Consider the following 144179-nt stretch of genomic DNA (forward strand, 5'->3'; position numbering starts at 1 on the left):
TATATAGTGAACTTTTTAGATTTTGTATTTTGTATTATGTATATCCAATATGTTTTATTAGTGCAGACATTTTGTGGATTGACTGGGCATATTGCTTCATCCATTACATTGTACAGTAGAAATATCAAACAAATTATCTTTCACATCTTAAATACTACAAAATATAGATTATTTACAGATTTCTAGTTTTTCTCTACTATGTTGACTACTCCAATAAGTTTCAATGACCTCCTCCTGTATAAGGACAGAGGTCAAGAATAAGATATGTCTCTTACACTTCCATATTAGTCGTTTTCAATTGTTATACAACATTTTGGACTACAGTATGTTTTTACAATGTAATGTTGACATGTTATGTTCTTTTACCACCATTCAATTTTCCCTCTTACTTTTATGAAATATATGTTTTGGATAACTTGTATCCAATATCCTGCTTTAAGTCCGACCTGTCAGACAAAACAACCCCGACTGAGGACAGCCAGCAGCTGTTTCCTTTGGAGTTATGTCTCGTGTTAGTCTTTGCTTTTACTCCCCCTTAATGTATGTATTCTCCAATTCCTGTGGTTGTATTTTTGTTGCATGATGAATTATAGTAATATGACTGAAGAGTCACAGCAATTAAGAAGCAAGTGAAGACAGTGTGCAGGTGATTATTCAATAATACTTTAAAAACTGTACCGTCTTTAAATATCTCAATATCAGAATACTGAGGTGATGGAGACGAGTTACGGAAATGTTGTAATCAGGGTTTTGAAAGCGCCTTGCAGGGCCCATAACATGGATAATAGATTCCCTCCACTTGAAAGAGAAGCTCGGGTAATTTTGTTCATTGTGAGCGCTGGTGAAGCATGAAACCACTCATGCTCGAGCTGTTCTTTCAACTCCAGCCAAAATATGTTCAGGGAGGCTGGTCTTTCCCTCAGCACTTCACGGAATTTTCCACCCAAAACATGTTCCTGCCCATCAACTGCTATTAATCATTCAAAGCTGTTGATTATCGGTTGTTTGTTTATTGGTAATCTGAACTAAATTCTGATTAGTCATGCATCAATGAATTTTCGAGTATGTAAGAAGCCCCTGGCATGAAAGGATTTTGAGGATACTATAATAAAGTGTCCATTACAGACAGATATAAATAAACATAATGTTTCAGAATTTGAATTTTAGGCTTAGTAAGATTGTGTGGTGACACAATCAATTAGATTCTTCATAACTGATAAATTAGTCACATGGTTTATGGCAGTTGTTCAGTGAGTCTTGGATCTCAGTGAGGCTATTGCACAAGAGTTTAAGAGCATAAGTAAACAAGAGAGTGGCCAAGAGTAAACAGCTTTTCAAGATGATGATATAGTATATTTAGACTAATGAAGAAGTTTCAACTGCACCATATGGCAGACAGGTTAAAAGTTAAAGACTAAGAAAAAAACACAAAATGTAAATTAGCTACCAAGCAGTATGTGCAGATGTTTTTAGCTGTCAGAGTTTCTGTTCTCAGAGAGTAAATATTGGGCTTAAAATCTGACAGCAAATGATGTTGCTCTGGTTCTACTTGATGTATTACCGAGCAAATATAGAGCTCAACATGTCAGGACTGCGTGTCTGTCAGCAAATGGCACAAAAAATGAGTGTACAATGACAAATGAGGGTATTCTAATTTCAAAATAGAAAAACAGTGATTATAGCCCAAGCGATTATAGCCATGATGAAGATTTGGAAATAACAAAACTTCACAATGTTGTAGACACAATAGAAAGTCCTGCCAATGTGCGCAGTAAAATCATTTAGATTTCTTTCATAAACAGGTTAAAAGACAAAGCTTTGGTTAGTTTTTGGTAAGAGCCATCAAAACATGGCGATGTTAAACAAATTGTCAGGTCGGGTATTGAGTTTTTATGTCTAAGTGAAGAGCAGCCAAGTACAGAACAAAACAAACGACGTGAAAAAATGAAAAAATATAATGAAGCTTTTGCTTTTTAATTGGGATGAAAAATTGTAGAGTCACTTATGCCAAGTTGCACATCGCTGTATTGTGGTTCCATCTATTAAATACTTACTATGATAAAATCTTATATATGTTAAAATATAATCAACTACATATTCAAAAACAGAAACGTGTGATAAACGATCCAGTAAACAGCTTCTGTACAACATTAAAACATATTTAAACTAAAACTGTGTCTTTGTTAGTGTTGCACATAGTGAAGACACAAAGTCACTGATGATCCAACAGTTCAATGCCTAGACTGCCAATGACTAGGCGGGTGTGTGTGTGTGTGTTGGGGTTTTTGCTACACAACAAACTGGATCAGCACATAATAAATCATTTTGGAAAAAAAACGGGGATTTTCTGTACAGACAGAATCAATAACATTTGTCAAATTGACAGAACCCCACGAGTAATCAAGAAACACAATGTCCTCATTCACACCAAATCCAATCTTGCAAAACTCAAATGCAAATCGTAATATACAATGTAAATCATGTCTTTTATCCCAGAGCGCTGCATGCTTTCATAAAGACCTCCACAAACTGAAGAATATTTTCCTCATTGTCGCTGCTGTTTCATGATGTTTGAACCATTGGGTCACTATTTTGTGGAACTTCAAACACAGATTTTAGAAAAAAATGAATAATAAATTTGTCCATTAGTCATAGTTACCAATACGGCAAAAGTCCTCAGATCAGTGAGTAAAGCTACGTGACATCAAAACAGCTGTTTGGGTTTTGCCCAAATTCTTTCTCCTTTGCTTCATATTCAGTCACGGAGGTGCTGCATTTGTATTTGTCCGACCACATAAAAGGCCTGTTAGAGGAATATATTTCTACTCCACTTTTAATGATATATTAACACAAAGCATATGCTATATATGAGTCAAGTAGTTGTAAAAATCAATAATTGTGATGCATTAGCCAGGTAGTGAGTGACACAGTTTTAAAGGTGACATGTTTAAGGTTTATCTATTGCTACATAGCCAACATTAGCATTAATCACTGTTTAATTACCATTGTCACAGAACTGTTGAAAGATCTGCAGCAAACTTGTTTGGTAAGAGCAACAAGAAAAATGTGTTCCCTGTTGCTTTGCGCTCTGTCAATTATTTGTCTCTACTGATGTTAGCATGCTAACCAACTCTGCTGCGTGTTGCACTGTTGGGTTATTCGTTTACTGTTCTTTTCCTTGTCTGTAGAGAGCGGTTAGGGTTGAGCACCAAACTGTGTGCCAGTGACTAAACTGGCCTGATAAATGAGATTGCGAGAGTTTTTGAGTTACGTATGGCGTAATCCTATGAGGTGATTGGCGGCAAACAAATATCTGGTATCATGCAATCACAGATTATAATAATAAATCTGTTTTATTTCATCACATTTATTACCTTCATAGGACAAAAGGGAAAAATATGCAGTTAAATCGAATATAGAAGTTTCAGACAGATGTTTTTGCAAAGTGAAAGCCCTTAATTACTATTGATGTAACATTGGAGCCTGTGGTGCGCAGCTCTGTCTTTTTCTTATGTGTAGTCTGATACTTCTGGAGGTGGATGGACTTTTTCTTCCAATGGGACAATAAAACAAAGCACATGGCACTGGCATCCCACAGCCAAGCTTGAGATAATGACAGTAGACCAGGAGACTCTAGTGCCCCGGCTGAGTACCATCTACTGTAATTAGCTTCTGCAAAGAGCTTGAGAACCTCATCTGTTTTTGTTGGACTTTGTTGAGTAACTTCCCTGCTTCATCTCCTGCTCATTAAAATGCCAAAGACTAGATGAAGTAGAACCTACGATGCACGATCAACTCCAGTTTGTCTTTTCGTTATAACTTCAAACTCAAAGCACAATCAAGCTAATGTGTCCTAGAAGAAGAGATACACTTTGAGGGTTAAAGCATAAACAGAGTTGTATTGATGAACTACATTTTATAGACCATGACTGGATATTTTAAATTGGACAGATTCTTAAAAGGGACACACTTGAAACATCTGATTAAATCCCTTTATTGAACATCTTCAAAGCATTTACTTCCATTCATCACCGTCATCGGCATCGCTGACCATGATTGCCAAGTAAATACAGAGTTATTTCAGGCAGCTATGTTATTTTATTTTATTCCACTGTTGCTCATGGTTTGGGCTTTGCACACTCCCTTGCCAGCGACTTCAAAGGCAGCTCCTTTGTAGGTTGCAACACACTGGCCGTCTGTGCGTAGGTCTGGCTGAACCTGCTCCCACACCTTCTTTTTAGGGTTCAACTCTTTGTCTGGTTCACCTGCAATCAAGACGTCAGATTGATATATTAGAAGAGACTCTGCTGATCATCCAACACACATGCATGGATCCAGTACTGATGTTATATGAACTATTTGTGGCATGTCACTGTCTTGTATCAAGTACTAACACACTGTTTGAATACATGGATACTAAGATCATAGACTGTGTGTAAGGTGGACGACATGCCTGCACTTCCAAATATATCCCGGACACAAACGCTGCTACCTTGCAATCATTTAGAGCCAAGGTCTGGGCAGTAGCGATTGAAGGATGGAACCGTGTTAGCAAGGTCGCGCCATTACACCCGGTCAGTAGTGAGTCAGTCACAATTGCCAGAAAAGTGAGTTGTTGTGATTAGGACTTCCGTAACTGACAGAAACTGACAGTTTGGTCCTTGTCCCATCCACTAACATGGAGGTGAGCTTAATGACCTATACTGCAGGTAGGCACGAGGTGGTGATGGAGACGCCTTGGCTTCACTTTTGGGGAGCTGTCATGTCGCCCATTTTATATAAAGTATATAATTAAGACACATGGACTAATGAGTTCCATTCATGGGTTAGTTCCTATTAGTCTTACACTGATACAACCTGCATTATGAGCTGAAGCCAATTAACATCCCAGGTAAATGACAAGCAATTATATTCAAGACATTTCAGGCCAATTCAAATTTTATTTATCATAAATCAATTGTGATAAGTCAGTGATATAGCATCAACTTTCTAAAACCGCATTTGTTCTTCGCTGTAATTCAAAACATCTAAACAGAACATCTCACACTGTGCGTCCACAGAAAACCATTAGGGGATGTTCTCATTTCACTGAGCCTTTGTTTTTGATTTTTTTCTGGCTTCTGTCTAGTGTCAACTTCTTCCTCTCACCTCAACCATGAAGACAAAAATGTGTTTCATTTCCCAGGCCTGTGATTTCTGCCGGTTTACAACTTAATAGTGGCAACAATCAGTTTTGATCAGAAGCGTGAAAGAGGTTTTGATGAGCAGCTTGCGCACAGTCTTGAGTTCAAGCAGAAGTTGTTTGCGTCATTGTTCAGGGAAATGGAGGCAATTACAACCATATACTTCTCCCACCAGCAGTGGATTGGCTGTAACTGAATCTGTACTACAAAGCCTTGGTGAGAGAGAAACCAGGAAACAAAACAAAATCTCGTCTTATTTTCCATTCCATGGCGACATGAATTATAAAAAACAGCCCAGGTGTTATGCTGTAAACAAACGTGACTTCAACACGGTTTGCAAAACATCAAGCTATCCGGTCTCTGTGTTCTCTATTGAAGCTTTTTTTCACGGAATTGTTTGATTACGACTCTTTTTAATGTTGCGTCCTTAAAATTGTTTCATGTCAAATAGATCCCTCATTTATCGAACAGCTGGGACATGTGTACAGCAGGAGGGAAAGCATTGGCTGATACAGGTGGGCTGTTGGTACTTGGACCACAAATTAACCCTAATTGTACCCTATCTTCACTTTTCAAAGGGAACTTCCAAACTGGTTATTGTTCTCTTAAGAATGTTGGATTAAGAAGAACCATCTTCTCCTCCTATTCAGCTTGGAAAACATTTAGAATCACTGGATTCTTGGTGGTGTAGAGGAAGCACCTTGACTCGCTTACAGTCTAGTTGATGTGTACATTGAAAGAGAACAGGGATCTCTCACTTTACATAAGTTGAACTTAACAGGGCAATTAGAATACTTATCTTTATGGCTGCCTATAAAAAAATGCAGGCTACGTTCCCAGCAATGAATGCTGATTAGACTGTCAAATCAGCAGTCACAGACCATTAAGCCACCACCAAACAGAACTGAGGAGTCTTCTAATGAGAGCTTTAATTGGGGTCCGAGAACCCATCATGATTGGTGCGGCGTGTTGTTTCTGGCTACAGGAAGGTTCAATTTCATTTCCTAAAGACAGAAGTATTTTGTGGAAACAAGGCCGAGAATTCTCTCAGTGGTCTCAACACAATGCCGCCAATCATCCAGTGGTGATGAGGCATTACTCGTGTCTGATTTTGTAATTTAACGCCAACACTGATAATTATCTGTTTGTGAGGGTACAGTAATCATGCTGTACCTGGGAAGCCCTGGAAAGTCACTCTGTCTCCTGGTGCTGCTCCACTTGGAGGATCAAGGATTTCGACCTTGTCTGGCGAGCTGGCGCACATGACCATCGCCTGGGACACAACTCCCCTCATCTTGGCTGGCTTCAGGTTACAGAGCAGGACTGCCATGCGGTTCTGCATCTGCATGGGGGACAGAAGATTAAGTACGGCTTTACAGCTCATATGCTTTACACAGTAAAGAAGAAAAACAAATTACACCCAATTTACGTAGTACCCAATTTGGTTGAACAGAAGAAAAACTAAACAAACACGACAACAAAATACTCCAGTCCAAATACTGCTGGACTGGAGCAATATTTCAGGTGTACTGTAGACATTTGTCCAAGCAATTGTTGTCTGATTAGCCTGTCTCAGACTAGAATTACTGAATGGTTTCTTTTGTTTATTGACATTCAAAAGTACAGCCATAAAACTGACTCCTGTGTGGTTGACATATATAGATGATTGCTCATATAAATGATACAGTTAACAAGAGAGTGAAACGGGAATTGGATTTTAGATTTATTGCCCCTGTAAGTGTAGTGTAGTGGACTAAAAGAAGCACACAAAGGGAAGCTATAACTCTACCCTTTTAACTGTAGAGCACCTTATTAGGTTTGGCTACTGAATTCCACGTCTGCAACACAAAATTTATTTTTCTAACTTCTAGTACTTATATCTAAGATTGTACCTGGTCCAGAGGTATGTGCTTGACCAGCCCGCTGACCACTGTTCTGGGGGAAGCCTCTCCCACATCAACCTGCTCCACGTACAGACTGTCAGCATCTGGATGCTTCTGCGCCTCAACTATACGCCCAATACGCAGGTCCAGTCGAGACACGTCCACCTTGGCGTCTTCTTGGCTCGGAGCTGCCTGCTTTTTCTCAGCTTTCTCCCCGACTGGAATCAAAGAGTGGAAAATATTTTTACACAAACAGCATGTAATATTAAACACACTTTCAATGTCAATAAGCCCTAATCCTATATAATACATTTCATACTTCATGCCTTTTACATTTCCTGTTTTTTATTTGGTCTTTAATATGACAATTTGGTTGGGTGTTGTGCACGTCTGGCCCCGAACACGAAGACAGTAGCCATTCATCACATATTACGGAAAGGTTTGCTGAAGAGAGGCATTTGTGAAAGTTTTCATGCTATTACATCAAATGTGCATGATATTATAGGAAATGTTTGCTGGAAAGCAGTGGGTAAGTTTCGGCCAGCTGATGTCTTTCCAAGGAATATTGTAAAAAACAAATTATACTTGAAACAATACCAGCCATCTGTCTGGAATCTGATTTCATTTCCTCCCATAAATGAAAAACAAAGCTCACCAATGACAGGCCTCGGGGTGGCATGTGTTTCATGTGATCCATGAGTAAATCAAAAAAAGGGTAAGTAATAGAAACTTTACATTTCTTCCCAGAAATGCGAGCCAGAAATACCTTGATTTGAATGACAATAGCAATATCCACTTTGACTGAAAGTGATACAGTGACATAACAGAATAACAGATGCCTCCTCCCAATGAGATAAAGTGACTCGCCAGATTATCTATCACACATTGATTCCAGTGGACTGCCCTGGTCAAAAGATCACACATTCTTTAATCAATCGTCTGAGTCTTCACCAACTCTGAAGAACATAAAATCCAATCCTTGCCCTTTGATGTTAAAAATAAAAAATATCACGGCTCCACCAGGTTCCACATGGGTTTGTGCACTTAACAAGTGATGACTGTTGGAATGAGGTGAGAACACGGTATGATAAAGGAAGACAAAACTCAACACGTTTAATAGCTTAAAGAGGAATATATCTCTTTCATAAACAAATCTCCTACATCTGGATGCAAGAAATACCAGTGAATTTGTCAAGCTCTCTGCCTCCTCTTACTAAATGATGAGACCTATAAACAAATCCAGGACTAATTATTCCCTGTCTATGCCAGACAGCTCTTCTAATAAGTACAAATTGCATATTGCCAAAACAGAACTATATATCTGTGTGATTTTCTTGTGATTAATAGAAATCTTCTTCATTTTTTTTGTTTTACAAAACAAAAAAAATGTTCAACATCCAACAATAAATCATTCTCAAATTGGACAATAAATATTCCAGTGATGCCAAGAGATATTGGATCCAGTAAGAGGAGCACATTGCTGCCTTACATGTGTTGCCACCGGATATTGGAAATGCAAATAGAGAAACACTGGATCCCAGACAAAACCGTAACTTAAGTTTATGAAAATATGAATAATATTGTTGAAGAATAAGGTTAAGCAAATCCTTCAGAGGCAAGAGATGAGTAAATTTAATACATTTAATATGGTCCTGTGAATAAACTGAAAATAAAACACATGACAAAGTAATTTACTAAATATCAAGTCAAAATATAAAACTCTCGACCTTTAACCCAATATAAAAGGGTTTAGATGTGAAAAGTTAAAAAGATGCTTAGAAAACATGTTAATGCTTTTCACGGAGACATTACCTTTTTTCTCTGGCTTCTTCTTTTTACCCTCGTCTTTGGGAGGGGGGCTCTGAGCAGCAGCAGGCGAGGCCGAGGGTACAGGAGCAGAGGGTTTGGGAGGGGTGGGCTTCGAACTGCACTCCACTGTGGGTTCATCTGATGTCATGGCCACGTCCAGCACTACAGGAAGGACGTGTCAGTGATGTTAGTATGAAAAGAGTGGTAAATAGTGGATTGCAATAAGAGACTCAAGTATATCTGATGACTGTTATTCTCTGCACACACTTTCTTTCCCTAATGTCACATGCACAAAAGCATGGACAAGGTGCAGTGCCGCGAAGTAGAAATAATTTACAACACTAGTATACAAAGCACACTAGGGCCTGGTTGTGCCTTTTCACGCATGGAGTTGCTTGCGTCAACATAAAACAGTGAAATGATACAGAGGAAGCTTTATTTACACTCAAAGTGGGAGGACCGCTCTCCTGGTGCAAACAGTTTTGGTGGGAAAATGACAGGCTGATGGAAACAGGGAAATGGAGCCATAGAGCAGGGAACAATGTCCTACAATAACGCCCATGAAAAAAACTAACCCTTCATTTAAGGCGCCTGATGTTTTGAGTTCCCACAAAACCTTGTGCCCGTGTCTGACAAACATCGGTCTGCAGGCGCACCACCACCACCATATTACTTTTAATTCTATGTTAGGACCTGCGATAAGGACCTTTCCGGTTTACCTTGGAATTATAGGCAATAACCTCTGAAACTCTTGACATTCCACTTTTAAGTTTCCTGTCAAGGATTTTTTACATTGAAGGAATAAAAGCACAAATATTCCTATAAGTATTTAAACCATTTTATCTAATCTCCCAAATTTAAACTTGGCTTAACTGGAATCTTTAGAGACAATAGATCTCAGCAAAACACTATTTATTTAAAGTGAGTGTGTAAACAGGACGGTGTGTTTGTCCCTCAGTAAATGGTTGGGACCCAAGCAGAGGGAATAGGAGAACAAACACTGAGCTTACACTTGTCCAGGCGCCTTGGCACATATGGTGCAAAACAGAGCTTCAAAAGAAGAACCAAATTTTTTTTGATTTAAGAATTTAGAATCATTATCTGCACAATATATATGATTTAAATGAGTCAATGTTGGATTCAACAGAGTTTAATAATTTTTACTTAAAAATGGTTTGAAGTAAATTTGATACCGAACTTATACTTTTTTCTTGCGAGCCGAACAGTTGTTGTTAATTTAAAGTCTTCGATCGGCACCATTATAGTCACATTGTACGGTTTGTTCTTTCATCTCAAAAACAAATAAAGTCAATTTAAATGTCTTTCAGCAAGTTTCACATTCATCCCTGTTTTAATGGAGCTATTTTATGTCAACATTAAAAGAAACCGCCCAAAATAAACATCACAATCAGATACAATACATGGAACAAGTTAGCACTGAGTGTATTGGAACACATTCCTGCAGTGATCCAACGCCAACATGATGAAGGTTTTTTTTTGAGTTACGTTAAATTAGCTTATTCCTTCCAGTCCCCTTTTATTCCTGCGGTGTCTTTCTGAAAAACATTAAATGTGTGTAAAAGTGCGATCCGAGCCGTTTGCCCTCGAATGTCAATGTATGTCACACACACACACACACACACACAAGGAATCTCGAGGCTCTAAAGTTGCTTATAATGAAAACAGAAGATATCTGGTTGTGATGAGCTGAAGCGAGAATGCGCAAGAAGTTATCATTGATAGTACAAACCAAACAGGGCTCTAATGAGCAACAACTAACATCAAATGCTCCTAAGTCGGGGACACTCATTGTGATACAACTTGATATAAAGCGGATAACGACATCAAGGTCTTTTTTTAAACAAACAAACATTTGATTTGCTCTGGAAGTCCCGGCTGGGAACCAAACTCAAACCTACCCCCTCTCCTCTTCTCCTTTTCCAGCAGCTGTTTTTTCAGCTCCTCGATGTCATTCTTCAGTTTCGCATTCTCCACCATCAGTTTCTTCTCCTCCCTGACACTCGCCTGGACGACTGCAACGAAGGAAATTCTTGTTTGAACAGCACAGGGATTCCATTTCAACTTCCCACGGCACATTTAAAACAACGGCTTCACTAGTGCAAATACATTACTGACTGACATAAATTGGCTGCTAAAATCAATATTGTTAGTGGGCTTAATAACAGCCGTGAATTTCTGAACTAATACAGTTTTTTTATTTACAATTTCTTTATATAATGCATGTGCTCAATTTGTGCAGGGGATACTATTTAAAGTGGGGAAGGATATGGGATAATGGAGAAGAAAATTCAAGGATATAGCTTTGGTTTTTTTGCAACTAAAATATGGCCTTCATTCAATGTTTATTACAATTCAGAAGGATTACCTTTGAACAGGATACTATGAATTTTGTAAAATGAATACATAAAAACTAAATTCAGCATTTATAATAATTCAATAAATCAACAGGAAACGAGATTTGGCTGATTCGAACCTTTAATTTATCATCAGACTAATTTGTGAACTACAGAGGAGTTTTATATAACTTGTATACTCAGGTTTCATATACTTGTTAGTGGTCACACTGGTATTTCACTTGTATAGCCTGTCTAGACAAAATGAACTGGGAACTTTATGTAAATGGGCTGCATTTATATAGCGCTTTTACAGCACGCCTTTTCCTTGCTGACAGAGTTGCTGCGTATGGGTGTTAATTTGCGGTGTGCTCTCTCACTTGTTTTCTCCTTCAGCAGCTGGACTTGCTGTTTGAGGTACTCGATGATCTGGTCGGCCTCAGCTGCTCGCTGCTCCAGCTTCAACAGAGGATTGTGACTGGACATGTTGACCAAGGAGCGAGCCAGGAACCTAAAACGCAATAGATAGTACCAACCATTACAACTCTATAAAAAATAAGTAAAAATTAAGACTGAAATGACTGTAGTGAGATTTCTAAATACAGTAACTTGCACATTTTGTGTGATCCATACAACTATTGGGTCATGAATACTGAATGAGTCCCTGTATTCCTTGTTATTTTGTATAATTAACTCGTGTGAAACTTTGTAGCTATATAAAACTAGATAGTGTTTTCAAGTACCATTCTGAACATCTACAAAAGATACATGTTTGGAGTTACAAGGTTTGCATTCCAGTACAACCGCACCACAAACTACAGCCTCTGAAATGACCACAGAGCACAGACAACCTCTGTCTGACAGTCTCAACAAAAACCCAACACTGAAATTGGCACTAAGGTGGTATGTGTTGCAGGGGTGTTCTATAGGATTGCATTGCTTTGTCTATGTTTTTTTTTACTTTTGTGTGACAGTCCATGATATAATGTCCTGTCTCACTCTGAATAGTGTTTATTTCTAAATAAAAAAGGACTAGTGGAGGCCTAATTGCAAATTGTCTGACAAAGCAACTGTATTTACCTCTTGTAAAGAGGTTATGTTGTCACTTTGTATGTTTGTTTGCAGTAATAAGTAAAAACATTTTATGGAGGGGTGGAGCATTACAGAAGGAAGACCTAATACATTTGTCAGATTAACGGGCAGTTCCATAGGGCGTTAGCCTTGGTGGAGGTATGTGCCCTCTGAGCGCTCTTCTATTTTGAAAGGTTTTCCGTGACATGTAGCCCCAGTTTGTTTTCAACCATGTGTTAATGTTATTTTTCACGACACGTATTTTGGCTAATGAAGTGACAAAATCTGACCTCTGTCCACAAGGCATGTATAAAAGATAATCAGCATTCATAAAAATGACAGTAAATCAGCAAATGTTGATTCCAAACTTGTCAAATTAAAAGGTTTTCTGTAAAATGTTAGTGTTCGAAAAACTCATAAAATCTGTAACAAGTTCAACTTGTTAATTCCAAAATCTCTCCAAATTCCAAGTGGCATTCATAGAGTTATGTCCTTTAAATCATACTAGAATCACATTATGTAATACATTTTGGAAAAAGACTTCAAAAGGGATCAGCCACTCTTAAACCAGTCGCCCAAAATACAGCTGGACAGTTTGGGTTTAGGATTATGTTCCTTTATCTACCAAACTTGGCAAATCGCTCTCTCAAAGTAAGAGGAAAAGAAATATTTGTACAGGCCGAGGCATGGAGAAGAAAACTTCTAACACGTATAGCAGGGAGGCGCTGGAAAACAACAGCTGGCCCGAGATGAAAACAAAATGTTGGGGGATGAGGAAATTAGAAACACAAAAGAGCTGGAGTTGATAAAATCGGGGATCAAAGCATTGTTTTTTGAGAAACTGAATTGATTTAAACAGGACCAGTGGTGGAGTAACAACATCAGCCACAAAAGGGCTGATCTCATTTGGATAACCTCTAAAAATGGGTCCTCGGGCCGGGGTATGGTCCGTAGCATATGACACTGAGAGGCCATTGCAGCTTTGGATTTCAGATGGAAATGTGTTAACAATATTAAAAAAGACTTGGGCTGTCAGGCTGTTCATTTGTCTGTCTTCACTGCATAGGAATTCCAATATTTGATTTGATTCACCCTCTGGTTTGCAAGTAGAACACAACATCTGACTATTTGCATTTTCTCATCTCATCTCATCGTCATCCGCTTATCCGGGGTCGGGTCGCGGGGGGAGCAGCTCAAGCAGGGGGCCCCAGACTTCCCTTTCCCGGGCCACATATTTGCATTTTAATCAATCTAAAAATAAAAAAGCCAGGATGGTTTTTGTCCATTTTGCGTTTCCATCAATTTTAGATAATGCTGCACAGCGACCACATGTAGTTTGAATTAAATCAGTGAATCTGTCACGTTGAACCACCGGCTTTCTCTGAAATGGTGTGGACGTGTCAGCAGACGGACCAGGAGACAAGTGTTTCCGTCTTCCATGCTCCATCCCCACATTACAATTATACTGGAGGAGGATCGTTCCATACCTGAACAGACCATAATAGAAGAGAGCACAGGTTGCCAGCACCACCTGAAGGTATCCAAAGGACCTACACGTTTATTATTTAAAAAGAGTTGTGATTTGACCTTTTCAGGATAAATCTGTGGCATGTACAGGGTGGTCTAAATATATATATATGACTATTTAATGTTATTGAAATCGATAACAGACCAGTAATGATTTGAATTGGATAGAGTCAACATGCAGTTATTGATTTATAAACTACACAGGTAGAAAACTTGACCAAATCAGTTAAATTATGATGCATTTTCAAGTGCACAGTAGAAAACATGGACCCTGGACCATGACTCTTCCTCAATAATTAACAATAACTGTATAACACCTCTTATTTCCTCCTCGTTACGGGTTAAATTATAATTTCTTGAATGATCTGTCATGTCAAGATCATATGTTTGCCAACAGACAAATTTAAATTGTTAAGCTAAGGGGACAGAAAAGTTACAGCAATAATTGTTAATGTAAAAATGATTATTTATAAATCATTTATTTGATTTGTCATTTTCCTGTACCAAATTATGAAACATTGAACACCTTTGGGTCTTGGGCTAAAGAAAAAATATGGACATTGTCATCTATGTAACTGATTGACTAATTTACTAATTTTAGATATGAACTCATAATGAAAGTGAAATCATTCACTACTTTCCTTCTTTAATAACGACCTGGGATGTTATTTTCCTGCAGTTTCAGTCATTTGTCAATCACAGCAGCTCAAATAATCTTCTAATTACACATATTAATGATCGAGTGGATCAATGGATTAGAAATAAACGAGTGTTTTGGAGACGCAATTGTTCAATGCTGCAAAATGATCGTTACCTCTCGTTGCATCAGTTCAATAATAAGTGAGCTAGCCACTCAAATGTGGCTATTGCAGGGCTAGCCGCTAGCTACATGGTGTTATCTACACGTTGCTAAGGATCAAGATACAAGTTAGTTGAAGCAGTGAATTTAAACACATAAGTTATTTTTTAAAGAACTTACATGGACTCTACGGACCCAGCACGTTTCAGGGGCGCTGAGGTTGACAGCTGCTAGCCTGGTCGGAGAGAAGCTACTTCAGGACCCAAGCGAGTAGATCTCTAAACGCTCCGGATGCGAAGCAGCCTCCTGAATTATCTGCTTAGCTCTCTATCCATGTGTTTTATAAATCAACGTGCCGTGCGAGGATGCAGCTATAAACGCCTGTGTGTAATAACAAGAATGAAAGAATACGTGGTTTAAAAAATAAGTACGAAACAGCGATTGAAAAAACTATTTTGCTGAAGTATATTTTCGACCGATCCAAGCATTTTAATCCATTTTTAAAAATCGTCCTTCGCGCAGCACATTGTCGCGCTGATGTGACGTCACGTGGGTCACGTTCACTCAGCTGTTTCCTCTCACAGAGGCAGGAAAGGATTTCATTAAAGAATACATCTTGAAAAGTGTTTTTTATTCCAGGCTCATGCTGCGGACGCGTTGGCAAACTTCCTGTTGACCGTGAGTACATCTTTCATGGGTGATGCACATGCGATCATTTGTAATAAGGCATTTGTGTTCATCACTCGACCACAGACTCAGGGTGGGTTCAACCACTGGGTTTTAACCATAACGTATTATCGCTTGTTTATGAAATTGATGCACATCTCAACTATATGATGCAAATACTGTTTAATTACAACGACAGGGTTAATATGACACCTGCTCGAATGGTTGTGTGTGATCTCAGAGAACGTCAACAATTCTACAAGCTTTAACTAACCCCGCGAATTATATGAAATATTACAATATAATATAAACCTTATCGATCCCATGTCGGGAACATGTGCTTATTACAACCGTTATAATAGAGACAAAAAGTAAACAAGAGATCACGAGGCAATGCAAAAAAACAAATCAAAGAAAATACAGAGAATATGTACATAATATACCTTTTTCCTCAGACAGAATATTGTGGGTATAACTAAATGTGTTTGAGTAAAGAGCACTGCTACAGGGTCATTGCAGAGAGGTGGGTGGCAAGGAAAGGAATATAGGTATATTTCACAATAAGAGGCTTACTTAAGGAATCATATGATCACTGTGTATTTGCAGTTGTGAACTAATAAGCAAATAGTTATGTTTCGCTAAAAGTGAGATCTGATAATGCTGTTTCCAATAATCCTCTCACTCAAATTCATCTATATTATCACATATCATCCATACATTGTCTCTCCAATTCTCAGTGCATCAAGCCAGTGGCAGGATGAGGCCCCTCAGAGATGCTCAGCTGGGGGCCTTCACCTTCTTTGCCTCTGCTCTCCCTCATGATGTCTGTGGGAGCAATGGCCTCCCCCTCACCCCCAACTCCATCAAAATCCTGGGACGCTATCAGATCCTCAAGACCGTCACTCACCCCAGACTGTGCCAGTATGTGGACATCTCCAGAGGGAAACACGGTACGACTTTCTATCTTTTCTAATTATGATGCATACAACATTGTTCCATGTCATGACTTTATGTAGTAGTTCATTTTTTTGTTTTATAATACTATGTCCTTGATTTGTACTTTCACGGAACTTATCCAAAATAAATGAGGTAAGAAAATATCAAGTTTAATGAGGCCAGTGCCTTAATATATAACAATACAAATAAGATAAGTTACATAAATATTAAATACATAAAAGAGTAAACAAAAAATCGGATATTAAGTATTAGACGGTACCTTGAAAAACACACATCCTAAATATCAATAAATGTTTGCAGTTGCATTTGCTTATTTACGTTTCTTCTTCTTGTTCTATAGAACGACTGATTGTTGTAGCTGAGCACTATGAAAGCAGTTTAAGCGATTTCCAAAAACAGCGGAAGACTGTCAGGTGAGATTGTCATTACAAATCCTCTCAACTATTTAGCAAATGTGAAAAAGCTGAAGTACCTTTACTTTTTCTGTTGAACAATTAAAGTTCAACCTCCTTGTGTTGATAAACAATGTTGTTTATAACGGCCGGACATAGGATTGCATAAACGTATATCAACAGTTTCCTGAGTTTCTACTCCCTAAATAGTTAAAATGTTTATATCTACGTATCTCTACTCTAACCTAGTAACTACCAGACCCTCAAAAAGCTTTTACATATGCCTATCTTTGTGTGTGTTTGTGTTTGTTTGTGTTTGTTTTTGTTAGCCCAGAGAAGGTGCTGCAGATCGCCTTCGAGGTCCTTGAAGGTCTGGAGTTTATGAACAAACACGGTATGGTGCACAGGGCCCTCAGTGCACACAACGTGCTGATGGATTGCAAGGTATCGTCTCCATCCAATTGTGCTGTTTTGAGTTTTACTGAATGTCTCTGCAGCTGAAAAGAAATAGAGCGATCACCCAAATGCTACAGCGTCATTCTAAGATGGATCTTTTCTTTGTAGGGGAATGTCAAGCTGGCAAAGTTTGGCCTTTACCACATGACTGATCATGGAGCCGATGTAGATTTCCCCATTGGGTACGTCCCCTTCTCCTCATTTATCACTGAGAATGGTTCATTACTGCTCCCCTGGAACACTTCAACTGGTTTGACTGAGCTATGCCAGCTGCTGGTTCAGGGTCAAAGGTTCACTGGTATCTGTTTGATGTTCGCCAGATCATAAGAGAAAGGCAAATGGCCTTAAAATTGAACCATAATTGCCCATCATTTTTCATAGAAACCAGGTTTTAAGGCATCAAAATAGTTTCCTGGTTGAGGAACTGTAACCGATCGTTGGGCTTTTATCCTAATCCAAAGGCCTTTGTGTTCTACCGAGTATCTGTGTGTAATATCCTTCTGCAGATTGAAAAGAGAGAACATTGCACATGCCCACTGTTTCCAACACAGGACATCTGGATGGAAAATGTGCTGTGTTGTGTGGACTGTTTTTTAGGATTAACTGAGCATACTTCAACTAATGCTAGAGATATGAAGTGCACAGTTTAGATTACTAGAGGAAACTAGATATCTACAATAAGTCTTATTCAGAGGCTTACAAAGAGATGTTCTTATCTGCCCTGGGATCTTGACCTCAGGTACCCATCATACCTTGCACCAGAGGTGATCGCTCAGGGCTCTTTCCACCCCAGTGACCATTCTCGTGATGAAACTCCTCTGCCGTCAGGACCCAAGACTGATATCTGGTCTCTCGGGGTGTTGCTTTTTGAATTGTGTGCAGTAAGACTCATTCATAAATTACTTTATTCATACACAACTGTTATAATGTTATGTTTTTTTAACTTACATCTCGTGCTGTATGGATTGATTTCACCTTAAAGTCTAATGCTGTGAACCTGTTACAGGGCAGACGCCTGCTGCAGAATATTGATATAAGCGAGAGACTCAAATTCATTCTAACCTTGGGTAAGTGGGGGGGGGGGGGGGGGGGGGGGGGCAGCATACTTTTTTCAATTACAGAGCAATATGCTCTTAAGCTCAATTAGGCTTATGCTGTTGTGTTGTCATTCTCAGGTTGCATGGACGACATTGTCACTGTCCTTGCTGAGGAACATGGTTGCCTTGATACAATCAAGGTAAGTAAAAAATTATATATTTATATATATATATATATATATATATATGGTCTGTTAAAGTTAAGGGATCCTTTAAAGCCAAAGGATTATTTGTCTCTAGGTATTTCTGTGTCTGTTCGTTTTGCGTTTTTCAATCTATCTTTCATTTTTGAGATTATTGGAAGATAGAATATCATCTATTTATATATTTTGTGTGTAACTCTAGCCAATTACCTCATTTCTGCAGGAGCTGCCTGAGGACGTTCTGGAGTTATTAAGGAAATGCTTGACCTTTCTTCCATCCAAAAGGTAAATACACTCTGTGGTGGACATCATATCCTGTCGGAGGAGATTGGCCGTTTAGTTTCCAAAACACTTTGGTCACGCACGTTACGGAGGAGTTTTGTCTCTGCAGCATGTGCGCCAGACAGGATTCAGGCGTCGAGTGAAATGATACCAAAACAAACAGATTCTAGTTATTGGCTGAAACTGTGACAAATGGCTTTCAGGACCTTGACTGACTAAAGGTTTAGGATAAAAATGTATCAAGTTTTTACACAGCTACGCCTGAAAAGTACAGTTGGTGATTTCTGATAGTTTGTTTTTTTGACCATGAAGACTTTGTGTACCCCTCAGGCCAACCCCTGCAGAGCTTCTGGTAGACCCTGTGTTCGCTGGGGTCTCGTGCCTCTACACGCCCTTCCAGAAGCCTGTCAGCCTCTTCTCCTCCTCCCTCCGCTGTGCTCATCTGGAGCTCCCAGACGACATCAGTGACCTTTGCAAAGGTCTGTGCCAAATACATCCAACTGTACAGCGCATCAACATGCACACCGATCACCTCTAACATACAGTTTCCTTAAAACTGGATTATCTTGAAGCAGCTATAGCTAATACTGCCATTATTAGTTATAATGGCAGACAAGAGTCAAAATATCTGCTTTAAAAACCCACCTCTGTGATAATCGTCTTTGATATTGAAGATGTTTTGGTTGCCTCAAATAATGTTTTTGTTTTTGATTGTATTCTTACAATAACTTGCATATCATTTTATTTGTTCCATTCTATAACCTGTGAAACATACTGTATGTTAATCCTGCCCAACATTTAACAGCATCAGAAAATGAAAATCATTCTGTGGCTGTTACATGTTACAGCGCCTCCTGTGTTTGTGGGGAGGTGTTTACTGTTTTGTGTGCCTGCTGTTAGATGACGATGACGACTACCTGTCAGAGCGGGCCATAGACGAGGTTTACCATCTTTGGTGTCTGGCTGGAGGAGACCTGGAGAAGGAGCTGACCAATAAGGAGATCATACAGTCCAAACCTCCAATCTGCACACTGCCCAAGTACATCACACACACACTCACACACACACACACACACACACACACACAGACGTATGTTCTAGTTCATTTGATACCCAGATGCGGTACAATGTACTCTCATTTCTCTGTTCTAGCTTTGTCCTGGAAGACGGCGAGTCATTTGGTCAGGGGAGGGATCGAAGTTTCTTGCTAGACGACACCACAGTGACACTCTCTCTGTGCCAACTCAGAAATGTAAGACGAAAAAATATGTCCAATATTGTGAAATTAAGGTATTGTGTAGATATTAATTCATACTCTCCATCCACCACTTTGTTTTAAAGCTAATTATAGAAGAAAGCACAGGATTGATTTATTGATTGGTAGAAGGACACCCTGATTTACATTACAACACAAGAAATGCATCAGTAAAGAAATCAATTCACTTTAAATCGATAAATTGTACAACAAACAACATTTAGCAACAGAGAATACAACAATTAACAAGAGACATGCAGACCAATAACCAATTGATAGACCCAAATAATTACTTGATCAATAGATTAATCAAGATGGGTTTTTTTCCTCTCTGTCCCTAAACCTAATAATCAAATAAAAATTCTCCTCATTTCTTAGCAAAACATTTTACTAAGGGAAAATACTACTTCATTAACGACATGCTCATTTGCATTTTCACTAGTGCATTCGTATTTTTAAGATGAGCTCCTCTCTGTCTTATCCAGAGACTGAAGGATGTGGCAGGAGAAGCCTATTACCCTCTGCTGGAAGACGAGTAAGCAATCTCAATCCTGAACCGCCTGTCGACATTCCTCTCTTCCCCCTGTCACCAGTTTTCACGCCAGCCGATCATTTTGTTTTGACTCGGGTAATGTCATATTCCCTTCACTTCTCCCTCCCTCAGACAGTCGAGCCTTTCCCAGTCCAACAGCAGCAATGAGCTGTCGACCACCGTCACACTGCCACTCATCATCCGAGAGAGAGACACCGAGTACCAACTCATCCGCATCATCCTCTTTGACAGGCTGCTCAAGGTCAGGACTCCACACAAATTCACGCATGCACACACACATGCACACACTTGAAGACACAAGTGTGTAAGACACACATGAAGAATTGCACTCGCTCTAATTGGAAAATAAACAAAAAGTGGTAGAACCTGGTGCTTGTTTTAAGTCAAATCACATTTACCTGTATTCATAATAATTATTATCTAAACCGTAGGCTGTATATGAAGATGGATGATGCGTCTCCAATTCCGAAAAATTAAGTCAAAATATCCCAAATGCAGGTGGCGCAGAGGTACTGCTGATACATCAACTCGACCAATTAGGAGTCATATTTAAAACTAATCTTATTTCTCCTTTATACCAGAATTAGGGGGTATACGCTAGTAAACCCATTAAAAAAGGTGATTGATTTCGTTCCCATTGCCACTAGTGGAGTTTCCCTTTCTGCACATTCAATGTCACAAATGTACTAAAAACTGAGCAGCTTTCTAAACAGCCTCTAGTCTAAACAGATAATTGTTGAATGAAAAGCTGGGTGATACTTTCTTTGTTTTGTCATCAGGCGTATCCTTACAAGAAGAACCTGGTGTGGAAAGAGTCCAGAGTGGATATTCCCCCTCTGGTTCGAGGATTGGCGTGGGCTGCACTCCTGGGCATTGAGGTAGAAAACGAGAATATGGTTATAAGTTGAGATAGTGAATGGTTTTAACTTTGTTTTATCTGGACACTCATCGTTCTTGTTTTCACACAGGGAGATATTCAAGCCAAATATGAAACCATAGACAAGGATACCCCCATTCCTACTGACAGACAGGTAACTATTTTCTCTTTAGTCACCTATTTTTTAGGGGAACAATTTTTTAAGGTTACATCTCAAACATTTTGTCTGTTTGTTTGTCCTTGTTGCAGATTGAGGTGGACATCCCACGCTGCCACCAGTATGACGAGCTGCTGTCATCTCCTCAGGGTCACATCAAGTTCAGACGGGTGTTGAAAGCCTGGGTGGTTTCCCACCCTGACCTGGTCTACTGGCAGGGTCAGTGTCTCTCCTGTCAAATCTGTTACTGTCCCCCTGTTGGTTTCTCTTGTACAGTTCTGTACTGTGCTTCGTGGGATTGAACACTAGATGGTGTTCATGTCCCATCCTGTAAACTCCTCATCCTTGTTCACCAGGTACATCTATGTGTCTCGACAGCAACTGTTCTGATTTTCTTTTTGTTACAGGTCTGGATTCCCTCTGTGCTCCATTCCTATACTTGAATTTCAACAATGAAGGTAAAACACTGATAAATACTGCAGCTTAGTTCTGGTACTGCTTATTACTGTTTAACTCTGACTTCATGATTATGTCACACTCTTCACAGCCCTGGCGTATGCCTGCATGTCTGCGTTCATCCCCAAATACTTGTACAACTTTTTCCTGAAGGACAACTCTCATGTTATTCAAGGTGAGATATATGCGACTTGTGTGTGTGTTAAGCTTAAGTCACAGTAGCCGTTTTCAGTCATGGTCTCCAGAGAATGTCCAGAATTGTTTCCTGACATCTTTCTGGAGTTTGCCTTCCACATATGAACAACACTTCAGGAGTTTATCCGGGTCAGACGCATTCACTAAAACAGGAAAATGTCTGAGTTATTCACGTTGGGGTTGCACCTGGGTAGAGCAGCAGGAGGCTGGACAGTGACATATTCTTTATTGTCCCTGTGTGTGAACTGGTTTGCGGAAATGATCACATTGCATTTTTCCCACATCAAGATAAGAAAAAACATTAACGAGACACAACCAACGCTTACATTGCACCTTAAACAGCTCTGGATTGACAGAGGTAGATGTTTTGTTTCAGACCAGCGAGACGTCCTAATCTTTGTGGATGTTTAAAAATTGTACAGCTTGTGGAAAAAAGGACATTTTAAGTCAGTTTTTCTGGTAAATAAAGGTGGGTGGGGGGGCAAAAACATAGAATTCCAAGCTTGAAATCACATTTTTGTTCAGAGCAAAAGCGCTTGAATCTCGTAAATCTTGAGATTTGTATTCTCCCAGTATGTCGTTTTTTAGAAGTGTCATCAACGTGCCCACTCGCTCACTGTTAATTTTCATGCAGAATTCTCAGAAATGTTATCAGGGGACTGTCAAGAAAATTTCCAGGAAATGTGCAGAGCAACACACTCAGACATTATGTTCCCCTCCTGAAAACTTCAGTTAAGTGTCAGGAGTTAAATGTGTCACATTTCCGTGAACTCAACGGCATTTTTTTTTGTTGCTTCTGATTGCAATATAATCGACACACTCTGCTTCCCTCTTCTATATCACTTCTTTCCACTTCAGTCTTCCAGTGTTGTTGAGCTAATGCATTCAACTGCCACCCCGAGTTAAGTAATAAGTATTAAACATGGTCAGAGCATTCAGCTAAGTTCAAAAACAAATTAACATCTGCTGGCACAGAGCATCAGGCCGTAAGCTCACTGTTGATTAAATTTCGCCTCCATGTTGTTTCGAAGCTGCGAAAACTAATTTCAGTCTGATTTAATGGAGTTTGCAGCTGAGCCACGTCATTTAGAGTTGGGGAAACAAATGAAACTGCAAAAGCCCGCAGAGAAATGTCAAAAGCAATTCCTTCTTGACTGACAAACCGCCAGGCCATACACCTCTTCAACTCTGTGGGGAAGGTGGCTATTATCATTTATTTCCACTGCTTAGATGCCCTGGAGAGCTAGCTAATGCTTATCTGTCTGGTCGGAGCTCTGTTGTTGACTAACAGTGTGAGGAATGGCGTTAGCACGGCATTAAGCTGCACGAGTCTCCTTTTGACATGTACAGTAGTTGGTTTCCAAGGTTGCACAGTGGATCAGGAGTGCTCTGTCTGCAGCGTTCCACTCATGAAATGTCCAATTTAATAACGCACATCTAACCACCTGCTGGTTTATTACAGGAAGGGTTGTTTCTGAAACACTCGTCATCTTATATATCTTAAATCTTATGTCTAGTGTTATGACCAGCTCGTTTAATGCCAGTACAATTAAGGGAGGTCTGCACGGATAGCTTCATAAGAATAACAAAATGTATGCATGTCAAGTCAGTCGTCAGTGTTTTGTGGAGGTGTGGGATCTAGTGTACTGTATGTTCACACCAGGGATCAGAGAGAACGTAGCTTTGATGAGGGGGTGGGATTCATCAGTTGCTTTTTTTTCAAAGCCTTTCCAGGTTTTCAAGCCCCAGCTTTAAAGCAACACTATGTCACTTTTATTGAGCAACAGCGCCCTCTGCAGCCACACGTGGTGATTAAGTCTGTGAGCGATTTAGGGGTTCACATGTAGAGAAAATACAAAGTCTACCGGTGTGTCGATAGGTGTGGCTATTACCAATGATTCCCAGCTTCCTGAACCAGAGGAGCTCCCACTGTTACAAATACACCAAACTCTCGGCATTTAAGTCTGTTTATCTGATCTACAGTTCAAACTTATACTTGACATGATTATAGTTACACGCTTCTCACATGAGATTGTACCTGAGTAGGAAACAGACACTCAGGCAGAGGAGAGGGAGTGAAAGCGACACCATTCTCCATATTTCCAAATGCACAAGTGAACCCTCCAACTAATTTTGAAGCTGCAATTTTAAGTTAAAAAAACGTTGCATGGTGTTGCTTTAAATCATAATTTATTCGCTAAGTTTGTGTGTTTATTTTTTTTTTTTTCAAATACCTTGTGCATTCTTTTTCTTCAGTGTTAAGTCTTTGGTTGAAAACACTTTCTTTCAGGTGTTTGTGCACAAGCTGCCCAGTAGAATCCATCTTGCCCTTTTTGCCCTTTTGCCTGATTCAGAGTACCTGACGGTCTTCTCCCAAATGATTGCCTTCCATGACCCGGAGCTCAGCAACCATCTAAATGAGATTGGCTTCATTCCAGATGTAAGTAATCAAGAGTGCACGTGCCCTGTCCCACCGACAACAATACACATTATCGGAGGACACAGTCGGGCATCACGTCTTTAATTGCCAGTTTACCTTTAATGGGAAGTCAGAGTTGGCCGGGAATTCTTCCAGTTTCTCGCTCCGCACCAGTGGCAGAGTAAATGCCCATCCATAGATCACTGTGTATACCTTTCATTGTCATTGACATTTTTTTATCCCGCACCCTCCTGTCCAGCATCTGTGGCCAGGGTCAAGTTCTCCCTATAGTCCAGCAGTGATGATTTATACAACGACTAATGTCTGCCGGGCACACTTAATGATTGTCCTCTGCCACACTTACCTTATTTTTCTTACTCTGTGCCACCTCTCGCTGCCCTTCGCTTTCCCTCCCACAGCTCTGCTCCGACAGTGACAAGGTTAAAGTCTCCACTGTCTCTCTCGGGTTTCAGTTAGTGTGCTGATGAATGTGTGTCGGCCGTCCACCGGCTACTGGCACGTCACACAATGAAGAAGTGGGGTCTTTATCGCTGAGGAGTCAGGGATTTTGAACCCTCCTGCGCCTTGCAGTTTCTGATGCCTCAGCTCCTTTTTCTGAAGTGGCTGCCTGTTAAACTGCTTAAAAAAAGATATTTAGCGAAGATACATGCTTGTTGCTCAAATGTGTATGTAGCCTAGGTTGGCTCTTCAGGGTAAATCATGGTCCTATGATGCTGACTTGACACTTGCTGGGTTTACAATACAACAAGGAAAGGAAACTTCCTATGCCTGTTTTTATTGCTAGGCCAGGATAATATTGGAACAAGCTTTGTTGACACAGCTTTCAAGCTTGATGTCAATCCCAGTAATTAGACTTTACAGACCTTTAATCCCCTTTTTCCTGTGTGAACTTCAGAGAGCACCCTGAACTGTTGTTTCACTCAGGCAATATCATCTGTCTGCCCTAAAAGATCAAATACCTCTGCAGTGTGAAATGGATTTTCAATTCACATGTATGCATATCAAAACGTGGCAAGCTTCATATTTCCGAAAGATCTTATACAAGCATGCAAAACCACACAGCAATCAGGTGGACATGTTGTGGCGTTCGAGGTCTATGCTCCAGTGATGCCACAGGCACAGTCGGATTGGATGTAGCCAGTGGTCTAATTCAGGCCATTTTCAATTTGGCCACCTCTCCTCTCCCGGGTCTGCCATTTACACCTACACTAATCCAATCTGGCCGGACTTGCAGTGCTGCTGCACAGCTGTTAAGATTGAGGCTGGAACTCGGGAGTGCGGCGGCTTGCTCTCCTGCTCATCACTCCCGGCCGCCGAGGAGGTTGCCTGAACAGTCCCCAGCTCCCCTGCAATTAGCTGTCAGTTAAGTGGCTGAGAGGAGCTGCAGTTATATCTTCTCCGGACCCTTTTGCTGCTGAGTGTTACAGAGCCGCAGCGGCAGTGACCATCAATTGCCAGGAGTTGGAGCAGGTTGTTATTGATGGAGTGCGTGTGTACGGTTGTATGTATGTGTGTGTGTGTGTGTGTTCGTGTTGTCTCTGCATGACCTCCTGGACAAATGTGGAACGGAGAGGACGAGAGGAAGGAGGGATGACAAGATTGACTCAATCAAATTAAATTGTTTGTTTTCTCTCCGTTGACTAATAACTGAACCAAAGCTGTTTAATCTTTAATGCCCTTTCTGTGAATGACAAACCGACTATTACACACACATTTTCATATAACACATTATTTTTTCCCTCTTTTCCGGGCAGCTTTATGCGATTCCATGGTTCCTGACGATGTTTACACGTAAGTAGCTTCTCCTTGTACTCACAGTGTGGATGCTATGCAGCACGGAGCACAATCCCAAACTTTTCAGAGGGTATTTTGAGTTAGAGCAGCGATAAAAGAGGCTGAAAAGGTCATCTGCTCCAGTATGGACACGTTCTGTCTTTGTGTGTGTTTTTTTCTCATGTCGACCTTTATTCCAGCCGCTAATTATTTCTATTCCTGAGGGCAAAAGACTCAAACGTTCAGTCTTCAGATTTTTTTACCAGCTCATCTTTATTTAACTGAAATATTTATTCATGTGAATAATAAAAAGTAAAAATCATATCATCAAGATACAGCTGCAAACATCTTAGATATTTTGAAAAACTAGATAACAACTCAGTAACGACTCACTAAGTGTTCCCAAGACTTCCAAATGCATCATAAGGTCTATATCATAGACTGTATATAAAGATGGACGACATGACTGCTGCCCAAAAGTGAAGCCAGAAGGTCTCGATCACGGCCTGGTTGCTGGCTGCAGTATAAAATGTTAACCTCCTCCGTGTTAGCAGATGGGACATTGACCATAGCAAAAAGTCGAAGTGCATGTCAAATTAATATTTCCCCTTAGGTGGTTTATGGATGGGGAAGATGTTGAGACGCGTCCTTCATCTTTATCTACACTCTATGGTCTACATCAGTGGATGACTGCTCAGTTATCACATGCACAGTAAATCATATATCAGGATACATGAGAAACGAGACAATGACACATTCATGTACAGAGTTAATAGTTTTATGTATATGAAGCTTTAAAATCAGAAACGGAAAAAGAGCTCTCACAAATAGAGGATGGACTTTATATTGTAATTATTTCCGACTCAGAATCTGGTTTTATTGCAAACAGGTTTACACATACAAGGAATTTGTGCAAGTATGAAAAAAAAATAACAACAAAAGGAAAAATACTATAAGCACCAGGGCAGAGATTAAGCAATACTCGAGACAGACTAGATAACACAAGAGACTGGATAGGGCAAAGTAGAGACCTTTATTTGCCACGGGAAGTGAAAGTGCCACAGTCACATAGGGACCAGGCCTTGTTGATGAGGTCAACAGCAGTCTTGAGAGAAAAAAACTGTTTTTATGGCATGAGGTTTTAGTCCTGATTGCCCGCAGACTCCTGCCAAAGGGAAGATGCTCTAAGAGTCCATGTCCAGGGTGAGAGGGGTCTGCCACAATCTTTGAGAGATTCTGGAGAGAAGGCCTGTTGCAGCTGATCACAGCTCCCAGTTCAGGTCCTGGGTGATGAAGGTGTCCTGGACAATTATCCAAGTGTCACTTCTCTGTGACTAAACAGATCTGTACAGGCTTATTATAGTGCTCCCTTTGGACCAGTCTGTTAAATTCTCTGCATCTAAGTAGTGACTCTCTCAAACTGTCTATGTGGAATAACAACCCAAATGTGCTTAAGATATATTTTTAATACAGTGTCAAATGAATAGTAGGTATACATTACATTACCTTTCATATCATTTAGCTGATACTTTTATCCAAAGCGACTTACAATAAGTGACCATTTTATCTACACAATCTAGTCGTTGCAGCAATCTTGGCGGTAAGGAATGTTGAATGGTGTGTCACAAACAGCTTCCTTGCTGTCTGGGTGGGGCTACAACAGATTTTTCAATGTTCATAGTAGGTCATTATAGTAATAGCACTTCTCTGGAATTGTAGGGGTGGCTACTTTAACAAGACCTTGCATGAAAACAATTTGTGTCAGTTAGTTTCACACCAGATTTCGGTGGAATTTCACAGCTTTTCACAGAGAATGCCTGGAACTGCCTGGCATTGCTGATGGGTCCCAGTTTCTGGCAGTTTTCCAAGCCTAAGAATGATGTAAATGACAATGCTGTGACCTTGACAAGTGCATATCAGGATAGTTTCACTCAGTGGTGCAGAGGTAACACCTTTTTTCCAAAAGGAACTAACTGAAATTGTAGCTTATATAGATTTCCCTTATGTAAGCTAGTGTGCTATAATGAATAACATTGTATACCATGCCTCATAATTTGAACTTCAATTTTCCCAACACTTTTATCCAAAGCGACTTACATTAAGTGCATTGAACTATGAGGGTAAAAACCCAAAAATAATAAACTGGTCCTCAGTCACATACTCATCCCATATACAGTACCAGTCAAAAGTTTGGACACACCTTCTCATTCAATGGTTTTTCTTTAATTGTATTTCTTTCTACATTGCAGATTAATATTGAAGAAAACAAAACTATCAAGGAACACATATGGAATTATGTGGTAAACAAAAAAGTGTTAAACAAACCAGAGTATGTTTTAGATTTTAGATTCTTCAAAGTAGCCACCTTTTGTTTAAGATATTTTTTAATACAGTGTAAAAGTCATACTAGGTGTACATTACATTACATTTCATATCATTTAGCTGACGCTTTTATCCAAAGTGACTTACAATAAGTACATTCCACCATACATGCAGCAATCTTGGCGGTAAAGGAAGTTGAGTGTCACAAACAGGTTCCATGCTATCTGGAAGGGATTGCAACAGATTTGTCAATAGTCATAGTAAATCATTATAGGATAAGAGCACTTGAAGAGGTGGCTGTTACTGAGAACATTCGCTGGATTTTACAGTTAATAAAAAAAAAATTGAGGTGTTGTGAAAAGGGTCGGGGGGGGGGGGGGGGGGTTATGTATGTATGTAGGATGTCGGAGACATACACATGCACTTCTCTAAAAGAGTCCTTTACTACGGCTCTGAAACCCATTCATGTTTTTGGGAGATCTGGCGATTTTGAACATTTTCATCACATATCTCAGAGAATAAATGATGGGTTTAGATTTTTAAAAGTCTGGCATGTTTAGGGAGATGTTAAATGTAAATTTGTTTTAGTTTTTTGGTCGAACTATTTGATTAAATATGTCGGGTGGTGGGAGTCATGTGGTTTCTGATTACTGTTTAGTTTTCTGAAAACTCTTGAATAAGAAAGATTACCAGGCCTTTGTTCTTGAATCTATATACAACGGAATATTACAGATTCCAGCAGCTCACTTTCTGTGCTGCATGAGAGATTTAGTTTTGGCTGGTGCACTTTGGCAGCTGATGGCAGCATTACACTTTTATCTCTCCGCTGAGCACAGTGGGAGCTCTGAAATATGAGCACATTAAAAGGGGTCACAGATCATTGTAGCAAATTAAATCATATGTAATTAACCTCTATGGTGCAGCCCCCATCACAACTGTTTGATTAACTTTTGCCTTCTTGATGTAATTTTGGAAAGATTCATTAGGACTTTGCCTTAGTCTGCAGTCTCTAACAGAGAAAATACGTGTGATCTACATTAATTAGAGCCAACTTACTCTTCAAGTACTCCATCCATCGATTTATCTGAACCCTGCACTTTGCAGATCATTTTCTTTCTTTAGTTTAACACATTATCTCTCTCTTTCACACACACACACACACACACACACACACACACACACACACACACAGAGACCACTCCCGGGGTAGAGGGTGTGAGGTGTGACCCTTTTACCCCTTATCCTCCCCCTGAGGCAGTGTGTGAGTCCAGTATTCAGGAGGTGCGTCTCTCTGACTGCTAATGTCTCCAATCCAATATGAGACAAGGTTGGAGGGTCATCTTCCATTCACATATAGACACATAGACAGACAGACACACATACACACACACACACACACACACACACACACACACACACACACACACACACACACACACACACACACACACACACACACACACACACACACACACACACACACACACACACACTGCCTGTCACTCACATGCACCAGTGTGACTGCCGACTGCTAATGTGGTGCGGACCCTCTGAGGCATTTTCTCACCGCTCCTGCTCTCTCAGTCTGCCTCAATTCAGCCACACTCCGCCCACACACCCGTCTGCTGCCGAGCATCCACGCTTACAATCCCTGACATGACATAAACAGGTGGGCAGCGCTAGTTGTCATACATAAATCTCAATTACAATTTCAAATGCTGAAAGTGATCTGAATGAAATAATATCTGCAGTGGGACGTATTATCAGGATGTGGTTTTATTTAACCTGCGCAGGTTTCTCGCTCCAAAGCTCCCCGGACCATAGATGTTCTTTCTGTCGTTTTTCCACAACAACACCCACGTAAAATATTTCCCCGCTGCCTCCCCCGCGCCAAATATCCCTCCAGGCAAACTCGCCAGAGCACAATTTTGCTTACGAGCTTTCCATTTCGCAACCACAGAGCCACGTTAAATAAATGCGCTATGCACATGAAAATCATAATCATAATGTATAAACTGATGCCCCATTTCTCACTGTGTCCATGTTGAAAGCTTTTGTCCTGCCTGCAGGATCCCGTTGTGTATCCCGGGAGCGTGTTTTCAGTGATTTTGTAAAGTTCCGTTCTTGTATTGATTCCGTTCACATTTTGCAGATGTGTTTCCACTGCACAAGATCTTCCACCTGTGGGACACCCTGCTCCTGGGCAACTCCTCTTTCCCATTCTGCATCGGTGTGGCTATTCTCCAACAACTCAGGGATCGTCTCTTGGCTAATGGCTTCAACGAGTGCATTCTACTCTTTTCTGACCTGCCAGGTGAGAATATGAACATGAATTTACATCTTTGTCTATTACAGCCCAACTGATATTAGCTGACAATATTGGCCGATAAGAGACATATCGATATGAGTGTTTACGTTTGCTGATGTCAGGCAATATGAAAACTTGTATTTTACAGAGTAAACAGTGCAGAAAAGACATGCATTTATGTTTCTTACGTAAAAAAAGGTACATTCTCTTAATTCAAGTTGTATATAAATGTTATCAAGCCTCAATTACATATCTTCAATATTACGGTTTGTTGACGACATATAAGAAATCAGGTCCAATATGTCGGGTGATATATCAGTATCGCGATTTAATATTTTTACTCCAATATATCAGTATTTGCATCGGCCCAAAAAATGAATATAATTTGGGCTTTATTTTCTTTAATGTCTCCTTCTTTTCAGGTGTGCTTTGTAATGTTCTTTGATAATTAACAAAAGGACTACGTACAGTGCTTTTAGCTATAGTACCTCTGTAGTTTTAAACAAGTGAAAACCGCTGCGTAAGACCTGGTTTGAAGGTTGTCCATCCGTACAAAACACAGACAATGCCTCCAAGTACTAAGCTGATGTGTACAAGTTAATGATATCCTCAAGCAGGCAGCTCTGCACTCCTACACAGACACACTCCCTCCTTGATGTGCTCGAGGGGGGCCACACTCGGCCGTGCATCTGTAAAGCAGTCAACCGCTGCGCCCTGGGAATTGTCTCCCAGTGAAATCACAACCTCTATGGTCCTCCAGTGTTTTCATTACTCATCCTATTTTCAGAGCTCCATCTCCATCTTTAGCCTGCAAGGGCTGTTTGGCTATGAATCATTAAAGAAGACGTATTATGCTTTTTCTGTAAAAAGCCCAAAGAGACAGGAGCATGTATTTCAGTCAGAGGCTGAAAAGAGGAGCTGCAGCAATGGACACTATGAGGAAAGTGATCAAATTTAAATTATCAACCTGAATATGAGCATAATATGTCTCCTTTAAAGTTAAGTATCTTTCATGATCCAGAGAGGCTTAGCCTGACTTCTTCAACTCTGAGGGCACCTACCAGATTTCCAAAGAAAAGACACTTTGTTTGTGTTAAAAGCTGCACAAATATAAGGTGGTGGTGGGAAATAGCATCGGCAGCAAAAAAAATTGTTAATGGGTTAATCCACTACGAGTGTTTTTTTCACACATTATTAAACGCGTTATAAATTATAGTTATTTAACTTCTTATTAGACCACTTTAGTGAAATATCAGTGTAGTGCAGAACGAAGATGTGGGAAGAGCAGAGGTGTGTGTGTGTGTAATAAAGACTTTTAACTCAGCAGTTTGGTTTTTAATCCCTGCAGATTTCAGTGCATTACTGGCAAGACTAGCTATTCTGCCTCCTCTCCTAAATAGGAGACAGGAGGAGGGCCGACACAGACGAGGAACTCAGAGGGTTGATTCTAATCATAGGCGGTTGATGGAAAAGCAGGTTTATTAGCTTTGCTCAGTTGGTTACATATATTTCTTAAGTACTCTTAATAGACTGTCTCCAGATCCAAATGATTTTCAACATGGTCTCGGCAGACGCTGACACATTGCCTGATGGAATTTGCTATTTTTGTCGATTGTATATGCCGTACAGAGTGAAGACTCTTAATCTGTGGCCACTTTACTGCTCCTGTTCACAAAGCGACTCCTTCAGCAAAGTATTGGTGACATAAAATCCGAGAGCAGCATTCATAATGTATGTCTTCAGAATGTCTTTGCCCCTGGTATAGCTTTCACAATTTTCTTTAAAACTCTATTTCCAAATACAGCTCATCCCTCTTTTTTTTCTAGCTGGGAAGCAGAATGACTTTGGGGTTTTTAAAACCAACAGCAGCGACGATTTGTCCAAAAGGGATTGCTGAGGCACTCTGTAAACTAAGGCCGGCAGCCTCCCCTCCTGCACAAACTCAATGTTGCCATACTTCACTGTGTTTTACTGCCGGAAACCAACAGATTCATGTGATTGAGGCGGAAGGGGAAAGGACAGCCAGTTCTCCTTATAAAGGTAAAATATGTTGGCCTAGAGCTGCTGTCAGCTTCTTTGGCAAGGTTTCCTGAGAGTGGCAGCCTCTGCCAGCTTTTTTCTGTGTATCACTGCCAGCCTCATTATCGCAGCTTGTGTATACCTGGGTAGTTACAGTGTAGAATCTGGCAGTCCCAAGAACTATATTAGGAATGAATTCTGGGCTGCAGAGTGACCTCGAACAGGGCTTGTTTACTTAAGATTCCAGCCATGTTCTGGCCCACACTCGAATAGTTTAATTTAACTTGTTTCTGGCGCAGACTTAGCTGCCAGTACCAAACCGATCAACACAGCATTTATCACCTTTGCTAAATGGCAGTAGAGGTCTTACTTATTTGTGCTTGTTAGTGTGCAATGTGTGGAGTTTATTTATGATATCCTTTAAGCTGTGCTGGCAGCATGACTCTGAGGATGGTAATTTCAGGGATGTCAGTTTGTCCACCCCCTTGGTCCGGATTGTTATTTCTCAACAACCAGTGAATGTAATTTTTTACAGATACTAATGATTCTTTTAATTAGGGTTGATTAACAAATGTGATTATGCTAACATGCTAAACTAAGACAGTCATCATTTAGAACCTTTATTTTGACATGTATTTTAACTTTATAGGTGGATCCATGTCATATCAACTAACTTAAAGGAGGGAAGATTCATTATCTAGTCTGTAGCCAGCCACCAGGGGCAGTCATCATTCGCTGATCACAGAGCTGCTAGTATGGCTTCAGACTTTTTCCCTCCCTAAACCTTAACAGATGATTGATATAAATATGTGCATATATCATTCATTGCTCGTGATGCATAGAACTTCAATGTAAACAAGTTTGGCCTTGGGATTGGGATTGTCACAAGTACTGATGGTTCGCTTTATACTCTGTGGGTTGACAGTCAATAGTAATTTCCCTGATTTCATGGTGTATTTGTTTTAAAACAATAGGACGGAACATTGTAGTAGCAGATTTTTTTTATTTGTGGTCCGCACCTGCTCCTTTCTGCCATAAGGCGAGCAGAATTGATGTCCTCATACAACTGAGTCTTGTATTCATTTGTTTCAGAGCAGACTCCACATGCTTGTAACTAAAGGAACTGCTTGTGTGAGGCCAGAAAAAAACATACCCTGATTCTGGCTGGATGAAAGAAACTGAGATGAAAAATAGACTCAGTCTGGCAAAGGCAGCGCAAAGAGAAAGAGAAAATCAAAGAGAATCTTTTAACTTAACACGATATTCATGTACATTTTTTCTTAAAGGTCCAGTGTGTAAGATTCAGGTGAAAGGGATGTACTGGCAGAAATTGAATATAAAATAATCATAGTATGTTTTCACTAGTTTGTTTCATCTAAATTGTACAAATTGTTGTTTTCTTTAGCCTCGAATGAAACATTTATATTTAAATACTCAATATTTATGTCAGGAGCAGGTCCTCTCTAAGGAGGTTGGGGGTATTCAGCTGCAACTTGCAACTTCACCACTAGATATCACTAAATTCTACACACTGAACCTTTAAAGCGCTACAGGGAAAGAGCAATTAGCAAACTTGTAAGCACTTTATTTACACATTAAATTATTATTTTCTTACTTTGCACAGTTCGTATAAGACACATTAACTCCGCTATTTTTGTCCATTCAAACCTACGCACGATGCAAGCTTTACATAATGCTCATCACTGTGTCTGTGCTAAAATGATAAAATCCTAGTATTATATGTTTTAGACTTAATTTAAGGTTCAGAGAGATGGATGAACTTTAAAAGATGCATAAGTAGGCATAACATTTAGTTGTTAAATAAAAAAAAAGTCGACTCCTTTTCCTGTGTGCGACTGTCGGTCAAGATAACGTTACAGGACAGTGGCTCTTAAGGATTCAGACACACTCCTCTCTCTCGGCAATAAATGGGGCCAGTGACAATAATTTTCAGTGACAAGCCTATTACACATAACACTGTGAAGTCTATAGTAGCCAATATTCTGACGAAAGAGGAGAGGTTCAGAGTTGACGGGAAGGGATACAGACTATGAGTCATGTTGAACCACTGGTAACCCAGAATATCAATATGTCAGCAGATTCGGGGGCTAGACACTGTGACTCATCATCCTGCTTACAACTTTCTCCTCACAATTATGTTCCTGAAGTCTTCCTGACCCTCCACACCACCACAGAACCTCTGAATTGTTTTCCATTAAGCGTTATATCGCAGTCTTAAATGAAATTAAATGTGAAATAGGTGAGACCTGTGCTGCAACATTTTTCCTAGGAGCCAACAATACATCTCAGCCTCTCTTTTTATTGGCAATTAATCTCATTTTCTGATTCTCATTTGCTTAGTCTTGTAGCCTCGAGCAATCTATAACTTTCTCCCGTTTGGAGACTTCATTGATTCACAATGGACCAGAGAGGTTCTCCGGCTGACAGGAGCCGCGTGTTTACTGATGATACAGCAGCATTTGCCTTCACGGGACATTAACGTCCGTCTCAATGAGCAGAGCTGGGCGCAGAACTGATGAGCTCCAGTTATAGAGGTTTAGTTCTGAGAAAAACAGCCGCTGGCTGCCGAGAGTGCTCATGGCAACGCTGCACCCCACAACACATTGAGAACATTGGCAGAAGGAGAAGCAGAACATCGATGTTGAAAAGACTCTGTTCTAACGATCTAAGCTCATGGTCTAAAGCACATGGTGCAGGTGCATTGAGGGTGTGTCCACATTCATTTTGGCTGCTTTAACAGCTGAATAAAAGGTTGCTATGCCAGGCGCATCGTTCAAAATGGATTTACTTAGCCTCTTAATTAATTATGGGTGTGTTTAGTGCGTAACATGGAATAAACCAATCAGTGTGCCATCTCCCATTACCTTTAAAAGTCAGCTGTGCACCTTGGCAGATTGCTATTGTAATGATGGATATAGTTGCACTCTGCATACAAACAATCAGTTTTTTGTACATTTGTAGGTGCACATTACTCTCTTAATACGTGATATGCACTTAAAATAACTTAGTGTAAATTCTGCAATACTATCTTAAGACCAGGACCATTGGTCCAAATACAATGTGCCAACACTCCGACTGACAGCAGCAGGAAAAACACGCTCATATGGCTGCAAGTGCCTTTCTTAACAACTTATGTGGTGGACAGAAAAACGACAACCATGTCAGCAAACTAGCAAAGACACATGCATGTTCTTGGCACCATTGGTTTAAGATAGGGCCCATAGTGATGAGAATGCATAACAACATTTTTATGACATATATATATTTAATGATTTTGCTGATGATCCAGTCTGTAGCATTTACATGTTTAAGAGTGTATTAATAAATTCAATCCTAATTCAGGCAATTAACAGAAGAGGTTAGAGAGCCTGACTGAGTCACATCAATTGCACCCTAACAATATTGACCTGGATACTTTTATCCTCTATTTTGGTATTTTATGTTAATTTTGCACATTTAGTTGGAGTTTACATGAGATGAACATGTTTCTTGCAAAATGGTTGCTAATTTGTAGATGGGCTGATTATCCCAGAAGCTTTTAATCATTTGAAACTAACCATTATGGTTTCTTTGAATATATTTTACTGGAATAAGCATGCTAAACTCAACTTAGGTGCCTTTAACTTTTCTAAAGCCTACAGGAAATAAGAATAAACACAAGATTAAGAATGGCCATAAGATGGTTTTACTTCTAAACCAAAAATTAGAGAGTATGTACCACAGCCAGGATTTCTGATTAGTTAAGACACATGTCTTAGAATATGATGTGGATAAATGAAAGCTCTTCACATGGATTGTATTTTTTTTTAATATCTTGTATGTGCAAAAATTAAAACTATACAAACACGATGCACATTATCCATTGAGGTTACATCAGAGCACAGATGCTGCACAAATAGCTTGGCACCTATTCTTCAAAGTTGAGTGAAGCTTGACTCAGCAGCAGAACCCTGCATTGGATAAGCAATGTTGTTGCCATTGTTGTGATTACGATTTTGTAGTTGATGAGACCCAGTCGCCAATGCTCAAGATCACTGATCGCTTGTTTATTCTGAAATAATCACCATTGAGTGTATCAAGTGTCCAAATCTCTTAACCCTTGGGCCCTAAACAATACACACGCCAAGTGTGAAGTTGATAAGATGATTGTTTCCACTTATGATAGAGATTTGTAGAAGTCATTGATTGTTGAAGGATGGACAAACCCCTGCACAATAGCTTGTCACTTCCTACTCTCATCATCCAATGGAATGCTATAGATGTAATCATGGTTTACAATTAATTGGAGAAGGGGATTGTCACAAGTACTGATGGTTCGCTTTATACTCTGTGGGTCGACAGTCAATATTAATTTCCCTGATTTCATGGTGTATTTGTTTTAAAACAATAGGACGGAACATTGTAGTTCAACAGATTTTCCCAATTTACTCAAATTCACTGACCTCTTTCATCTCTCTCATTGTCGGCTCTTTCTTGCACCACGGTCCAATTCCGCAAAGCCCCAGAGTCCCTCTTTACTAATCATGCTATTCTACTATTTATGGCAACAAGTGGCAGCCCACAATCAAAGCCTCTGCATAATTACCAAAATGTAATTTTGTCTTGACTAAAAAGAAAAATTACTCTTCAACGGAATTGGCTGCAGTGCATTGCCCAGCTGGGCCCAGGCCTTGTTTAGGCAGCCATCAATCTCCTCTTCCCCATTCCTGCCTCTATTAGCAGAGAGAGTGATTGCATGCAGCATTTGCCGCCCTAGGGATGGAAAATGTGTTTCCCTGCGACTCTGTCGGGAAGGAATCTCAGACCACCAGTGTGTTTTTCACTGGAATGAGCCTTGTAACTGAGTCTGTGAGGTCCCAGCCCACGAGAGCTAACAACCCCCTTAACCTTGACTCTGCTGTGGGGCAGAGGGGGGAGGCAAGGGGGAAGATTCATGTAATTTCACTTGAGCCTGACCCAGGTGCAGGTCACACCAAAGTGCGGTAATTAGCCAGTCTTGCTTTTCTCCACAAAAAAGGGGGGAGTGAAAGAGGGAGGCTGTCAGTTTGAAAGAGCGCGAAGGTAGGAATTCCTAATTTACCCAAATCCTTGGCTAATCCACTGAGTCCTGCTCTCTAATCCGCTCTATTCTCAATGCGAGGAGCGGAAGAAGGATGGATACTGCTGGATGAGGAATAAGCAACAAAGAAGAGACATTTTGCTTTTCCAGTGAACAATTATTTCGGCACAAGAGCTCAGACGAGGGACGGCAGCAAAATGATGGCCAGTTATTAGTTATTAGTTATAGTGTTGCTGTCACTGCTGGATGTCTTATAATTATTAATGGCAGCAAAATGCCAAGGTCAAGCCACTTAATTCTACAACTAATCCTCCCATAAAACATTTATATAATCTCTTCAGCTTTATGTCTGATTCAATGGATAAAGTCACCTTTTTTTTATATTCCCGTGCTTCTTTAGTTTTTTCATCTTATTCATTCTTTTTCTCACTCATCAGTTAAACGATTCCTAAAGTAAAATGTTTTCAGGGGTAATTGAGAATTAAGAGATTAGAAGAATACCCCCTGTTCTGAGGCTCTAAGTGAAATGTCCTCAGAATTGCTGAATGAATTACCATTAAATTTAATACAACAATTATGTCCTCAAGGAATTCTCATGAACTTAATGGTTCCGTAACTTTTTATTTGGCGCTGCCATCGGGACAAATTTTTATTTGACCAGTACCTAAAGTCTTGTGATGTAAAAATGTCCTAGGTACATCCATCTAGCTATCCATTATCTGTAATGCTTATCCTTTTAAAGGGGGTGGGAGGCTGGAGCCAATCCCAGCTGACATAGGGCTAGAGGAGGGGTACACCCTAGACAGGACGCACCTTAATATTACATACATGTCTTAATAAGAATAGATATCAACTGATATGGGTTTATCCATGGCCATATTTAGAGAGCAGGGTGGTCGACTACAGACACAAACTGCTGGTTTAATTTTGTTGATTTAACTTTTTCTAGTAAATAATAATTATGAACACAAAGTCGTTTAACTTCATATTTGTCTACTCTTTAAATCCATGAAAACTGTGACATATGGACCACTATGTTTTTTATGATGTTTTTTCTGGAGTTGCTCTTTCATATGGCAAGTCACATTTTTGCTGTTATGCTTCTGTCGCTTTTCTCGCACAGAAATTGACATCGAGCGCTGCGTCCGTGAATCCATTAACCTCTTCTGCTGGACGCCAAAGAGCGCCACATACCGACAACATGCTCAGCCGCCAAAGGTTGCTGGCGACAATGGCTTTGGAAAAACGGCAACATACTACTCATCTGACTATCAGGACATGCCTAGGACAGACCTGGTGAGTTTTAACACACATACACACACACAGACCCCACACTTAAACTTAAAAAATTGATGTGAAGTGAAACGGAGAGTTTACCTTCCTTGCTTTCAAAGCTTTGCGTGGAATTTGTTAATGCATGTTTCAATAAGGAAGTGTTTATTTATTTCCTGGTCTTTTTCCCCCCATTATCTATGTTTTGGGCATTTCCTGTATTCATGACATTGACGACTTATGTTGTATGACTCCTCAGTCCAACAAGACTACAGGTTTGTCTCTACAACTTATCCAGTGTCACTCATCCAGACGGACATCAAACTGACATGATTGGGGATTTTTGCCTGCAGCTTTATTAAATATGTATTAAATGTGCCTCAGCCGCAGCTTGTTTGAGTTTTAAGGGAGAGTTTCCTTCTAAGATGTAATAATAATGTAATAATTCCAAAAATGTAACACTTCTTCCATCCTCTGGCTATAGTTATTTTCAGACATGACCTCTGGGTAAAATCTGGAGATTTTGCCTTTCACACATGCACAACTCAACGCTTCAGTCTCTAAAGTGGCCAAATATTGATTTGTCTAAAACTGCATTCTCTTTACAAATACCACTGGTCAAAATATATCATAAATAAAGTAAAACTGTATTAATATAGCACTTCTTGCTAATTAATTTTGTTTTAAACAAGATACGTTAGTTTAAATTAGACTAATTTGTCTGATGCTTTGTGCATAAGCCTATTAACAGCTTTTTTATAAATAAAGTTATTATTACAACTTCCACAGGAGTAAGTGCTAAGATGTGATGCTGTCATTCATACAGGCCTTTTGTCTTTGTTTAGTTTATGTGGCACAGCCCTGTTTGCCTTTCACACCTGAATGCATCGTGTCCAGAAAGCTCACAAACACTCTTGTCAGCTCTATCTGCTGTGTGCCCAAGTGATTGCTGTAATCTTTCTCATTCAGCCGAGGCTCATTTGTATTGGCGGTGGCATTGATCCATGGACGCATCTCTTTGCACCCCACCCCTTCCTCGGAAAACGTTCAGGCAAGGGTGCATTGTGCTGAAATGTCACTCTCATTACCGGAGTGACCACAGACACACACACATACAATATAATATATTTAAGTGTAGATTAGAATCCAGAAAGTAGTTTGAATCAATATAGAAACCTCTCTGCTGATTTCTAATTATGACAGAATAGTGTTAAATGCCAGGATCTAGGATTCTACAACCTATGTGTAAGAATGGGTAAGTTGCACAATTGTTCTGTGAAGCGCTGACGCAGACACCCTATAAATATATCCTCTTACATACAATCACAGAAGCAGTTAGCAGTATTTGTAAAAGTATTTGTAGATGAAGTGTCCGTAGTCAGATTACTTGGATGTGTTTTCTCAAATTGAAGTGCATTGAGCTCTTTAGCCATGCATACCTTGCATACACTGCAGCAGGAAACTCCGTCAGCAGGTTCTCTGGTAGTGACATCTATCTTATTGGACAGCTGCTGTCCAGTCGGTTTGGTCTGAGCGAGTGAAAAGGAGAAAACAACAAACTGTTTCTCTTTTCTGACGGTGCCTAATAAGCGAAAAAGGTACAAATAAAAAAATATATATTGTCTCTTAATTAAAGGGCCTCTCTTTCATCATTCCATGGCATGAATTGAGGTCATTTAAACTTTGTGGATCCGGCTACATGCTCCTCTTCTTTGCTAATGTCCTTCGTAATAATCGCATTCACTTCATTGTGTATCTGTAGCCTGTGATATTGAGGGGAAGTCTTAGTAAGCAACTATTGGGTGGTAAAAGCCGGTTAACTATTTTCCCACATGTATAAGTTTCTAAACTAACTAAACTGCCTGATTTTCTAGCCAGTACATTTATGAGTTGGTGTTAGTTTGGTGCAGGAAGTTGTCATGAACAGTGTATGCTTTGAGTATATTACAATAAATCATGCGGCCGAGTGCACAGGATGCTGGTGCCGTTCCCTGTGGAAGAGCAGATGTTTCGCGTAGCGTCATCTAACAGCTGGCAGAGCTCATATTTCATTGATTGCAGAAATGGAGGTCCATGAGTAAACCCCGGTGCAAATTTGCCACTGTATTTGGGTGCCACATGTTCAGGAAAAGTTGTGAAACTGTGAGTTAGTGGAGCATTCCCGATTAGATAAGGGCCATTATCACAGCGGACATTTTGACTTGTCATAGTTGGAGAGTGAGACATGATAGTACGAGAGTGGGCCAACAAAATACCAGCACCGTGAAACCGAAGCCACTAAATGGAAAAACAACCATTATTCTTTTTCTTATTACCAGCTGTGCTTTTCCTTCTGTGACATGTTAAAATGTGTGCTATGAAAAAGCCTTTGTTTGGAATCGGCAAAAAATCTGTGTATTAAGTCGTATCTCGCAGAGAGCTCAGGCATAATCACGCAAACATATCTATTACATTTATTTTTTCAGTACACAGATGCAGTTTTCTGGCTCATAATTGTTAAAAACCAAGCTTATGTATTTTTTACATTTACATTTTTCATTTAGCTGACACTTTTATCCAAAGTAACTTACAATAAGTATTCAACCATGCGGGTACAAACCCGGAACAACAAGAATCAAGAAAGTAAAATTTCTTCAAAAAAGCCAAACTACAAAGTGCTCAACAAGTAAGTGCCATTTAAGTGCTGATATATAGTTAGTTTAAAATGTTATTCAAGGTATAGTCGGAAGAGGTATGTTTTTAGTTTGCGGCAGAGGCTGTGTAGACTTTCTGATGTCCGGATGTCGATGGGGAGCTCATTCCACCATTTAGGAGCCAGGATAGAAAACAGTCGTCAGAGTGTTCAGCTCACAGTGAGGGTGCAACAAGCCGATCGGCAGATGCAGAGCGGAGTGATCAGGATGTTTTGAAATGGAGGCGGGCAGCCACTAATAACCAGTGAAGGGAGCGGAAGAGCGGAGTAGTTACAATAGTCCAGGCGTGAGATGACAAGAGCCTGGACCAGAACATGTGCCATCTTCTGAGGGAGAACGGAACGTATTCTCCTGATGTTGGCACCATGAATCTACAGGAATGTGTTGTTGCAGTAATGTTGTCAGTAATTGACTGTCGAGTACCACACCCAGGTTCCTAGCAGTATGGGTGGGGTCTTATGCGTATAACTCACAAAGTTAAGCAAGATGCGAAATAGTTGCTTAAGAAACATCAAAACTACAGTTATATTTCAGTTACTGTTGCTCAGATGTCAAAGTGCATGTTAAGACTCTATTTCTTAACTTTGTAAGGGAAATAGAGAAAGTTTTCCATAAGATGCTTTATTCCCCTGCGCGTGTGTGTGTGGTTTCTTGTACAGCTGTCTTTGTGAGGACCGGTTTACCGAGTGAGGACATTTGGTGAAAGTGAGGACGTTTTGGCAGGTCCTCACTTTGTGAACCCCTTTAATGGACTGTTTGGGGGTTAAGACTTGGTTTAAGGGTTAGGGTGAGAATTAGGTTTTGGTTTAGGTTATGGGTTAGGGTTAGACATTTAGTTTGGATGGTTAGGGTTAAGGTAAGGGGCATTATGCAATTTTGCTGCTTATTCCGGCTGCAAACTTAGCACATTATGTGTTTTGAGTAATTTTTTCGGGCTAAGTCCGACAGACAGACAGATGGAAGCATTATGTTTTCAGTTTGTCCATCTGTCCGTTGCATTTTCGTGAAAGCAATTTCTCTGGGTGACTTTGATAGAGATGGACATAAACACTCACTTGGAATCAAAGATAAACTGATTATAATTTAGTGGTCAAAGGTTGAAGGCCAAGGATACTGTTTTCTTCCTAAGTGCACATTGAAGGGCACATAGTGAACATATTTCACATTTTGTCAGATACTGACTGTGACATTTACCTTGGGTGCCCACCTTGAAACTCTGGTGATTGCAAAGCACCTCTGTTCTGCAGGCTGTGTGTGAGCCATTCACGTTCTTAACTTTGTAGCTTCTTTGCAGTAACAGCATTGTCTACTGACAAGGCTGCAACGTCATCGGTTTCTTTCACTTAGACACTGCAGAACCGGACAATCCCAGCTGACATTGGGTCAGAGGCTGGGTACAGCCTGAGCAGGTGACTAGCCTATCGCATGGTCAACATACAGAGACCAAAAAACCATTCACCATAGCTTTCACACCAACGGTCTCCAACCAACCACAATCTGCATGTCTTTGGAGGAAACCCACACAGACACAGGGAGAACAACCAAAATCCACACAAAAGACCCCGGCCAAACTGGGATTCAAACCATAAACCTTGTTGTGAGGCAACAGTGCTAACTCAAAGTGTAGTGGTTCACAGATAACTTCTATTTTGCCCCAAAAAATGTAAACCCAAATGGTTATAAACTGCAATTTAACCGGTTGTGAAGTGCTTTCACTGCATGTTTTATCGATTATGCTCAAATACAACAGACTGTGTTGTTTGGTATGTGAATATTTCAGCGATCAAACAGTTTGAAGGCTTTTTAAATTAGCCATTCAACTTCTCTCTAAGCTTTTTTCTAAGCTGCACAACACTGTAGTCCCCAGTTCAATATGTTATGTGACAGGATTTCTTTCTGGCAACTGTGACAACCATGAGCATTTGTACACGCACACACAGCATTTGTGTCTGTTTATCAGCAGCTCCAGTTTGGGCTCATCCATGTCAGGCAAGTGAAATGTGAAAGGGTCATTAAGCCATTTTTTCGGCTGGCACACACTGCTCATCATGACATTTTAGTCGCCACACACTGCTCCATGAGCCCCAGGCATCACAGGCTGCATATTTTACACATTTCTGTCAGAATATTTTGTGTGTGTGTGTGTGTGTGTGTGTGTGTGTGTGTGTGTGTGTGTGTGTGTGTGTGTGTGTGTGTGTGTGTGTGTGTGTGTGTGTGTGTGTGTGTGAAGAGAGAGAGAGACATTACTTGATTTTACTGAAGTAGATCTAAAGGCTCATCATTGCTGATCAGCTCACATTTCCCAACCAAGTAGATGAGAAAATCCAGCTCTCCGTTATTGCCTATTGTACTCCTCCAGGTTTAGTAGACTCACAGACAGTCCAGTTAAATACAGCTTAGCACTTAGCACATTATGACCTCATGTTCTTCTGAACGTGGTATATCAGGAACCCCTTATAGGGAATGTAATTAAATGTGGCACAAACTCAAGGATGAATTGATGACTTCACAAACCCTTCCTTGCCTCGTGTTCGTGTTATTGTCTTGACAAAATCCTTTCAAATTTAGACTCACAAACTAAGTGATTAGAGTTTCCTTTCCAGAATTCAAAGGTCAAGGTCATGGTGGCCTCACAAATCCTGCTTTTAGTCTCTTTAACGTGATGTCTATCATCTGCTTTTCAGGAGTTCTTCAAATGTTGTCACATGGACTCAAAGATTAACTGATTATATTTCCGCAGCCAAAGGTAAAAATTACCTCCTGAGTATGGGAAAAAATGTACAGGTATGTAGACTGATACTGGGATGGTCGGCGGAGACAGCCAACTGCAAGGGGGTAATCCTAGTTTCAGATGTGATACTGATCTGGATGATGGACAGTTGTGGGGGCGGGCATGGAGAGAGAGGTGTGGAGATGGCCCATGAGATCAGTAGCTGGTGTGTTGATTGGCATGGATGGTGCATGTTGATTGATAACAGTCTCGGCAGCCAAACACAACAAAGACAGACGGCCACGCCACCCTGTTGTATCGTGTTTGTACCGAATGACAGGAAATATGTTTAGTTTATTCAAAATGTTCAATTGTATACTTGCTGCTTTATACGCCATTTATAAATATTCAACAGTGCCACAAGTGCAGGGCTTGAGTAAAGGAAACAGCTGCCTAGAAACGTGCAATAAACTCTAGATAATCTCGGTAAGTTTGATTTCTGTGTTGATGTGAAAGCATCTGAACTGAGAATCTCCTGCTTGGTTCCTCTTGCTTGAAAGATAAATTACGGAGAAAGGTTGAAGTCAAATGTGCCGAAATTCTCCAGAGTTCATGTCTGAAAAAGGTTTTAGTTTCTTTGAAGCATTATATACACTTTTGCAGCTTATTAGTAATTTATTTGGAGAGTTAACTAACAACTCATTATCACAATCAATTTGTTTGAAAGGACCCTGTGTAAAACCATTTGCATCTTCATTTTTTTTCTTAAACTGAATCAAGGGCATCTGGGAAACACAGAGGTCCACAACTAGCTCACTAGTGTAGACCAGGGTTCAGTCCCCTGCAGCCATGCCTCTGGCTGGGTGCTTTAATGAACCCATTTGGCAGTGCATGTGGAACTCATGTTCTGGCTGCTGCTGGTGGTCATTTGTTGTGCTCGCACAGCTGCAATCCATTTTTTATGGTACTACATATCAAAAGTCTGCTATGAGTCAATGGGAGGAACTGTCAAAAATATCATTAATGTAGAGGTATGTGACAATCAGACCTTATTACTGACCGCCTGATTTTGAAGAAACAGTCATATCCAATCCAATTCTTTCTGTTTCTCTTGTGGCATTACTCAAATTCATTTTTCTCCGAAAGCGTTTGCTCTCATGTTCTCCCTTGTGATCTGATGTCTTGTGACTTCCACTCTTGTAGTCTCGGGATCCTCTGGCGCTGTGTGACCTGAAGAAAGAAGTATCCCCCAGGGTCTCGGCTGAGGACCTGATTGACCTCTGTGAGTTGTCATTGGCTGGCCCTGCCAAGAGGACTAAAGCCGGCAAGCCCAAAATCATCGCTGTCGACATTCGCAATGTGGAAGAGTATCCTTACCATTCCTGTGTACTGTAGCTATGAAATAGGAAATATGGAGACTGAAAATTTATAAAAGATCTGACAGCAATATGTAAATCATCTGCATTACAAATATTATTGGGAACCAAGTGGTTGACATGTTTGGTGGAATGTGTTAGTAGCTGTAAAAAATCTTTAAAAGAGAGAGGGTTGAGTAAACCTTTGCTCTTCAGGTGATTTTTAGAGAGTCCATCAATTGTGTCACTCGATGCTGCACACTTGATGTTCATACAGCTCAGACCTTCCATAGTTTCCTGCAGTTTCTTTTGAGACTATACATTTCTGGATTTTTAGGTTCATATTTTTGCAGCGAACAGTATCAGAACTGACATGTAGCAGCATCAGCTTAAAGTGAAATTCTTTCTATCTTGCCTTCTCAGCTCCCCAATTTCTCTTTTTTATTTGTTTGGTCAACGACACATTATGCAATGAACTTTTCACAACCCCCACAGCAAGCAAAGTTACATCACCACAATTCAGTTTCACTTTTACGCCCAGAATGAGAAGTACTGTTGGGTATCATGGGGATGTGGGCTGATGCATTTTCAAAATGGCCAGACAACATATCTGTTGGCTGCTTAGGAAAGTGGCCGACTATGTCCTCAGATTTAAACTATTCCACCTTTCACAGTTTAAACAGTTGCCCTTTTCTTTTCACATATGTACCTCCTCTGGTGAAAACATGAAGGATCTGTGGTGTTCAGTGCATGTCTGAAAGCAGCTATACAAATTGAGCCTTTGTTCAGGCAGGCAAAGAACAGCCGCTGATCTCAAGCCATCTCACATCAGCTGATGGCTCAGCTGATTCCGTTCCATGTGGCAAAACTCACACAAGACGGCTTGTCGCTTCCTCTGAAACCCATTTTGCTTCTCTCTTTTTCAGACTGTTTAATTTATTCTGTTTCATTTGTTACTGATGTCCGCTCTGTTCTGTTCCCTTTTGGGGTCTTGCTGCCACTCTCCCTGCCTTCAGCTTTCCATGTAGGCATACGGAAGGATGTAGAGGTGTGCTATCTCTGTCTCAGGCTTTGCATGTATGCAAGCGGAAGGGCAGAGAGTTCCCAGAACAGAGCCATACAACTTTTGCATATGAAAAGCTTCTGCTATAGTGACCCAGAAAACCCTGTTCATAAACAATTCTGAGCACTAGAAAGAGTGAAGTCCTTCAACTCATCAGTGGAAAGGTAATTGTCTGAGAGGTTAAAGAGCCATTAATCAATAAGGATTAGTGGATAGACTGAGGATTTTGAAATGGTGGTTCCTCCAGCCAATGTTCTTCACTCGAGGCCCCATCGGCTAAATCACCTGGACAAAGGGGATCTGAGCACTTTCACAGAACTTTCACTGTGAGATAGGCAAAGCCCTGTTGTGGGTGTGTGCGGTCACAAGAAGAGGACTAGATTAAGAACAATGTGGAGGAAATCAGTGTGATCTAGATTGACCTCTTTAGTTGCCTGCTGGAATGTAGTGGCATGTGCCACTCCTAGTTTCAGGGGATTTTTACTGTACTCTGCTTTATGTTTGCCATAAATTATATAGCAGATGTGTCAATATACAACTCAGGATGAGTTCAATGTCATTTTCTCATGTATTATTATTTAATTACAAACCACTCTTCGGTTGTTCGCTGTCCCTGTGCTGATAAGCTCTTATTTTTCTGGAAATCTTTCACTAAGATCCAGTCCTTATTTTAGTTATCTTCTTTTCTGCTGAAACCTTCCCTATTGTGTCCCCCTTGTCTATATCTGTTCAAACTGCGCTCCTTAACTCAACTGCCTCCAGTTTCAGCAAAGGCCATATTTCTGGCAGCATAAATATTCCCTCCAGCACGGCCTTCAACCCTGACGGGGAGCTGGTGCAGTGTCCTGCAAATGGAGTCCTCCAGAACTACAGAGGTCGTGTCATTGTGGTTATCAGCCACGTCATGAAGAATGCTGCTAAGGTGAGGAAGCTGCCACAGGAGCACAGATACACCAGTGGACAGCACAACAGCAATACACACTATTTAGACTCAAAGAGTTGTCTGATACATAAAAAGTGTATAGAGTGTTACCTTCTATAAATAGAGTTTTTCTTTATAAATATACTGGAAGGTATGAAGGTAAGACTAATTAGATTTTAGTTTCAAAGACAATGTGCAAATATTAGCAGAATTTGTTTGGCTGGTGATTTGTCGACCTAATATGGTTGGCATAAAATATACCATTAATGGTTGAGTAATATCAGAAATATTGAGAGAACAGTGCAGATAGATTTGAGATAACATTGGGTAAAACTTTTGCACCGTTAAGGTATACCTTAATCTGAGAGTTTTATTAATTAGTTGATAATATATATTTTTTTTTAAACGAATGTTGAGTGGAAACATCAAAGAGATACCATTAACTTGTGGGGAGACAAACACTGTTAAAATATTATTTATTATAATTTTTCACCACAAAGAGGTTTATTAATTCATTTATTTTTATTCTGAGCTTGAACGCAGCCAAATACCTAAATATTTAATTCCAACTGGATCCAGTCGTACTCGTTCCTGGTGTCAATTCCCCTGTGGCTCATCTTAATCCCAAAGCTCCCAGTTTACTCCAGTTTGCTGTTGAATTTTGAGCTTTGCTAGTCGCAGTGCTTTAGGGATGGCAAAGTCCGTCCATTAGTTTGTCCAATACTTTGGTTCAGACTTAAATATCCCTTCTACTTTTTGGATGAATAGGTGCCCAGATAGTACGTACACGGTTGATCCCTCCATGTTTCAACGACTGTTGGATTTTAACCACTAGGGGAATTATTAACATTTCATATAGGCCATCATCAGATCAACAATACATTTTTATTCTAAACTTTATTCAGTATTTAGCTTATGACCAAATACTTGCAAAATTAATGACAATCTTCTTAGCTGTACTTTGTGTATAGTGCTACTTAGCAAGTGCTTGTGTGCTAGCATTGGAACACATGGTGAATATGGTAAACATACCCACTAATCATGTCACGGACATGAACAACAGAAGATTTGGTCGATTAGGCTGCCAACTGATGGAAATATCATTTATCTTTCAGTTTCTCTCAATATACTTTCTTTAACATCACTTTCTTTTGAGGGAGACAAACTAAACTCTACCCGGATTGCTATTAAATTCTAGGCTATACTCTCATCAGGTAGTTCACAATCTTAAAAGATTTTATTATATATAAACTAAAAAATCAATGTTTATGTGAAGATTCTCAGTCATCCAGGAGTTGCACATCACACTCTTGAAGAAGTTTCACCTCTCCTCCAAAAGGCTTCTTCAGCTCTGGAAATCAAAAAGGGAATCAGTATGGGCGGTGTTCCTTCTCTCCAGCATTTGTCATGGAATGTGACATCTCGTGTTGTGGACAGGGTCATTTCAGGGCAATGAAGGCAGACCTAAGGGTCAACTTGTCTCCTCTGAAGTCCCTCTGATCATCCAGCTGGATCACACTGGCATCACTGGTGAACTGCACAAGAGCAGGTGTTCAATGAGACTGTGCTACTCTAGTTCACTTTATTGTTCTGATATGAAGTAGAAAGAAAACTTTAACCTTCTTCCTTTTCTTGAAGACACTGCATTCGCCAAGGATGACACAGTATTTTACATAAATCATTTGGCCTTAGTGCACAAAAATATCTTTGCTCGCTTCAGCATAACAGAACAGAGAACTATATCAATCATAATTAATTCTCCTTTTGTGCTCTCTTTGGAATAAATTAGCCAAACTTAAATTTAAAAACTCAGCAGGGATATCGCCTCAGGCAACATCCCAATTTAGAAAAGATATCCTCCTTCCATATTTTGGAGAAAGGTTGAAGTCAAATGTGCCGAAGTTCTCCAGAGTTCATGTCTGAAAAAGGTTTTAGTTTCTTTGAAGCATTATATACACTTTTGCAGCTTATTAGTAATTTATTTGGAGAGTTAACTAACAACTCATTATCACAATCAATTTGTTTGAAAGGACCCTGTGTAAAACCATTTGCATCTTCATTTTTTTTCTTAAACTGAATCAAGGGCATCTGGGAAACACAGAGGTCCACAACTAGCTCACTAGTGTAGACCAGGGTTCAGTCCCCTGCAGCCATGCCTCTGGCTGGGTGCTTTAATGAACCCATTTGGCAGTGCATGTGGAACTCATGTTCTGGCTGCTGCTGATGGTCATTTGTTGTGCTCGCACAGCTGCAATCCATTTTTTATGGTACTACATATCAAAAGTCTGCTATGAGTCAATGGGAGGAACTGTCAAAAATATCATTAAGATAGAGGTATGTGACAATCAGACCTTATTACTGACCGCCTGATTTTGAAGAAACAGTCACATCCAATTCTTTCTGTTTCTCTTGTGGCATTACTTCTTCAAATTCAATTTTCTCTACGAAACAGTTGCTCTCATGTTCTCCCTTGTGATCTGATGTCTTGTGACTTCCACTCTTGTAGTCTCGGGATCCTCTGGCTCTTGAAGAAGTTTCACCTCTCCTCCAAAAGGCTTCTTCAGCTCTGGAAATCAAAAAGGGAATCTGTATGGGCGGTGTTCCTTCTCTCCAGCATTTGTCATGGAATGTGACATCTCGTGTTGTGGACAGGGTCATGTCAGGGCAATGAAGGCAGACCTAAGGGTCAACTTGTCTCCTCTGAAGTCCCTCTGATCATCCAGCTGGATCACACTGGCATCACTGGTGAACTGCACAAGAGCAGGTGTTCAATGAGACTGTGCTACTCTAGTTCACTTTATTGGTCTGATATGAAGTAGAAAGAAAACTTTAACCTTCTTCCTTTTCTTGAAGACACTGCATTCGCCAAGGATGACACAGTATTTTACATAAATCATTTGGCCTTAGTGCACAAAAATATCTTTGCTCGCTTCAGCATAACAGAACAGAGAACTATATCAATCATAATTAATTCTCCTTTTGTGCTCTCTTTGGAATAAATTAGCCAAACTTAAATTTAAAAACTCAGCAGGGATATCGCCTCAGGCAACATCCCAATTTAGAAAAGATATCCTCCTTCCATATTTTGGAAAGTAAAAGAAAAGTAGATCTCCTTAATTGAGGAGAGTCTGGTATTTTTAGGAAGCAGCAGCAAGATCTCACTGTCTGACAAAGAACTCCAAAATGCCACAGTTGATAGATAGGTGAAGAATTGATCTGAATAGAGATTGAGAAATGATCATCAAGCTATTTGTAAGGTGTTAATGGCTCGTGTGTAATTGGCACATGGTCAGAGCTCTAAAATTGTGGATTTTGTGCTTCTGATATTTTGCACAGAAATCATAATGCGTGTCAAAGTTTGTTCTTTAATAAGTAATTGTCACCATCCTTATCAAAAGAGACGATCATCAGCTTCATCGTCATTCAGGCATTAGGCATGATGCTTTAGAGTGTAGTGTTTTAAAACAACACAAAACCCCCACACCGACCTCACACCCCACCCTGACCAACACTGCACTTGAAAGTCTACATTTGAGATTTATGATGAACCCCAGTAATTGAACAGACCTCTCAGTCGTACACATCTCAAACTTAAAGGTCGATAAGGACTCGATTGTGGTTAAATGCCATTCACACTTCTCTGCAATGCACCAGTGGCCTCATCATTAGCTCTGGTGCCAAAAATGAGTCCACTCAATGTGTGGTCAGGCTTTACTGTAAACCTTTAACATTTAAACCCTATTGGCATTCAGAGTTAAGACATTTTAGCAAGCTGATTCTAAAAGTTTAAAACTGTTTGCCAAAACAAACAAAAAAACACACAGATAAAAAGGGATTTGTTTGGTTGCGTGTTTTTATACTTCAAGTTTCTTAATAATTAAGTAAAGCTTTGGATCACAAATTCAATCCTAACTATCCCTTTGTCCTTCATTGCATCACAAATCTTCATTCTTCAAAACTTTTCTTTGTGTTGTAAACTTAGATTTTATGCAGAGGTTTCTTTACCAGATTTTCTGAAGAAGAAGAAAACAGCGTGCAGGTCATTCTGAAGAAGAACACATATGTAAACTCTGGCTACCCTTGCTCAATGAGATAGATTCCATGATCCTAAGAGGGTATAAGCTGATCTAACATTGGTGTAGTTGAACCGCACCCTCTGAAGACTGAGGCCCTTGGATTACACTGCTCAAATAAGGAGTAACATCAAAAGTATAATCTGTTTATTGTAACTTTACAGTATATCCCTCCAGTAACTCCACCCTAATTGATAACTTTGTAGCTCCCAGTATTATGTTTAGTCTGATGTTTCGTTTTTTATGTCTCCAGGCTGCCGAGGCTGTCTGTCCGTCCATCTATCCCATTCTTCTAACATACAGTATCTCAAGGAAGCCTTGAGGGAATTTCTTCCAATTGTTCATTTGGACTCACCGAGAACTAATTCGAATTTTGTGGTCAAAGGCCAAGGTCCTCATAAACTCCTTTTCGCTTTGTGAACATTACATCTTAAGAATGCGATAATATTTGGCATAAAAGTTTTAATAGACTGATCGAATAACTGATCATGTTTAGGTGGTCAAAGGTCAAGGTCGCAGTGGCCAATTGACAATCCACAATACAAGCAAGTTTTTTTTTGTTGCCTTACGTACATGAATTAAATGTAATGACTATTTTTCATGGCATTGAAGCATTTTAGGGACTTCTTTATGTCTTTATTTTCACATAACAAATTTTGTACTGTCTAAGGATTTTCCCTTTTTTTTAATAAAAAAACAAATACAAATCAACATTTTTATATATATATATATATAGAGAGAGAGAGAGAGAGAGAGAGAGAGGGATAGAGAGAAATAAATACAAACCTTTATACGCATATACAAGTAGAAATACAGTTTAGTTTCTCAAGCAACACAAATAATATTGCTGTGATTACTGCTGTGGAACCGCACATAGCAACAAAAACAACCAATGACGCTTTTCCCATTATCTTGGTTCCTTTATTATCAACAATATGTCGCACAAAAGTCTTTCCATGTTTGAAAATAAAGCTTAAATTTTGTGGGACAATGTAGTTTAGAAACCGTTGTATATAATGACTAACCAGAAACGATTCCACTGACAGCTATTAAGTGACATATCTGTGGACTGTGACTGTAGATAAATTATCAGAGAGAACATCATTTACCCCAATGAACAGGTAATATTTTTTATTGTAGTATGTCTTAAAATGTAAGTTAAGCTTCGCATCTCCAATTAAATCCCTCCTCTTGGTCTTAACTTGACTCAAATACCAGAAGACTAATCATTGATCAGTTTCAGATTTTGCAATAAACATTTTTGTGATAAGCTCCTTTTATCAGATGCAATGGTTTTCTGAAGAAACGCTATATACACTTAATCAACTGAGCTTTAACCTGCACCCTATGTGCAAATAGGCAAGTTTAATCACACTTGCTCAAGTTCAAACATTCTGGAGGTCTTTCCAAAGAAGAGACACTGTGTAACATTAAGCAATGGAGCACTGACCTGCACATTGTCTACATATGAGCAAGTGCAAACAGTCTGCAGGTCTTTCTGAAGAAGGGGGTACAACAAACAAACTGGTGCTTTACGTAATACCTTTTGAGCTGACAGTATTATGTTCAGTGTGATGTTTAATTCACATTATTCCATCAACTCAAGAGGGAGATTAATGGATGGCTGGATGGATGGAGGATATTTTATTAAAAGATAATGTTAGGTGAGAACAGAAGTCTCTGCATTACCTGCTGGAGGCATTTCCAGTCCCAACGAGTGCTCTGTCTTTTATTCCAAATTAATATAGTTCAATTTCTTCCTTAAGGTTATTTTTGGAATAACCTTTTTTGAATCCCTACAATGACATTAAAGGGTCCACTAAAAAAATTATAATTCACTCATTATCCACTCGTCACTATGCCGATGGAGGTGGTGTTTGAGTTCACAAAACAGTTTGGGAGTTTCCGGGGTAAACGCTGTTGCATCCGAATCCTATCAAATTGAAGTAAATGGTGACAGATTCTTCAAACGTAAAATAACAGCATAAAAAAACATAGAATGCCTCAATACTGCTCCGGTGGTGTCATCCAAGTGTCCACAAGCCCAAGATATTTTTGTATAGTAAGAGAAAATGGTGACGCACTGTCCATCTTTATGTACAGCTACGATTGAACCCAGATATTTATGTTTGAGTTATACGAGGTAACAAGTAGCCTACCTGCAAAAATAAATCTCTCTCTCTCTGTCTTCTGAATTTCTCTCCAGTTTGCAGCACATCTGGTCAAGGTGAACTTCCCACGGGTTTGTATCTTGGATGGAGGCATCAACAAGCTGAGGCCCACTGGACTCCTGACTGTCCCCTCCCCTCAGATCTGACACTTTTCTCAGCTTTATATTAACTAAAGGGATGAGTGGAGGGAACGTACAATGCATTTTGAGCTGATATTAAAGTGAAAAAAAAAATGATCACACTTGTATCAAGACGTTTTGTGGAGGACTTTACACATTCTGATCAGACTGTGATGCAAAACAACAACCTGGACTGAATGAACTGAAATATTGTAATTTCTTTTTTAATAAAAGTGAAATAATGAATTATTTCTTCTCAACTGTTGTGTGTTGTCTTATCTTTGCCCTGATAAATTAATTTCACACGGTCTGAGGGGCTGATCCTTTTGTATCAAGAAGGTGTTCCAGAGCCTCACTAGTAACCAAAATTGAAGATCAATTAGAAAATACATACACTAACACATATACAGTATATATATATATATATATATATATATACAGTGCCTTGCATAAGTATTCACCCCCCTTGGACTTTTTCCCATTATGTACTGTTACTAACTGGAATTCAAATAGACTTAAATAAACTTTTTCCCGTTTGATCAACAAAACATGCATAGTACTTTGGAGGTGCAAAATAAATTTTATTGGGACACAAACAATAATGAGAACAAAAAAGTTGACATCTGTTGGGTGCATAAGTATTCACCCCCCTGTGTCAATACTTGGTAGAACCCCCTTTCGCTGCAATTACAGCTGCAAGTCTTTTGGGGTATGTCTCTACCAGCTTTGCACATCTAGAGATGGAAAGGTTTGTCCATTCTTCTTGGCAAAAAAGATGAAGCTCAGTCAGATTGGATGGAGACCGTCTGTGAACCGCAATCTTCAAGTCTTGCCATAGATTCTCTCTTGGATTGAGGTCTGGGCTTTGACTGGGCCATTTTAAGACATTAACATTCTTTAATCCAAACCATTCCTTTGTAGCTCTGGCTGTATGTTTAGGGTCATTGTCCTGCTGGAAGATGAACCTCCGCCCCAGTCTCAAGTCTTTTGCAGACTGCATCAGATTTTCTTCAAGGATTTCCCTGTATTTGGCTCCATCCATCTTTCCCTCTATTCTGACCAGTTTCCCTGTACCTGCTGAAGAGAAGCATCCCCACAGCATGATGCTACCACCACCATGTTTCACTGTTGGGATGGTGTGCTCAGGGTGATGGGCAGTGTTGGGTTTTCGCCACACATAGCGTTTTGCATTGAGGCCAAAAAGTTCAATTTTGGTCTCATCTGACCAGAGCACCTTCTTCCACATGTTTGCTGTGTCTCCCACATGGCTTCTGGCAAACTCCAAACGGGATTTTTTATGGATCCCTTTCAACAATGGCTTTCTTCTTGCCACTCTTCCATAAAGGCCAGATTTGTGGAGTAGACGACTAATAGTTGTCCTGTGGACAGATTCTCCCACCTCAGCTGTGGATCTCTGCAACTCCTCCAGAGTAACCATGGGCCTCCTGGTTGCTTCTCTGATTCATTTTCTCCTTGTCCGACTCTTCAGTTTGGGTGGACGGCCTCCTCTTGGTAGGTTTGCGGTTGTGCCATATTCTTTCCATTTTCTTATGATGGATTTTATGGTGCTCAGAGAGATATTTTTTTATAACCTAACCCTGCTTCATATTTCTCCACAACTTTATCCCTGACCTGTTTGGTGAGCTCCTTGGTCTTCATGATGCTGTTTGTTCAGTAATGATCTCCAACAAACTCTGAGTCCATCACAGAACAGGTGTATTTATACTGAGATTAAATTGCAGACAGGTGGACCCTATTTACTAATTATGTGACTTGCAAATGTGACTTGTGAATGCAATTGGTCGCATCAGATCTTTGTTAGGGGTTTCACAGTAAAGGGGGTGAATACATATGCACTCAACACTTTTCAGATTTTTATTTGTAAATAATTGTGAAATCCATGTAATATTTCCCCCGACTTCCAAATGATGCACTATTTTGTGTTGGTCCATTACATAAACTCACGATGAAATAAATTTTAATCTGTGGTTATAACATGACAAAATGTAGAAAAGTCCAAAGGGGGTGAATACTTATGCAAGGCACTGTATAGGAGGAATGTTTTTGCTTAGCAGACAGACCCACCTCCAACAGTCTGGGGATAGTTCAAGGCAGGACAAAACATATTACCTGCTATGAGCCCCAGCCCCCACCGAAGGGCCTGGGTATGGCTCACAGCAAACCTACAGCTAAACCCCACAAACAACCTGACCTATGCTCCCAGTTTTCTCTGAGATTCCGTTCTGACCTCACATGTGATTGTTGAAAGTGTGATTATTAATTCTTGACAGAATTACTGCAAAAAAAATTTGTATAGTCTATGAGTGAATGAGAGAATTTAATTTGTCAAATTCTTGATCATAACAATCACATGTTTTATTATCTGCAATGAATAAAGAGAAGAAGATGAGGTGAGGAGTTGCATCTCCAGTTAGTTCTTAAAAAAAAAAAAACAGGAACGGGGACTGAAACAATCCTGTTTCTACGAAAGCTAGTTTCACAGAATTTCTTAATGCCATTGTCTGGTCCCAGTTCAGAATAGAATCCGATTAGAGAACTGCCAAAAAGCAAACATTTGCATTTCTTAGTCATGTTACAATTGTTTAACAAACAATTAGTCATTGGAACTAACAAGTCCCACCCACTAAACTGGATGTATAAAAAGAGATGATAGTGGTGAGTCCCATCAACGAAACTCCTAGATCTCTTCAGCAAAGGTAAGAGAGATGACTTTTTGAAATGATTTAAGTCTGCAATGATTTGACTGCAAAAGATCAATAAGAAAAGACAAATGTAATAACCTTTTTTATTCTAATTGATTCTATGCACTCAGGCTGATTTAGTGACTTTAAACATAATCGTTACTGACTGAGAGTGATTAATGTTATTCCATCCCTACCAGGATTCTTCAACTTTCCAGGCTGAAAATGGTGAATTACGAAGTAACAGTTTACACCACCAACTGTGCCTTGGCCGCCACCTTTAACAATGTCTACATTAAGCTGGTTGGCACAGAAGGGGAGGGCAAACGCAGCTGGCTTAATAGCATCAAAGGGTCTCTGGCCCTCTTCAGAGGAGAAGTAAGTTTGGAGTATCCCTGTTAATTTAAAACTCATAGCACACTATTACATTTTCTACATTTCAGGCAAGTTGTAAGGCCATCATGTTGTGCTTTATTCTGTCCAATTCACTTTATCTCCACCTCATTGATAAATGTTTTCAAACTGTGTCTGTCATTATCCCAGGTTGCACATTTCACTGTCAGCTGCCCCAAATCCCTTGGAACATTGTTCCTGATAGAGCTGGACAAGCAGAATTTCCTAGTCTTCCAAGACTCTTGGTACCCCTCTAAAGTAGAGGTGAGATCCCCTGAAGGAGACACATACTGCTTTCCTGTCCACCGCTTTATCGCTGACCGTGAGGTGCACCTCTTCAGGGAGGGAAAAGGTTTGTGAAAATTAGCTGTCCCACATCTTGTGTGCTATTTACTGATAACAGAAGAAGAACAAAGGTCCCGCAAGTCAGTGGAGGATCTAAGATTTGTTCTAAATTGGGGGCCATGGAGGGGCCACAATTTACACAGTTAAAAGGCCTGATTCATTAAGGTGCACATTTAAGGTATTTATTATTACTGTTACCTGTATAGCCTTGAGCAAAGCCATACACCCTTGACTATATTTCGAAGAAGCTTAGAAAATAAAAAAATTACCAACTTGTTATACTTAATTTTTTTAATGTTGATAAGGGAAAGCAATAGCTGCATAAACGTTAGACATCATCAAATACATTTCAAGGTTGTACATGAACTCGACTACACAAAATTAAGACCCTTCCCATTATGTGATAAGTGCGGACAGGAAACAGGTACCCTTGTCCATTAACTATGTCCCAAACTCCACTCCTTCTGGTCTCCAATGATTAACTTCATATCAAAGGTTTACAACAGATAACAACACCCGACCTCTTTCTTGCTACATTTCGAGTATCTGTGAACTCTCCTGTAGATAAACATATTGCACAGGCCATCTCACTTTGCACACTGCCAGCAAAACGATTAATTTGAGAATCTGAGTCAAGCCCCAACATTTTTTTTACATGGAAAGCTTTTGCTATACACATGCAGATAATGAAATGTCTTCCTAAAAATATGGAACACACTTCTTGACAAGTGGTTGACAATTCAACAGAAGTGAACCGACTTGTATGTATTATTTTCCCTCTTTCCAATTTTACATTTACCAAATGTAAACTATTAATTTACATTCTTGTTTACTGTTTGTTCCAGTGTAATTATATGTTCCTCAATCCTGTTATGTTTTAAACCTTGTTGTGCTTCCTCTTTTAAGCTGTGAAAGCCTTTGAAGAAACCCACGATCTTGCCAAGTACGCCAGGGAGCTGGAGCTCATTGGTCGAAAAGAAGACTACTGGTAAGAGATCAGAGCTTGTAAAATGATTAGCATTGTATGCCTCAAAGCTAACAGGCACCCAAATGCATTACAGTACAACTTGCAGTGCCCAAATATAATATTAAATACTGGTCGAGTATTATATTGCACACTTTAAATTAAAATGTTAATATTGGTTTACTCCCCTGTTTTCTCTAGCTGGAAAGAGTTGAAAGAAGGACTACCTCACTGCATTAAGGAAACAAATCCTCTCTCTCTGCCTCCTGAGGTTAGGTTCTCCTACACCAAAGATACTGAGTTTTTGTGGACTGCAGCAGTTGGGTAAAGTCCTAAAATTCCCACAGATATGTATTTATTGACCATTACGCTGACTGTTTGTCAAATTACGAAATACTTTTATCAAATTAATAGAGTTAATTATTTTTCATTTTCTAGGGAGGTTGAGCTACAACTGAAAGGACTGGAAAAACGAAATGAACCATGGACTGACATTGACGCGTTTGATCAGGTGTTCCGCTGCAAGATGACTGACATATCAGGTACTGTGCTATCATGATAGATTAATTTGATACTTGATATTGTATGCATTATAATATACACGACAGGTGCGCAAGTCCTCCCCAGCTCCGTGGTTGTCTGACTTGGTGCGCAGTGAAGTACAGACCTGTTTCTCTTCTCTCCTTTCTTTCCAAACCATCAGAATGTGCTATCCTTATTCAACTCTCCTCCTATTTTCACCAGACCAACCTTCTTGACCCTCACTAGTCTGGTTTCAAGGCAAGCCATGCAACTGAGACTGCCTCTGAGCAACTGCTCAAGCAGCCTCTTTCTCTCCTCTGTCCTCATCCTTTTAGACCTTTCTGCTGCATTTGACACGATGAACCACCAGATCCTTATTTCCTCGCATCAGGATCTGGGTGTCTCAGGCTCTGCTCTCTCCCTGCTCTCATCCTACCTCAAAGGCCACACTTATCGGGTAACTTGGAGAGGATCTCTGTCAGAACCTTGTCCTCTCACAACTGGGGTCCCTCAAGGTTCGGTTCTGGTTCCTCTCCTTAACTCTCTGTACACCAACTCTCTCGGCTCTGAGATTCACTAACATGGCTTTTCCTACCACAGCTACCCAGATGACACCCAACTAATTCTCTCATTTCCACAATCTGAAACACAGGTAGCAGCATGGAACTCTGCCTGTCTGACTGATTTCTCTCCGTGGATGTCCGTACATTACCTGAAAATTAAGCTTCCTTGCAGTGAAAGGCTCTCCCACACATGACCCTAGTATTACATTGACATCTCCATGGTAGCCCCCACCCAGACTGCTAGGAACCTGGGTGTGACACTCGACAGTCATCTCTCCCTTACTGCAAACATTGCTGCAACACCCCGCTTGTGTAGATATATATGCTGCAAACCATCAGGAGAATACATCCCCTTCTCACTCAGAAGGCAGCACAGCTTCTGGTGCAGGCTCTTGTCATCTCAGGCCTAGACTATTGCAACACCCGCTAGCTGGTCTGCCTGCTAGTGCCATCCGACCTCTGCAGCTCATCCAGAATGCAGCAGCTTGAACTCAGGAAGGTCTTAAACCTTCCTGAGTTCACTCACTCTCCTCGCACCTCTGCTACCTTCACTGGTTACCAGTGGCTGCCGGTATCCGTTTCATGACACTAGTACTTGCACACCGTGCTATGAATCAATCAGCTCCAGTCTACATCCAGGACATGGTCAAACCTTACACTCAAGCCCGTCCGCTCTGAATCTGCCAATCGGGTTGATGTTCTCTCACTGCGAGCTAGCCACTCAACAAAATCACAACTGTTTTCTGCCCTGGCTCTCAAATGTTGAAACGATCTCCCAATTTGCAGCAGAAGATCTTTGCATCTGCAGATTGAAAACACATATCTTCCGACTCCACTTTAGTTAAAAAATATATTAATAAATACAAAAAATTGCACTTATATGGCACCTACATGTAGCACTTGTAGTTTGGCTTTTTTTGTCAATTTTACTCACTTGATTCTTGTTGTTCTGGGTTTCAGGTTGACAGAGATGGTTCCTATCGCTCCTCTTTTAAACCTTCTGTCTTCTCTGGCCAAAATACGTACATTACCATTCTAAACAATGTTCCTTGTCCTTGATTGCTGAGGAACTGGCTATTTATCTAGTAGCATCTTTAGTTTGTTTATTATTTGAAAAAAGTTGACACAGAAGGAAATGTATATGCGTTAAAGAAACATCAAAACATGCCAGTGACAAGCTGCACAGTCTGTAAAGACTTACTGATGTAGCCTGATAATAAGGAATTACAATAGTCTGTGTAACAGATTGTTCTTTTTTTTTTCCTAGAATATGTCGAGGAACATTGGCAGGAGGATGAATTCTTTGCCTACCAGTATCTAAATGGTGTCAACCCCATAATGATCAGATGCTGCAAAGTACTGCCAGTAAACTTTCCTGTCACTGATGACATGGTCTTCCTCCATGGTCAGGGTAGCTTAACGGAAGAAATGGAGGTGACGTCTCATACTGACTGCAAATTTCTTCATATCTTATTTATCTTTGTGATAAAACAATGTTTTGAACCCGATTATCCCATGATTTTCTCAATCTCAATATAATTTCCAACAGAGAGGCAACATATTCCTTTGTGACTACAAACGTTTGGATGGAGTGACAGCAAACAACGTCAATGGGAAGAAGCAGTACTTGATGGCTCCCCTCGTCCTGCTCCACAAAAGAGAGGACAAGTTGATGCCAATTGCTATTCAGGTGAGACAAGCGCTAAAACATGGCTCATACACAATCTATAGGTTTGAGTATTGATCCAGGTAGCTATCACTCAAAAGGATATAGAAGCATCTAATTTGCTAAAAAACAAAACAATGGAAACTTCATCAGCAGCAGCTGGAATTAATTATTTCTGTCTCTGTTGGATTAAATTGATCCAATACCCATGTCTCTCTATCTTGTCCTGTAGCTGAAGCAAACCCCTGCAGACGACAATCCAATCTTTCTTCCCACTGACTCTGCGTATGACTGGTTGATGGCCAAGATCTTTGTGAGAAGTGCAGATTTCCAAGAACATGAACTCAACGTTCACCTGCTGCGCACTCACCTGCTGGCTGAAGTTTTCGCAGTGTCACTTCTGCGCAATGTGCCAATGGTGCATCCACTGTACAAGGTAACATAATCTATCCACAGAAGTTAAAGAGCCATTGAGTATTTGTGTTTTACATAAAGTGCCAGAATTTCACAATGCAAATGAGAAGGAGGCATTAAGATTTCTGTTTTTGACAAACGATGGTGTTAATAACAGAGTGTCCTCTTTCTCCCAGCTCCTTGTACCTCACACTCGCTACACTCTGCAAATCAACATCTTGGCTCGACTTGCTCTAATTTCTGAGAACGGAGTATTCACAGAGGTACAAAAAGACCACTACGCTCTGAAGATCTACAATTACACAGCAATTTGTTTTCTGTCATGTCTTTTTACTCAATTCCCTGCCTATTTGACTGTTTCCTAGTTTGCAGCCTCTGGGGGAGAGGCCATGTTCACAATCATGAAGAGATCACTGTCCTCAATGACCTACAAGTCCCTCTGTATACCAGATGACGTTGAGGAGCGTGGGGTTGGGAACATACCAAACTACTACTACAAGGATGATGGACTCCAGCTTTGGGATATCATCTTCAAGTATGACAGACATTTAGCATTTACATTATCTCACAAGCAGCGAAAAAAACTTTGTAAAACCCGGCATAATAATTTGCTGGATGAAGTGATGGTAATGAGGACAGATTAGCTGGCCAGCACAAAGGCAACACATCTGTGTCAATGAGATTGCCCCGCTAACAGAGAGCACCAATCCACAAAGGAATGTAACCTGAAAATACAAATATAGGATTTGAGGGTTCATTTTTTAGATGTTATTCAAAGGGCTGTGAGGTATCACTCTGATCTGACATTATTTACACTTCACTGCAGCTGTATTAGCCAGTATACTGTAAATATGAGTCAACAAATTTACTTTAGTGAAAACAGCAATACTGAGGATACTATACATATTGTATGTGAGTGATCATGCTCAACATGTCTCCATCCTTTCTTTACCAACAGTTTATTATTTGAAATTATTCGCAATAGCTTTATTCACTGTAGATTAGCCAAAATGGACCTAAAACCCACCACGAATAGTTTCACTGTCTGTGTTTTTTATGGAGAAACGTTTGACTCTGGTGATAATAGAAACTAGTCGGACTGTAAACAGTGTTTGTCAAATGTTAAATGGAGTCTTGGTCCAAATATCCGCTGTCTACAATGAAAGCCCTAAAATATTGTTTGCTTCTGCCAGAGGATTATTCGTCGTGAGAGTATTGCTGATGGGCTGCGACCTTGTATAATTCCCTCAAAACCACATCTGCTTGTGCTTAAACAAAACAGAGGCAACAAGTTCATTAATATAAGTTGTGCATTGTGTTTCCCCCTGCATCCAGTTTTCATGCTAAGCTAAGTCACTTTGCTGTAGAACCATAATTAATACATTTTTTCATCTAAATATTGGCAAGAAAGTTAATAAGTATATTTTGTCTGGTTACCTTTTCAAGCAACATGCTAACCTCCCATGAATAAAAACAGTCACTAAAATTATCTGTTGAAGTGATGGAAATCAAATTATCTCACATTAGAGCCTCTTAGTACTATAGTGTGTATTAAAATGTGTATTTCCAGGAGGAATGTGTTTAACAGTACTTTTCAACATTTGTCCAAGGTTTGTGGAGGGAGTACTCAGCTACTACTACAAGTCTGACGATCTGGTTGTGAAGGACTCTGAGCTGCAGGACTGGATTCGAGACATTTTTGAACATGGATTCCTTTCTCAAGAACAAACAGGTGCCAAATACCCAAAAATACCATGAATCAAAGATCACTTTGTCTGGTCATTTTAACATTGGACATGTTCATCTTTTAGTAATGCAATTGATTCTCTGTTCTCAGGAATTCCACAGAAATTCTCCACCGTGGCTGAGCTGATCAAGTTTGTCACCATGGTGATCTTCACCTGCTCATGCCAGCACTCAGCTGTGAACAGTGGACAGGTGAATCCTTTTAATAAACTGGGATGATCAATTGTAATGGTGCTGAGTGGTTAAGGTGGATGGACATGGATGAATGAATTCTGGTCAAATAGGTGATATCTGACCTTTACAGCAACCTTGAACATAAACAAAAAACTAAAATGTTTATATCATATCATTTGGTAATAAGCACAAATTATGAAAAGAAGTGAGCAAAAAAGTAAAAATAAGAATAGTATAGATGGTAATTGTAATTCATCCTGAAACAATTATGTCTCGTCCGAATTCATTGGCAATCCAGCAGAGTATTGTTTGGAGACATTCCTCAAAAAACCTCCAGACATCATGGTGCTGCTGGAGGAAAAGGTCAAGAGATCATGAAAGTGATAAGTGGTTATCCTTTTGGGTCCTTCAATGTTACTACAATGTATAATTGCAATCCATCCAATAGTAGTTTTTAATATAAAAATATTATAAATATAGAAATAATTCTGGAACTAAGTAGTTCAACGACTGATCAAGAGACTGACGTCCCCACAGCCTAGCCAAAAGCGTTTCTGAAAACTGCTTTTAATTTTTCAATGGTGTCAGTGCTACTGCCTCATAAAGTTTTAACCAGTTATCATTTCTTCATTGTAGTATGACTATGGTGCCTGGATGCCCAACACTCCCATCTCCCTGCAGCGTCCTCCGCCAACAACAAAGGGAACAAAAGACCACATTATGATGCAGACTTTGCCTGACATCAGCACCACAGTTAAGGGCATGTCCACCATGTGGCTGCTCAGCAAGGACTCTTCTGACTTTGTAAGTTTGCAAGATTTCATGAAATATTATATACATCATACCATTATTACATAAATCATAAAATCATACCATTTTTTATTCACTGAAAATCAGGTCCGTCTTGGCCAGTACCCGGAGCAATATTTCACTGAGGATTTTCCCCGCAAACAGATAAAGGGCTTCCAGCAAGAACTTCACCTGTTGAGTGTTGCGATCAAAACCAGAAACGACAAATTGCGTCTGCCGTACACGTACTTGGATCCAGCCAACTTTGAAAATAGTGTTGGCATTTAAGCACTAAAATGAGCAACCTCGTCAGCTGTTGGCCTAATTGAGCGTCACATTAATGAAAGGGAAAGAACTTCTATATTCTGTATTTTTCAATCTTACTACACTGTGTGCACAATTATTAGGCAAGTGAGTATTTTGACCATATTATAATTTGTATGCATATTTTCCAACTCCAAGCTGTATAAACTTGAAGGCCTATTGGATTTAAGAATATGAGGTGGTGTGTATTTGTGTAATGAGGGAGTGTGTGGCCTAAGGAGATCAACACCCTATATCAAGGTGTGCATAAGCTTCTTTTCCTCAGGCAAAACGGGTCAAAAAAGAGTTTTAACTGAATCTGACTTTAACCCTATTGAGAGCATGTGGGCCCTTCTTAAACGGGAGATTAACGGGAGATTTACGGTGAAGGAAAACAGTACACCTCTCTGAACAGTGTCTGGGAGGCTGTGGTTGCTGCTGCACAAAAAGTTGAAATAATTGTGGACACATAGATATTCTCCTAAGAAAGCCAAAACCTCACTTTTACTTTCTTAAATATTCAGGTTTGAGGTTTATTAACATTTTTGGATTGACCGAGAGCACTGTAGTTGTTCAATAATCAAACCAATCCTCAAAAATACAACTTGCCTAATAATTGTGCACACAGTGTATATGTTGCGCTGTGTCTTATATAACTCTTCAATCAAACTGCACACTCTTGTGAAAATCAATTTTTAAATTTTTTTTCCTCATCCTAAATATAATAGATATAGATAGGCTTATACAGATATTTATCAAAGAAATATACATTAACATATGATAATAATAATAATTACACACAATATAAAATCCAAGATGTGAAGCTGTTTTATTGTTTTCTGTGTTGACATACAAATTTACGAATCTGATAATACTGTAGAACGTGTATTACAGCATCTATGTCGAGGTTTGCATGTGAGCCAGTCATCTAAATTGCTTCATTGCTGAATTAATCAAGTCACTTTTGTGAAAAACAATGTAAATGGGAAATAATGAAAATTGCTTTACTGTTGTTTTCTTTCCTTTTTGAAATGTTACTGAAAAAAGGAAATAACTTTCTTTCAAGCTGTTTTTCAATGTGCTTTAGGGATTAAATAATCATGATGGTTTATATGAATATCAGATTCATGTTGCTTTTTTACTAATAACAGCAAAGGCCTCAATAAAGACGATACAAAACAACATCTTAATACATTGTCTCTTTTCATTGTTTTTATCTTCACAGATGGATCCTTTGGTTGTAATGTGTAGTTTTACATTGTGAATTTCTACACTCATATTTCTGAGCAACAGTCCTAAGTACTCTACTAAGATGGGGAGCCAAAAGCAGAAGCCACAAGGCAAGACAGTCATCAACATCAATCTATTCTCAGAGTTCTGGTGCTGGTCAATTAATCAACCAATGAAATAATGGGGTTGGGTTGGTCTTTACTTGAAGCATATTAAATATTGCTGCCTCTTTATGACCTACAACAGCAGATGAGACAATCACTGAGAAAAAATACCTTTTTCTATAAACTATTGTCAATGTCTGGTCAGGACGGTTTACTCACGAGGTCAGAAAAATGATTTGCGAAAGTCATAAGTCTCAGTTTAGGCAGAAATTAGGTCTGTGTTTGCAAGTAGCATATATATATTTAGATATATATACTTTATTTTCTATTTTAAATTTTTATATTCTATTTTATTCTATTTTATATTATTTCTATTTTATTTTTTAGGTTGTAATTACTTGAGCATTGCTAGAAGAGACCCTGTGACTCAAGCATTTCACTGCCAGCGACTGCTTTATGTTATTGTTGTGCATTTGATAATACAAATCTTGAATCTTGAATCTTAAATCTCAACAATTTTATAGAGGGTTTTCGTTAGTAAAATAGATATATAATCAGATACAAATTTTCAAATGTTAAGCTAATCTCAAACTGGTTGACCCAACATAATTTAAAATGCCAGTCTTGCATAATTATATGTTTATTAGTGACAGTGAGGATTTGGATGTTTTAATGAATCTGTCCATTTCTGAGCGACCGTCAGTACACTGTGCTAAGATGGGGACCCAAAAGCAGAAGCCACAAGGCAAGACATTAGTCATCAACATCAATCTATTCTCAGACTTCTGATGCTAGTCAATTAATCAACCAATGAAACAATAGGGTTGGGGGGGGGGGGGGGGGGGGTGTACTTGAAGCCCTCACAAGGAGTTTTTGATTCATGAAACAGTCTTCTTTAAATAGTGCTGCCTCTTTATGACCTACAACGGCAGATGGGACAATCAGGGAGAAAAGTTGCTTCTTCTATAAACTATTGTCAACGCCTGGTCGGGACAGATCACTTGTGATGTCAGAGCAACGATTCACGACAGTCAAAAGGCTCTGTGTACACAGAACAGAGAGGAAACAGAAGCATGGGGAAGCTAACCGGGCTACACGCTAGGCTATAGGCTAGGTCTATAATACTAAATGGTTTGGTTAAATCAGCTCTAAAATTGTTAGAAGATTGTCTTTACAGACCAATGGCTTCATATTTTTCTGAAACTTTTTCCTTCCATAACAAATGCACATGCTGTGTGCATTGTGGTTTTTATGACAGGTGACAGTGAAATCACTCCCACTTTTTTTCCTCTAGGTGCCAAAATCAATAGAAATGAAAAGTTCCTTGTCGGACCTAAAATGGATAGTTCACCCAATGATCTACTTACCACTCTGCCGGTGAAGGGTTTGACATTTGGAGTTTCAGGGAGAAACAGCGTAACAGCCAAATTCAATCAAATTTTGTTGAATGGTGACTGATTCTTCAACCGCAAAGAAAACAGCAGAAAAAAAACACTAATAAATGCCTCAAAACTGCTTCTCTGGTGTCCTCCATGTGTCTGTTCATTCAAATTCAGCTCAAAATGGCGTCATTTACACAATGTTTTGAGCCTAAATGTCCTCATCCCAGAGCCACGTCCATGTGCTTCTTCAATGTGATTTGGTGCCATCTTTGCAAGACCTCAACAAACATTTAAATATCATGTATGTAATGTCAAAATAGATATATTACTAAAGTTGCTCTGATCTACTTGTTCAGGTGCATACAAATGAATGGTAGCCAAATTGTATTTGCAATTTTAACTGCATCCACAGGGTGTGCAACTGAAATGGAACACACAGCCTCTCTCAACTTGTCTTTGTCATTTTCTTAGGATTTTAAATTCCTTGTGGCCCAGTGTTAATTTCGTTGACGAAAAATATTCGTTAACGATCTTTTTTCCAAGACGAAGACGAGACGAAGACGCAACGAAAACGGATCTTTGAAAATAAAAACTATGACTAAATCTATTTTAACGTTCGTTGACGAGACGAGACGAGACGAAAATGTTGGTGGTTGACTAAGTCACAATAAGTTTTTTAAACATCATCGTGTCAGGCCGTCATGAAGTATCAGGAGCGGGCGAGTGAGTGTGTCTGTGTGTGTGTGTGTGTGTGTGTGCGCCCCAGATAGCGCACCGGTCCCGAGGCTCCGCCCCCGCCCCGCTCACTCGCTCAGAGACACAAGATCAGAGCTCGTTCACGTGAAGCAGGCTGATTCTTAACAGTGGAAACAGTGAAAACACAGAGTTTCTCTGGTCTCAGCTGCTCAGAGATCAGCCCCTCAGCTTCTTGATCAGAGCAGAAGCTGCAGTTGGTTTCTACAGAGCTTCAGTAGCTGTGTCCGCCTCCAGCCTGACCTGCTCTCACTTTTTGTTTTCATATTTAAAATTAAATATATATTTTTAAGCTATTAGGCTGCAGCTATATGTTTTTATTTATTTCAAAATAGGGTACTTCTTATTTCATACGTTTCCCACAAATATTGGGAGGACTCAAATAACCCTACAAAGTTCTGTGTTTAATTTATTTCAAAGTAGGCCTACACTTGCCTGTGTATTTTCTTCTCTTCATAAGTGTTCGGTGTTCCTTTATTGTAACAGGTACAAATAGCAATATAATGTCAAGAGTTTTCTTTATTGTCTTTCTATAATTTCGTAAATGCAACAAACTATAGTTTAGTATAGTATAACTTTATATTAAACTTTATTAGCTTTGTTATCAAATATGTATTACGGCTCCAGACACATTTATTTTATTTGGGGGAAGAGGGGGCAAAATAAGTAAGTAATGGTTGCCGACCCCTGCTATAGACCTATGCTGGTAGGGATATCTAATGGACAACCTAAGTACTGCTAGCTAGACTATTATGCAGCTTTAGACATAACACAGGGTCCCTGGGCCTGAGAAGAGAAGAAAAGGAGTTTAATGTGGCTATTAAATGTGACTAAAACTAGACTAAAATGTAATTCGTTTTCGTCGACTAAAACTAGACTAAAATGTAATTTGTTTTCGTCGACTAAAACTAGACTAAAACTAAAAAGGATAAAAATGACTAAAAGGTGACTAAAACTAATATGCATTTTTGTCAAAAGACTAAGACTAAGACTAAATCAAAAATAGCTGCCAAAATGAACACTGATGTGGCTTGCGCTTCCTACCTTGGAAAGCGGCTGCTGATTGAGGTTGATGAATAGCTTCACCCAGGGGCGTCGTTAGGCCTGTTTTAGGGGGGCTGAAGCCCTCTCTATTCTTTGCATTAATATCTATCTCTAGTATTTTAAAACAATAATATCAGTGCCTATAGAATGTTGTTGTTTATAATCAGTTCATATTTGTGTTGTCAAATTTCACAATGACCCTGAAATTCTGTCTCTTCTGTTATCTTATACTGAATGAATGCAAGCAAAGATACAGAGAAAAATCCCACACTTTCTGATTGAACCAATCTATGTATGAAACATGGATATCCGCAGCCCCAAATGAGCCCCAAAAAAACAGCACGCAAACATTCAGCATCCTTAGGGGCTAAGCCCCCCCTTTCATTCAATCCTAGAAACGCCCCTGGCTTCACCCACTGTTCCCAGAAGATTCCTGGTTTCGATACAAGGTTAACGTCATTGTCTTTTATCAAATCACTAATATCTTGGTCTGTTAATGTCTGTGTGCTGTGTCAGGCACAGCAGGAGTCATAACGTCGTGTCAGTGACCAGGAAGTGTTGTGTTTTACATATTAAAGCAACTCAGGTGGATAGTGGGCCAAGTTCTGCGGGTTGTTTTAAAATGTAGTTGGTAGACAGGTCTGACGGGGCTACTTTCCCTTCCCTCACCTCTCTAGCAGGAAAGAGACTATATGGAAAGTCCCTAAGTGACAAGCAGCACAACAAACTCCACAAAGTGAAAGAACCAAGTCAGGCAGCAGGAACTTTGACTCAAACCCCAACACTCACAGCCTGAGACTTCTATGTAGGGGATGGTGAGGCCTCCTTCATGTTTCTACTTATTTCATGCTGATGTGCCGTACTGCTGTGGCAGGTAGCATCTCAAAGAGAAGCGGCCAAGTCAACCATTTTGTCCCTATATTGGGATTTTCATTTGCTCAAGCCATGATTTGGCTGTCCATTTATAACAGATGCATCGCTATTATCTAATGTTAATTGTGATTGGACAATGAGAAATAAATCTTACTACACAGTTTTCTTTTGTCTATCTCTTTCTGAGTATTATTTCCAGTTTAACTTTGACACGTAACATCAACATAAGTTCAATACACACATACACATTCATGGACCCTGTGCTGCTGGAAAAGATGGTGGCTGTGTAAACATAACTCTGACTCTCTCTGACTATAGACATGGTGTTTATTAAGAAAATCTTTTAACCACAGGGACTTTCCATATTTTCCTTTTACTACGATGGTCTAAAGCTCATTTGAAAAAAGTTCTCATACAAACTTTGACACTGGGCAAACTAAATACATTTCAGAAGTCTGAATGCAATATACAATTCTGCTCAACTCAAATCTGACTTTTGCACAATTATATGTTTATTACTGACAGTGGGGATTACGATGCTTTATTTAATCTGCTATTTTTTGCTTATTTTTTTTCTACAGTGGAAACAGAATCCGCAGAAGAGTTGATAAGGATTTGGAAGTTTTGGATGAGGTGCAAAGAGAAGTAACTGCAGGGCATTGTTACAAGGTTTACAGCCAACCTTACTTTCAGTGCAATTGTATTGGATTGTATTCATCCAATCAAGGCCATTTAAATAAACTTCAGCTTGTGTGTATGAGGACACACAAACACCTCCTGACCTAACGGGTCTTTACAACTCATGGAGTTGTTTTAATTAATGATTGTGGTCAAAGTTTTCAGACTCTTCACTATTCTCCTCTGGTCACAAGTCCACCATATCAGCATTATTAAGATGTTTTTTGTCCATCCTTCTTTTCCATTGCACTGCTGTATTGTACAGGTTACCTCTATTTGCACATATTAGCTATTCTTATTTTGCTAATTTCTTGTAGTCTGTAATTAATTGTGTCTATTTGTGTAAGTACATTGAGTGGAATTCCGGATAGAACAGGGACTGACCCAATTGTGTTTCTATGAAAGCTGGTCTCACAGAATTGCTTAATGCCATTGTCTGGTCCACATTTAGGAGTCCGATGACAGAAGTTCCAAAAAGCGAATAATAGATTTTTTTACTCATGTTTCAGTCTTTCCAGAATGTCTTAGTGTTTATCGGTCAGATAAAATATTTCATCCTCTTATCTCCTCCATCTCCTTCCTCCTTCCTCATATCTCTAACATTTTTAAGTGCACCCTTATTCTGTCATAGTTTCCCATTCCTGTGTTTCTTCCTGGTGCACGTTATCTTGTGAGAGTTTGTGACGGATCACACCCACTAAACTGGATGTATAAAAGAGATGAAAGTGGTGAGTCCAATCAACAAACCTCCTCAATCTCTTCAGCAAAGGTAAGAGGGATGATTTTTTTTTAAATGATTCAAGTCTGCAATGATTTGACTGCAAAAGATCAATGCGAAAAGACAACTGTAATAGGAGTCATTATAATAACCTTTTTTATTCTAATTGATTCTATGCACTCAAGCTAATTTAGTGACTTTAACATTATCATTGCTGACGGAGAGTGATTAATGTTATTCCGTCCCTCCGAAGATTCTTCAACTTTCCAGGGTGAAAATGGAGAATTATGAAGTAACAGTTTACACCACCAACTGCGCCTTTGCCGCCACCTTCAACAATGTCTACATTAAGCTGGTGGGCACAGAAGGGGAGAGCAATCGCAGCTGGCTTTTTAGCATCATAGGGTCTCTAGCCCTATTCAAAGGAGACGTAAGTTTGGAGTATCCCTCTTAATTTAAAACTCATAGCACACTATTACATTTCAGGCAAGTTGTAAGGCCATCATGTTGTGCTTTATTCTGTCAAATCCTCTTTATCTCCAACACATTGATAAATGTTTTCAAACTGTGTCTGTCATTACCCCAGGTTGCACATTTCACTGTCAGCTGCCCCAAATCCCTTGGAACATTGTTTCTGATAGAGCTGGACAAGCAGGATTTCCTTCCATTCTTCCAAGACTCTTGGTACCCCTCTAAAGTGGAGGTGAGATCCCCTGAAGGAGACACATACTGCTTTCCTGTCCACCGCTGGATCACTGACCGTGAGGTGAATCGCTTCAGAGAGGGAAAAGGTTTGTGAAAATTTGCTTGTCCTACATCTTGTGTGCTATTTACTGATAACAGAAGAAGAACAAAGGTACGGCAAGCCAGTGATGGATCTAAGATTTTTTCTAAATTGGTGGCCGAAGAGGGACAATTTAATTTTACTGTTACCTGTATTGCCTTGAGCAAAGCCATACACCCTTGACTATATTTCGAAAAAGCTTAGAAAATAAAAAAAAATTCAAAAAATGTAATGTTTATAAGTGACAACAACAGCTTGACTACTCAAACAATTGAGACCCTATGTGTTGAGACCTTATGTGATAAGAGTGGACAGGAGAGAGGTACACTTGTCCATTAATTATGTCCCAAACTCCACCTCTTCTGGTCTCTAATGATTGACTTCATATCAAAGGATGCAACACCCAACCTCTTTATGGCTAATTTACTTTTGTACTTAAATTGTGGGGAAATCTGAGTCAAGCGCCATATTTTATTTTACATAGAAAGCTTTTGATATAAACATGCAAATAATGAAATGTCTTCCTAAAAATATGGAACACACTTCTTGTGGTTGACAATTCAACAGAAGTGAACTGACTCGTATGTATTCTTTTCCCTCTTTCCAATTTTAAATTTACCTAATGTAAACTTTTAATTTACATTCTTATACTGTTTGTTCTACTGTGATTATATGTTCCTCAATCCTGTTATGTTTTAAAAAAATGTACCTTGTCGTGCTTCCTCTTTTAAGCTGTAAAAACCTTTGAAGAACCCAACACTCTTGCCAGGTACGCCAGGGAGCAGGAGCTCATTGGTCGAAAGAAAGACTACTGGTAAGAGATCAGAGCCTTTTTGGGAATAAAAATGTAATACTGGTCAAGTATTAAATGCTTTCACACTCTAAATTTAGACTGTTAATAGTTTGTTGCTCACCTCTGTTTTCCCTAGCTGGGAAGAGTGGGAAAAAGGACTACCTCACTGCATTAAGGGGAAAAGCCCTCTTTGTCTGCCTCCTGAGGTTAGGTTCTCATACACCAAGGATACTGAGTTTTTTTGGACTGCAGCAATTGGGTAAAGTCCTCAAATTTTCAACAGATATGTATTAATTAACCCTTAAGCTGCCTGTTTATCAAAGGACCAAATACTTAACAATAAAGATACTTTGTTTTTGATTTTCTAGTCAGGTTGAGCTGCACCTGAAAGGACTAGAAAAACGACATGAGCCATGGACTGACATCGATGCGGTTGATCGGGTGTTCACCTACAGGACGACTGACATGTCAGGTACTGTAATACTGTATGCATAATAGTATACATTCAACTGTATTCATTCAGATAATTAACAGTGCACCATTAAACTATCTGTACCACCATTATACTACCATCTGGTGGTTGAAATCCCCACCAGTTAGTGTGTCGTTGGGTCATCTGAGTCAAGTTACCTGTAAATTGTAGACCTACCCTGCTGTTTTGTGAGTCATTAGGGTCAAAGGGGTTGGGGTGTGGATAGGTGTTGAGCTGTGTGGGGATAGAGCATTGTTGGTCGCTGAAAGTTGGGGTGTTAAACCACCTCCTCTGTTGAGTCATGTTTTTTCCCAGGTTGACAAAGATGGCTTCTATCGCTCCTCTTTTAAACCATCTGTCTTCTCTGGCCAAAATACGTACATTACCATACTAAAGAGTGTCCCTTGTCCTTGAGGGCTGAGGAACTGGCTATTTCTCTATTAGCATCTTTACTTTGTTTATTATTTCTAGAAAAAGATGACAGAAAAGGAAATGTATATGCGTCAAAGAAACATCAAAACATGACAGCGACAAGCTGCACAGTCTGTAAAGACTAACTGATGGAGCCTGATAATAACGAATTACAATAGTCTGTGTAACAATTTTTTTCCCCTAGAATATGTCCAGGAACAATGGCAGGAGGATGCTTTCTTTGCCTGGCAGTATCTGAACGGTGTCAACCCCATAATGATCAGATGCTGCGAAGGACTGCCAGAAAACTTTCCTGTCACTGATGACATGGTCTTCTTTTGTCAGGGTAGCTTGAAGAGAGAAATGGAGGTGACGTGTCTTACAAACTGCAAATTTCTTCAGATGTAATTTATCTTTGTGATAAAACCTTGTTTTGACCGCAATTGTCCGAGGACGTTTTTAACCTCAATATAATTTCAAACAGAGAGGCAACATATTCCTTTGTGACTACAAGCGTTTGGATGGAGTGAAACCAAACACCATCAATGGGAAGAAGCAGTACTTGATGGCCCCCCTCGTTCTGTTCCACAACAGGGGGGGCAAGTTCATGCCAATTGCTATTCAGGTGAGATAAGCGCTCAAACATGGCTCATACACAAGCTTTAAGTTTCGGTATTGATCCAGGCCGCCATCACTCAAAGGATAGAGAAGCATCTAATTTTCTAAAATGTCTTCAAGCAATACAATGGAAACTTCATCTGCAGCAGCATGAATTAATTATTTCTGTCTGTGTTGGATTAAATTGATCCTATTAATTATGCCCCTCTATCTTGTCCTGTAGCTGAAGCAAACCCCTGCAGAAGACAATCCAATCTTTCTTCCCACTGACTCTGCGTATGACTGGTTGATGGCCAAGATCTTTGTGAGAAGTGCAGATTTCCAAGAACATCAACTCAACGTTCACCTGCTGCGCACTCACCTGCTGGCTGAAGTTTTCGCAGTGTCACTTCTGCGCAATGTGCCCATGGTGCACCCACTGTACAACGTAACAGAATCTATCCACAGAAGTTAAAGAGCCATTGTGTATTTGTGACTATATAAAGTGCCAGTAATTCACAATGCTAAATGGCAAGAAGGCATTAAGATTTCAGTTTTTAACAAACAATGTTTTTAATAACAGAGTGTCCTCTTTCCCCCAGCTCCTTGTACCTCACACTCGCTATACTCTGCAAATCAACATCTTGGCTCGACTTGGTCTAATTTCTGAGAAAGGAGTATTCACACAGGTACAAAAAGACCACTATGCTCTGAAGACCTACAATTACACAGCAGTTTGGTTTATGTCATGTCTTTTCCCTTCATATTTGTTTCCTAGTTTGCAGCCTCTGGGGGAGAGGCCATGTTCACAATCATGAAGCGATCACTGTCCTCAATGACCTACAAGTCCCTCTGTATACCAGACGACATTGAGGAGCGTGGGGTTGGGAACATACCAAACTACTACTACAAGGATGATGGACTCAGGCTTTGGGATATCATCTTCAGGTATGACAGACATTTTGCATTTTGCATTATCTCACAAGCAGCAAAAAACAGTTTGTAATACTTGGATTAATTATTTGCTGGATCACATGCTTTCCTCCACGGAAGTGATGGTAATGAGGACAGATTAACTGGCCAGCAAAAAGGCAACACATCTGTGTCGATGAGATTAAGCTGCTAACAGAGAGCACCCTCAAAGGAAAGTAACCTGAAAATACAAATAAATGATTTGCGTGTAAATTATATTCGATGTTATTCAAAGTGCTGTGAAGTATCTCTCTGATCTGACATTATCTACACTTCACTGCAGCTGTATTAGCCAGTATACTGTATGAGTCAACAAATTTACTTTATAGAAAAGATTAATACTGAGCGTACTATACATATTGTATGTGAGTGATCATGCTCAACATCATGTGATCATGTCTCCACCCTTTTTTTACCTACAGTTTATTATCTAAAATTATTCCCATTAGCTTTATTCACTGTAGATTTGCCAAAATGTGGTATCGACCTAAAACCCCCAAAAAGTTTCACTGTCTGTGTTTTTTATGGAGAAACGTTTGACTCTGGTGATAATAAAAAACTAGACGGACTGTAAACAGTGTTTGTCGAATGTTGGATGGATTCTTGGTCCAAATGTCCGCTGTCTACAACGAAAGCCTGAAAATATTGTTTGTTGCTGCCAGAGGATTATTCGTCGTGAAAGAATTCCTGATGGGCTGCGACCTTGTGTAATTCCCTCAAAACCACATCTGCTTGTGTCTGAACAAAACAGAGGCAACATGTTCATTTTTATAAGTTGTCCATTGTGTTTCCCCCTGCATCCAGTTTTCATGCTAAGCTAAGTCACTTTGCTGTAGAACCACAATTAATACATTTTCTCATCTAAATATTGGCAAGAAAGATAATAAGTATATTTTGTCTGGTTACCTTTTCAAGCATCATGCTAACCTCCCATGAATAAACACAGTCGCTAACATTAACTATTAAAGGGATGGCAATCAAATTATCTCAACAAAGAGCCTCTTACTACAAATTTTCAAACACACTATAATAACTAAAGTACGGAATAAAAATGTGTATTTCAAGGAGGAATATGTTTTACAGTAGTTTTCCACATTTGTCCAAGGTTTGTGGAGGGAGTACTCAGCTACTACTACAAGACTGACGATCTGGTTGTGAATGACACTGAGCTGCAGGACTGGATTCGAGACATTTTTGAACATGGATTCCTTTCTCAAGAACAAACAGGTGCCAAATACCCAAAAATACCATGAATCATAGATCACTTTGTCTGGTCATTTTAACATTGGACATGTTCATCGTTTAATAATCCAATTGATTCTCTGTTCTCAGGAATTCCACAGAAATTTTCCACCGTGGCTGAGCTGATCAAGTTTGTCACCATGGTGATCTTCACCTGCTCATGCCAGCACTCAGCTGTGAACAGTGGACAGGTGAATACTTTTAATAAACTGGGATGATCAATTGTAATGGCGTTGAGTAGTTAAGGTGGGTGGACATGGATGAATGAATTCTGGCAAAATAGTTGATATCAGACCTTTACAACAACCTTGAACAAAAACAAAAAATTATAATGTTTATAATTTTAAATTATAACCCTAACCCTAACCCATAGAATTTGGTAATAAGCCTAAATAATCAGTATTGAGCAAAAAAAAATTAAATAAGAAAAATTTAAATTGTTATATGAAAACATGGAGGGTCACCAAAGTAACTGTAATTCATCCTGAAACAATAATCTCTCGTCCAAATTCATTGGCAATCCAGCAGAGCATTGTTTGGAGACATTTTTTCTCAAAACCACCAGACTTCATGCTACTGCTGGAGGAAAAGGTCAAGGGATCACGAAAGTGATGAGTGGTTATCCTCTTGGGTCCTTGAATGTTACAACAGGGTATAATAGCAATCCATCCAATAGTAGTTGACATATTTATATCTGGAACTAAGTATTGGAACGACTGATCAAGAGACTGATGTCCCTACAGACAAGCCACAAGCGTACCTGAAAACTGCTTTTAATTTTTCATATGGTCTCAGTGCTACTGCTTCAAAAAGTTTTAACCAGTTGTCATTTCTTCATTGTAGTATGACTATGGTGCCTGGATGCCCAACACTCCCACCTCCCTGCAGTGTCCTCCGCCAACAACAAAGGGAACAAAAGACCACATTATGATGCAGACTTTGCCTAACATCAGCACCACAGTTAAGGGCATGTCCACCATGTGGCTGCTCAGCAAGGATTCTTCTGACTTTGTAAGTATGCAAGATTTCATGAAATATTATATACATCTTACCATTATTACTTAAATCATATAATCATTCCATTTTCTTTTTTTAAATTCACTGAACATCAGGTCCCACTTGGGCGGTACCCGGAGCAATATTTCAGTGAGGGTTTTCCCCGCAAGCTGATTAAGCGCTTCCAGCGAGAACTTCACAAGTTGAGTGTTTCCATCAAAGCCAGAAACGACAATCTGAAACTGCCCTACACGTACTTGGATCCAGCCAACTTTGAAAATAGTGTTGCCATTTGAACACTAAAATGAGCAACCTCGTCAGCTGTTGGCCTATTACAGCGTCGCATTAATAAAAAGGGAAAGAACTGTTTGGTTTTCACTTAGGTATTCTGTATTTTTCAATCTTACTATATGCTGCTCTGTGACTTATATCAACTCTTCAATCAAACTACAAACTCTGGTCAAATAATACTGTTTTATATCTTTCTCCTCATCCTAAATATAATTTATATAAATAGGGTTATACCGCAATTTATCAAAGAATTAAACATTAGCATGTAATAATAATAATAATAATAACAGACAATATAAAAATCTAAGATGTGAACCTGTTTTATTGTTTTTCGACACAAAAACTCATAAATCTGATAATTATCTAGAACGTGTGTTACAGCATCTGTGGTGAAGTTTGCATGTGAAGAAGTCATTTAAACAGCTTCATTTCTGAATTAATCAAGTCACTTTTGTAAGAAACAATGTAATTGGGAAAAAATGAAAATTGCTTTACTGTTGATTTCTTTCCTTTTTGAAGTGTTACTGAAAAAAGGAAACAACTTTCTTTCAAGCTGTTTTAGGGATAAAAACAATCATGATGGTTTATGTGAATATCAAATTCATGTGGCTTATTTACTAATCACAGCAAAGGCCTCAATACAAACAATACAAAACAACATCTTGATACATTGTCTCTTTTTATTGTTCTTATCTTCACAGATGGATCCTTTGGTTGTGATGTGTAGTTTTACATTGTGAATTTCTAAACTCATATTTCTGAGCGACTGTCAGTACACTGTACTAAGATGGGGACCCAAAAGCAGGCGCCACAAGACAAGACATTAGTCATCAACATCAATCTATTCTCAGAGTTCGGATGCTGGTCAATCAATAAACCAATTAAACAATAGGACTGGGTGGGTTTTTACTTGAAGCCTAGCCTGACGTTGTCAGACTCACAATTCTAGTCAGAATGTGAGTCTGAGACCGCTCCATTGGGCTGTGATTATGGAGCGTGTTTCAACTGACCAGGAAGTAAAATTCCTCTTCGCTCAATTGGATAGACCTACAACCAATCAGAGCAACGTAGTATGTGACGTATGCTAAGCAACGCATTGTGAGTCATCGCAGCGCCAAGCCTTAAATAACAGCTGGCTCCCATCCACTCCCATGTTAAAACTTTGTGCCGGTCACACCGGAGGCTGAAGCACCGCGAGGCAGCCTTGGCGCAGCGCGGTGCTTCAGCCTCCGGTGTGACCGGCTTCTTGCTGCGCCAAACGCGCAGCAAGAAGAGGCCACAACACAACAGAAGTGTTTCCAGGGGACAGCTAAAAGTGATGGACACTGCTGCCACAAAAACGTCCAATACACCATAGAAATTCGGTTCCACACAGGGTTCGGCCACCCGCGGCTCTTCGGCCCCTCTGCAGTGGCTGTACAGTACAATGTTGTGCATATGTTTAGCGAACGCTGAACTTAACAAATCAGTTTTCATATTATTAACGTGAACGTAACGATGAACGTGAGTGAACGTCACGTACATTTTTTAAATCATCACCGTATCAGGCCATCATGAAATACCAGGAGCGGGCGAGTGTGTGTGTGTGTGTGTGTGTGTGTGTGTGTGTACGTGTGTCCCCCGGCGCTCCGACCCCGCCCACTCACTCGGAGAGACCCATCTCATGACGGAAGATGATCCGATCTAGAGACATGTCGTCTTCTCCTGTTAAACTGAATAGACAGCGCTAACAAGCAAGCCCCTGTTTGTGAGGCAATATATTGTCCATAGTGTGCAGGGGTACGAAACCTTTACTATCAAAAGAGCGAGTTGGCGGGGTCGGAGCCCCGGGACCCGGGACCTATATACAGTCTATGCCCGGGACCGGAGCACTCGCTACACACACACACACACACACACACACACACACACACACACACACACTCGCCCGCTCCTGGTATTTCATGATGGCCTGATACGGTGATGTACGTGACGTTCACGTTAATAATATGAAAACTGATTCGTTAAGTTCAGCGTTCGCGAGACATATGCACAACATTGTACTGTACAGCCACTGCAGAGGGGCCGAAGAGCCGCGGGTGGCCGAACCCTGTGTGGAACCGAATTTCTATGGTGTATTGGACGTTTTTGTGGCAGCAGTGTCCATCACTTTTAGCTGTCCCCTGGAAACACTTCCGTTGTGTTGTGGCCTCTTCTTGCTGCGCGTTTGGCTTCTTGCTGCGCGTTTCTCTATTTGCAGTTCGTTCCGGTATTTGCAGCGCTTTTCTCTTTTTGCAGCGCGTTGCTGTAATGTGTTGTGTTGTGTTGTGAAATTGATGAAGATGTTTTTTTACTTTGCTGGTGTTTTGTCAACTTGCATGTGTTTTCTTAAGTTGCCATTCGTTGAGCTTTCAGGGCCACCGTAGTTTTCTCTAGCTGGCAAGAGTTGAAAGAAGACTACCTCACTGCATTAAGGAAATAAGTCCTCTTTGTCTGCCTCCTGAGGTTAGGTTATCCTACACCAAGGATATAGAGTTTGGTTGGACTGCACTAACTGGGTAAAGTCATACAAATTCCCACAGATATCTTTTAATTAACCATAAGGATGCCTGTTTATCAAATTACCAAATACTTTACAATAAAGTTACTTGTTTTTCATTTTCTAGGAAGGTTGAGCTGCACCTGACAGGACTGGACAAACGCAACAAGCCATGGAATGACATTGATGCGTTTGAACGGGTGTTCCACTGCAAGACGACTGAAATATCAGGTACTGTGCTATCATGATAGATGAATCGGATACTTGATATTGTCTGCATTATAATAATTAATCAACTGTATTCATTCAGATAATTAACAGTGCACCATTATACTATGATCACTCCCTCTTCCCTTCCTCTCTGGCCTCATCTGTTTTATCACCACTCCCTTCATCTTTCTCTTTCTCCCTTACTCTGCCACAGACACTCTCCTCTCTACTTTATCCTCCTCTCTTGATTCTCTCTGTCCTCTTACTTTACGACAGGTGCACTAGTCCTCCCCAGCTCCGTGGTTGTCTGTATCAGTGCACGCCGACAGAGCCACTATGCGAGCACCATAAAGGAAATGGTGGAATCTAAACACCCTGATGACTCGTTCACTTATCAATATTTCCTCTCCTCCTTCGCTGGCTCTATTTCTGTAGCCAAAAGCTCTGTTTAAACCAAAATAAAATCCTCATTTTTGAACCCCAAAAAAAATCTTCTTCATCTTTTCCAAGCTCCTTGACTCCTTGAAATCCTTTTACAAAAAAGATAGATGACAAGCGTTCCCCTTTCTCCAACCCACCTTCTATAATTACCTTTCCATCAACTTCATCTCCATCTTAATCCCCTTCTCTTTCCTCTTTCACCCTCCTGTCTCCCAATCAAGTTCTAACCCTGGTAACTTCTGCCCGCCAAACCAGCTGACCACTTGACCCCACCCCCGCTCACATTCTTGAGTCTATTTCTTCCTTTTCTCACACATCTTATCAACACTTTCCTGTCAACAGACTGTTTCCCTAACTCTCGGAGGCAAGAGTAAACCCTCCTCTAGAGAAACCCTCCCTCAACCCTTCTGAAGCAAACAACTACACACCTGTCTCTCTTCTCTCCTTTCTTTCCAAAGCATTAGAATGTGCTATCCTTATTAAACTCTCCTCCTATCTTCACCAGAACAAACTTCTTGATCCCCACTAGTCGGGTTTCAAGGCAAGCCCCTCAACTGAGACTGCCTCTGAGAAACTGCTGGAGCAGCCTCTCTCTCTCCTCTGTCCTCATCCTTCTAGACCTTTCTGCTGCATTTGACACGATGAACCACCAGATCCTTATTTCCTTGCTTCAGGATCTTGGTGTCTCAGGCTCTGCTCTCTCCCTGCTCTCATCCTACCTCAAAGACCGCACTTACCGGGTAACTTGGAGAGGTTCTGTGACATGTCCTCTCACAACTGGGGTCCTTCAAGGTTCTGTTCTTGGTCCTCTCCTCTTCTCTCTGTACAACAACTCTCTCGACTCTGTCATTCACTCAAATGGCTTCTCCTACCACAGCTACCCAGATAACCCACTCTTTTGTGCTACCTCCACTGGTTACCAGTGGCTGCCCGCATCAGTTTCAAGAAACTAGTACTTGCATACCGTGCTTTGAATGGATCGGGTCCCGTCTACATCCAGGACATGGTCAAACCTTACACCCTAGCCCGTCCACTCCTCTCTGAGTCTGCCATTCGGCTTGATGCTGCAACTCAACAAAATCATGACTTTTAGCTGTTGTTGTTCTGGGTTGTCACTCCTCTTTTAAACCATCTAACCTCTCTGGCCAAAATACCTACATTACCGTCCTAAAGAGTGTCCATTGTCCGTGAGGGCTGAGGAACTGTCAAAATCTCTATGAGCATCTTTACTTAGTTTATTATTAGAAAAAAAGTTGACAGAGAAGGTATTGCATATCCGTCAAAGAACATCAAAACATGCCAGCGACAAGCTGCACAGTCTGTAAAGACATAAAGCCTGATAATAAGGAATTACTTTAGTCTGTGTAACAGATTGTTCTGCTTTTTTCCTAGAATATGTTGAGGAACAATGGCAGGAGGATGAATTCTTTGCCTACCAGTATCTAAATGGTGTCAACCCCATAATGATCAGACGCTGCAAAGTACTGCCAGAAAACTTTCCTGTCACTGATCACATGGTCTTCCTCCATGGTCAGGGTAGCTTGACGGAAGAAATAAAGGTGACGTCTGTTACTGAATGCAAATTTCTACATATCAAATTTTTCTTTGTGAAAAAACCATGTTTTGACCCCGATTGTCCAATTATTTTTGTCAACCTCAATATAATTTCAAACAGAGAGGCAACATATTCCTTTGTGACTACAAACGTTCGGATGGAGTGACAGCAAACACCATCAATGGGAAGAAGCAGTACTTGATGGCCCCTCTCGTCCTGCTCCACAAAAGAGAGGACAAGCTGATGCCAATTGCTATTCAGGTGAGACAAGCGCTCAAACATGGCTTCTACACAAGCTGTAAATTTGAGTATTGATCCAGGTAGCTATCACTCAAAAGATAGAGAAGCATCTAATTAGCTAAAAAGCTAAACAATGGAAACTTAACCTGCAGCAGCTGGAATAAATTATTTCTGTCTGTGTTGGATTAAATTGATTCAATTAACCAAACCCCTCTATCTTGTCCTGTAGCTGAAGCAAACCGCCGCAGACGACAATCCAATCTTTTTTCCCACTGACTCTGCGTATGACTGGTTGATGGCCAAGATCTTTGTGAGAAGTGCAGATTTCCAAGAACATGAACTCAACGTTCACCTGCTGCGCACTCACCTGCTGGCTGAAATTTTCGCAGTGTCACTTCTGCGCAATGTGCCCATGGTACATCCACTCTACAAGGTAATATAATCTATCCACAGAAGTTAAACAACCATTGAGTATTTGTGGTTTAAATAAAGTGCCAGTATTTCACAATGCTAAATGGCAAGGAGGCATTAAGATTTCTGTTTTTGACAACGATGATGTTAATAACAAGAGTGTCCTCTTTCTCCCAGCTCCTTGTACCTCACACTCGCTACACTCTGCAAATCAACATCTTGGCTCGACTTTTTCTAATTTCTGAGAAAGGAGTATTCACAGAGGTACAAAAAAGACACTACGCTCTGAAGACCTACAATTACACAGCAATTTGTTGTTTGTCATTTCTTTTTACTCAATTCCCTTCATATTTGACTGTTTCCTAGTTTGCAGCCTCTGGGGGAGAGGCCATGTTCACAATCATGAAGAGATCACTGTCCTCAATGACCTACAAGTCCCTCTGTATACCAGACGACGTTGAGGAGCGTGGGGTTGAGAACATACCAAACTACTACTACAAGGATGATGGACTCAAGCTTTGGGATATCATCTTCAAGTATGACAGACATTTAGCATTTACATTATCTCACAAGCAGCCAAAAACAGCAAGGCCTATTGGATTTAAGCATATGAGGCGGTGTGTATTTGTGTAATGAGGGAGTGTGTGGCCTAAGGAGATCAACACCCTATATCAAGGTGTGCATAAGCTTCTTTTCCTCAGGCAAAATGGGTCAAAAAAGAGTTTTAACTGAATCTGACTTTAACCCTATTGAGAACATGTGGGCCCTTCTTAAACGGGAGATTAACGGGAGATTTACGGTGAAGGAAAACAGTACACCTCTCTGAACAGTGTCTGGGAGGCTGTGGTTGCTGCTGCACAAAAAGTTGAAATAATTGTGGACACATAGATATTCTCCTAAGAAAGCCAAAACCTCACTTTTACTTTCTTAAATATTCAGGTTTGAGGTTTATTAACATTTTGGATTGACTGAGAGCACTGTAGTTGTTCAATAATCAAACCAATCCTCAAAAATACAACTTGCCTATTAATTGTGCACACAGTGTATATGTTGCGCTGTGTCTTATATAACTCTTCAATCAAACTGCACACTCTTGTGAAAATCAATTTTTTTTTTTTTATTTCCTCATCCTAAATATAATAGATATAGATAGGCTTATGCAGATATTTATCAAAGAAATATACATTAACATATGATAATAATAATAATAACTACACACAATATAAAATCCAAGATGTGAAGCTGTTTTATTGTTTTCTGTCTTGACATAAAAATTTACGAATCTGATAATATTGTAGAACGTGTATTACAGCATCTATGTTGAGGTTTGCATGTGAGCTAGTCATCTAAATTGCTTCATTGCTGAATTAATCAAGTCACTTTTGTGAAAAACAATGTAAATGGGAAATAATGAAAATTGCTTTACTGTTGTTTTCTTTCCTTTTTGAAGTGTTACTGAAAAAAGGATATAACGTTCTTTCAAGCTGTTTTTCAATGGGCTTTAGGGATTAAATAATCATGATGGTTTATATGAATATCAGATTCAGGTTGCTTATTTATGTGACATCCTGTCATTTTAGTTTGTTAATTTCAGTCTCTTTGTATTTTCTGTTTCCTGTTTTATTTTGTAGTATCTGTCCCTTGTGTGTGGTTTCTATCTTCACTTCCTTTCGGTGATTGTCTTCCCAGTCCTCATGTGTTTCACCTGTGGTTAATTGCTCCTGCCTTCCCTCTGTGTCTCTATTTAAGCCTCTGTGTTCCCCAAGCCCTTTGTCGGTTTGTACTCGTGGTTGTGCTACTCATTTCTACATGTTGTCTTCTATAGGTTTGTTTTGTACTGCTGTCTCGACCAGCTTCTCCTGCTTCCTTGTTCTCCGTGCGCCTTGTCACCAGAGGTTTACCTGTTAGTGTTAATGTTTGTTTTTGTCTTGTTAAAGACCTTTTTGTATATTAAATTCCCTTTTTGTTAAAATCTCTGCATCCTGGGTCCATCTCCTCCCTCAAACCGTAACAGAACAAACCGACCGAACTATGGACTCTCGGCTGACGTCCCCTGTGTTTCGGCGTCGGAGATCCTCGCGGTGCCAGCTACGCACCCTGCTCCAGTCCCTGCTCCGCGGCGGAGGTTCCCGTCTGATGTCTCCTGTGTCTCGGCGTCGGAGATCCTCGCGGTGCCAGCTCCAGTTCTTGTCCCACGTCCGGGGTTGAGGTCGGAGCTCTTGCCCTCTGCCCCTGACTGGTCTTCGGGCCTCCCGCCCGTGGAGCTCCCGTGCTGGGCTCCGGACCGCCCTTCCGAGCCTCAGAACTCTGTCCCCGAGCGGCCACGGCACCGCCCTCCCGAGCCTCAGAACTCTGTCCCGGAGCGGCCAAGGCGCCGCCCTCCTGAGGAGCTCCCGTGCTTCGTCCCTGTCCGGCCTCTGGGCCGTCCACCTGAGACATTGTGCCAGGTTCCTGAGCGGCCGCGGTGCCGTCGGCCTGAGACCCTGGGCACCTCCCGGATTCCCTCCTCCGGTTCCCTCCTCCTCCCACCCGTCTCGGTTATGGACCGTCTGCAATCCGGTCCTTGAGGGGGGGTTACTGGGTCCATCTCCTCCACCAAACCGTAACAATTTACTAATTACAGCAAAGGCCTCAATAAAGACGATACAAAACAACATCTTGATACATTGTCTCTTTTCATTGTTCTTATCTTCACAGATGGATCCTTTGGTTGTAATGTGTAGTTTTACATTGTGAATTTCTACACTCATATTTCTGAGCAACAGTCAGTACACTGTACTAAGATGGGGAGGCAGAAGCCACAAGGCAAGACATTAGTCATCAACATCAATCTATTCTCAGAGTTCTGGTGCTGGTCAATTAATCAACCAATGAAATAATGGGGTTGGGTTGGTCTTTACTTGAAGCATATTAAATATTGCTGCCTCTTTATGACCTACAACAGCAGATGAGACGATCACTGAGAAAAAATACCTTTTTCTATAAACTATTGTCAACGTCTGGTCGGGACGGTTTACTCACGAGGTCAGAAAAATGATTTGCGAAAGTTATAAGCCTCAGTTTAGGCAGAAATGAGGTCTGTGTTTGCAAGTAGCATATATATATTTAGATATGTATACTTTATTTTCTATTTTAAATTGATATTCTATTTTATATTATTTATTTTTTAGGTTGTAATTACTTGAGCATTGCTAGAAGAGAGCCTGTGACTCAAGCATTTCACTGCCAGTGACTGCTTTATGTTATTGTTGTGCATTTGATAATAAAAATCTTGAATCTTGAATCTCAACAATTTTATAAAGGGTTTTCGTTATTAAAATGGATATATAATCAGATACAAATTTTCAAATGTTAAGCTAATCTCAAACTGGTTGACCCAACATAATTTAAAATGCCAGTCTTGCATAATTATGTGTATTAGTGACAGTGAGGATTTGGATGTTTTAATGAATCTGTCCATTTCTGAGTGACCGTCAGTACACTGTGCTAAGATGGGGACCCAAAAGCAGAAGCCACAAGGCAAGACATTAGTCATCAACATCAATCTATTCTCAGACTTCTGATGCTGGTCAATTAATCAACCAATGAAATGGGGGGGGGATACTTGAAGCCCTCACAAGGAGTTTTTGACTCATGAAACAGTCTTCTTTAAATAGTGCTGCCTCTTTATGACCTACAACGGCAGATGGGACCATCAGGGAGAAAAGTTGCTTCTTCTATAAACTATTGTCAACGCCTGGTCGGGACAGATCACTTGTGATGTCAGAGCAACGATTCACGACAGTCAAAAGGCTCTGTGTTAGCCTGGATGCCAGACGAACTTAGCCCCGCCCACAACATTTTTGGTCGGGCAGTTCGGTCTGGAGTCGCTCCGTTGGGAAAAAATTATGCCCGACCGGGCCAATCAGATTGTCAGGGCGGGCTTTATACGATGATTGACAGATGATCAACGGTAACGTAATCAACCACGTCATCAAAGTGCCCTTGGGTTGAATTCGTTTTCAACAAACATGCCTGCCGCTGGCGAGCTGAGATGTGTAGATGCTGCCATTGAGTCTGTTTTAGAAGACATCGACAGCGCATTCATTTTGAAAGAGGAACACAGAATGTGGAGGCGACGCCAAAGCACCGCGCTAATCCCTATCGCCCCGGCGCTTGGCTGTTCACAACGGACACTGAAGCGACGCTGAACCGCCGGGCAGCGCTAATAATATCACCCGTTGATCCAGTAGATCGCTGCACGGCTTTGTGCCAGTCACACCGGAGGCTGAAGCAACACGCTGCGCCAAGGCTGCCTCGCGGTGCTTCAGCCTCCGGTGTGACCGGCACAAAGTTTTAACATGGGAGTGGATGGGAGCCAGCTGTTATTTAAGGCTTGGCGCTGCGCTGAAGCGTCCGGTGTGAACCCAGTAAATAACTCACAATGCGTTGGTTAGCATACGTCACATACTACGTTGCTCTGATTGGTTGTAGGTCTATCCAATTGAGCGAAGAGGGATTTTACTTCCTGGTCAGTTGAAACACGCCCCATAATCACAGCCCAATGGAGCGGTCTCAGACTCACATTCTGACTAGAATTGTGAGTCTGACAACGTCAGGCTAGCTCTGTGTAGACAGAACAGAGAGGAAACAGAAGCAGGGGAAGCTAACCGGGCTACACGCTAGGCTATAGGCTAGGCCTATAATACTAAATGGTTTGGTTAAATCAGCTCTAAAATTGTTAGAAGATTGTCTTTACAGACCAATGGCTTCATATTTTTCTGAAACGTTTCCTTCCATAACAAATGCACATGCTGTGTGCATTGTGTTTTTTATGACAAGTGACAGTGAAATCACTCCCACTTTTTTCCCCCTAGGTGCCAAAATCAACAGAAATGAAAAGTTCCTTGTCGGACCTAAAAGGGATAGTTCACCCAATGATATACTTACTACTATGCCGGTGAAGGGTTTGACATTTGGAGTTTCAGGGAGAAACAGCGTAACAGCCAAATTCAATCAAATTTTGGTGAATGGTGACTGATTCTTCAACTGCAAAGAAAACAGCAGAAAAAACACTAATAAATGCCTCAAAACTGCTTCTCTGGTGTCCTCCATGTGTCTGTTCATTCAAATTCAGCTCAAAACTATGGAGGACCATACATGACTTAAGTAAAAATAAATAAATAAATAAATGTATAAATAAATACAGAAATAAATAAATAAATGAATAAATAAAAATGGAAATAAATAAATAAATACAGAAATAAATAAATAAATATGTTAATACCAAGAGAAATGTCAAAATAAATGTCTTAAATATATTTGCACATTTATTTATTCCCTGATACATTTCCTTTTCATTTGCAGTGTCCTTATGCTAATGAGAAAGGCGGGCCTAACCGCAGTCTCATGCAGGATTGGTCACAGGAGTGTAATGATCCAGCCCTACTACTTCTGCCTCTCAATGCTGGTGTCCAGTAGCTGTTTGCAGCGTTGAGCCAGTTCACACTTAAAATGAACTAGTTCAAGTTCAGAGGGTTAGTTAAGGTTATTTTTTATTGGGATGATTTAGCTGTCAGTAGTCCTGACTGTGAGCGTCACGTCTCGTGTTGTACTGAGCACAAGGAGCGAGCCGAGAGGAGGAGGAGGAAACAGAAACTCCAGCTCGTTACAAACCACCTGCAGCTTCTGCTCTGATCATGAAGCAGCTGATCTCTGAGCAGATGTGAACAGAGAAACTCTGTGTTTTCACTGTTTCCACTGTTCTACAAAGTCACTAACTGGCTGTTTCACGGTGAAGAGTTTAAGTCTCAGTCACTGCCCGTGTCTCTGAGCGAGTGTGTGGAGCAGCGCAGGGGCTGTGTGTGTAGCTCAGTTGACCAATCCTGCTCGAGACTGAGGTTAGGCCCGCCTTTCTCATTAGCATAAGGACACTGAAATCGAAAAATAAGTTGGAATAAATGTGGAAATAAATAAATAAATGTGGAAATAAATGCAGAATTAAATAAATCAATGTCTTAAACTTATTTCCACATTTATTTATTTATTTCCACTTTTATTCCAACTTTTATTTATTTCCACATTTCAGTGTCCTTATGCTAATGAGAAAGGCGGGCCTAACCTCAGTCTCGAGCAGGATTGGTCAACTGAGCTACACACACACACACAGCCCCTGCGCTCCGTCACACACTCGCTCAGAGACACGGGCAGTGACTGAGACTTGAGCTCTTCACCATGAAACAGCGGAACAGTGGAAACACAGAGTTTCTCTGGTCACATCTGATCAGAAGCTGCAGGTGGTTTGTACCGAGCTGGAGTTTCTGTTTCCTCCTTCTCCTCTCGGCTCGCTCCTTGTGCTCAGTACAACACGTGACGCTCACAGTCAGGACTACCGACACCTAAATCATCCCAATAAAAAATAACCTTAACTAACCCTCTGAACTTGAACTAGTTCATTTTAAGTGTGAACTGGCTCAACGCTGCAAACAGCTACTGGACACCAGTCAGCATTGAGAGGCAGACGTGGGGCTGGATCATTACACTCTTGTGACCAATCCTGCTCGAGACTGCGGTTAGGCCCGCCTTTCTCATTAGCATAAGGACACTGCAAATGAAAAGGAAATGTATCAGGGAATAAATAAATGTGCAAATATATTTAAGACATTTATTTTGACATTTCTTTTGGTATTAACATATTTATTTATTTATTTCTGTATTAATTTATTTATTTCCTTTTTTATTTATTTATTTATTTCTGTATTTATTTATACATTTATTTATTTTTACTTATGTCATGTATGGTCCTCCATACAAAACGGTGTCATTTACACCATGTTTTGAGCCTAAATGTCCTCATCCCAGAGCCACGTCCATGTGCTTCTTCAATGTGATTTGGTGCCATCTTTGCAAGACCTCAACAAACATTTAGATATCATGTATGTAATGTCACAATAGATATATTACTAAAGTTGCTCTGATCTACTTGTTCAGGTGCAAACAAATGGATGGTAGCCAAATTGTATTTGCTATTTTAACTGCATCCACAGGCTGTGCAACTGAAACTGAACACACAGCCTCTCTCAACTTGTCTTTGTCAATTTCTTAGGATTTTAAATTCCATGTGGCCTGCTCTTCCTACCATGGAAAGCGGCTGCTGATTGAGGTTGATGAATAGCTTCACCCACTGTTCCCAGAATATTCCTGGTTTCGATACAAGGTTAACATCATTGTCTTTTATCAAATCACTAATATCTTGGGCTGTTAATGTCTGTGTGCTACAGCAGGAGTCATAAAGTCGTGTCAGTGACCAGGAAGTGTTGTGTTTTACATATTAAAGCAACTCAGGTGGATAGTGGGCCAAGTTCTGCGGGTTGTTTTAAAATGTAGTTGGTAGACAGGTCTGACTGGGCTACTTTCCCTTCCCTCACCTCTCTAGCAGGAAAGAGACTATATGGAAAGTCCCTAAGTGACAAGCAGCACAACAAACTCCACAAAATGAAAGAACTAAGTCAGGCAGCAGGAACTTTGACTCAAACCCCAACACTCACAGCCTGAGACTTCTATGTAGGGGATGGTGAGGCCTCCTTCATGTTTCTACTTATTTCATGCTGATGTGCCGTACTGCTGTGGCAGGTAGCATCTCAAAGAGAAGCGGCCAAGTCAACCATTTTGTCCCTATATTGGGATTTTCTTTTGCTCACGCCAGGATTTGGCTGTCCATTTATAACAGATGCATCGCTATTATCTAATGTTAATTGTGATTGGACAATGATAAATAAATCTTACTACACAGTTTTCTTTTGTCTATCTCTTTCTGAGTATTATTTCCAGTTTAACTTTGACACGTAACATCAACATAAGTTCAATACACACATACACATTCATGGACCCTGTGCTGCTGGAAAATATGGTGGCTGTGTAAACATAACTCTGACTCTCTCTGACTATAGACATGGTGTTTATTAAGAATATCTTTTAACCACAGGGACTTTCCATATTTTCCTTTTACTACGATGGTCTAAAGCTCATTTGAAAAAAGTTCTCATACAAACTTTGACACTGGGCAAACTAAATACATTTCAGAAGTCTGAATGCAATATACAATTCTGCTCAACTCAAATCTGACTTTTGCACAATTATATGTTTATTACTGACAGTGGGGATTACGATGCTTTATTTAATCTGCTATTTTTTTCTTGTTTTTTTCTACAGTGGAAACAGAATCCGCAGAAGAGTTGATAAGGATTTGGAAGTTTTGGATGAGGTGCAAAGAGAAGTAACTGCAGGGCATTGTTACAAGGTTTACAGCCAACCTTACTTTCAGTGCAATTGTATTGGATTGTATTCATCCGATAAAGAAAGACAATCAAGGCCATTTAAATAAACTTCAGCTTGTGTGTATGAGAACACACAAACACCTCCTGACCTAACGGGTCTTTACAACTCATGGAGTTGTTTTAATTAATGATTGTGGTCAAAGTTTTCAGACTCTTCACTATTGTCCTCTGGTCACAACTACACCATATCAGCATATCATTATTAAGATGTTTTTTGTCCATCCTTCTTTTCCATTGCACTGCTGTATTATACAGGTTACCTCTATATGCACATATTAGCTATTTTTATTTTGCTAATTTCTTGTAGTCTGTAATTAATTGTGTCTTTTTGTGTAAGTACATTGAGTGGAATTCCGGATAGAACAGGGACTGACCCAATCGTGTTTCTATGAAAGCTGCTTTCACAGAATTGCTTAATGCCATTGTCTGGTCCATGTTCAGGATAGAGTCCGATAACAGAAGTCCCAAAAAGCGAATAATCGATTTTTTTACTCATTTGACTCATGTTTCAGTCTTTCTAAAATGTCTTAGTGTTTATCGGTCAGATAAAAATATTTCAGCCTCCATCTCCTTCCTCCTTCCTCATATCTCTAACATTTTTAAGTGCACCCTTATTCTGTCATAGTTTCCCATTCCTGTGTTTCTTCCTGGTGCACGTTATCTTGTGAGAGTTTGTGACGGATCACACCCACTAAACTGGATGTATAAAAGAGATGATAGTGGTGAGTCCAATCAACAAACCTCCTCAATCTCTTCAGCAAAGGTAAGAGAGATGATTTTTTTTTTAAATGATTCAAGTCTGCAATGATTTGACTGCAAAAGATCAATAAGATAAAGACAAATGTAATAGGAGTCATTATAATAACCTTTTTTATTCTAATTGGTTCTATGCACTCAAGCTGATTTAGTGACTTTAACATTATCATTGCTGACGGAGAGTGATTCATGTTATTCCGTCCCTCCGAAGATTCTTCAACTTTCCAGGGTGAAAATGGAGAATTATGAAGTAACAGTTTACACCACCAACTGCGCCTTTGCCGCCACCTTCAACAATGTCTACATTAAACTGGTTGGCTCAGAAGGGGAGAGCAATCGCAGCTGGCTTTTTAGCATCATAGGGTCTCTAGCCCTATTCAAAGGAGACGTAAGTTTGGAGTATCCCTCTTAATTTAAAACTCATAGCACACTATTACATTTATTACATTTCAGGCAAGTTGTAAGGCCATCATGTTGTGCTTTATTATGTCAAATCCTCTTTATCTCCAACTTATTGATACAGGTTTTCAAACTGTGTCTGTCATTACCTCAGGTTGCACATTTCACTGTCAGCTGCCCCAAATCCCTTGGAACATTGTTCCTGATAGAGCTGGACAAGCAGGATTTCCTTCCATTCTTCCAAGACTCTTGGTACCCCTCTAAAGTAGAGGTGAGATCCCCTGAAGGAGACACATACTGCTTTCCTGTCCACCGCTGGATCACTGACCGTGAGGTGAATCGCTTCAGAGAGGGAAAAGGTTTGTGAAAATTAGCTTGTCCTACATCTTGTGTGCTATTTACTGATAACAGAAGAAGAACAAAGGTACGGCAAGCCAGTGATGGATCCAAGATTTTTTCTAAATTGGTGGCCATAGAGGGACAATTTAATTTAACTGTTACCTGTATTGCCTTGAGCAAAGCCATACATCCTTGACTATATTTCGAAGCTTTGAGAAAAAAAAAAAAAAGGTAATGTTTATAAGTGACAACAGCTTGACTACTCAAAAAATTAAGACCCTCCGCCTTATGTGATAAGAGTGGACAGGAGAGAGGTACACTTGTCCATTAATTATGTCCCAAACTTCACTTCTTCTGGTCTCTAATGATTGACTTCATATCAAAGGATGCAACACCCAACCTCTTTATTGCTAGTTTACTTTTTTACTTAAATTGTGGGGAAATCTGAGTCAAGCACCACATTTTATTTTACCTAGAAAGCTTTTGATATAAACATGCAAATAATGAAAAGTCTTCCTAAAAACACACTTCTTGTGGTTGACAATTCAACAGAAGTGAACTGACTCGTATGTTTTCTTTTCCCTCTTTCCAATTTTAATTTTACCTAATGTAAACTTTTAATTTACATTCTTGTATACTGTTTGTTCTACTGTGATTATATGTTCCTCAATCCTGTTATGTTTCAAAAAATGTTTTACCTTGTCGCGCTTCCTCTTTTAAGCTGTGAAAACCTTTGAAGAACCCAACACTCTTGCCAGGTACGCCAGGGAGCAGGAGCTCATTGGTCGAAAGAAAGATTACTGGTAAGAGATCAGAGCCTTTTTGGGAATAAAAATGTAATACTGGTCAAGTATTAAATTAGCCTGACGTTGTCAGACTCACAATTCTAGTCAGAATGTGAGTCTGAGACCGCTCCATTGGGCTGTGATTATGGGGCGTGTTTCAACTGACCAGGAAGTAAAATTTCTCTTCGCTCAATTGGATAGACCTACAACCAATCAGAGCAACATAGTATGTGACGTATGCTAAGCAACGCATTGTGAGTTATTTACTAACCCGGGTTCACACCGGACGCTTCAGCGCAGCGCCAAGCCTTAAATAACAGCTGGCTCCCATCCACTCCCATGTTAAAACTTTGTGCCGGTCACACCGGAGGCTGAAGCACCGCGAGGCAGCCTTGGCGCAGCGCGGTGCTTCAGCCTCCGGTGTGACTGGCACAAAGCCGTGCAGCGATCTACTGGATCAACGGGTGATATTATTAGCGCTGCCCGGCGGTTCAGCGTCGCTTCAGTGTCCGTTGTGAACAGCCAAGCGCCGGGGCGATAGGGATTAGCGCGGTGTTTTGGCGTCGCCTCCACGTTCTGTGTTCCTCTTTCAAAATGAATGCGCTGTCGATGTCTTCTAAAACAGACTCAATGGCAGCATCTACACATCTCAGCTCGCCAGCGGCAGGCATGTTTGTTGAAAACGAATTCAACCCAAGGGCACTTTGATGACGTGGTTGATTACGTTACCGTTGATCATCTGTCAATCATCGTATAAAGCCCACCCTGACAATCTGATTGGCCCGGTCGGGCATAATTTTTCCTCAACGGAGCGACTCCAGACCGAACTGCCCGGCCAAAAATGTTGTGGGCAGGGCTAAGTTCGTCTGGCATCCAGGCTAGTATTAAATGCTTTCACACTCTAAATTTAGACTGTTAATAGTTTGTTGCTCCCCTCTGTTTTCTCTAGCTGGGAAGAGTGGAAAGAAGGACTACCTCACTGCATTAAGGGGAAAAGCCCTCTTTGTCTGCCTCCTGAGGTTAGGTTCTCATACACCAAGGATACTGAGTTTTTTTGGACTGCAGCAATTGGGTAAAGTCCTCAAATTTTCAACAGATATGTATTAATTAACCCTTAAGCTGCCTGTTTATCAAAGGACCAAATACTTAACAATAAAGATACTTTGTTTTTGATTTTCTAGTCAGGTTGAGCTGCACCTGAAAGGACTAGAAAAACGACATGAGCCATGGACTGACATCGATGCGGTTGATCGGGTGTTCACCTACAGGACGACTGACATGTCAGGTACTGTAATACTGTATGCATAATAGTATACATTCAACTGTATTCATTCAAATAATTAACAGTGCACCATTGAACTATCTGTACCACCATTATACTACCATCTGGTGGTTGAAATCCCCACCAGTTTGTGTGTCGTTGGGTCATCTGAGTCAAGTTACCTGTAAATTGTAGACCCACCCTGCTGTTTTGTGAGTCATTAGGGTCAAAGGGGGTGGGGTGTGGATAGGTGTTGAGCTGTGTGGGGAGAGAGCATTGTTGGTCGCTGGTTGGGGTCTTAAACCACCTCCTCTGTAGAGTCATTTTTTTTCCCAGGTTGACAAAGATGGCTTCTATCGCTCCTCTTTTAAACCATCCGTCTTCTCTGGCCAAAATACGTACATTACCATACTAAAGAGTGTCCCTTGTCCTTGAGGGCTGAGGAACTGGCTATTTCTCTATTAGCATCTTTACTTTGTTTATTATTTCTAGAAAAAGATGATAGAATAGGAAATGTATATGCGTCAAAGAAACATCAAAACATGACAGTGACAAGCTGCACAGTCTGTAAAGACTAACTGATGGAGCCTGATAATAAGGAATTACAATAGTCTGTGTAACAATTTTTTTTCCCTAGAATATGTCCAGGAACAATGGCAGGAGGATGCTTTCTTTGCCTGGCAGTATCTGAACGGTGTCAACCCCATAATGATCAGATGCTGCAAAGGACTGCCAGAAAACTTTCCTGTCACTGATGACATGGTCTTCTTTTATCAGGGTGGCTTGAAGAGAGAAATGAAGGTGACGTCTCTTACAAACTGCAAATTTCTTCACATCTAATTTATCTTTGTGATAAAAACTTGTTTTGACCCCAATTGTCCGAGGACTTTTTCAACCTCAATATAATTTCAAACAGAGAGGCAACATATTCCTTTGTGACTACAAGCGTTTGGATGGAGTGAAACCAAACACCATCAATGGGAAGAAGCAGTACTTGATGGCCCCCCTCGTCCTGCTCCACAACAGGGGGGACAAGTTCATGCCAATTGCTATTCAGGTGAGATAAGCGCTCAAACATGACTCATACACAAGCTTTAAGTTTCGGTATTGATCCAGGCAGCCATCACTCAAAGGATAGAGAAGCATCTAATTTTCTAAAATGTCTTCAAGCAATACAATGGAAACTTCATCTGCAGCAGCATGAATTAATTATTTCTGTCTGTGTTGGATTAAATTGATCCTATTAATTATGCCCCTCTATCTTGTCCTGTAGCTGAAGCAAACCCCTGCAGAAGACAATCCAATCTTTCTTCCCACTGACTCTGCGTATGACTGGTTGATGGCCAAGATCTTTGTGAGAAGTGCAGATTTCCAAGAACATCAACTCAACGTTCACCTGCTGCGCACTCACCTGCTGGCTGAAGTTTTCGCAGTGTCACTTCTGCGCAATGTGCCCATGGTGCACCCACTGTACAACGTAAAATAATCTATCCACCGAAGTTAAAGAACCATTGTGTATTTGTGACTATATAAAGTGCCAGTATTTCAAAATGCTAAATTGAGATTTCAGTTTTTAACAAACGATGTTTTTAATAACAGAGTGTCCTCTTTCCCCCAGCTCCTTGTACCTCACACTCGCTACACTCTGCAAATCAACATCTTGGCTCGACTTGGTCTAATTTCTGAGAAAGGAGTATTCACACAGGTACAAAAAGACCACTATGCTCTGAAGACCTACAATTACACAGCAGTTTGGTTTATATCTTGTCTTTTCCCTTCATATTTGACTGTTTCCTAGTTTGCAGCCTCTGGGGGAGAGGCCATGTTCACAATCATGAGGAGATCACTGTCCTCAATGACCTACAAGTCCCTCTGTATACCAGACGACATTGAGGAGCGTGGGGTTGGGAACATACCAAACTACTACTACAAGGATGATGGACTCAGGCTTTGGGATATCATCTTCAGGTATGACAGACATTTTGCATTTTGCATTATCTCACAAGCAGCAAAAAACTGTTTGTAATACCTAGTTAAATTATTTGCTGGATCACATGCTTTCCTCCACGGAAGTGATGGTAATGAGGACAGATTAACTGGCCAGCAAAAAGGCAACACATCTGTGTCGATGAGATTAAGCTGCTAACAGAGAGCACCCTCAAAGGAATGTAACCTGAAAATACAAATAAATGATTTGCGGGTAAATTATATTCGATGTTATTCAAAGTGCTGTGAAGTATCTCTCTGATCTGACATTATCTATACTTCACTGCAGCTGTATTAGCCAGTATACTGTATGAGTCAACAAATTTACTTCATAGAAAAGAACAATACTGAGGGTACTATACATATTGTATGTTAGTGATCATGCTCAACATCATGTGATCATGTCTCCACCCTTTTTTTACCTACAGTTTATTATCTAAAATTATTCCCATTAGCTATATTCACTGTAGATCAACCAAAATGTGGTATCGACCTAAAACCCCCAAAAAGTTTCACTGTCTGTGTTTTTTATGGAGAAACGTTTGACTCTGGTGATAATAAAAAACTAGACGGACTGTAAACAGTGTTTGTCGAATGTTGGATGGATTCTTGGTCCAAATGTCCGCTGTCTACAACGAAAGCCTGAAAATATTGTTTGTTGCTGCCAGAGGATTATTCGTCGTGAAAGAATTCCTGATGGGCTGCGACCTGGTGTAATTCCCTCAAAACCACATCTGCTTGTGTCTGAACAAAACAGAGGCAACATGTTCATTTTTATAAGTTGTCCATTGTGTTTCCCCCTGCATCCAGTTTTCATGCTAAGCTAAGTCACTTTGCTGTAGAACCACAATTAATACATTTTCTCATCTAAATATTGGCAAGAAAGATAATAAGTATATTTTGTCTGGTTACCTTTTCAAGCATCATGCTAACCTCCCATGAATAAACACAGTCGCTAACATTATCTATTTAAGGGATGGCAATCAAATTATCTCAACAAAGAGCCTCTTACTACACATTTTCAAACACACTATAATAACGAAAGTACGGAATAAAAATGTGTATTTCAAGGAGGAATATGTTTTACAGTAGTTTTCCACATTTGTCCAAGGTTTGTGGAGGGAGTACTCAGCTACTACTACAAGACTGACGATATGGTTGTGAAGGACTCTGAGCTGCAGGACTGGATTCGAGACATTTTTGAACATGGATTCCTTTCTCAAGAACAAACAGGTGCCAAATACCCAAAAATACCATGAATCATAGATCACTTTGTCTGGTCATTTTAACATTAGACATGTTCATCGTTTAATAATCCAATTGATTCTCTGTTCTCAGGAATTCCACAGAAATTCTCCACCGTGGCTGAGCTGATCAAGTTTGTCACCATGGTGATCTTCACCTGCTCATGCCAGCACTCAGCTGTGAACAGTGGACAGGTGAATCCTTTTAATAAACTGGGATGATCAATTGTAATGGTGTTGAGTGGTTAAGGTGGGTGGACATGGATGAATGAATTCTGGCAAAATAGTTTATATCAGACCTTTACAACAACCTTGAACAAAAACAAAAAATGATAGTGTTTAGATCATATTATTTGGTAATAAGCCTAAATAATCAGTATTGAGCCAAAAAATTTAAATAAGCAAAAATTTCAATTGTTATATGAAAACATGGAGGGTCACCAAAGTAACTGTAATTCATCCTGAAACAATAATCTCTCGTCCAAATTCATTGGCAATCCAGCAGAGCATTGTTTGGAGACATTTTTTCTCAAAACCACCAGACTTTATGGTGCTGCTGGAGGAAAAGGTCAAGGGATCACGAAAGTGATGAGTGGTTATCCTCTTGGGTCCTTGAATGTTACAACAGAGTATAATAGCAATCCATCCAATAGTAGTTGACATATTTATATCTGGAACTAAGTATTGGAACGACTGATCAAGAGACTGATGTCCCCACAGACAAGCCACAAGCGTACCTGAAAACTGCTTTTAATTTTTCATATGGTCTCAGTGCTACTGCTTCAAAAAGTTTTAACCAGTTGTCATTTCTTCATTGTAGTATGACCATGGTGCCTGGATGCCCAACACTCCCACCTCCCTGCAGCGTCCTCCACCAACAACAAAGGGAAAAAAAGAAGACATTATGATGCAGACTTTGCCTAACATCAGCACCACAGTTAAGGGCATGTCCACCATGTGGCTGCTCAGCAAGGACTCTTCTGACTTTGTAAGTATGCAAGATTTCATGAAATATTATATACATCTTACCATTATTACTTAAATCATATAATCATTCCATTTTCTTTTTTTAAATTCACTGAACATCAGGTCCCGCTTGGTCGGTACCCGGAGCAATATTTCAGTGAGGGTTTTCCCCGCAAGCTGATTAAGCGCTTCCAGCGAGAACTTCACAAGTTGAGTGTTTCCATCAAAGCCAGAAACGACAATCTGAAACTGCCCTACACGTACTTGGATCCAGCCAACTTTGAAAATAGTGTTGCCATTTGAACACTAAAATGAGCAACCTCGTCAGCTGTCGGCCTATTTCAGCGTCACATTAATAAAAATCTTACTATATGCTGCTCTGTGACTTATATCAACTCTTCAATCAAACTACAAACTCTGGTCAAATAATACTGTTTTATATCTTTCTCCTCATCCTAAATATAATTTATATAAATAGGGTTATACCGCAATTTATCAAAGAATTAAACATTAGCATGTAATAATAATAATAATAATAACATACAATATAAAAATCTAAGATGTGAACCTGTTTTATTGTTTTTCGACACAAAAATTCATAAATCTGATAATTATCTAGAACGTGTGTTACAGCATCTGTGGTGAAGTTTGCATGTGAAGAAGTCATTTAAAGAGCTTCATTTCTGAATTAATCAAGTCACTTTTGTAAGAAACAATGTAATTGGGAAAAAATGAAAATTGCTTTACTGTTGATTTCTTTCCTTTTTGAAGTGTTACTGAAAAAAGGAAACAACTTTCTTTCAAGCTGTTTTAGGGATAAAAACAATCATGATGGTTTATGTGAATATCAAATTCATGTGGCTTATTTACTAATCACAGCAAAGGCCTCAATACAAACAATACAAAACAACATCTTGATACATTGTCTCTTTTTATTGTTCTTATCTTCACAGATGGATCCTTTGGTTGTGATGTGTAGTTTTACATTGTGAATTTCTAAACTCATATTTCTGAGCGACTGTCAGTACACTGTACTAAGATGGGGACCCAAATGCAGACGCCACAAGGCAAGACATTAGTCATCAACATCAATCTATTCTCAGAGTTCGGATGCTGGTCAATCAATAAACCAATTAAAAAATAGGACTGGGTGGGTTTTTACTTGAAGCCCCCACAAGGAGTTTTTAACTCATTACGAAACTGTTTTCTTTAAATATTGCTGCCTCTTTATGATCTACAACAGCAGATGAGACAATCAGGGAGAAAAGTTGCTTCTTATATAAACTATTTTCAACGTCTGTTCGGGACGTCTTACCTTCGAGGTCAGAGCAGCGATTTACAACAGTCAAAAGCCTCTGTTAAGGCAGAAATGAGAGGAAACAGAAGCAGGGGAAGCTAACCTGACGACGTGCTAGGCTATAGGCTATGTTCGTATTCGTCTTGATACAGTGTAATTTACACCATGTTTTAAGCCTATAATTCCACAGGAAGTGGCTAAACTAGCGGATATAGCCACACAATGGTATGTCAGAGGGAATGAATGTGAATGTCGGGACATGTGGACACTTGGATAACACCACACGAGTAGTATGGAGGGATGTTATGTTTTTTCTCTTTTTTTTTATAAAGTTAAAGTTATAAAGTAGAAGTCAACATTTCCTTTAAATGTATTGGATTGTTTAAATGATATATATATATATATATATATATAAATCAGTATGTCTTTATTACTGACAGTGAGGATTTGGATGTTTTATTAAATCTTCTCATTGATTCAGAATACTCCATCTAGTTTTTTTTTTCTGCAGTGGAAACAGAATCCACAGAAGATTTGATAAGGTTTTGGAAGTTTTGGAAGACGAGCAAAGAGAAGTGAACAGGTTTACAGCCAACCTTATTTTCAGTGCAATGGCCTGTTGGATTGTGTTCATTTGATAAAGAAAGAAAATTCAAAGCCAGTAAAATAAACCTCAGCTTGTGTGTATGAGAACACACAAAACCTCCTGACATTGTATGTCTATTTGTGTAAGTACACTGAGTGAAAGTCCATCCAACAGTCTGGGGGTAGTTTAAGGAAGGAAAAAATATATTACCTGACCTATGCTCCCAGGTTGATCTGAGAGTCCGTTCTGGCATCACACGTCATTGTGGAAAGTCTCATTTTAATTATTGACAGAATTACTCCTACATTATTTTGTAAAGGCTATGAATGAATGAGAGAATTAAATGTATTTGCTCAAAACACTGACATCATGTTTCTTCCACAAAAACAGGGACTGACCCAATCCTGTTTCCTTGAAAGCTGATCTTAGAGAATTACCTAACGCCATTGTCTGGTCCCCGTTCAGGAAATAATCTAATAACAGAAGTCCCAAAAAGCAAACATTTACATTTCTTACTCATGTTCCTCATGTTGAACGATTTATCAAATATCTTAATGTAAATCAGTCAGTTAAATATTTCAGCCTGTTATCTCCTCCATCTACTTCCTCTTTCCTCATATACAGTACAACATATTTCAGTGCTGCCTTAATCTGTCATAGTTTCACGTTCCTACTTTTTCCGGGGCATGTGGCCTTGTGGAAGTTAGTTATTGGAACTTACAAGTCACACCCACTAAACTGGATGTATAAAAAGAAATGATAGTGCTGAGTACCATCAACGAAACTCCTCAATCTCTTCAGCAAAGGTAAGAGAGATGATTTTTTGAAGTGATTTAAGTCTGCAAAGATTTGACTGCAAAAGATCAATAAGAAAAGACAAATGTAATAGGAGTCATTATAATAACCTTTTTTTTTTTAATTGATTCTATGCACTCAAGCTCATTAAGTGACAGTTACCATTATCATTGCTGACAGAGTGATTAATGTTATTCCGTCCCTACCAGGATTCTTCAACTTTCTAGGTCGAAAATGGTCAAGTACGAAGTAACAGTTTACACCACCGACTGTGCTTTTGCCGGCACCACCAACAATGTCTACATTAAGCTGGTTGGCTCAGAAAGGGAGGGCAAACGCAACAGGCTCAATAGCGTCAAAGGGTCTCGGGCCCTCATCAAAGGAGACGTACGTTTTAAGTATCATTCTCAAGTTAAAACTCATAGCACACTATTACATTTACTACATTTCAGGCAAGTTGTAAGGCCATCATGTTGTGCTTTATTCTGTCAAATCCTCTTCATCTCCAACTCATGGATAAATGTTTTCAAACTGTGTCTGTAATTACCCCAGGTTGCACATTTCACTGTCAGCTGCCGCAAATCCCTTGGAACATTGTTCCTGATAGAGCTGGACAAGCAGCATTTCCCCTTCTTCCAAAACTCTTGGTACCCCTCTAAAGTGGAGGTGAGATCCCCTGAAGGAGACACATACTGCTTTCCTGTCCACCGCTGGATCACTGACCTTGAGGTGCACCTCTTCAGAGAGGGAAAAGGTTAGTGAAAATTAGCTTGTCCCACATCCTGTGTGCTATTTACTGAAAACAGAAGAAGAAGAACAAAGGTCAGTGATGGATCTAAGACTTTTCTAAATTTGAGGCCATAGGTATATCAGGCTGCTTATAGAGAACAGACAAATGCAAACACCTTATATAGGAGAACTAAGGCTGTTGTCTGAGACAATTCAGACTGGTTCTGTCTCGGCGCAGGTTTGAGACTAAGAATAACATAATAAGTCACCTGACGATTAATAAGAACTCTAAAAGCGGAGAGAGGTCAGTTAATAAGTAAACTAACAAAACATGTACTTTTCCACCACACCCATATTTCATTTCACATATATAAAGCTATAAACATGCAAATAAGGAAAATTTGTTCCTAAAACCCTTTTTGACAAGTGGTTGACAATTCAACGGAAGTGAACCGACTCGTATGTATTATTTTCGGTCTTTCCAATTTAACATTTTCCAGATTACCAGACTATTACTTAAAGTTCTTGTATACTGTTCTCTTGTAAATATGTTCCTCAATCCTTATCCATTTCTTTAAAAGAATATTTCTTAATTTTGCCTCTGTTGCCTTTGTGTAATGTATACATACTCCATTGTAAAACCAAAATAAATAAGACTTTAAAAAAGTCAGAATATTATACTACAAGTCTCCGCTCCCTTAACACCGCCCCTGAAGCTGCACCTGCCATAAGATAGAGTTTAGTCCTGCCAACATCCTGTTATGTTTAAAAAAAATGTTACTTCCTCTTTTAAGCTGTAAAAGCCTTTGAAGAAACCCACACTCTTGCCAAGTATGCCAGGGAGCAGGAGCTCATTGGTCGAAAGAGGGACTACTGGTAAGAGATAAGAGCTTGTAAAATTATTAGCATTGTATACCTCAAAGCTAAACAAATGTTTTAAATGCATTACAGTACAGCATGCAGTGCCCAAATGTAATAATGAATACTGGTCAGGAATCATATGTTTGCACACTCTAAATTAAAACTTTTAATAGTTTGTTACTTCCCTCTGTTTTCTCTAGCTGGCAAGAGTTGAAAGAAGGACTACCTCACTGCATTAAGGAAAAAAATCCTCTTTGTCTGCCTCCTGAGGTTAGGTTCTCCTACACCAAGGATATAGAGTTTGGTTGGACAGCACTAATTGGGTAAAGTCATACTAATTCCCACAGATATCTTTTAATTAACCATAAGGCTGCCTGTTATCAAATTACCAAATACTTTACAATAAAGTTACTTGTTTTTCATTTTCTAGGAAGGTTGAGTTGCACCTGACAGGACTGGACAAACGCAACAAGCCATGGAATGACATCGATTCGTTTGAACGGGTGTTTCGCTGCAAGACGACTGAAATATCAGGTACTGTGCTATCATGATAGATGAATCGGATAATTGATATTGTCTGCATTATAATAATAAGTCAACTGTATTCATTCAGATAATTAAACAGTGCACCATTATACTATGATCACTCCCTCTTCCCTTCCTCTCTGGCCTCATCTGTTTTATCACCACTCCCTTCATCTTTCTCTTTCTCCCTTACTCTGCCACAGACACTCTCCTCTCTACATTATCATCCTCTCTTGATTCTCGTTGTCCTCTTACTTTACGACAGGTGCACTAGTCCTCCTCAGCTCCGTGGTTGTCTGACTCAGTGCTCGCCGACAGAGCCACTATGCGAGCACCATAAAGGAAATGGTGGAATCTAAACACCCTGTTGACTTGTTCACTTAATATCTCCTCTCCTCCTTCTCTGGCTCTATTTCTCCAGCCAAAAGCTCTGTTTAAACTAAAATAAAATCCTCATTTCCGAACCCCAAAAAAATCTTCTTCTTCTTTTCCAACCTCCTTGACCCCCAAGTCCCCCTCCTCCTTCCACCCTTTGACCAAGTTTATTTGAAATCCTTTTACAAAAAAGATAGATGACAAGCGTTCCCCTTTCTCCAACCCACCTTCTATAATTACCTTTCCATCATCTTCATCTCCATCTTAATCCCCTTCTCTTTCCTCTTTCACCATCCTGTCTCCAATCAAGTTCCAACCCTGGTAACTTCTGCCCGCGTACCACCTGACCCCCTCTCACATTCTTGAGTCTATTTCTTTCTTTTCTCACACATCTCATTAACACTTCCTTGTCAACAGGCTGTTTCCCTAACTCTCGGAGGCAAGAGTAAACCCTCCTCTAGAGAAACCTTCCCTCAACCCGTCTGAAGCAAACAACTACAGACCTGTCTCTCTTCTCTCCTTTCTTTCCAAAGCATTAGAATGTGTTATCCTTATTAAACTCTCCTCCTATCTTCACCAGAACAACCTTCTTGATCCCCACTAGTCGGGTTTCAAGGCAAGCCACTCAACTGAGACTGCCTCTGAGCAACTGCTGGAGCAGCCGCTCTCTTTCCTCTGTCCTCATCCTTCTAGAGCTTTCTGCTGCATTTGAAACGATGAACCACCAGATCCTTATTTCCTCGCTTCAGGATCTTAGTGTCTCAGGCTCTGCTCTCTCCCTGCTCTCATCCTACCTCAAAGACCGCACTTACCGGGTAACTTGGAGAGGTTCTGTGACATGTCCTCTCACAACTGGGGTCCTTCAAGGTTCTGTTCTTGGTCCTCTCCCCTTCTCTCTGTACACCAACTCTCTCGACTCTGTCATTCAATCAAATGGCTTCTCCTACCACAGCTACCCAGATAACCCACTCTTTTCTGCTACCTCCACTGGTTATCAGTGGCTGCCCGCATCAGTTTCAAGAAACTAGTACTTGCATACCGTGCTTTGAATGGATCGGGTCCCGTCTACATCCAGGACATGGTCAAACCTTACACCCTAGCCTGTCCACTACGCTCTGCATCTGCCATTCGGCTTGATGCTGCAACTCAACAAAATCATGACTGTTAGCTGTTGTTCTGGGTTGTAACTCCTCTTTTAAACCATCTAACCTCTCTGGCCAAAATACCTACATTACCATCCTAAAGAGTGTCCATTGTCCGTGAGGGCTGAGGAACTGCCAAAATCTCTTATGAGCATATTTACTTTGTTTATTATTGGAAAAAAAGTTGACAGAGAAGGAATTGTATATCTGTCAAAGAACATCAAAACATGCCAGCGACAAGCTGCACAGTCTGTAAAGACTTACTGGTGTAGCCTGATAATAAGGAATTCCTATAGTCTGTGTAACAGATTGTTCTGTTTTTTTCCTAGAATATGTTGAGGAACAATGGCAGGAGGATGAATTCTTTGCCTACCAGTATCTAAATGGTGTCAACCCCATAATGATCAGACGCTGCAAAGTACTGCCAGAAAACTTTCCTGTCACTGATCACATGGTCTTCCTCAATGGTCAGGGTAGCTTGACGGAAGAAATAAAGGTGACGTATGTTACTGAATGCAAATTACTACATATCTAATTTTTCTTTGTGATAAAACCATGTTTTGACCCCAATTGTCCAATTATTTTCTCAACATCAATATAATTTCAAACAGAGAGGCAACATATTCCTTTGTGACTACAAACGTTTGGATGGAGTGAAACCAAACACCATCAATGGGAAGAAGCAGTACTTGATGGCCCCTCTCGTCCTGCTCCACAAAAGAGAGGACAAGTTGATGCCAATTGCTATTCAGGTGAGATAAGCGCTCAAACATGGCTTCTACACAAGCTATAAGTATTGATCCAGGCAGCTATCGCTCAAAAGGATACAGGAGCATCTAACTTGCTAAAAATATCTTCAATCACAACATTGGACACTTCATCTGCAGCAGCTGGAATTAATTATTTCTGTCTGTGTTGGATTAAATTGATTAAATTAAACATGCCCCTCTATCTTGTCCTGTAGCTGAAGCAAACCCCCGCAAAAGACAATCCAATCTTTCTTCCCACTGACTCTGCGTATGACTGGTTGATGGCCAAGATCTTTGTGAGAAGTGCAGATTTCCAAGAACATCAACTCAACGTTCACCTGCTGCGCACTCACCTGCTGGCTGAAGTTTTCGCAGTGTCACTTCTGCGCAATGTGCCCATGGTACATCCACTGTACAAGGTAACATAATCTATCCACCGAAGTTAAAGAACCATTGTGTATTTTTGTTTTATATAAAGTGCCAGTATTTCCCAATGCTAAATGAGAAGGAGGCAATAAGATTTCAGTTTTTGACAAACGATGATGTTAATAACAGAGTGTCCTCTTTCTCCCAGCTCCTTGTACCTCACACTCGCTACACTTTCCACATCAACATCTTGGCTCGACTTTTACTTATTTCTGAGAAAGGAGCATTCAGAGAGGTACAAAAAGACCACCACGCTCTGAAGACCTCTAATTACACAGCAATTTGGTTTCTCTCATGTCTTTTCCCTTAATATTTGACTGTTTCCTAGTTTGCAGCCTCTGGGGGAGAGGCCATGTTCACAATCATGAAGAGATCACTGTCCTCAATGACCTACAAGTCCCTCTGTATACCAGACGACATTGAGGAGCGTGGGGTTAGGGACATACCAAACTACTACTACAAGGATGATGGACTTAAGTTGTGGGATATCATCTTCAAGTATGACAGACAGTTTTTCATTTTGCACCATCTCACAAGCTGGGAATACCTGGTGTAATTATTTGCTGGATCACATGCTTTCCTCAACTGAAGTGATGGTAATGAGGACAGATTAGCTGGCCAGCACAAAGGCAACACATCTGTGTCATTGAGATTGCCCCGCTAACAGAGAGCACCAATCCTCACAGGAATGTAACCTGAAAATAGAAACATAGGATTCGAGTGTTCATTTTGTATATATTTGATGATATTCAAAGTGCTGTGAAGTATCACTCTGACCTGACATTAGCCAGCATACTGTCAATTTGAGTCAACAAATTTACTGTATAGACAAATGCAATACTGAGGATACTATATTCCAAAAGACTATTTGCATTTAAAGTAAGTTATCATGCTCAACATCATGTGATCATCCAGTTTTCATGCTAAGCTAAGTCACTTTGCTGTAGTGAAGTAATACATTTTCTAATCTAAATATTGACAAGAAAGTTAATTATATAATTATATTTTGTCTTGCTACCGCTTCAAACATTATGCTAACTTCCAAAAAATCTGAACAGTCGCTAACATGATCTATAAAAGGGACAGCAAATCAAATTCTTACCAAAGAGCCTCTTACTACAGAGTTTTTACACACTATACTAATTATAGTGTGTATAAAAATGTGTATTTCAAAGAGGAATGTGTTTTACAGTACTTTTCCACAATTGTCCAAGGTTTGTGAAAGGAGTACTCAGCTACTACTACGAAACTGACGACGTGGTTTTGAAGGACTCTGAGCTGCAGGACTGGATTCGGGACATTTTTGAACATGGATTTCTTTCTCAAGAACAAACAGGTGCCAAATACCAAAGAAATCCATGAATCATAGATCACTTTGTCTGGTCATTTTAACATTTGACATGTTCATCATTTAATAATGCAATTGATTCTCTGTTCTCAGGAATTCCACAGAAATTTTCCACCGTGGCTGAGCTGATCAAGTTTGTCACCATGGTGATCTTCACCTGCTCATGCCAGCACTCAGCTGTGAACAATGGACAGGTGAATCCTTTTAATGAACTGGGATGATCAATTGTAATGGTGTTGAGTGGTTATGGTGGATGGACATGGATGAATGAATTCTGGTCAAATTTGGGATATCTGACCGTTACAACAACCTTGAACAAAAATGAAAAATGTCAGTGGTCAGATCATAGCATTTGGTAATTAGCACAAATAATGAAAAGTATTGAGCAAAAAAGTAAAAATAAGAATAATTTAGATTGTTATATGAAAACCTAGAGAGTCACCAAAGTAATTGTAATTCATCCTGAAACAACAATGTGTCGTCCAAATTCATTGGCAATCCAGCAGAGCATTGTTTGGAGACATTTCTCTCAAAACCTCCAAACATCATGGTGCTGCTGAAGGAAAGGTCAAGGGATCATGAAAGATCCATGAATGTTACTACAAAGTATAAAAAGCAATCCATCCAATAGTAGTTGAAATATTTATTTCTGGAACTAAGTAGTGGAACGACTGATATCCCCACAGCCAAGCCACAAGCAATTCTGAAAACTGCTTTTAATTTTTCATATAGTCTCAGTGCTACTGCTTCAAAAAGTATTAACCAGTTATCATTTCTTCATTGTAGTATGACTATGGTGCCTGGATGCCCAACACTCCCACCTCCCTGCAGCGTCCTCCGCCAACAACAAAGGGAACAAAAGACCACATTATGATGCAGACATTGCCTGACATCAGCACCACAGTTAAGGCCATGTCCATCATGTCGTTGCTCAGCAAGGAGTCTTCTGACTTTGTAAGTATGCAACACTTCATGAAATATTATATACATCATACCATTATTATATAAATCATATTATTATACCATTTTTTTTTTTATATTCACTGAACATCAGGTCCGGCTTGGCAAGTACCCGGAGCAATATTTCACTGAGGGTTTTCCCTGCAAGCTGATAAAGCGCTTCCAGCGAGAACTTCGCCATTTGAGTTATAAAATCAAAGTAAAGAGTAACGACCATCTGAGTGTGCCCTACACGTACTTGGATCCAGCCAACTTTGAAAATAGTGTTGCCATTTGAACACTAAAATGAGTGACCTCGTCAGCTGCTGGCCTATTTCAGCGTCACATCAATAAAAAGGGAAAGAACTTCTATATTCTGTACTTTTCAATCTTACTATATGCTGCTATTTGATTTATATACAACTCTTCAATCAAACTACAAACTTGGGTGAAAAATTCGCTTTAAATCTTTTCCTCATCCGAAATAGAATTGATAGAGATAGGGTTAAACAGAAATATATCAAAGAAATAAACATTAAAATATAATATTAATAATAATAGCATACAATATATAATCCATGATGTGAAGCTGTTTGTATTGTTTTCTGACTCGACATAAATTTAATAAATCTGATGTTAATCTAGATCATGTATTAAACCATCTGTGTTGAGGTTTGCATGTGAGCTTCATTGCTGAATTAATCAAGTCACTTTTGTGAGTAACAATGGAAATGGGCAATAAGGAAAATTGATTTGCTGTTTTCCTTTTGAAGTGTTACTGAAAAAAGGAAACAACTTTCTTTTAAGCTGTTCTTTAATGTGTTTTTGGAATAAAAATATCATGATGGTTTATATGAATATCAAATTCATGTGGCTTATTTACTAATCACAGCAAAAGCCTCAATAAAGACGATACAAAACAACATCTTGATACATTGTCTCTCTTCATTGTTCTTATCTTCACAGATTGATCCTTTGGTTGTAATGTGTAGTTTTACATTGTGAATTTCTACACTCATATTTCTGAGCAACCGTCAGTACACTGTACCAAGATGGGGAGCCAAAAGCAGAAGCCACAAGGCAAGACATTAGTCATCAACATCCATCTATTCTCAGAGTCCTGGTGCTGGTCAATTAATCAACCAATGAAATAATTGGGTTGGGTGGGTCTTCACTTGAAGTATATTAAATATTGCTGCCTCTTTATGACCTACGACAGCAGATGAGACGATCACGGGAGAAAAAAACCTTTTTCTATAAACTATTGTCAACTCAAACTGGTTGACCCAACATAATTTAAAATGCCAGTCTTGCATAATTTGTATTACTGAAAGTGAGGATTTGGATGTTTTAATGAATCTGTCCATCTGGATTAAGATTTTAAAGAATAATTTCAAACAAACTAGTTGGGCCAAATCAATGCAGTAGTAGGTTACTGGTTTAATACTGATCTTGAAGAATTTCAAGAAAAAAACAGGGGTTAATCGTGCTTGATGTCCCTCACATATCTAGATGATGTAAGACAGAACATTTATAACACTGAGAGAAATTTTGTCTCACAATCAGACACCTTTTTCTTGTTCGTGTTTCATGATCATTCTGTATGACCTGAAAAGATGTTTGATATTTCCTTCTCTTGTTGGGTGCTCTGTTGGTTCATGTATGTTTGTATGCATGTGTATGTGAAAACACACCAACACCGAGATGCAGGGGAGCACACGCATTTGTAGTGGCCATTGCCTCTGCCCCCTTCCTTGTTGCAAGAACATTGGCTGATTTAAATGTTTTCACTTTGGTGTTACTATATGATAAGGTATCCTGAAATTGGAAAATGGACAAGGTCACTTCCTGCACTGATTAGGTTATTGTTCTTATATCATGGGTCTGTGTTGCTGTGGAAAACAAGTGGGGGGTTGTGTTTATATCAACGCGTTTGGTTTGACCCCATTAAGGACGTGGATCTTCATCTCATTTACAGTGGTGATGGAAATAATGATTGTAACGACTTTCTCTTCAGTTTTGTTGTTGGGTACCTGCCAGCCTTCACACACACAAATGCTCCATGGCCATGGTGTAAATACAGAAAACGCATCTTTAAATGTCATGCTTTGTCAACTCAAAGCATGTGTCCTACAACCTTTTATCTGTGGACTTGAAGTGCTCGCAGTGTGTCAGCGAAAGGGAACAGTTTCTCTATTTTCTTCTTCTCCATATAGGAACTTTTGGTCGCAAAAAAAACACCGACATTTTCCAGATCCAAGCAGCAGAGGCTGCATCAGACACGGTTCGTCAACAAATGTCAGAGTGGGAACAGTCAATCGAATTTTTTATTTTACAATCTCCAGTTATTAAAACTGACCTCTGGTGAGGTTTTCAGGGCCCATCCTATATAGCTCCTTCACTGAGGGCTTCACAATCCAGATTCTGTGGCTTAGTCCTTGATCATTTTCCTCTTTTATTACTTTGTCTTTTATCACTTTACTTTTATGTATTTATTCAAATTCCTTGGATCCAGGTTATCCCAATTTCTCTCTTTAACTCAATCCCTGACTATGCCTTAGCAAATTGTAACACATGGTTAATACACACATGTCTTACTGTTAAGACATTGAGGTACCATTTTTCTTAATCCTGCACAGTCATTTAACACACCTGATCTTAATAATTAAGCTATTCTAAACTATCTACTGTCTTCACCTTATTTTTTGCCTTTTTCCACTGTTATACCTTTTCTATAATATTGCCCCCTTTTAATTGCGACGTGCACTTCGCAAATAAAATGTAGCAAGGAGCTTCACTTCAAACACTGACATAACAAGACATGTCCCCAAAAACAGGTCCTTTAACGGTGTGACCAGCACACATAGAACAGTCTAGTGAGAAATACAAACCGTGGTTGAAGTCATCTGAAGATGCCGCAGACACAGCTCGACCAAGTTCGTGACGCCAAGTTCTATGGTATATTCTATGCAGCCGAGATGTTGATGTTGTTGTTGAAGTTGTTGATGTTGAGGGAAGTACACCGCAGACTCTGTACTTACAAGTATAATAATGTTTATTACACAAAAGTAATACAGGTCAGGACTAGCTCTAGAACTCGGAGGAATCCCCCAGGCCAAATAGTGAAGTCTGCCATGCCTCTGCAAGGCAAGGCTTTTTATAGGGGATCTTTTGACAACAAAACTATAGATAAAATGATGTGGCACATAGGGTCTCTGCCTAAATATGGACATGTTTTGGTACCTTAAGTTTGAAGCTGCCTGCTAAATCTTTACCCATCCATTAGCAGTCAAAGATAATTCCAAGAAGAGGGAGAACTAACCTAAACATATGGAATAGTACTTACAAAGCCTGAGAATTTCATAATCAACACACCTAAGATGGTAACATGTCATCATGGTTTATAACCATGTTAGAAAGATCCATTAGCTGAATTTACGACAAAAGTTTTTTTACACACTTTAACTTCCCACAAAAATAATTCAACACATTCAAATAAAATCAGCCGTATTCTTTTAATTTGCCTCAATTGGCACTTCTCCTTCATATACTGCCTTGTATGCAGATATAGTTATCATCTCTGATGCTGAATCGAAAAATTATTCTTTCCATAAATTTAATTCTGAAAATTTACCAATTTTGGTCAATTGCACTAAATAAAGCATATTGCCTTTTATGAGTAAACAAACAGATTAGAGAAGAAAGTTTGTGAACTGTATTTTATAAATCAGCAACAGTACTTTAGCATGATGTTGACATAAACAAAGAGAAACACAGTGATTTGACACTTTGATCATTGGGCTCAGTCTCTGCATAAGGAAAGTGGTTTAAAGTTTTTGGGGCATCATTATATTAAAGGGTTCCTTTTGAGTCTTTACTCTACAGAAATACTGTTTTGTTTGTTCCTCTGTGCATGATGATAATAAACATGATGATTACATTTTCTACCATTTCTTCAAGCCTTTCTTTGAACATGAACTGGAAAGAAAGACAGGCAAATAATGGGTATTTCCTCCCTTTGCATTTAAAAGAGCTTTTTGTGTTGTGGAATATTCTTCTCCATGTTGACATGAAATCATCACATGATTTCTATAGATTTGTTGCCTGCATGTTTGGGATGTGGTAGAACAGGAGATTGGTATCAGATCTGGTGACTGTGGATGCCAGAAATCAGTAACTTACCATTTTCTCCAGTTTGTAGTCACCTAAACGTAATTTCCAACCTGACTAGTAATCAAATGCTAAAAGGAAAATAGTATTGGGATGTTAATGTAACCAAGAAGTTGTAAATTAAACTTTTTTGAATGTATTTTTTATTTGTGAACATGCAAGGGCTCTACTATCCAATAGGGGTTGCTGCAGTGCCCTCTGCTCTGCTTTGTGTCATGGTGGGTTATCATGCTGGATGTAGCCATTAGACGATTGTGGCAATAAAGAGATGCACAGGGTCCGTAACAATACTCAGATCGTGAGTGTGGCACTGACACAGTCATGTTTTGGTATTAAAGAGGAATTCCTGTTAGGTTTTGTTTGGGCACCAAAGCATAGTCTGACACAGTTAGGTAGAAACATAAAATTGTTTATTGCTCAACAAACAGCAAAAAATAAGCCGGCAGTGGAGGCAGAGAGCAGGCTGGCTAGCAGATTCCCAGGGATAGCACAAGAGCTGACGAATGGAAAAAAACACTGAAGACACAAATGCAGGCGGGTAGCAAGGCACACAGGATTACCTGAGTGAACTTGATGAGCTGAGTGGAAGCAGGTGTGCCTTGTCTGCTGCAGGAGAAGCCAGCCACGCCCCCTGCCACACACATGCCCTGCAGGAGAAAGAAAAGAATGGGGAGAAAGAGAGAGATAACAACAAAGACGTACTGCAATAACAAAACCGAGTTTACAGTGTTCTCAATCTAGGCCCAATGTTTATAAATGTTGGTTTGTAATTTAATGCTATATACAAAAAGATCTGGAATCAGCCCAGTAGATAGCCGCCGCTGAAAGCTGCAACGTAATCCAATGGGGTAACTGTGACAGTCCACAAAATCAATCCATCAATCCAATATTATTTGAATAGCCCATATTCAAAAATCACAATTTGTCTCATAGGGCTTAAACAAGGTGTGACATCCCCTGCCTGTAACCCTCAATAAGAGTTAGTAAAAAATCCCCCCCCCCCCCTCCAAAAAAAAACATTAATATTGGAAAAAAAACACAGAGAGAGACATGTGAGGGATCCCTCTCTCAGGACGATAGATGTGCAAAAGATGTCACATGTACAAGAGAAAAACAGAAGAATAAGAGTATTTACAACATTGATTGGAAGAAACAGTTTGTAGCATGATGGAAAGTACATTAAATGAGAATTTATTGTCAGTAATGGTAGAGTATTTGAATAAAGACATATTTTATATCAAGCAGTGTTGCTGTTCCATAGTCCAGGATCAGGATCCACCACCACAATCAGATGCCACCATAATCCACAATCATGATCCATATCCGCCATCAGGATCCATCATCAGCTGCCAACACGATACAGGATCCGCCAAAACTATCACCATCTCTGATTCGCGGTCAACCATCATAATCCAGCTGCGGCCCTGGATCTGCAAAAAACGATAGAGCACAGGGACTCTGGGGAAGAAGTCAAGTCAGTAACATGTATTTATGAGATTGATTGATGTCTTTAATGTGATAAAGAGGGAGAAGAGGAAAGAGAAGCTCCATGTGTCATGCGTACCCGGACATTCTAGACTTATAGCAGCTTAACTAAAAGCTGGTCTAAGACAAGCCTGATCCAGCTCTAACTATACGCTTTATCGTAAAGGAAGGTTTTAAGCCTACTCTTAAATGTACAGAGGGTGTCGGCCTCCCGAACTGAAACTGGGAGATGATTCCACAGGAGAGGAGCTTGATAGCTCAAGGCTCTGGGTCCTACTCTACTTTTTGAGACTTTAGGGACAGCAACTAAGCAATGTCTGCTAAAATGCTTTAATTGTTATTTTGGGCCTTTGCTAAGGCAACATCTCGCTCAACGAGAAGTCTTGAGACTGTTGATGCCAAATTCTGACCCTGATGTCCGCAGCCTCAGAAGGCTAGCCACCTGTTCCACTGCCTCGTCAGAAATCTGTTGTTGGCTGACGTCGTCCTCTGATGTTGATCCTCAAGGTTGAGCATTCTGCAACACTTCTCTGCTCACCACTGTTTTAAACTGTGTTTATTGGAAGTTAACGTTGTCATTCTGATTCCGATTCTGTCTGCAGAGCTACCGCCCACTGGTTGTTGTTTTTTTGTCCTCTACGCTATTCAGTGTAAAAACTGTGGAGACTGCCCTGTGTGAAAATCCCAGGAGATCAGCAGTTTCAGAAACACTCCAACCAGCACTTCTGGCACCAGCAATCATGCCACAGTCAAAGTCACAAAAACCCCTTTTTGCCCGTATCCTGATGTTGGATGTGAACATTAACTGAAGTTCCTGCCTTGGTTTATGCATTGCACTGCTGCCGTATGATTTGCTGACTGGATAATGACATGAATAAGCATGCATGCCTAATTAAGTGCTTGGAGAGGGTCATAAAATCTGAATTGTTAACATCAGATCGCTGTCCTCTCCTTTTTCTTCCCATTTATTCATCCTTTGTGGCATCTACTGCTGCTGATAGCCCTATGCTTGTTCTGAGTGTGTGTGTTTGTGTGTCAATGAGGAGCTGCTCATCAAAACATTATACAACAGCATTATTAGTAGTAATAAACTTAACAGGATATCCTCAATGTATGTACCCTAGTGACAGGTGTGGCTATTATCAAAGAAGAAGAATCTTGTTTGCTTTTTTTAATACTACAACAGAGAAACACGCTGCCTTGACCATATGGTTCTTTGTCTTTCCTTCTCCTATCTCCTCCTCCTCCTCCTCAGGTGCTGCAGAACCTGAAGCCCATTTACAATTAAGATAAGTGATAAGAGGCTGGAGACGCATAGACTTCCGCCTCTCTCTCTCGCCACAGCAGCAGCCTGCAGCTCACCTTGGTTTGCCCGGAGTTATTCCCCCCGACATACATGTTAGGTCTTTTCTTATTTTGGTTTGTTGTTTTAGTTTGAGTTGGAGATCTCCAGTGGTCTCGTTTTGGTGGTTTGGTTTTGATCTAGATTCAGATTCCTTATTTATTAGATTTGGAGGAAGTGCTGGGTGCGACTGCAAACCTTCCTCATCTTTTGCTCATTTTGGTCGGGACCTAAGCCTCATTTTGTTTCACTAACTTAGTCTCTTTATTGTTTCCACTTGTTTGCAAATAAACTCTTATTTAAGTGCATCCACCTGTTTGTTTGTGGTGTCCCTATTGTATGTTATGGCCTCATCTGAGACTGTTGGTTTATTGATTTTGGTTGGGTCGCAACAGTGATCATCATACAAATTTGGAGCAGCAGTCTGTGCAGTTGTAGTCGGGGGATGGATCATGACATTTAACCCCATTTTTATAGCATCAAATTACTAATTAAACCAGACAGAAACCATCCAAGCTTTACTTAAGTTGTCTTCTACTTCACTTACAAACATTTGAAAAACAAAACATGTTTTGTTTCTTAATATATCAGTCAAATGTATTTTATTTACATACTGGTCTAGATAAATCTGAATTTTGGTGAATGCACCCATGCATACAGAACACCTCTAAATTCCAACCAATGCCCTTCATTGTCACAGCATACAATACGCAACTACGCGCTTTGCAAGTTACACACAGAGCACTCTACCATAACACATGACATACACATTTTGTGTACTTTAAACTGCCTTGCACTACACAAGGTTTCAATCTGTATACATGTTCTTGAATCAAAAAGTTTAAATACCAACCATTTTGAAATCCAATTAATATCCATGGATGAATTAACATAACAAATAAACCACACAACAAATGGGATTGTAGAGTATGTACACGCAACTACATTTACAATAATACAAGTGGTGAAAAGCCTAAAAAGTTGTCGTCTTTATAACAAAGGGCACTTAATAAAACAAAGCACATACTGTATCGTAGAAAGTAACAGTTTGGTTTGCAAATGTCAGACACGTTTCAAGTATATGAGAAACATGATAGTGAACTTTAAGAGGCTTCAGAAAGAGATCCAGGTGGACAAGATGCTTCTGTGACTGTTTTCTACCAAACAAGATCTCTGAAATACTGTGACAACACAAAGAAAAACTGCAAAACTGTGCTATAGAACAGTAATGAAGTCTCAGGCCTGACCGTATTGACTGAATCAGGTTTGGAGAAATCAAATCATAACACACACATTTAGTCTTTTACACCTTTTCCTTTTTTTGAATATTTCTTACCTTCAAAGAAAATGTATAGTACCTCTGATATTCTGCTGATCAAAACATTTCCAAATTGCGCCCCTGGCTGCACGTTTTAACATCAGGCAAAGAAAAAGCAATAGCTCGAGGTTTAAAGGATCAAAGCAAGGAAAAAGCCTACTCCTGAGAGGGGGAACCAGACTCCCTCTCTCTTCAGGGAGAAATTAAGTGAACGTGGCCCTCTCACTGGTGCGGCTGGAAGGCTAGCGCTGTGTTAGGTGGAGCAATATCGCCGTGGTGTTCAGGTACGTGCAGGTTTCAGACTAACGCGGTGATGGAGTATGAAGGAGGCTGAGAAGACGGGAGTGTGCCGCTGAGGATCGGCCCATGAGATTCTGTTCCGGTCCCTTTATTTGTAGACAGTTGAGAAAGAGAGACCCACTGTTCTGCAGATGCACAATTTTTCGGACATCGTTCACAGGGTGGCTGGGGGCGGGGGGTGTCAGCGTGGGCTCCTGGCAGAGTGTGTGTGGGGGGGGGGGGGGTGTCACTACAGAGTCACTTCTCTTTGAGATGATATTCCCTTGTGTTTTCGTTCTGCCTTTTCCCCCTGTTCTGTCAGTTAGAGTCTCCTCAGATTGTGCTCCTCCGTGCAGGAGCCTTTCCTCAGGGTGATGTCGTCCACGGCCATCTCTCCGCTCCTGCCTCGCCCACGCTCCCCCTTCAGGATCACCTGGGGAACAACAGCACAGTGCACAGTTAGGTGCTATCATAGACAAACAATAATAATAATAATAACAATACAAAGTGTATTTCTATGGCAACTTTCCAAAACAAAATATGCTTCACAAAATAAAAAGTGTAATGATAGCAAATCTTAAAGAAGCCAAACCATACTCGATGAAATAAAACTAAACAGATCAACATTAAAATAAAAAATATATAGACTAATCAAAATAAAAACTGTTAACGTGCTAATCTATACAGCTTTTTTTTTAAAACACTTTTTAAACTGAAGCACTGATTATTCCGATCTAATGATGATTTTATCCGATAAAACTATGATAAAAACCTATGGAAACACAAGACTGGATTCACGTGTTCCCCTCGAACTTAAATTTGACGCCTCCTTTTAAAATGCAGACTTTAAAATACTCTGATTTTATTTTAAATAGGAATAAACACGTTTCCATTCACAACTGTCAAAAATGACTGCAGAAATAATAATTACAATTTCCCTAGGAGCTGCATGACACATGTTTCACATGTTTGTCGTTACTTACACTTTCCAGGCCTGTGCCCCATAATGTGATTTGGGTGTGCCTCCAGCCGTTTCCACCTGTCCGGCCCCACACTGCTGGACTGTACTGCTTCCCCTTCTTGACAAACACCTGCAGCATCCCCACATGGTGGCCCGCCAGCTTGTGCCGGAACGACAGGCACAGATTGCCATCGTTCCAGGGAGGGGTGAGCGGAAGGACCAGCCGAGCCCCTCGTCCAGTCCTCTTGTTTCCTACATCAGGTATGGTGAGGTACCGTCCACCTGGGGGAGAGGGACAGGGGTAATAGAGTTAATTAATTAAATTAAACCAGTGGTGCACAGTTATTTAGCATGTGTTCCATACATCCTCTGCTCATTTATGGCCAATACATCTATCCTTCACAGCAGGTGGTGAGTATAATAAACATCTGGGGTTCATTCAGTCAGCACACAACCCAGAGCATGTGGATTTGTTTATCCAGTAATTCTGATTAAAAGGGTTCTTCTTAGGGTCATGCCCTGCTGCTCAACAAAGTTTGATGGAAATAAGTCGTTTTTTTAGAAATCCTGACAACAACAAAATTATGCAGATCCCAGCTTCAAACCAAGTTTCGTTAAAATCAGTACAGTTGGTTTTTTTCTTTCTGAATAACAGTCAAACAAACAGCAATGGGAACATAACCTCTTAGGCAGAGATAATTAAAAGAAGAAACTTTGAAGTGAGCATTCATTACATTTCCGTCAAACACCAATGAGTAGAAAAACCCTGCTTGAAAACCACTTGAATTTTGTGTTAGTTAAAAAAAAAGTGATTATTTTCCATCTCTATCTTAAAGCTGCCACTCCCTCCTGAGTGACGTTTCATTTGTTGGTATATACAGTATGTGTATATTCCAGAGACTCACTGTATTCATAGGAGCAAAGAAAAACTGTCCATGCAAACTGCAAACAATGTATAATCCTGAAAAGTGGAACTTTTTTCTGTAATGGCACTTGAGTTTTACAAAATGCAGTTATTGGATTTCTTTGAGCAGCACAAATGAAATCCGAACGATTTGGGTAAGAGGTGGACAAAAAAAAAATATATATATATATATTTCATCCAACTGTGGAATTTGAAGTGATACAAAAAAAAGTTGTGAAAAAGACTTGACCCACTTACGTATCTTCTCCTAAAAATATAGCCAGTTATCCATGGCAAAACATTTTTTTTATTCATTCATGCATTAGTTAGTGATGGAGCTGTATGGTTTTAAAAATGTAAAAGTAAAAGTGCTTGTGGCTTATAGGTGATTAATGTTGATGTATTTTGCGTATCTAGTGGATCAGTGTATGTCTGCTGTTAACCACAGGGGGTCCATCAGCTACTGTATCTGTAGGCCACACAGACTTTTTGCATAAGTTATGAGCCTCCTCCAAATCTGTGCCAAGCTTTTAAAGCCACGAGTGTCTGCCAGTGGCTGTCGATCAAAAGAGCTTAAAGTGATGAACAGTAAATAGTTACATATTTCACAGCACACTGAAGATGTAGGTGGACACACACGCATCCATAAATAAGACATAATTCAAATGTTGCGATTTAACATATTCACCACGCGCTGCAGCAGATTGAAATATGTTCTTTTAAGATGAATTACTCTCACTCAGACCTTAGTTTATGATTTACTGTAAATTATTTTCCAAGTCTGGGCAAAAGTATTTACGTGCACTAATAAGTCAGCACAAACTTGGCTGAAATGAGGCCTGAATGTCTGGAAACTAACTTGTAACTGCAGGCCAGTTGGCTGTGGAGGCCACATGTAGCTAGCGTTGCCTAAACATTGCCAGGACGCTGCACTGTTTAGTCTCCACGCTGCCTCTACTGAGTCGTCTCAGTCTAATTCAACAGAACTTCCCTCTCGCCTGGACCCAAACAAAAGCAGTGTTGTGTTTCCCAGCCACAAGTATGAGAGACGAGTCACGTAATTCACTTCTCATCTGCATCGCTTTGTAAGGTAAGGCAATAATCTGCAGAAAACTCAGACTACTTCCCACAAGAAACTCTTCATTCTGACCTGTGATTGAGCAGAACAACGGATGTCGTGGTGCAGATGAGTGACCACAAGGACTGAATCTGTGACATGTGGGTGTTTATTGCAACAATAACCAGATCTGAATGAAAGCTTGTGAGGTGAATAACCATCACGATCCCAAAGCACTACAAGTCAGCTATATGGGCTATCACGTTCTCTGCTAGATCCTTATATATATACTGTCAATATATATATATATATATACAATGCTATATATGTTGATAAGGAGGGCAACCCTGACTCTGCATAAGCTGATGTTACAGCTTCTCTATAAATATATCCCAATTATTCTGATCCGGCTAGTTTGTTGCAATAAACTCATTCAAACCCACAAGTCGCGGTTTAAGAATCTCCTTGAGTCACTTGAGCCGCTTAGATGTTCAGACTCTGTGTGTGTGTGTGTGTGTGTGTGTGTGGGGGGGGGGGGGGGGGGGGGGTCTGCATGTTTGTGCGAGCCAAGAAGTTTAACACAGCTCTTCTCACTTTCATTTTTGTCAATGTAAAATAAATTTGAGTGTGCAGGTTCTGCAGTTACCTGACGGATCAGGTGTCGTCTCCCAGTGCAGATCTCCGTCTTTGTCCCTGATCCAGCCGCAAAGGCCGTCATCAAAAGAGCAGCTCAGATACCCTGACTCTGAAGAGGATGAAATGTTTTCAGAGGAGCCGAGGACAGCCACACACACACACATGCAGACACACACACACACACACACACACACACACAGAGAAAAGGTTTCAGTCTGCTCTCTGTGATGCTTGACAGGAGCCATGCTGTGTGCCTCTAACTTCACCTAAGGCCAGAGGACTGCTGATGCTCTAGTGAATGAGATGAACACAATAGAAGTGTAAATATTTGTTATAATATAATTTCTGAAGAGAGCTGATGCATTGAGGGAAAAATCCAGTGGGAAGCTACGTAAATAAGAAATGGGAAAAACATCATCATTATTTGTATAATTTGCTGGCATTGCGATAAAAGTGTATATAAGTGCATTAACATACCATAATAAAATATCTCAAGGTTACGACCTAGCCATAATAATGGACTGCTCTGTTTATTTATTTATTTTGTTATTTATCCACCACTCCAAAGTGCAACATTTATTCTATTTATCAATGCATACATTATTTAATGACAGTCTAATGTGTCTCTATTTTGATTCCTTGTATATACATATGTTATGTAGATAAATAAAATATTTTATTCTATTTTAATATTCTTAAAGCACCTATTTCACATTTTATCCTTTACTTTGTAGTCTCAAGTTGTGTATATGAGCTAATAAGGCATCTACAGGCTTAAATACAGACCTTCATTGTACCTGTACGGTGACAGTAAAGATCTTTCGAATCTCAAATCTCTTGAATGTCTTTATATTATGACTGAGGCAAAAAATAGTCACTCTCCATGAACCACTGCACAAATTATGGATCCAAGATAAGATAACCTCAATAATTTGGTTCATGAAGTCCCTTTCCAAAAAACACTTCTCAGTTCCTTCTCCGAGCCAATGAAAACGCCTCCTCTCTCGACAGTGCATGACAAATGATTCTCTGCGAACCAAAAATAAACATGCGACTAAATCATTAGAGCAATTTAATCTGCGTGCCATTGAAAACAATAAATCACACTGAGCAAATACGACGGACAGAATGCTGTCTCCTCACTGAATCTATTTTATTAAATGTTATTGTAGGAATTCTACATCGAGAACAATGGCGCTTATGAGCGGAGATGCGCCTCCAAATGATCAGTTGAGATGATCCTTTCAAACATTCAAGTATGCTTCATGTGAAATTTTTTTTAATCTGGCAGTGCGTCCTGGGCTGTGAGCCATTATTTAAACGGATATGAACAGACGTCATGTGTCACCTCACGGTGAAAGGCCTATCAAAACACATCTGTTCACTGTATTGCTTCGCCTCGGCAGCGATACTACAGGAGCTGATTGTCACTTTCATTTTGCCCGTGACAAATGTGGCTCGTCCGTCATTGTTTGAGCTCCGCAGTCAGCCGCCGCTGATTGTCTTTGTCAAATGTGTTGTTTACCTGGGTCGTCTCTGGCTTCATCCGCCGTGTTGCCGAGCTCAATGTCAAAGTCGATGCCGAGCACAGTGTTGTCTCCGTTGTTCCGAGGGACTGAGGTGAGAGAGACGCAGGGTTAGATAAAGGATTAACAAAGGTATTATATTTTCTCACTGCTTGTGGCTCTCGTGTGGATTTGTTTCATTACTCCACAAGGATGAATCAATGTCATGGTTTATTGCCCGTGTATCTAAACACAGTTAACCACACAGACCAGAGAAAACCTGCACAAACACCAGAAGTCAAATGTGAATCATAAGGTGAAAAAGGGCAACGGCTCGTCTGAGACGTACTTTGGGTAAATGTTGCTGCTGCACAACCAGGAGCTTACACTTACACACACACATAGACACACACACGGTTGTGCAGCTATCTTAGTGAGGACATTCATTGGCATAATTCATTCCCTTAAACCAAGTCTTAACCCCCAAACAGTCCATTAAAGAGGGGTCACAAAGTGAGGACCGGCCAAAATGTCCACACTTTCCCAAAATGAACTCACTCCGTAGGTTGTAGACACAAAGATAGCTGTGCAAGAGCACAGACACACAGACACACAGACACACACACACACTCACACTCACACACAAACACAGTCCTGAAATAGCCTCTTTCCTTCTCCAATGGGGTCACACTGCCCAAAATACCATAAGCCAAGCTGTCTTATGAAAGGTCAACTGCCAACGATGCCCAGAAAGTTGGTACAAATCTTTTTGCAGCTTGAGATGCTTTGACCCTTTGGAAGGAAAGTTGTCTTTTCTGGTTTGAAATCATTTTAACAAAGGAAAGTCATTCATTTATTTTCTAACCTGCAAATTGGTCGCATTTGCTGATGAGAAGAAACATCTGTGAAACTATTCCCAACATCCCGCACACATTCTTGCTCCTATGCTACAAATGTGCTGTAACCTGCACTTGAACCGTCGGCCCCCCAGAGTCCCCCCCAGAGTCCCCCCCGGGACACACAGCCCCCCAGACTGCAATGTAGTTTGTCAGTCGTAGGAATCTCAGAGCAGGGAGGTCACACTCACACCAGGCTCTCCAGCAATCCCAGGCACCCAGGTTGTGTGTGCGTGTTTGTGTACGTGTGTGTCTGTGCTTTTAAGGAAATAGCCACCCGGGAGTTTCGCATCCGGTCGTAGGTCAGAAATATAGAGTGTAAATAAAGTGACGTGCTTATTAAAGGAGCGATAATTTGAGCTGTGACACTGAGGCAAGTAGTAAAATATAGCTTTGATATATCTCATCAAGTTGGGCTGCGGATACCGTGAAATTAACTTCATTTCTTTTGCTTAAGTATTTTTTCTTCAGTGCCATTTTCAATCTTTAAGGGTTTAACCAAATAAAAAAATAACATTGTGTCACAAATTTCTTGTAACTTTTTAATAGTAAGACAGTAGACGAGAAATGGAGAGAGAGCGGTGAAGACACACAGCAAAGGGCTAGGTCGGAATCGAACCTGCGGACCCTGCAGGAGGGCTCAAGCCTCCAAAAACATTTTAACAGATAAATTGGGTTTATTAAGAAGAATTAGGTGATAATTATCTGCAGCTGTCATATTAATGCAAATAAAGAAAATAAAACTAAATAACAAGTTATAATAAAAATACAATTTATTTCAAAGAGCCTAACTGGATAAGGACATGTATGTATCACAAATAAACATGACATTTTAGTAAAACTATCGGATAAGGAAACACAAATACCTAGTTGTATTGAAGGGTGTTTTGTCTCTTAATCCGATAAAAATAATTGTTAAAATCAGGTTAAGAGGCACAAACACCCATATTAGTTTTGAATTATATTAATTAACGAGAGAATGACTAAGAGTAAAACCAAAGTTGAAAATCTAACCCTATGCTCCAATACAACTGAAGTGAAGGGAATTCTGTGCTGCTTACACCATTAAAAATGTAGATTGGAGGTTTGTGAACTGGTTACTTTGTAGGACCCACAGATCTCACTGTCAAAAGTCTGATGTGAGTTCTTCTTTAGGAGAAAGTAGTTGAAATAAAAACTATTCCACAGTCAGTGGATTGTCCAGAGCAAGTCTGACACTGTGTCTGTAAATACAAACTGATCCAAATAAGCAGAGCAAACAATAATAATAATAAATAATAAAACAATATAACACAAATATTTGAGGGAAGTAACCCTGTATAAAACGTCATAGTTAATGTTACTACATTAGTAACAGTTGTGCTTTTACCTTTGAGGCTTTGTGGTTTATTCTAAGCAAATATTTAATTCATTATTTTATTCAATAAAAGCGGCTTAAGGGGGCTTTTCTATGATTTGCTAAAGCGTTGAGCAAATACACTGATCAGAGACGACTTTTCTTTCCTTGTCTCTTTATGTCTCAAAAGAAATAGTACATTTCATGATTTGAATTTCTTGAAGTAGCAGTGTGAAGAAGATTACATGGAACCTTAAACGCTTCTATAATATGGTTTGAGACAAACAACCTGTAATTAAACACATGGTGCTATATTTTTTTTAATTATTATCATTTTGTACTTTTTTTTTTTTTTTATTCGCAAGTATATTTTTGAACTTTGCAGAAAGCCAAAGTCCCGGCTACTTCTTGCTAAGAGTTATGCTAAGCTACGCAACTTTCCTCCAAGCTAAAGTTCATACTTGTCACAGAAACGTGACTAATTAACAAACTTTTAGTTGAAGTTTTCTGAATTTCCACTGTGAAGCAATCATGCTGGTGATTGAAAAGGTCCAGACTGAACAGGAAACCGCAAAACTCAGAAAATTGCTCTGGCCACAGCACACATCTGCACAGCTGAGGTGTTCTTCATGCCCTGAGGCTCTTATTCAAATGATTCCTATTTCAGACTGTGGTGTCTCTGCTCCTTCCCTTCCTCGTCTTGTACAAACCTTCTCCAGGAACCTCTGATTTCTCGAACTGCTCTGGTGCAAACCATTAGATTGATGTCTCCCTCAAGCAGTGCAGACAGGTGTTAATGTAATTTCTCTCCTCCTTCCTTTTTCTAATTATGTGCTGCCATCTGGCAAGGTGAGGAGGAACCACACGATCTCATCCTGTACTTTGCTGTTCTCTCCAAACATGTCAGAGGAGCTTAATGTTGGATTTTTGATACACTGACTGTTGCTGTGCCTACAAGTGAGCATGACACGAAAACACTTCTATTCATGTTTGATTACACTTTCTGTGTTATTCATGCTCTTGCTGGATCTGGACTTGACAGTCCTCTCCTTCTGCTGCTTTTTCAGTTTGGCTGTACGCTGCATCATAATGTGCATATTCACCAAAGCTGCCTTTCCGCCTCAGGAACTTTACCCAGGAACCTTTGCAGGACCTCTGCGTTTCCACTGCAGGGACCAGGATCCAATTTAAGTTTGGTGGAAATATTTTTAACCTATAAAAAGTCCCTGCTCAGGGGTTGAGTACTTTACAAAGGGGAGGGGCTTGCGATGCTGAAGATATCTGCTTGGTTGAGTGCTACATTTTTAATTAGTTCCGGTTCGATGTGCTTATTGTGTACACAGAGAATTTAAAAGATATGAAAGGAAAGTTTTGGGCACTGGACAATATGAAGGACAAAGATGGCATCATTCCTAATTTATAACAATATCAACATATGGTAAAAAGCATTTATACCTTAGTCCTTTTAAATATTTTGCAACATCCCAATCCTGTCTTTAGATATTGATCTTTAAAAGGTATTTTTTTCCTGCTGAAGAGGTAAATCTTTTAAAGTGCATCACAGCTTGATAAAAAATAAAAAAGTAATTTCCAGGAACAGTTGATAATTGAAGTTCATTTCAATTTCAATTCATTCAAAATTAAGATAAATAGTCCATTTGTTGGAGACTATTTAGACCGGCGGATGAATATGCAGTAGGTGTGCTCATAAGAAATTTACGTTGCCAGGATGTGTGAATAATGAATAATTCTATGCTACATTTTTTTTGTTACAATATAGGGTCAATTCTCCCAGGCTCCAAAATAACTCATTATATCTCTGTGTCAAGGTTCTTAAATATTTAACATAAAATTTCTGCTCCCACACAAATGCGGTGGAGTTGGAATAAATTGTGTTGTCACCCAGTGCAACGGAGAGGCTCAGCCATGGAGGCTTACGGCACAGAGAAATGCACTGTATCAGAGTTATGCACACAATAGATCTTAGTGAGATCAGTTCATTGTTGATTTTTATGGGGTATGTTGACAATCTGGAGTAATATGGATCGTGCAATAAATCTGGCGGCTGTTCCTAAGTGATCGGTCCATTGCTGTCAGTGCCACAACCCAGAATTCAAACCTAATGGCTTTTGTGGTATTTTTATTAGCGATTACTTATGTGTTTCTTTATCATTCATCTTATCTGTTCAGTTTATTTTTATTTATTTATTTTCTAAACATTTAAAGTTTAAATGATATATTAAACTCCTTTGCTTCTCCCCTTTAATATTAGGTTTTAATTGCCCTCTTTTTGAAGCACTTTGTAAAGGGTGTCTTTTAAAGGAATTGCATAAATTAAGTTATTATTATTATTATAAAAAAGGTTTTAACTGCATACAAATAGATTCACAGGGGTTATACTGTCTCTGCGGTTTTAGACCAAAAGTAGCAATTCCATGCTTTTAAAAGGTGAAATGAATTCAACACTGTGAGAATTGCAGTGTTTACCTACTTTATTAGAGTGAAAATGAAAAAAGAGATCTCAACCGGCTCTCCTACTGCTACAGTATTTTAAATTCTGCTCTGTTATTTGGTATCTGTCAAGAATGTCAAACTAAATCAAAGACGGGAAAGGCTCCATGCTTGGCAGAGAGCACGATGTGGCATGTGAATAAACAGTAGTCAGACTGAGCACCAGTCTGTTTTTTAATTTACCTTGAGATGAAAATATCTTTACTGTGCTGTAGATGCAGCTTGATTTACGTATTCATCATGTTGAAATCATATTTATAGAGGGTCACATATTAAAGTGAGAGCCTTAGCCTGGCTGATTAGACAATTCAACCACTTTGAGCTGACATTATAAACAGTTTTAAAGTTTCTAGATACACTGCAGCCCGACGCAAATTGCTCGGATAAATTGCATCCACAAGTTCATGAGTTTGAATACAAAATAGATACGATAATTCACATAATCAGACAGGTGAACATCACTCCTGATTCCCCAGAATGTGTCATGTTTCAAAATAAACGCAGTGTTCTCGGATTCAGATGAAGAAATATGCTAATTCTCGCCAGCGATAGACCTGTCACGGAGTTGATGAAGACGAATAGCGAGACAAATAAGAGCCTTATAGAGTTAAAGTCTGTGAATTGAAAGCAAACAGGAGCTTCACTGCACAATTAAACAGCAAAACCCAGATATCAGAGCCTCCTAATGCAGCGTTACTATGTTAGAGCTGCTCCAATCAATATATCTTTATATGAGCATACTGCATTTGGTTGAAATGTTAACAGTGTTGCTTCATCTCTTCACTCTCAGCTATGTATTGTGTATTGGTGTCTTTCAGGTCAGTTCTTTTGGATTTTACAGCCCATCACTCTACTGTTTTGGTTCAGTTTAACCACTGTCATCATCATCCTCTCCAGACACAGCAGCATTTGTTGTTATGGAAAAAAAGATTTAACAGCTAAAGAGGCAGATATTTCCCCAAGGAGAAGATTAAAACCAAAAGTGAGTGAATGTGGGGCACGGCTTCAAATGAATGTGTTTCTGTGTCTCCTGTATGTGGGAAAATGCAACAGTTTGGAAGCAGGTTCACCAGATGTATCACGTTAAGAGGTGAGAATATATCAGAGCTATGGTTTGCAGATATAGTTGAACTGCTCCCATGTGGCCAGAAAATGAATTTAATGCAGTTATGAAGGTCTGCGTATATTATTGGTATTTGTAGACAGGTTTATAATTGAATTTGTCTTGAGTTTTCTATTTTCTATCTACAAATCTCCAATAACTCAACTGCAGCTCCTGAGTTCTGCTTCTGCATGGATTTGCTGTGATTGTGACCGAATTTCGATGTTTAGTTATTTTTGTACAGATTTCCTTCACTCCAGCTTCAGCTCTTCTGCTCGTAACTCGCGGTGCGAACATGAAAAGTCCATTACTCATCTGCTCTTTGATCTTTTTTCAAAGTTCCCCGAAGGGTTAGTATAAGAAATATTCTAAAATCTGAACGTGATATCAATAAGTGCTGCTCTCACACTGACAGAGCACGCTGTTGAATATAGTTAGTAAAATAAACCAAAGTAAAAAGGTGTGAAAGCATTAAAATGTTTCTTTTCTACGACAAGAGTGGCATTAGGTCACCAACAGTTCAGAAATATAAATAAAATAACTGAAAAATCGAGCTCTTACTGTGAACGTCCCCTCTCTGCTTCGTGACCTCCTTCTGGATGGTGTTGTCTACAGGGGTGGGTGGTGGCGGCGTCGAGGGGCGACTGGTCGGAGCTACTGTCCTGGGTGGGACGTAAGGCTTGCGTGTTGGTATCAGAGGCTTCCTGGTGGGGACGAAAGGCTTCCGGGTTGGAACTGATGGTTTTCGTGGGGCTGGGGTGACCCGACGCGGAGGAGGAGGTGCCTTGGTTGTGGGGGTTGTGGTAGTTGGGGTTGTTGTGGTTGTTGTGGTGGTAGCAGTTGTTGATTTGGGGATAACAGGGAAGATTCTCCTTGGGGTCTGTGGAGGGCGGATGGTTGTGGTGGTCCTCCTCTGATCCCGGTCGGGGATGTGGTTGTGATGATTTGGGGGCAGTTTCCCTGGTCTCGGGGGGTCAATAACCACTTTTGGAATGGCTGGAATGATAAGAGAATGCAGATGGAGCACTGAAATATGAGCACTTAAGACTTAATGAGGCGTAGAATTGCAAACTAACTGCAATGATTAGCTTGACTTTTGCAGAGGAGGGCTTTCTCTCATCTCCCGATATCTGTTAACTAAATGTTAGCAGCCTAAAACGAATGGGGTGTCTCAAATCACACCGACGGAAAAGCTTACATTTGCGAAAACAGGCCATGAAACCAGCTGCAGTTTCACATTCATTCATTCAATTTGGAGTTTTTTAAAGACAAATCTGCCACTGTGAAGGCGACCTGCTTTCAAATGAAAATCTGCTGTTTTTTAAAATTCACATTGCTTTTTGGCCGTGGCTTCTTATTCACGCTCGTCCTAATTAGCGATTCATTGTGCGCCTATAGCCGGAGGCTTCACAGCATCGGGCTAAAGCTGTTCTGTGTGTGTGTGTGTGGAATGATCTCTGCTCTCCAACAGGCTGCGGTGCCCTGGAGATCACCCTCACTCTGCAGACGTCATCAAAGTTACACCTCCCATTTCCCCTTTGTTCCTGCCACATTCTTCACGTCAGGGGCAGAAGCAGAGACTGGGCTGGTGGTGCTGGTTGGTCGGGGGGGTGTCATGAGTGAGGAATGAGCGTGGACAAAGGCAAGCGGTTTGAACTCAGTTATTGCCTTCTCGGGTTGCAGGCGACTTTGATATGTGATACACAAATAGGATATTGCAACTCGAGTCCCAGAACACTTGGGGCTCACACCCTGTGGGCAGGTGACAGGGTGAAATATTTGCGGCACCCTACGCCAGGAGGCATCCTCTCTGCTCCATGGACTGTAACACCAGTTGTGTCAGTTGGATGATTAAATAACTGTGGAGAATAAATGATTCCTTGTCCACTGAGCTGAAACTGCAGACGCACTGACTAATAGACTGTGTGTCAGCGAGCAGAAAGAGACAAACTGCTGTTGAGAGAAATATTTCACATTTGATGCAGACTCCTCTAAATTGGCTGATTAAAATGGCCAGATGTCAACACCGGAGTCGAGGCTCACTCTGGGCGCATGTGATAAGGGAGCAGGCGGATTTAAGTAAAGACTGACAGCCATGACAAAGAAAGGAATTTCAGTCCAAGCTCTGTGCTCGCGAGGCTATTCCTCCCTCTTACTTGCTTTCCGAAACACGCTAGCAAAGAAAAGAAAAATGTGGGGCCCTGATTCTCCGCAGAAGGGAACACAGGGGCCAGGGTTTTGTTCTCGGTCCTTACGTTTGCAGTCGTGGCCCATCCCCCTGAAGCCGTCTCTGCATTTGCACTTGTATGAGCCCGGCGTGTTGTAGCAGGTGGCGAAGCTGCTGCAGTGGCTCTGACCTAAAGAGCACTCATCCACATCTGAAAAGATAATGGAAACGTATCAACATTCAGCGAGTGGGTGCAAGTGTAAAACGCTTCAGACAAAACAGCAGAATATCAAAGGCTAATTGCTTCACATCCACTTCAAGGAGGGTTTAAAGTTTATGTCAGGTGCGCTGTTAGCAAAAGCATTTAAGTGAATAACAGTGATCCCTCCATGAATGCCAGAGCAAAATCATTACAAGGAGCTGCAGGGTCCTTGAAGCGAATCAGATGCGACAGCCACCGGCTCCTCCAACTACCACTGCTGCCCTTTCTATTCTTCACCCTCAAAAAAGTTTGTTCTGAAAAAAAGATTTCAATAAAATAAAACTGGAGATGGTGAGTTCTCCACATGCTGCCAGGATTCAAGGGGAAATGGGGGTGTCTGTGCACAACTAATTCAAGTTTGAATGGCAGCTAGTCTTGAGTGTAGTTTCCAGTTCCTCTTTAGAAAATACAAAATAAAGGGGAATGGACAATTCAGTCAGATATTTCCATTTCAATTAAACCTATGTTTTCTTAAAAGATGCTACATGCTTGTATTCAAAATACTGTCACACCCGGTTTCCTTTAGGGTCATTTTCTTCAGCAATTCTTCTGTATGAATCAAACTCAATTTAATAAATTTTATTAAGCTATTTCGATTTTTAAATACATTTCTAATTCTTTCGTATCCTCAGCAGTGGAAGATGTATAATAACTAAATACTCCATTAAATGTAAAACAATAGCATTTAAAATTAGATTTTAACACCAATACTGTAAAGTAAAAACTACCATGGAAGAAGAACTTTAATGTTGTTTACTAAAGAACTTATTTGAGCTGTTTTTTTACAGTGTATATGCACTTTAATCTGTAACAATGTATAATATGTTTACGTTTATTTACGTTTTGTACATAAATCTTGATTTGCGAAAAGACAAGAAACTATAGTAAACAATTAAATGTAAGGGAATAAAAAGTAGATTATATAAAAAAAGAAAGAAAGTTCTTTCGACTTTAATGTTTCTGAGCTTCTATTAATATGAAATAATCCTAATAATTCATGTGTTCCTGCAACACTGATAATGTGCACGTTTTAAAATGTACATTAACGCTCCATCAGTGTCAGTCAAACTCACCAATAAGAACTTATCTATTAGTCAAAACATCTCAGCAGAACCCCAACCCTAACCCTAACTGTGAGTTTATATCTGTGGACGCCTCTGTGCAGAGGCCTTGTGACGCTACCTGTGCACTGGTATTTCCCGGCGATGTACTGCAGGTCAAAGCCATCGTGACACTTGCAGATGTAGCTGCCGAAGGTGTTGATGCATTTCCTGAACCGGGGACACACGGCGATTCCTGCTGCGCACTCATCCACATCTACAAATAGGAATAGGAAAACTATTACATACAGAAGTGATTCAAATTCACAAACAGTAGCCTACATATTATGCACACAAGAGAACACACTGTACTTATACCTTTGGATTCAAAGTGGCAATTTAATTCAAGATTCAACCAACATTAATATTCCAATGCGAAAACTTTTTTTCCTGTGAACCAAGCCCATTATGTATTCTGTTCAGTGAGCAGAATCCAGTGTACAATGCTTTGTTTCATTATTTAATGAGCTACTCTAAGTGTCTTTGTTTATCACCTTTGCAGACATGGCGGCATTAATATTTAGGCACTGAGAGGCTCAAAGCATCCGCCTTTAAATCATTAATGGGTCCACTGCTGCTGAAGCATAGTGGAGCCACAGGGACTGTACTTTAAAAGGACCTTAAAAATACACCTGGACCAGCTGGGAAAACAAGGCAGTGCAGGAAGTGGGCAGATCTCCTGAACAACCACTGTCGGGGTTCTCATCAGCAAGGCACACTGCTCCAGTGGAGCTGCTAAATGGACGACGTTTGGATGCTGCTGCTGGTGCTGCTGCATTATTCTGCTTCTGACAGGACAATGGTAAATTATATTTACACAAGCACACTTTGATGCAGGTACTGTACAGATTGTCTTTACACACAAAATATTGCTGCTTATAAAGCACTGGATTTATGAATATATGAATATTTACATCGGACTTTGAAGAAAACTCTGACTTGGCAAATAGTAGCAAATCTACAACTCATACTCTCTCTCTCTAACACACACCCACACACACCCACACACACAGCAGCATAATTTCTTTCCCACTCCAGTTTGGTTTTATATTGTTTAAGTTCAACAAGTTCCTGTTATTTCATCCCTATTAATACTTTAGTTAAAGTACCAATAATTAATAAATACATATATATGTATATATATTATAAACCATATTATGAACAATAAAAGCTTGTAAATCACCACTCCTCGGAATCAGGAAATAAATATATATGTACTAGAGTAATGTTACTGTCTCCACTTCTCTCCATAAAACTCAAATCTTGCTTCCAGACGGATCAGGAAACCGGCCGTGTCCTAACACCTGTTGCAGGCAACCTCTCCGTCCTCTCCTGCATCCTTTTCATGATTTATGTCTGCCGTCCTTTGGAGATCTGCCCCCCTATTAGCCGGACCGGAGTTAAGTGGGACTATATGGCAGGACAACAGGAACGGCCCAGTTTGGAAGAGCCTGTCTTTAAACTTGACACAGGTTAACTGCCTCAACCGGCCCCCTTCATCTGCTAGTTACTCATGTGAGGAGCTGAGCCGCGTAAAAGAAGGAGGGGATGATGGGAAGGGTTGAGGGGGGGAGCCGGGGACTTCCCCTGAGGACATTTCTGCTGTGAAAGCTGGAGGAGGTGGGAAGTGGAATCAAGTCCCTTTTTAGTGGCACACTGTTTAATTGCTGGGGTCCTTGATCAAAGTAAACAAAGAAGTATTAGTTAATATTTGGGACGAGTTTCAACTTTACTCACTAAGATATTTCCTTTCAGCTCACAAATAACATTTTCACTGCCAAGCCTCTTTCTCTTGTTCTGCCAAAAGCAGTTTCTTGATTAACACTCCCCAGCCCATTCAAAAACCAGAGAACAACACGTAACGAAAAGAAAAATGTACAGTCTTATTTGTGATGCATTGCCACAGTCAACTTAAGAAGAAAGTGGGTAAAATAAAGGCAGAGTGTTTATGCCTCTGGTATGGTGGCCCTGAGAGCTCAATGCACTGCAACTTCAGAAAGCACATGCAAATAGACGGAACAAGGGAAAACGAAGAACACGTCTAGATCAATGACAACACATACCACAGCAAATAGAAAATGCATTGCATACTACTGTGCGTGTTTGGTTGTGTTTTGAGTATTTGTTTGTGTTTGTTTGCAGTGCATTTTCTATTCGCTGCACATGTGTTCTGAAATTGATAAAGACGTGTCCATTTGCGTGTGTTGTGTCTATTTGCAGGTGTTTCCTTATATTGCAGTGCATGAGCCCTCTGGGCCACCGTACTCTGGAGATAAACAGTGTAAACTGCGGGACGTACCCACACAAGTTCTTCCATCTGGAGCCAGCTGCAGCCCCGGTGAAGGACACTGACATCGGACCTCTCCTTTCATCACCTCGCAGCCGTACTGGCAGTTGGCCATGCCACAAGTGCGAGCGTCTGGTGGACACAAGGGGAAGACAACACATATTAACACATGCTGATGTCACAATGGAGTGCAAAGGGTGCACAGTTTATACCGCCTTCACTCCCACCCACACTTAATCGACTCTCAAGCTTGGTCCTTATCCTCAAGCCAACGTGTACGAGGCACACTTGCCTGACTTTTCTGATATTAGCCAGGTTGATCCTGGGGTGCAGACAACAGAGCAGCACACACGCTGCCATTATTAGATTCCTGTGCTGCACAATTGCCCTGTGTTCACACCTTGCCCACGCAATCCTCCCTCACCAACTTTTATCCTCTTCAATCCTTGAAAACTCATAATGCATCACCGACATATCGAAGCGCCAGTGTGCAGCGTCTCTGTGGTCGAGCCGCGCCAGGCAGATCGAGACCCTCGATTTCGCTCGGCCTCTCTCGATAGCTTCGGACCTTTCACAGGAAATTAAAAGCGAGGCTCGTGCTGCTGCTGCCTGAGTTGCCGTGGCACCCTGGAGTACAGCGTAATGAGTGAGGTAATCCAGGCTGATTAAAAGTTACAGTGATCTATTGATCAGAGCAGCAGCCAGGGAGAGAAGATGGTGTTTAACACTATCATGCTATCATCACACAGCAACACCCCAGCATATCTTGGTATTGCCTCCATTCAGACTCAGAAAATGTATTATCTTCTGATAAAAACACAAATGAGGAAACATACCAGAGAGGAGACATGATGAGAAACTAGTTATCAGGTGAGGAAACAGAATTTACAAAGAGGCTTCTATTCCCTTTCTGTAAAATACCTCAGGGCAAACAATACGGTTCTAAAGATGGAGTTTCTTTTTCATTTAAGAGCCCTTTAGGTTCTTCACAGGGGTTCTCCACTGTGTAGTGCAGCTATAATGAAGCAGATCAACATGGGGCATTAATCAAAACAGTCTATCAAAGGATTGTGAGGCTGCCGTCAGACGTAGTCACAGAAGCAGGAAGAGGTAACTTGCAACAGAGAGCATATGTCATCAGTTTTGCCTTGTGCAGGCGTTCAGATGAATACGGTTTTAGTGAAGCGAAGAAAAGGCTCCGCAGAATCACACCCGGTCTCCAGAGCAGAGGAGACAGAGGAGGGAGAAGACAGAGCAGGAATGTTTGAGACAACAATGCAAATGGTTTTTACAATTATTGTGTGTGTGTGTGTGTGAGTGAGGGGGGGCACACTCACTTCCACAGGTCCCGTCAGGCAACTGCATGTAGCCGTTTAGGCAGTAGCACTTGTAACTCCCGTATGTGTTCATGCACCTGTGTTTACAAGGCCTCGGCTTCAGCCCGCACTCATTCAGGTCTGCAGAGAGAGGGAGAAGGAAAGAGAGGGAGGCATAAGTGGACTGAGGGAGAGAGAAAGAGAGAGAGAGAGAGAGAGAGAGAGAGAGAGAGGCCCTCCGACTCAGGTGAAATTAGTCAGAGGGCAAAGGTGGAAAGGTCAATTGTGTTAAACCTCACCCATCCATTAAGTTTGGGCTTGAGGTGTCTTTGTGTTTGTTTGTGTGCGTTTGTGTGTTAATGTGTGTGTTTGTGTGTGTTTAAGAGGGGGAAGGAAGTGAAGCGTTGCCGTGTTCCGACAGGCCCACAACTCCCCTCTTTGATGATATAACAGGAAGCCAGCGTTAACCGTCCCCCTGCCGATAAAAGATTAGGTTATTATCCTCTGACTCACCACAGCTTAATGATAGACACATATAATTCCCATTTTTTTCTGTCTTTTTTTATTTAAACGCAGGCATAAAAAGTAGAGAGATCTTGAACACAAGAGCCGGTGAAAATGATGTTTGTCTGAGTTCGCGGCAGGGAAGGCTCCAGGGAGAAAGGAATATGCCCAGAGCTTAACACCTGTCAAACGCTTATGCTAATTCAAAACATTATACCTTTGTTGAAGCAGACAGCCTATTCATGTCTCCATACTCTTGGTGGATCCAGAATATGTTTTTTCAGTCACTTTGCAGAACTCCTTTGGTTTGTTTGTTTGTGTTGATTGTTAGCTGGATTACACAAAAACTACAGGAGAAGGAAGAAACTAAGTTTAGGTGCAGATGTTTCACTTTCTCTGACTTTGGGAGATAGGGTGCTTTTCAACACATCATTGATATCTCAGAGAATAATTCATGGATCTTGATTTTTATGAGTAGGTGGAATTTGGTGCAGATCCACGTAAAAATTCAGATCCAGTGAATTTAAAAGTGGTGTCATAAGGAGACTGTAGGGCCTTGGAGAAGGAATATGTACTTAACTGAGTACCATTCTAGATTTTGTTGTTTTCCTCTTACTGCGATTCAACAAAACCTCTCATTTAAGGAACATCACAAAAAAAATAAAAGAACTGTAGCTTAGCAACCGCTCAAGAGCTCTTTAGTCTGTTCATAATGTCAGAAGGTTTGACATGTTATAGCAAGAAAACCACAGGTATAACTAATAGCATTAATAATGTCTGCATTCCATTCAGGTATTTTGGTCCCAGGGCCTTGGTGTTTCGCTCCAGTGACTTACAGACACTCTTAGACGGAACAGAGCAGTCGTTAATGTTATTAGTTACACTCGTCCTTCCTGCTATGACAGAATGTCAGGCTGTCCTTCATGAGTCTACTGCTGCCTCCGCACCATCTTTGTGAAAGAATGTAACTAAAATAGAATTCACAACATCCGATTTTTATGAAAAAAAATTGTTTATAACATTACACATGTTGGCACTGATATTAGGTGTTTCAGTTTCATGGATCTAATGTGGAAGAGGCATCAATGCTCAACTATAGATATATTCAATTGGGAGAAAAACAATCAAAGAGCCAAAAAGAGTTTGATCACTTTGTCTCCAGTAGTTTATTTTCATGTGATGTAACAGAAAAAGCACAGGTATCACTTTTCAGGTCTCTCTATGCACATCGTTACCAGGGCCCTGTTTTATTGTATAATGGCTGACAGGCTCCAAAAAATCATTCATTCATAAACACTGCTCTTGAGAGAATATTAATCATGCTGCTATTAGTGGAAGTGAAATCTAAGTTTCTCTCAGTCAATTATTTATTTCAGAAGATTCCTTTTGTACACCAAGATTTTTTCATTTTAGTTTGCTTCAAGCTTCTTTTTCCTCCTAAATCAATTTGAAGTTTTCTCATAAATTGTGTCACTGAACTGAAGAGAACTGGACGTTAAGGAACGTTCATACCGAACTGGTTGTGATAAGCAGATGCGCTTTTTCCTGACGCAGCTCTTTCTCACAGCCCTTTTCAAGAGTATATCTCAAAATGTATTTTCACTAGTTATTTTTTATTAGTAGTACAATATTTACCTCAGCCAAGGAGGGGATGTTTTTTTACCCCTGTCCGTTTGTGTGTTTGGTTTCCCCCGAACCTTAGGATGGGACATGTGCCAAAATGAAGGCATCTAATTAGGGGGCAGATCCAGCTATTTCTTTTATCTTAAACATAACAAGAGAGGCCTGATGTCTATGGATGACTGCACATTTGTCCAACTGGATTGAATTTAAGGGGACTGTTCTGTAGAGGTAAAGTGACAGTGCTTCTACTTTAGTTCAGTACACTCGCAAGCTGTCTAACTGTGGGTTACAGTAACTGTCATGGATCCACAATAACTGGCTCTGAGGGGGAAAAAATACATCTTTTTAACGATCTGTAGTTAATACACATTGAACCAAATTGTATTCATCTGATGCCTTTGGGATATTAGGTAAACTAATAGCTATCAGTTTTAATTTCCTTGATATAAAAGTCACCACAGCATTTAATGGAATTTTTAGCTGATTATATTCTTTAGGATTTAATAAAGGCTCACATTGTGAATGGCTGGAATACTGTAAAGTTGTTCTTGGCTTGGTTTAAGTGTAAGGTCCAATTCATTTTCATGTCTGATCAAGCCTAAGTTAGAATGAGTGAGTAGGCAGGGATTACATATTTATGGATGCTGATGGAGACAGTGGGCAATGTGTCTTACTTGGCCCCAATCTATTCTTCATATTTCTTCCACAAATATTTCTCCTGCCCCTGCAACTAAACTAAATGTCTGGTCCGTTGGGAGTTCCAGGCCCAAAAGGCAAAAGTCAAATGGGAAACTACAGAAATAGACTTCAATGGAATGATGGAAATATGAATAACTTGAACCATCATCACCACTCTGTTTGTGGGTTACTGTGGAACCATCACAAATAGACTGCATCTCACTGTCCAGCACATGCCGGGTCATTTCCATATTGGCTGGCTGCATTAGAAATGGTGCCACGTTTAGCCCTCCGGACATATGCAGGGTGCATTCTCGGAGTGCCACATACCTCCCACATTGAACAGATACCACAGATTAATACGGATGAATGACGGAGCAGATGCCCGGTTTGTATGTCGACCGACCCCGCCCTGTATTAATGATAGCCTCGAGTCTACTAAAGCCACGTCGGCTGAGAGAATGGGCTCGGCCGGAATTTGGAATGACCCCTCTGCTTGTTATATCCAACCAAGTTCCATCAGGCTTAAAGTCGTGTACCACTACTATACACTCCGGTGGAAATACTGTGATGACTTTGTAAGTTGAGTGCATTCACTTTACTGAAAACAAGAGTGAGCATAATAAGGGGCCTTCTAAACTGTCATACAAGACATCAGTTTAATTAGGCCGGTTTTACAATACAATATTTTTAAACGAATCTCTGTTCAAGAGAACTTCTTTTACAAAATATCTCAACTACAAACGCTCGATCAAGCATACCGGGCCAGTAGGCGCCGATAAAGTATTCTAAATTTAGCTGCAAATTTGTAATTAGACCTAACAATTCTCAACAAGCGTAGAGAAACCGTTATATAGCCATTGTTACTGTTTCTTCTGGTGCACGATCATTTCACAAGCTGTGACTGCACAGCGTTATTGTGACTTAGAACACTAGAATGACGATAAAGGATTGTGTCAAATCTTCATAAAACTTTGTGCAAGTACAAGTTCAAACTTGGAATGTGTGTGTGTGTGTGTGTGTGTGTGTTTGCCTCTTCAAGGTTACGGAAGGAGGTTTTCTAAGTAGGTGGCAACACAGATGCAAAGTCCTGCCAAAATTAATGGTGACATTGCACCATACACACAACAGGTTTTGTTTCCCAAACGCGGGCTGTGGTGTGTGTGTGCGTATGTGTGTGTGTGTGTGTGTGTGTGTGTGTGTGTACATAGAGGTAGCTCTTTGAAAGACAAGATACTTTCTGTCTGGGCTGATATTGATGCTTCCTATTTCTTTCGTTCTTATCTCTGTTCCTTTTCACAAGCCCAAGCATTTGTTCTCTTTCCTCACAAGAAGCTGACCGACATATACACAAACGCAAACACACGTCCTAACTCTACAGTTATTTTTAATTAGCGGTGTCACCCCATGTTTTCAGACCTGGTGTTCACAGTAAACAACTGCATTCTTACAACTGCAATCACAGAAAAACACAACAACACTGTCCATTGTCAGTGTGGCAGAGGAACAGGTCTCCTCCTGCCCGTTGCTCTGAAAAACAGCTTAAAAATGTAAATGAGGGATTACTGAAATTGTCACATTCTCAGAGAGAGGGGCAGCTCCGTGAGCATCAGCACATGCCAGGCACAGGAAGCAGCCAGGGCCTCCTGTGTGGAGTAGGAAAAGAAAAAAACAACAACACAAAACACAGGACAAAGAGACGACACAACAAGACAGGACTGGGCAAGGACACAGAGGGATTGAAGAGTTGAGCGATAATAGACGGATAAGAGCACCGCACTGACAGTTCGACATGGCCCCAGGACTCAAGAGACCGGTGAGAGAGTGGTGGAGGTGGACAGCCGCCTCTGGGGTGTTCACTGTACAGTCAATGAACTGCTGGGACACATGTGAAGGGATGCAAAGTGGACTGATTTATTGGGTCAGCTCCACTGAGGAATGCTTTGCTGCATTCTCGACACGCCTCTATCACCGACAGAGAGATTAGCAGGGGTCTGTTTCTCAGGGGATGTGCATGTCTCTGAAGAAGATAACACTGGTTAAAACTGGGGGGGGGCCTTGTTCTAGCAGTATCAAGGAGCGGTGAGTGCTGTGTCCATGTCGATGATGGTTTAAAAAAAAGGAAGGAGCAGCTCCCTTTTCCAGGTGCTCAAAAAAAGAAACTGGAAAGGAAACTGATAAAAGAAGAAGGGCGCAGGAGCAGTGAAGAGAAGATTGTGATGGCTGTCTGGTTCTAAGGGAAGAGAGAAAGAGAGGCAGTGGTGGAGTGGTAAAGACTATGACATGCTTGGAATTCATGCTGGCACTTCTTCTGAAAAGCCGTTCCTGTGGTGTCTCTTGGTGGCGAATGACAGAAAGCAGTTAGGAATTAGTCGAGATTGACTTTCACTCCTCGCTCTCGCACAGTGCTGCACCATGCATGTTGCTTAGACGGGGGGGAGGGAAGCCGCTGGGTGGGGAGGAGGTCGATCGATGAATCTCACCCTCCATCACCACTCTCGCTGGCTGATGATCCACAGGTAGAAAGATAGGGAGGTGACTGGCCCACACTGGTGGGGTTAAATAGTCCAGCTCTTCTTCTTTGTACAAAAGGAAATGGGTTAGAGAAGAAAGGAGAGGGTGGGATTGGGGGTATTGAGGGTTTGATGGAGATGGAATAGTAAAGAGAGGAGGATGAATAAAAAGGACAAAGAGACAGAGAGAGAAAGAGAGAGAGAGAGATGTGAGGATGACAAGCACCAACCAATGGATTAGAACACCTCTGACCACACACCACATTCCTGGAAAGTAAAGAGGACCATTATGCATCAAAGAGGATTACACTTGTGGGAATTGAACATGAGCTGAGTATCAGGACTGGGAAAATTGAGGGCTCGTGGGAGAAAGAGTGAAAATTGTTTTTGAGTCCCTTCTCCTCCTCATTCCCTTTCTTTTCCTCTGCTCTCCATTTTCTTTTAGTCAGGAGGATGAAATAGGATCCTGGAGAATTACATATATATCGTACCTCGCGGATTCAAAGGATCCCTTCGCAATTTGTACGAGGAGGTTCAAAGGTGGAGAGGCATCGGCATTTCAGAAACGAGGCAAAGGCAAATTTCAGCCCCTCCCCTCTCTCTCCGTCTGTCCACCTCTCCTCTGGCGCTGAGCTAACAACACCTATTGTTAAGTGAAAGCAATATGATACAGCAACCTGTGACTGCTTTGCACGCTTCAAATCATTCAAGCGTGTTCCTATCGCAGGGCTGTGGTAATTTAAACCAAGAGGTTATGCAAGCCCAGTGCATTCTTTCTTACTCTGCCCAGTACTGAAACAGTTGTTGTGGACAAAGAGGCACAGTTGGCTTGAGAGGTTTCAGTGGCTGAGGATAAATATTCACTGACCGAACCACTTCACCAGTGCAGAGCAGTCTATTCAAAGTTTGTTTGTATCTCAGTTGTTTGCATACGATAATGTAAAAGCATCAAGGTTAAAACCTCTGCCAAGAACGTTACGTTTTCATTGGTGTTTGTTTGTCATTTACCAGGATTACACAAAAAACAACTAAACCAATTTCCAATGATATTTTGTGGAGGGGTGGAGCATGACCCAGGTGAGAAACCATTACATTTCGGAGCAGATTGGGATAAACGGGATTATCCAGGATTTCTTTTTTACTTTCTTTAACATGAAGAGCAAGGACGATGGCAGAAGTATGTGTGCGCCTCTAGTCCTGATTTAAATTTGAGTTCTGATAAACGATTGATCCACATATGATCAAGAAATTGAAATGAGACGGATGTCAGGCGCACAACAGACTGGGTTGTGGTGATGTGAGCCGTAGATCAAGGATTTATTTTGCGATGTAGAGAACATTTCTCAAAGAAGTGTGCAGAATTAAGTGTGGAGCCAAATACAAATCTGGATCTAGCGAATTTAAACGTGGTTTCATAAGGGGACTGTGACTTTATGTTTTGCATCATGACTATCACCTCTCAGGGGGGAATTAGGATGAGGTCTGTTCTTTCAACGAGATTCTGTTTCCTGCTCCTTGCATATTCTCTGTAGATCAAATATTACTTCATACCACCTTAATGACCTTGTTTTAAAACAGAACATTGATCAAACAAACACAATTTGGAGCAATTAGATGACGGCGGAGAGAAAATACACAGTACGATGACATGCATCCGATACTTTAAATACTTGCAGCTGTTTGAGCACAGCCAGGAACACAAACAGTGACGGAGAGAGAGAGGGATCCGTTTCTAAACCAACATCTGTGTCGTATCTGTTCACACGTGCGCTGAATTAAATTCATGAGGAAATCAGTGGAAGTAGCCATGAAATGACAGAGATGTAGCGTTACCAAGATCAAGCAGTTAAGGTTCCAGATATTACCCAATATTCTAAACACAGGTCTAGGATCAAACCATGCTACCACAGTCCAAGACGATCACACTTAAGGTGGAATTAATTATACAGTTGGCTGACAGACAAGGAGCGAACAGAAGAAAAACAGCATCTGGAGACGAGGTAGCTCGTTTCTTCTGATGTGAGATTATTCCTCCAGCAAGAGTATTTTAATAGTGTCTTAACAGCAGGTCAACTACAGCTAATTAAATCCACCTGCACGGAATAATCGTTGTAATAAAAGGATTGGATCAGCAGGGGAAGAGTGCGGCCAAATTGTTAAACAGATTATCCCGATAATGAGTTTATTTGTGCAGCGGGAGCGTGTTCATCTGTTGTCGCCGAGCTGCATGACAGATGCTTTTCTCATCAGTAACGAAGGTGAAGCACTTCTTCTTTTTCCCCCAAAATAAAAGGGATTCTTCAACTAAAGGTTCTTATTCTGAGTTCTGTTGATTCTAATGATGAAAAATAATGAGATTCATTCAAATCACATCCTGTTCTTATAGTTCTGAAGTGATGAAAGTGAAAATAGCACAGAGGGTAATTTATTTGGCAGGTGGAAATTACTGGCAGTAAAAGTACTGCAGATATGTAATTACTGAAGTATTCATATTTTCGTAATGATACCGCCTCATAAATATGGTCTTTTGTTCTGGAAGTGATTTAATCTATTCGGTATTTGCGGTGCTTGTTTTGTTGTAGCCACCCTGTTTCCTCTGTGGTTTGTTTTTGCTCGGTACACACCGGTGTTCCCAAGGTGTTTAACACTTGTCTTAATCCCGATGCCTTCAGGGTC

At 40.2% G+C, this 144179-nt stretch overlaps 7 protein-coding genes across 13 annotated transcripts in view; 5 read left to right on the plus strand and 2 right to left on the minus strand.

Annotated features, from left to right (window-relative positions):
- Nucleotides 1-3978: 3978 nt before the first annotated feature.
- Nucleotides 3979-14957, minus strand: LOC128436593 (aminoacyl tRNA synthase complex-interacting multifunctional protein 1). The gene is made up of 7 exons (XM_053418375.1): nt 14807-14957; nt 11610-11740; nt 10795-10908; nt 8879-9037; nt 7076-7284; nt 6357-6525; nt 3979-4265 (listed from the first exon to the last, which is right to left on the minus strand). Coding segments are annotated over exons 1-7 (951 nt in total). The 5' UTR covers nt 14809-14957; the 3' UTR covers nt 3979-4098.
- A 207-nt stretch (nt 14958-15164) lies between these two features.
- On the plus strand, nt 15165-54692 carry tbck (TBC1 domain containing kinase). Of its 2 annotated transcripts, XR_008338087.1 has the most exons (27): nt 15165-15304; nt 16030-16242; nt 16590-16662; nt 16971-17085; nt 17206-17279; nt 17837-17978; nt 18104-18164; nt 18273-18334; nt 18561-18622; nt 18950-19098; nt 19520-19658; nt 19772-19871; nt 20360-20409; nt 20539-20668; nt 21207-21305; nt 21396-21458; nt 21554-21680; nt 21869-21919; nt 22009-22092; nt 24467-24552; nt 26307-26343; nt 30800-30961; nt 39178-39350; nt 45933-46096; nt 47910-48069; nt 50576-50833; nt 54349-54692. XR_008338087.1 is itself a non-coding variant. In XM_053418377.1 (26 exons), exons 2-26 carry the CDS (start codon nt 16050-16052, stop codon nt 54457-54459), a joined length of 2667 nt encoding a protein of 888 aa, XP_053274352.1. In that variant the 5' UTR covers nt 15165-15304; nt 16030-16049; the 3' UTR covers nt 54460-54692. The 2 variants fall into 2 exon arrangements, 1 of the variants encoding a protein (XP_053274352.1); XM_053418377.1 differs by lacking the exon at nt 50576-50833.
- A 2341-nt stretch (nt 54693-57033) lies between these two features.
- LOC128436548 (polyunsaturated fatty acid lipoxygenase ALOX15B) lies at nt 57034-66195 on the plus strand. Its single transcript, XM_053418298.1, has 15 exons — nt 57034-57149; nt 57335-57512; nt 57678-57879; nt 58779-58860; nt 59038-59160; nt 59275-59378; nt 61189-61355; nt 61471-61611; nt 61820-62023; nt 62178-62264; nt 62367-62536; nt 63612-63733; nt 63839-63939; nt 64558-64725; nt 64819-66195. The coding sequence occupies exons 1-15, from the start codon at nt 57100-57102 to the stop codon at nt 64996-64998; spliced, it is 2079 nt and encodes a 692-aa protein (XP_053274273.1). The 5' UTR covers nt 57034-57099; the 3' UTR covers nt 64999-66195.
- Nucleotides 66196-70266: 4071 nt separating this feature from the next.
- On the plus strand, nt 70267-79011 carry LOC128436546 (polyunsaturated fatty acid lipoxygenase ALOX15B). Its single transcript, XM_053418296.1, has 17 exons — nt 70267-70341; nt 70981-71032; nt 71709-71846; nt 72049-72225; nt 72382-72586; nt 73312-73393; nt 73509-73631; nt 73741-73844; nt 74461-74624; nt 74740-74880; nt 75097-75300; nt 75455-75541; nt 75631-75800; nt 76930-77051; nt 77157-77257; nt 77910-78077; nt 78179-79011. The coding sequence occupies exons 3-17, from the start codon at nt 71784-71786 to the stop codon at nt 78356-78358; spliced, it is 2091 nt and encodes a 696-aa protein (XP_053274271.1). The 5' UTR covers nt 70267-70341; nt 70981-71032; nt 71709-71783; the 3' UTR covers nt 78359-79011.
- Nucleotides 79012-91193: 12182 nt separating this feature from the next.
- LOC128436547 (polyunsaturated fatty acid lipoxygenase ALOX15B) lies at nt 91194-100689 on the plus strand. The gene is made up of 17 exons (XM_053418297.1): nt 91194-91280; nt 91919-91970; nt 92669-92806; nt 93011-93187; nt 93353-93557; nt 94259-94340; nt 95272-95394; nt 95504-95607; nt 96221-96384; nt 96500-96640; nt 96857-97060; nt 97202-97288; nt 97382-97551; nt 98681-98802; nt 98908-99008; nt 99634-99801; nt 99903-100689. The coding sequence occupies exons 3-17, from the start codon at nt 92744-92746 to the stop codon at nt 100080-100082; spliced, it is 2091 nt and encodes a 696-aa protein (XP_053274272.1). The 5' UTR covers nt 91194-91280; nt 91919-91970; nt 92669-92743; the 3' UTR covers nt 100083-100689.
- Nucleotides 100690-102670: 1981 nt separating this feature from the next.
- Nucleotides 102671-110476, plus strand: LOC128436549 (polyunsaturated fatty acid lipoxygenase ALOX15B). Its single transcript, XM_053418300.1, has 14 exons — nt 102671-102844; nt 103010-103211; nt 103981-104062; nt 104248-104370; nt 104478-104581; nt 106419-106585; nt 106701-106841; nt 107054-107257; nt 107413-107499; nt 107593-107762; nt 108479-108600; nt 108706-108806; nt 109399-109566; nt 109667-110476. The coding sequence occupies exons 1-14, from the start codon at nt 102692-102694 to the stop codon at nt 109847-109849; spliced, it is 2007 nt and encodes a 668-aa protein (XP_053274275.1). The 5' UTR covers nt 102671-102691; the 3' UTR covers nt 109850-110476.
- A 6577-nt stretch (nt 110477-117053) lies between these two features.
- Nucleotides 117054-144179, minus strand: part of npnta (nephronectin a) — a 49468-nt gene continuing 22342 nt past the window's right edge. For 2 of the 6 annotated variants that reach the window (XM_053419118.1, XM_053419119.1), the window contains 10 exons: nt 141474-141569; nt 136207-136326; nt 134882-135001; nt 132665-132799; nt 131309-131431; nt 129615-130049; nt 123229-123318; nt 121714-121812; nt 119129-119388; nt 117054-118578 (listed from right to left, as the gene is read on the minus strand). In XM_053419118.1, coding sequence (XP_053275093.1) covers nt 118468-118578; nt 119129-119388; nt 121714-121812; nt 123229-123318; nt 129615-130049; nt 131309-131431; nt 132665-132799; nt 134882-135001; nt 136207-136326; nt 141474-141569 — 1589 coding nt within the window. In that variant the 3' untranslated portion in view covers nt 117054-118467. The remainder of the gene's footprint in view (nt 118579-119128; nt 119389-121713; nt 121813-123228; nt 123319-129614; nt 130050-131308; nt 131432-132664; nt 132800-134881; nt 135002-136206; nt 136327-141473; nt 141570-144179) is intronic. The other 4 variants (XM_053419121.1, XM_053419122.1, XM_053419123.1 and 1 more) reach the window with 2 other exon arrangements.

Source organism: Pleuronectes platessa, chromosome 3 (assembly GCF_947347685.1).
Source record: "Pleuronectes platessa chromosome 3, fPlePla1.1, whole genome shotgun sequence".
Classification (NCBI taxonomy): domain Eukaryota; kingdom Metazoa; phylum Chordata; class Actinopteri; order Pleuronectiformes; family Pleuronectidae; genus Pleuronectes; species Pleuronectes platessa.

Coding starts and splice junctions, on each gene's coding strand:
- LOC128436593 (XM_053418375.1), bottom strand. Junction 10,909..11,609: donor GCTGCTGAAGGAGAAAACAA/GTGAGAGAGCAC, acceptor CCTTCGTTGCAG/TCGTCCAGGCGAGTGTCAGG. Junction 9,038..10,794: donor AAAGGAGAAGAGGAGAGGGG/GTAGGTTTGAGT, acceptor TCCTTCCTGTAG/TGCTGGACGTGGCCATGACA.
- tbck (XM_053418377.1), top strand. CDS start 16,050: ATGAGGCCCCTCAGAGATGCTCAGCTGGGGGCCTTCACCTTCTTTGCC. Junction 20,669..21,206: donor TCTTTGACAGGCTGCTCAAG/GTCAGGACTCCA, acceptor TTTTGTCATCAG/GCGTATCCTTACAAGAAGAA. Junction 46,097..47,909: donor GACATTCGCAATGTGGAAGA/GTATCCTTACCA, acceptor AACTGCCTCCAG/TTTCAGCAAAGGCCATATTT.
- LOC128436548 (XM_053418298.1), top strand. CDS start 57,100: ATGATAGTGGTGAGTCCCATCAACGAAACTCCTAGATCTCTTCAGCAA. Junction 57,880..58,778: donor CCTCTTCAGGGAGGGAAAAG/GTTTGTGAAAAT, acceptor TCCTCTTTTAAG/CTGTGAAAGCCTTTGAAGAA. Junction 59,161..59,274: donor TTGTGGACTGCAGCAGTTGG/GTAAAGTCCTAA, acceptor TTCATTTTCTAG/GGAGGTTGAGCTACAACTGA.
- LOC128436546 (XM_053418296.1), top strand. CDS start 71,784: ATGTATAAAAGAGATGAAAGTGGTGAGTCCAATCAACAAACCTCCTCA. Junction 71,847..72,048: donor CCTCAATCTCTTCAGCAAAG/GTAAGAGGGATG, acceptor GTCCCTCCGAAG/ATTCTTCAACTTTCCAGGGT. Junction 77,052..77,156: donor CCTTTCTCAAGAACAAACAG/GTGCCAAATACC, acceptor CTCTGTTCTCAG/GAATTCCACAGAAATTTTCC.
- LOC128436547 (XM_053418297.1), top strand. CDS start 92,744: ATGTATAAAAGAGATGATAGTGGTGAGTCCAATCAACAAACCTCCTCA. Junction 93,558..94,258: donor TCGCTTCAGAGAGGGAAAAG/GTTTGTGAAAAT, acceptor TCCTCTTTTAAG/CTGTGAAAACCTTTGAAGAA. Junction 99,009..99,633: donor CAGCTGTGAACAGTGGACAG/GTGAATCCTTTT, acceptor TCTTCATTGTAG/TATGACCATGGTGCCTGGAT.
- LOC128436549 (XM_053418300.1), top strand. CDS start 102,692: ATGGTCAAGTACGAAGTAACAGTTTACACCACCGACTGTGCTTTTGCC. Junction 102,845..103,009: donor GGGCCCTCATCAAAGGAGAC/GTACGTTTTAAG, acceptor TAATTACCCCAG/GTTGCACATTTCACTGTCAG. Junction 107,258..107,412: donor TGGTACATCCACTGTACAAG/GTAACATAATCT, acceptor TCTTTCTCCCAG/CTCCTTGTACCTCACACTCG.